General features: G+C 44.7%; 3 protein-coding genes and 7 long non-coding RNA genes across 14 annotated transcripts in view; 5 read left to right on the forward strand and 5 right to left on the reverse strand.

Annotated features, from left to right (window-relative positions):
• Positions 1 to 19,524: 19,524 nt before the first annotated feature.
• DEFB127 (defensin beta 127) lies at positions 19,525 to 25,314 on the reverse strand. Of its 2 annotated transcripts, XM_077332607.1 has the most exons (3): positions 25,240 to 25,311; positions 24,590 to 24,677; positions 19,525 to 19,844 (listed from the first exon to the last, which is right to left on the reverse strand). In XM_077332607.1, exons 2-3 carry the CDS (start codon positions 24,645 to 24,647, stop codon positions 19,720 to 19,722), a joined length of 183 nt encoding a protein of 60 aa, XP_077188722.1. In that variant the 5' UTR covers positions 24,648 to 24,677; positions 25,240 to 25,311; the 3' UTR covers positions 19,525 to 19,719. The 2 variants fall into 2 exon arrangements, 1 of the variants encoding a protein (XP_077188722.1); XR_013230052.1 differs by lacking the exons at positions 19,525 to 19,844; positions 24,590 to 24,677 and adding an exon at positions 22,452 to 22,584 and having other exon boundaries at positions 25,240 to 25,314.
• A 4,040-nt stretch (positions 25,315 to 29,354) lies between these two features.
• On the reverse strand, positions 29,355 to 32,452 carry LOC143834371 (uncharacterized). Its single transcript, XR_013229765.1, has 2 exons — positions 32,231 to 32,452; positions 29,355 to 29,725 (listed from the first exon to the last, which is right to left on the reverse strand). It is a non-coding gene; the product is annotated as an uncharacterized LOC143834371 (long non-coding RNA).
• Positions 32,453 to 42,094: 9,642 nt separating this feature from the next.
• LOC143835296 (uncharacterized) lies at positions 42,095 to 42,963 on the reverse strand. Its single transcript, XR_013230070.1, has 2 exons — positions 42,911 to 42,963; positions 42,095 to 42,451 (listed from the first exon to the last, which is right to left on the reverse strand). It is a non-coding gene; the product is annotated as an uncharacterized LOC143835296 (long non-coding RNA).
• Positions 42,964 to 49,636: 6,673 nt separating this feature from the next.
• Positions 49,637 to 61,481, forward strand: LOC143835259 (uncharacterized). Of its 2 annotated transcripts, XR_013230053.1 has the most exons (5): positions 49,637 to 49,875; positions 50,891 to 51,007; positions 54,370 to 56,186; positions 58,358 to 58,474; positions 60,085 to 61,481. XR_013230053.1 is itself a non-coding variant. In XM_077332623.1 (4 exons), exons 1-4 carry the CDS (start codon positions 49,824 to 49,826, stop codon positions 60,219 to 60,221), a joined length of 423 nt encoding a protein of 140 aa, XP_077188738.1. In that variant the 5' UTR covers positions 49,659 to 49,823; the 3' UTR covers positions 60,222 to 61,481. The 2 variants fall into 2 exon arrangements, 1 of the variants encoding a protein (XP_077188738.1); XM_077332623.1 differs by lacking the exon at positions 54,370 to 56,186 and having other exon boundaries at positions 49,659 to 49,875.
• Positions 61,482 to 67,534: 6,053 nt separating this feature from the next.
• Positions 67,535 to 72,783, forward strand: LOC143834412 (uncharacterized). Its single transcript, XR_013229781.1, has 4 exons — positions 67,535 to 67,655; positions 69,194 to 69,301; positions 69,896 to 70,007; positions 72,562 to 72,783. It is a non-coding gene; the product is annotated as an uncharacterized LOC143834412 (long non-coding RNA).
• A 6,121-nt stretch (positions 72,784 to 78,904) lies between these two features.
• LOC143835290 (uncharacterized) lies at positions 78,905 to 82,777 on the forward strand. Its single transcript, XR_013230064.1, has 4 exons — positions 78,905 to 79,128; positions 80,096 to 80,213; positions 81,562 to 81,616; positions 82,680 to 82,777. It is a non-coding gene; the product is annotated as an uncharacterized LOC143835290 (long non-coding RNA).
• A 4,145-nt stretch (positions 82,778 to 86,922) lies between these two features.
• Positions 86,923 to 107,941, forward strand: LOC143834520 (uncharacterized). 3 transcript variants are annotated; one of them, XR_013229877.1, is made up of 4 exons: positions 86,923 to 87,204; positions 98,416 to 98,565; positions 100,705 to 100,822; positions 106,093 to 107,941. XR_013229877.1 is itself a non-coding variant. In XM_077331359.1 (3 exons), exons 1-3 carry the CDS (start codon positions 87,027 to 87,029, stop codon positions 106,137 to 106,139), a joined length of 375 nt encoding a protein of 124 aa, XP_077187474.1. In that variant the 5' UTR covers positions 86,924 to 87,026; the 3' UTR covers positions 106,140 to 106,892. The 3 variants fall into 3 exon arrangements, 1 of the variants encoding a protein (XP_077187474.1); XM_077331359.1 differs by lacking the exon at positions 100,705 to 100,822 and having other exon boundaries at positions 86,924 to 87,204; positions 106,093 to 106,892; XR_013229874.1 differs by lacking the exons at positions 98,416 to 98,565; positions 100,705 to 100,822; positions 106,093 to 107,941 and adding exons at positions 89,460 to 89,577; positions 90,385 to 90,725 and having other exon boundaries at positions 86,937 to 87,204.
• A 15,371-nt stretch (positions 107,942 to 123,312) lies between these two features.
• On the reverse strand, positions 123,313 to 126,627 carry LOC143834728 (uncharacterized). Its single transcript, XR_013229883.1, has 2 exons — positions 126,202 to 126,627; positions 123,313 to 123,764 (listed from the first exon to the last, which is right to left on the reverse strand). It is a non-coding gene; the product is annotated as an uncharacterized LOC143834728 (long non-coding RNA).
• An 8,245-nt stretch (positions 126,628 to 134,872) lies between these two features.
• On the forward strand, positions 134,873 to 136,665 carry LOC143834763 (uncharacterized). Its single transcript, XR_013229890.1, has 2 exons — positions 134,873 to 135,049; positions 135,570 to 136,665. It is a non-coding gene; the product is annotated as an uncharacterized LOC143834763 (long non-coding RNA).
• A 3,578-nt stretch (positions 136,666 to 140,243) lies between these two features.
• Positions 140,244 to 142,663, reverse strand: part of LOC143834803 (uncharacterized) — a 4,975-nt gene continuing 2,555 nt past the window's right edge. The window contains exon 2 of the long non-coding RNA XR_013229905.1: positions 140,244 to 140,528. This is a non-coding gene — a long non-coding RNA (uncharacterized LOC143834803). The remainder of the gene's footprint in view (positions 140,529 to 142,663) is intronic.

A 142,663-nucleotide genomic window follows, 5' to 3' on the forward strand; every position in this document is an offset into this window, starting at 1 on the left:
CAACCTTGTTCTTGTTTACGCTGCCATCTAGTGGCCTGGTTAGGATTTGGCTAATTGAAATTCAGGCTTGTTTGGCCCTCTTTTACTTCTATTCATTCCAAGCCATCACGGAGACATTGAGAAGTAGATGCGAGACTGCAGTTGCAACAGCTGGTTCTGTCCCCTTCAGATGGTTAGTATCTGTGTGTTGTATGCAGAATTATGTACCTGAAGCCTGTGTACACAGGCTGTGATGGGTGTGGGGGTGTCTGTGCAGATGTGTCCTGTGCAGACATTATGTGGGTCAATTGAATAGCTGACCCATTATGCATGGCAGCAGCCACACTGGGCTGCTGCCAGGTCCTTACGCTGGGGTGGCATGCCCCACTGCTTCCCGTGTATGCACGGGGGAGGGAATCCCCCGGCGTACACAGACTGCCCTGGCATAGCATCCTAGTATGCACAATGTTGGGGCCAGAAGAGCCCGGTATGATGTGTGGCAGAGGTAGTGGGAAGGGAGTGGGGGCAGGGAGCCTCCACTGCATATTGGCAGGGGAATGGCATGCTGCTCTCCTGCCAAGGTTGGGGTGGGGGAACTCCCCGTCCAACTCTGCGGCTTCGTGGAGCTGACAGGGTGTGTGGTGTTGGATTATGCACGGGGATGATGCCAGAGGGTTGCGGATGGCGCCCGCGGCATTGTGGGGAATGCGAGAGTTCCCACATTCACATACTGTGGGCTATCCGGGGTACTGCGCTGGGCCAGGGCTGGGATGGCGGCAGCGTCATGCATAATAGGGGATTAGACCTGCTTCCCTGCTGCTACTGCCCCGGATTACCCACCCTGTGCATAATTGATCAAAGTGTCTTACCTTTGTTTTCCCTTTCCTCTCCCCACAACAGGCACTCTGTGAAGTAGGTGAGGTTGAGAGAGCCCTGATATTACTGCCTGGTCAGAACAGCTTTATCAGGGCTGTGGTGATCCCAAGGTCACCCAGCTGGCTGCATGTGGGGGAGTGCAGAATCAAGCCCAGCTTGCCAGATTAGAAGTCCTCACTCCTAACCACTACACCAAGCTGGCTCTCTTTATTTGGAGGTAGGGGAGGGAAAGAAACATTCTTGATGGGGGGGGGGAAGAGAAAACTTTTGAGAGGCACACTTTGTGTCACAACACAGAAAAACATTTTCTTTTATATCTTGCATCGCCTATACGTGTGTCCGCCTATTTGTTGCTCCAGGAAATTCACCATTTTAAAAAAGAAATCCCTGTCCCTGGGAGAGGGCAGTGGGTGTGAGGGCAGTTGCCTACTGGTTGTTCTCTGGCCACTAGTGCTTTTTAGATTGGTGAATCCACTTTATGTGATTCCCAAACTCGCGCTTTAAAATGAAGGATGTGGTGAGCTGTCTGCTGGCCTAGAAGCTGGATATGGAAGCTGGATATGGAAGCTGGATATCTGCTCATGCAGAGCAGCCAGAATATAACACCTACATTAGTTAAGCATTTCACTATATTTATTGCGTGGAGAAAAGTCCCTTCTCTTGATCATGCAGGCGTGAGTGCGCTTTGTTTATGAGCCTTCTGTTCACACACAATCACTCATCGGGGTCCAATTGCCACGTCCAGCCTCTCACACCCAGATATAAATAGAGTCCAAAATACCACAAATCCCAAAAAGGGGGGTGGGATGCTGTATTGTTCTGGCGTTTCTCCATAGCAATGCAGAAGTGTTAATTCTTTATTTAAAATGCTTTTGTTTTATCCTGCAGGGATTACTGCATAGCAATGTGGAAGTGCCTTTTTCTTTTTAAAAATTAATTTTGGGGCTCGGGGGGGGGGGGGAGAAATTTCAGGCTACAAGAGAACTTCTGTGCTGTGATTGGTGGCTTCCTGTGATTGACAAGCGAAGAAGCGGGGGGATGGGGTGGGGGGAGAGAAGTTCAGCTTGCTTTCCCTTGCAGCCTCATCAGTAGGCAAAAAGCCATAACAAGGCAGAGGGAAAATGCAGGAGGGGTCTCCTGTTTGCAAGCAGGAGGCCACACGTGTTTTACCCCTCTGTGTGGAAATGGTCCAAGTGAGAAAACAAGCCCTTGTGCCTAGGTCTGTTTAAAAAACTTTAGAGAGACAAGAACAACTGGACACCTGTCTGAAAATGTTAAAGCTACTGGAAACCCTTAGGCTTATTAGCCATCCAGAAGCCATTGTATTGTTTGTTTTAGAGTCAAGGATCCCCCTTTGCCGCATAGCCACCCTCCCACGGACTGACTGTTCTGTCATTTAACCCTCTGCAGCTAGGCCATCCTGTCCTTTGGATCCAACTAAGAATTTGGTGGCAGTGAAACTAGGGAAGGTAAGGAGGCAGCATAATATACATCACCTCCAAACACTACAGAGAGATGTCTTTGCAGAGGCAACACGTATAAGTGGCCTCCACAGAGGAAGAGAAAAACATTACGTTTATGCTTTATTTATCTCCTCCTATGTATTTCTCCAGGCTTTGCTCCCTCTGCTGGGATATTCCAGACTTCTGAAGCCTTTGACCTCATCTGTTTTGCTTTGTTATTGACTTAGCTCTGGTCTGTAACCCTTTTCCTCCAGGGCTGCGTCAGTGGCCAATGGGATGTGGGTGGAGGAATCCCTGGAAAGCTGTCCTCAGACTGCCTGTCTGTGGCTGTATCAGGGAGCACAGCCCTCCCGTACGGAAATGTGTCAGGGCAACCAATGGGATCTCTGTGCAAGGCTTGCAGGGTGCCAGGTTAGAGAGGAAAACAGGAAAGTGCACGGAGATAAGGAAAACGCCTGGGAAGTGACAGTATACAACTGAAGAGGGACACCCCAATTCCTGTCTTCTTGCAGAACAGACAGGGTGCTGTCAGAGGAAATGGTCGATGCAAAGATGGCTTACCAAGGAGATTTTTTTGGGTTGGGGTCAAGTAAACAATCTCCCCTCCCCCCCTTGCTGCTCCATAGGCAGTTGGACCCATGCCTTAATTTCTAATCCAGTTGAAAACAAAGCCCCTGCAGGATAACTCAATGTCACTATATTGAATGAACTTTTTTGGGGGGGGGGAGCTGAAAGGTAATGGCTTGGATATGGTCATATACTGATAGGTTGCTGCCTCTGGGGCTGCCCTGCCACTCTGCCGCCGGCTCACCTTTGGTGCTCTTCAGCGGCTGCCATGGCTGGGGCTCCCCCTCGGCATGGCACTGAGCAGCTGCTGCTGGCAGCGCCCCCCAGCAGGCAGCGGGAAGTCCCTCAGCAAAAGACTACCACCCCCCCCCACCCCGAGGCCACAGTAAAATTGTCAAGCGTTGACCGGTCCCCGGTGATAAAAAGGTTGGGGACCACTGCCCTAATGCAGTGGTCTTGCTGTATGTAGTGGCAGAGCATGGACTTACTCCAGTCCACTCTGGGCAGAACAATTAAAGTGCTGGTTAGGCAAAATTAGAAAGTGCTCCACTCAAAAGTCCAGACTGGCCGTAAGACTATAACAGTGAGGACCTCTGTTGTTCCAGAAGTCACCAAGGTAGGGTAAAGGTCCACATGAATGTAGTTTGATTTCTCTACACTTGATGCATGCAACTGAAGGTGTGAATGGTCTCCATTGTGTTTGAGCCACCATCATGTGATATCTCAGCAGCAGCTAGTTTCAGTGGCTCTTACCTATCAGCCCCCCCTCCCCAAACACCCACAAAGGCACCCCTCCTATGGAAACCATCTGGATAGGGACCTACTGAAGGGGATTATACTGGAAATAATAATTATAACAGATGCTGCTGCTAGCTACAGATGTGGTTTTAAACAGTTTAAGTATATTATTATTTTTAACTTACATTGTTATTGTCCTTTAATTTGTTGTACACTGCCCTGAGCTGGCTTGCCAGGAGGGCAGTATATGAATGAATTAATGGCTGAATGGAAGAATGTAAACAAATCACCACCGATTAATATTGCAGTGAAAAAGCGATGAGCCTACTTGTGCCTGTGTGTACAGATCCACATTTGATCATGACAAACATTTCACATTTATAGAATGCTCTCAGTGCTCCAATTGCTTCTCATACATTCTTCTGAAATCTCAGCAAATGATGGTGTAAGGTGGGCCAGTCTTACAATCAATCACCTGGGCAGTTCGTGGCAGAGGTGAAATGCAAAGTAGGGTCTTCCTGCGTCATTGCAACCCTGAACAGAGTCAGACCATGTAAGCCGACTGACTACAATAGACTAAGAAGGGTGGGTCTCTGCTTGGGATCATACCATCAGTCTCTTAGCTGACACATTTCAAAAAAGCAAATATCACTTCTTGTGCATAGCAGGGCAAACTTCTGGGTCCCTATTTAAGAGGAAGTCTTTATTCCAGCACTTTGGAACATACCAGCTTTTGCTGAGTCATAACCACATTTAAAAACACGAGGAATTCCTTTAGGCATTTGACTGAGTTTTTTTTTTACAGTACTGATATGAACAGTTTGAGAAGGGAGAATAAATATATTTTATATACTTCATTGATGTAGAATTAATTTGACAAAAAAAATCGTTAAGCAGCAGGTCCCTGCCCCTAAATTCCAATGATGTATGAATTAACTGTTGTAAAACTGCTATATACTGAAGATGGCCATGCAAGGGAGTCAGATTGATGGCCGGGTCCACAGCCTGGCTCCCAGGCCCCCTTTGCGTAATCTCTCGAATGCCCCTGGGACACCGTAATAGACCGTGGGAGTTGAGCTACCATGTTTTCCATTCTTATCTCCACTTAAGTACAACGTTTCACCAGTGCTGCTTAGCTCGGTGACCGAGGTGTGACCTAGGGGTCAAACTTGTCTCCAGAGAATTGCCCATATCTCTGTGACCCTCCAAAACACTGGCATCAGTCCCAGTTTCCTGACGACAGAGACCTCCCCCAGCACTGCCCTCATGGGCCTCCACCGCCTGCTCCGTGTCTGGCATGGGTTCAGGGAAGGCTCCGCTCTTGCTGACTGAAATAGTAACTAGCAGATAATGGGGTGCCCTAGACAGAAACCCACTGATAAATTTCCATTCAGAATACACCATCCTGCCTCCCCTTCAGGTCCCCTCCTCCCCACCCCTCGTCTCTCCGGCAAGCTCCAGCATCGGATTGGTAGAAGGAACTTCAACTTGTGCCGTTCCCCTTTGGCCTTAACGTTAAGGAGGCTGAGGTAGCCAGAAAATGTTGCAGTGGTTGAAGGTCAAGGCTGTTATAAATCAAACGAAAATAGAAAACAACCAAACTAAAGAACCTGGCATGGTTCAAGCTATTTCATTTATTAGCAGGCTTTCAAAAAATAAAATATGATCTTAATAGCATTTCAGAAATCTTTAATCCCCAAATTAACTGCCCACTGGGCGGAATTTTGTCAGCACGCATTTCCTGAAAACGTGCTTGCTGGAAGCTTGCTGGTTTCTCTCATGGTCAGAACAATTTGGGCATAAGCACAAAGGTTAGATTTAATACTAAGGAACCTCATTGCTACACATTGCAAAACTAGGATTAAGGGATTATCCATTTTAGGGTTGCCAGCTGCCTGGAGGGGGGAAATGTCCTGCCCCTTTAATAGAGGTTAATGGGATGTTATTTGTGGGGTGATGTTATTTACATCCATTCCACAAAAGTCTGGCTGCTCATTTCCACACATTAAGTCTCTGCTAATAGGACAGGACATTTTTTTTGTTACAGGCCAGAAGAGTTATTTCAAATAGTTCCATGTACAGTTTACGTTCCATGTGAAGTGCCCTGAGCCTCAGGGGAGGGCTGTATACAGATACAATAAATAATAAATGATAAATAATCTCTAGTACTGCTACATTCAAGCAACTTGCAGCTCCTATTTTCCCTTCCCCTGAGATCCCTGCCCCAGAGTTAGCTATGAGTTCAGATTCTGTCCACTGAGTGCTGTCTTCTCAGTTACTACTGCAGTAATTGATAAACAAATCGCTTCCTTTGAAGCAAGATATCAGAGAAGTCAGTACAGATATTCATAATTTTATTTCTTTGTGTGGGGATGCGTATTCCCTGATGAAGAGTCATTCTCAGGGGTGTAATGAGGCAGGGGCTAATAAATGACTGGAGATTTGGGAAGGGGTGAAATTTGGGGGAGGGGATATGGTTTTGAGGTGGAAAGGGCCACAATGTCCAGCATTTGCTGGCAGGGGCTAATGGGAATTGTAGTCCACGAACACCTGGAGGACCACAGGTTGACTACCCCTGTCTTAGAGCTCACCCTCCTAAGCAGCCATTTTTTTTTTACAGAGAAATTGATTTCTGTAGCCTGGAGATGAGCTATAGTTCTAGGCTTCACATAGGGATCCCAGATAACTGATCTCCTTTGTCTGAAGATGAGCTAAAATCCCAGGGGACCCCTGGGGAAAATGACTGCTTTAGGTCTCCCTCCGCCCCCTGCCAATGTCTCAAGTTGTTTCCCAGAACTGGCAACCCTAGCTTCACTTGGCAATGCTAATGCACAACAATGGGGATAGAGTTTGGGGAGGACAGAGACCTCAGTGGGGTACAATGCTATACAGTCAACCTACCAAGGCATCCATTTTCTCCAGGGGAACTGGTCTCTGTAGTCTGGAGATGAGGTGTAATTCCAGAGGATCCCCAGGTCCTAAGCTTAATTGTGAGGCAAAAATACTGAATGGGCTGGGGAAATAACTGAGGGGAGACAGCTTTAGAAGACAGGTCATTTCCTAGAATCCTCCATGCTTCGGAGACAGGGGCTGGAAATATTACAAGCTTCCCCAAGGACGGCCAATCACTCCTCTGTGACAATATTAATGAACTGTGCCTGAGGCCCATCAGCCACTGCCAGATTAGGCCTCTTGAAAAGAAGGGCCTACATATTCCTGCCCAGGTTTCGACCAAGATACTGGCCACATTAATCGGCCCTGTCATTAATCAGGTAAACAAGGGTGTCATCCTTCTGCCTTCTGGCTCTCATTTAGCAACCTCGTATCAGCGACTTAAAGTAGCCACTTTGGCTCAACAAATACAGGCATTCTAATAAGGTATGTTTAAACTCCCACGTGTTCAAAGAGAAATGATATCAGCAGGGAATATTTGAAAGATTTCCTTGTCAAACGTTGAAGGGTGTACATATTGTGGTTACCCGCCTTCCTCCCCAGCGGGTCCATTGAGAAGAGAAGACCGATTTGTACATGTCCTCCTCAGGTCACAGATAAATCTATTAACAGCTTGGCAGCCTGTAGCATCTCAGTTCAAAACCCACCAGTTTGGAGAGAACTTATTTGTTACTGTCCATTTCTTCACAGATTTATCTGGAGCGGCAAAATGAATAACCAAAGTCATTTTTTAAAAAGTTATTTACTTTAAAATACATCACTCAGTGTTTAAAGCAGTTTGCAAATTGAATTTAAAAACAACTATCATACAGGTTTTCCCCCATCAAAATAGTGGCAATTTTAGTTATTTTTTTAAACAAACAAACAAACCTCCAGAAAACTTAGAAGATGATTTGTCACCTAAGTCTGCCATTCATCAAGTACTTCCGCTGTCCATTCTATAATTTTGCCAAGTTTGGTGTCAGGCAATCTGTAGGGGGCATTTGTATTCTTGGTCTATCATTAGTTGTCTCTCCTGCACTTTTCAACTTGTCTGAAGCTTCTGAAAGTCTTCAAGGGCAGCCCCATGTAGAACATGTGTAATGTAGAACATATTAGTGTAATCACGCCTTGATGTGACTAGAACACAGATAACTCTAGCCATGTCATGTCTTGATATGAAAGGGCGCAGCTGGCACCATGACTAAATTTGGCAAAGTGCTTTCCCAAGAAGTGAATCTGCTTCTTAAGGGCAAATTTGACCCCATCCAGTATGAGCAATAAGCTACCTGCATTGGTCCATCTTGTGACTAACAATACCTCTGTTTTCTCTGTCCAACGGAGGGGAAAGAGAACCCTCAGAGTGGATTAAGGTATGATTCATTACATATAAGGTTTTTCATAGAATCATAGAATAATAGAGTTGGAACGGACCTCATCTACTGTAACCTGCCACCCCTTTGCCTTCACAGAATCAGCCTCTCCGTCAGATGGCTATCTAGCCTCTGTTTAAAATTTTCCAAAGATGGAGAACCCGCCACCTCCCGAGGAAGCCTGTTTCACTGAGAAACCACTCTAACTGTCAGGAACTTCTTCCGGATGTTTAGATGGAATTTCTTTTGAATTAATTTCACCCCATTCGTTCTGGTCTGCCCCTCTGGGGCAAGAGAGAACAATTCTGCTCCATCCTCCATATGGGACCCTTTTAAATACTTGAAGATGGTTATCAGATCCCCTCTCAGTCGTCTCCTCTCTAAGCTAAACAGACCAAGCTCCCCCAACTTTTCTTCATATGTCTTGGTCTCCATACCCCTCACCATCTTTGTTGCCCTCTGGACACGTTCCAGTTTGTCAACATCCCTCTTCAATTGGGGTGCCCAAAACTGAACATAGTACTCCAAGTGAGGCCAAACCAGAGCAGAGTAAAACAGTACCATCACCTCTTGTGATCTGGACATGACACTCCATTTGATACAGCCCAAAATCCCATTTGCTTTTTTAGCCACTGAGTCACACTGTTGACTCATGTTCAATGTATGGTCTACTAAGACTCCTAGATCCTTTTCGCACATGCTACTGCCAAGCCAAGTCTCCCCCATCTTATATTGGTGTATATGGTTTTTCCTTCCTAAATGCAGAACTTTACATTTGTCCCTATTGAACATTTTATTCAGTTTAGCCCACTTCTCGAGCATATCAAGATCATCCTGTATTCTGTTGCTGTCTTCAGTTGTGTTTGCTACTCCTCCTAATTTAGTATCATCTGCAAATTTGTTTTTGTTGCTGCTGTCAAATCCCAGCTGAGTTATGGCAACCCCCCCCCCCCCCACACACAGGTTTTCAATTCAAGAGACATTCAGAAGTGATTCCCCATTGCTTGCCTTGGTATTCCTGACCCTGGTATTCTCTGGAATGCCCCCATCCAGCCAGGGTTCACCCTGCTTAGCTTCTGAGATCTAACAAGATCAGGCTAGCCTGCGATTAGATCTCTACAAAGGGCAACACCCTAGACAGGTTACTAAAAGTAAATATGGCCTCCACATTGTAAAAAACAAAACAAAACCAGTTCAGGGCACAGGGTTGTCAGCTCTGGGTTGCATTTTTGTGTGTGTTCCTTACAGTGGTCAGCCAGCCACTTCTGCATGTTAACAATCAAGGCAGGGTGACAATAACCACCCTTTTGTTTACCACCAGTCTGATGCCTTCGTTCGGTAGACCCCGTTCTCATGGACAGAGAGATTGTTCTTTTAAAAGGAAATAGAATGGCCTGCAAAAATAATTACCCAAAGAATGCAGTAGTCCTTACAACACTTGTAGGTAGATTAATTTTATCTCCACATTACACAGGTGTGGGGTGACGAAATTGAGGATGTTATTTAAGGCCAGGGCTGAATTATCCTTTGAACCATGGGCTTCCTGGCTCCACACTATACCAGATATTATTATTAATATATAATACATTCCCAGCTCCCTCCAATGTGCTGACAGTAATACCTACAGTTCTCCTTCCTGTTTATCTCCTCTCAACTCTGTAGAGTCTATTTGGTTGGAGGGACATCTGGGGATACCTGGCAAATTGTACTTATGTTGAAATTAATATATATATATATATTACAATACTATTTTTGCATTCTATGCGTTCTATGAACATTTTTGTTGCTCCATATAGACCAAAGTTTTAATCAAGAACCCCCCCCCCCCCCCCGGTTAATGATGTCCTGCTTTACCAATGTTAAAATCTGGTCACCTTAAATTAGAACCCAGGTATTTTTGCACGAGAATCATCTACAGCACTCCTAATGAAGCTTAGTATGTTGTGATGAAACTATGATAACTTTTTTCCCCAAACAGGTTGCCAACTGGGTCGGAGAAAAAAGTCCTGTCTGTTTAACAGAAGTTTAATGAGTGAAAACGAGTAGTTAAAGCTTTTCATGTCATGAAGTTACATAAATTGTTTCCTGCTCAAACTGGTATTAAAGGAACAATTAGATGAGTTTTTAAAGTTTGCAAACCTAAATTCACTACTTCCTCATGGACTTTGTGAATGATAAATCCAGCCGGACAGTCAACTAATCAGAATTTCCTTCCTTGAATATGTGAACAGTGACATCTCGTGGTAGATGCAGGTTTTTGCATTGCCCTGCAACATATAGGGGTTGACGGGAAGTCACAACTTACGGCCGGGTTTCAATTGCATCCGTAGACTTTAACATTCATTCATCTCACTCGGCAAGTAGTTTAGCCATGTCCTCTTTGCTATGACTCCAAGCGCTACTTCCCTGCATCCACTAGGCTATTGTGAGGGGTGGCGGCTGGAGAGACTATTGGAATGAGGTCTAGGAACCCCAAATTCAAAGCCTTGTGCCGCCATGACAAAATTTATTGGCTGGCTTTGGGCAAGCCACCGTCTTTTAGCATCATGTGCCTCTCGGGCTGTAGAAAGTAGCTTGGGCCATAAACAGTCTTTGGCTTTTGACTCTGAATGCAAAATAGAGTTGCCAGCTCTGGGTTGGGAAATGCCTGCAGATTATGGAAGTGGAGGTAGGAGGGGTGGGAAGAAGAGGAACAGTTGGTTCTTGTATGCCACTTTTCTCTTCTAGGAGGAGTCTCAAAGCAGCTTCCATTTGCCTTCCCTTTCCTCTCCCCCCAACAGACACCCTTAGGGAAGGTGAGACAGAGAGAGCCCTGATATTACTGCTTGGTCAAAACAGCTCTATCAGTGCTGTGATGAGCCCAAGGTCACCCAGCTGGCTGCATGTGGCTCTCCAGAGCTGCCTCTCTTAACCATCACACCACTCTGGCTCTCAGTTGACTGTAATGCACTGGAGGCCACCCTCCAAAGCAGCCATTTTCTCCGGGGGAAGTGATCTCTTTGGTCTGGAGATGAGCTATAATTCCAAGGGATCCCCAGGTTCCACCCGGAGACTGGCATCCCTTACACAAGCGTGTAAGGCCAATAATCACATAGGCATCCCATTTAGACTTCAAGAGCATGTTTAGAGGCATTCTTTAGGTACTGCTCACCAAACACAGAATCATGTTTTCTCCAAAAGTTATGCAAAAATCCTAGTCATGATGAACCTCTCTGCTTCCATTTGCTCCTGGCTGCCTTTGCGTACTTTATCAGCTGTCATGAGAAGATATGTGGTTTTAGACCGGCCCGTCTAACCAACTGTTATCTGCTGTGATGTATGGGCAACTCTGCAGTGACTGAGGCAGACGCCAATCCTAGCTGGGAATGGATTTGGATCTTCAGAGACTATGTTTCAAAGAGGACCAGCTTTGCTTGCAGAACGGTCCTAGTCCATAGCATTTCCAGGTAAAGGCTCTTGGGTATTAGTTGTTCAAAGTTTGTGTCGCCTGCCTCTAAATCACAGCCTTGCTGTATAGAAGTGTCTTCTGTTTTAGAGGGTCACCACCCCTCCTTGAGGGCCTGGAACTCTTGTCTGGAGCCACAGATTCTTTTTGTGTGTTCCAAGATGGCAGAGGGGGCTGCCAGTCCAATATCCCAATCTCTTTTCTGCAGGCAGTTTCCATGTGTTCATCCTGTGCCACTGTAACGTTGGTACAGGGGCTCAGATGTTGGCTCTGCAAGAGTGCACATGCCAAGGCTTGTCCTGAACTGGTTTTCAATGCCAGGGCTTGATCAATGCAAACACTGAAGCAGAGTACCGTTCTCTCACTGGTAAGGAATGACAACCTGTCGTCACACATATGCCTGGTCTCATCTGATCCTGGAAGCTAAGCAGGGCTGACGCTGGCTAGGATTTGGGTGGGAGACCTCCAAGGATTTGGGTGGAGTTCCTCCAAGGACCACTTGTAGGCAGGACCTCCCAAGGTCTCTTGCCCGGCTGCCAGACAGTTCTCAGATCTCCTGGTAAATAATAAATAATTCCTCTATGTCACATTACAGTACCTCCCTCCCAGTATTTAAAACCTCTCAGTTTGTTCAAATCTTCCTCCCCTGCACATATCTAAAGATCTCACAGCCTGTATTGGCAAATGGGGGAGTGCTCATGTGATGCTTCTAGCCCCTCCCCCCAAATGCCAGTGGAGAAGAAAGGGGTGACCCACCCTTGCAAAGGCTGATGGGAGGGGAGCGGGGCAGCCTGCAGGGCGTGCATCCCGGCCAACCATTTTCATCTCATCTCCACAGTCAACTGGTGGGGAAAAACTGTCAGAATGACCTCATTTCCAGCATTATCCAAGCCTGCCCGATAAGGGAATGCCGATCTGGATAGTAACACATTTTCTGGCAGCTTTTGCATTGGGCCTGGACATGTCGGTTGGAGGTCTTTTGTGGAAGAAAGCAAAAAAAAAAGGGGTGTTCTCCCAAGTCCTTGCTACTAAACACTGAGCGACAGGGGGAGAAGAGAGGAGGTAGAAGAGGAGCTGGTCAGTTCTCCAGCCTGCCTGGGCTGAGATCCAGCCGAGAATCCGTTTCTGGAGGAATATGGCTTTTTGTTGAGCTCAGTTGTCCTTTGCATTAAATTTTGATCCCTATGAACCATTTTGGGACACCATTTTTGGCCAACGAGCAGGATGGTGTTGATGAATAGTGTCAACATCCCAGTTGAGTAAGCTGTTGTCGGAGGGCACAACTGATCGTCAGCTGACCTAAGAGTGTGATCCGCCAGGCAGTTCTGAATCTGAACAGGAGCTTCCATTCATTTTAGCGGTCTTGTGCCTCGGTGTCATTTCCTCTGCGGCTACTGAGGCTTATTCAGGGTGCTTCAGCACAGAACTCTTGGGCTCAGTTGCTGACTGCTTTGTACTGTGGTGCGGAATCTTCCCCAGAATGCAAAAGGTGCATGTTCTTTACACCAGTGGTCCCCAACCCCCGGTCCGGCGACCAGTACCGGCCCGTGGATCAGTCAGTACCGGGCTGTGGCTCCCCCTCATCCTCCTCCCTGGGTGCCTCCTCGGGGGCTGCCCTGCCACTCTGCCGCTGGCTCACCTTTGGTGCTCTCCAGTGGCCGCCGTGGCTGGGGCTCCCCCTTGGCGTGGCACTATACAGCTGCTGCTGGCAGCGCCTCCCAGTGGGTTGTGGGAAGTCAGGGACATCGGCGGGAAACCAAATGGACCAGAGGCTCAGGCAGTGGCGACATCCCTCGGCAAAAGACTACCTCCCCCGGGCCTCAGTAAAATTGTCAAGCGTTGACCGCTCCCCAGCGATAAAAAGGTTGGGGACCACTGCTTTACACAACTCTGGCTCCCAGAGGGCTGTGACTAAGGGGTTGACCATCTCCTTGGCATGCAGACAAGCCCAGGTTCAATCCCTGGCATCTCCAGTTGAAAGGTCAGGTAGAAGGTGATGTGAAAGACCTCACCCTGAGACCCTGGAGAGCTGCTGCCAGGCTGAGTAAACAGTCCTGACCTTGAAGGACCAAGAGATTCAGGGGAAGGCAGCTTGATGTGGCCCTTTGTTCCTGCTTCGACTGTCTCAGTCTCCATTGCTCTATCTGCGTCTTTTCAGCCCTATCTGAAACTCTGCTGTCAAAACTTTGCAAAAGCTGTTCGCTGTCTCCAGGCCCGTCCTTTGCATTTGTGAGGTTCACTCCACATTTGCTAGGGCCCCCAGATTCAGGGATTTGATCCATAGTTGAGGAAAGGAAGGAGAGGGCCAAGCACTAAAGAGACAAAAGATTCAAGGAGGGAAACAGGAACTCTACCAGGGAACGAGATCCAGACTGTTCCATTTGTTGACTGGGCCAGCTCAGAAGGAGGAGAATAAAATTCTACTATTATGAAGGCTGGAAATAATTTTCACCTCAGGGTAAGATCACCTTATGAGAGCCCTTGGAGTGTCGTAGTTAAAGAGCAAGGGACTCTAATCTGGAGAATTGAAGGACTGCAATCTGGATTTTCAGGAAGTCAGGTGGATAGGGAATTGGTTAGAGAACCGCACTCAAAGAGTTGTTGTCAATGGTGTTTCATCAGACTGGAGAGAGGTGAGTAGCGGGGTACCTCAGGGTTCGGTGCTCGGCCCGGTACTTTTTAACATATTTATTAATGATCTAGATGAGGGGGTGGAGGGACTACTCATCAAGTTTGCAGATGACACCAAATTGGGAGGACTGGCAAATACTCCGGAAGATAGAGACAGAGTTCAACGAGATCTGAACACAATGGAAAAATGGGCAAATGAGAACAAGATGCAATTTAATAAAGATAAGTGTAAAGTTCTGCATCTGGGTCAGAAAAATGAAAAGCATGCCTACTGGATGGGGGATACGCTTCTAGGTAGCACTGTGTGTGAACGAGACCTTGGGGTACTTGTGGATTGTAAACTAAACATGAGCAGGCAGTGTGATGCAGTGGTAAAAAAGGCAAATGCCATTTTGGGCTGTATCAACAGAGGCATCACATCAAAATCACAAGATGTCATAGTCCCATTGTATACGGCACTGGTCAGACCACACCTGGAGTACTGTGTGCAGTTCTGGAGGCCTCACTTCAAGAAGGACATCGATAAAATTGAAAGGGTACAGAGGAGAGCGACGAAGATGATCTGGGGCCAAGGGACCAAGCCCTATGAAGATAGGTTGAGGGACTTGGGAATGTTCAGCCTGGAGAAAAGGAGGTTGAGAGGGGACATGATAGCCCTCTTTAAGTATTTGAAAGGTTGTCACTTGGAGGAGGGCAGGATGCTGTTTCTGTTGGCTGCAGAGGAGAGGACACGCAGTAATGGGTTTAAACTTCAAGTACAACGATATAGGCTAGATATCAGGAAAAAGTTTTTCACAGTCAGAGTAGTTCAGCAGTGGAATAGGCTGCCTAAGGAGGTGGTGAGCTCCCCCTCACTGGCAGTCTTCAAGCAAAGGTTGGATACACACTTTTCTTGGATGCTTTAGGATGCTTAGGGCTAATCCTGCGTTGAGCAGGGGGTTGGACTAGATGGCCTGTATGGCCCCTTCCAACTCTATGATTCTATGAGAACTGGGTTTGATTCCTGACTCCTCCTCCCCATGCTGTCAGCTGGGTGACCTTGGGCTATCTACAGTTCTCTCAGAGTTCTCTCAGCCCCACCTCCCGCACAGGGTGTCTGTTGCGGGAAGAGGAAGGGTCAGTGATTGTAGGCTGCTTTGAGAGGCCTTGAGATAACCCCCCCCCCCCACAAACAGATCTTCTTCCTTCCTCCTACAAATATGAGGAAGGTCTACTTGTGAGTGAGGCAAGGATGCCAGGAAATGGGTGTGGCAGAGGGGCCATTAAAAAGGCAGAGGGAAAGAGCTGGTGATGGGAGGGAGAGCCTCCTTCTCTACAGGTTAAGTCAAAGGCCTTAAGGAATCCCCATTCATGTTCATTCAGCAGGAAGCCCCACTGGTAGGGCTTACTCCTAAGGCAGGGGGCACAGGATGGCAGCCTTAGCCACCAAGGAACCACAGTCTCTCCCCCCCCCCTTTATTTCTTGCACCCAGGCCCTTTCCCCCAAGCGGAGAGAAAAGGGACAATGGCTCCAGGCTTCTTCAAAGCAGGGGGTCCTCCTCAGCACTGGTAAACAGAGCAGGGTTGCCAATTCTGGACTGGAGATTTCGGGGGTGGAGCCAGGAGTGGACAGGCTTCAGGGCATAGAGGGACCTTGGTGGAGTATAATGCCATGGAGTCAACTCTCCCAAGCTGCAATTTTCTCTCGGGGGGGGGGGGGGTGGCTGATTCTCTTTAGCCTGGAGATGAACTGTTATGTCTGTGTGCATTTGGCCACTGATGCAAATGAAGGCTTCTGCCCAGCCAAGGAACTTGCCAATCAAAGGAACCTGTTAAGGTCCAACCATATTGCTCTGCTTAGAGCCAGTCGGATTGCTCTGCTTAGAGCCAGTCAGAGGCAGCAGCTGGCTGCCTGAAAGGTATAAAAGTGCATGAGTTTGCCGGTTTTTCTCTGCTCAGTAGTTGTTGTCTGTTGCTGGAGTTGCTAAATAAAAAGAGTTGTTCTGAAGAACTGGAGTCTGTGATCACTGAACCCACAGACTTAATATGAAGTATCCCTAAAACAGGGCTGTGTTTCAAGCCTGTAGCAACTGGATCCTTTTCACTGCAGGGGGCAGGTCAGTGACGATGCCAGAGTAACCCTGGGAACCTGGAGGAATTTGAGTACTTTGCCCTGTACGCCGTGTCCTGCTGGGCCATTGACTTCGGTGGATGTGTCTGTTTCTGTTCGCCTGTTTCTCCTCCCACCCAAGCAGTCACACCATTTGGTGAACTGGGTGGCTAAAGTACAGGGTGATTGCCCCACCGCCCCAGCTGAGGGCAGCAAGGATTTCGTACTGGGTGGTGGCAGGTTCCTCATAGTTAATGATATCAGTAGATCCCCCAAAGGCTTTCACTTGTGGTCCAAAATGCACTGATCACTGGAAAGAGTCTTGCCTGGTGAATCAAATAATTTTTTCCCTTGTCGGGTTTACAATTTTCGGGACATCAGCTTGGATCCGTAGCAGCCATCATGTCCGTAACACAGGAAGAATTGGCTGTGGGCAGCCTCTAATCTAGAGAGCTCGGATTGACTCCCCACTCCACATGCAGCCGGCTAGGTGAGCTTGTGCCCGACCTTGTGCCCGTCACCCAAAGGAGTTCTGTCAGAGCTCTCTCAGCCCCACCTACCTCACAAGGTGTCTGTTGTGTAGGCGATTGTAAGCTTCTTGGAGACTCCTTTGGGTAGTGAAAAGTGGGGCACAAAACACCCAACTCTTCTTCTTTCACCTGGCCACGTTGCCCAACCAGGACAGATACAGCAAGAGCAAATGCCAGAGTCCCAGAAGCATTGAGGAATCCTGCCATGATTCCTGTCCCAATTTGCTCCTGTTTCCCACTGTCCAAAGGGTTTGCATAAACACAAACAGGGGTTCCCCTTTGTGCAAAAGGTTCTTGCCCAAGCAGAACCAGGAGGGGCTATCCAATGCGCCTCTTAAAAAGGGGCCCGTTTACTCAGCCACTTCCTTCTTGTATCTCTTAAAATAGGGCACATTGATTATATTTGGGCCTTGTGCCTGGAGAGAGTATATTGGGCAGGGCTGGACTTGGATATGGAAGGAGGATCTTGTGGCAGAGGAATTCAGGTCCCCAAATTTGTGTGGGGTCTGAGAACTGGTGGAACGTCCTCCTTTCCGTGGCTGGTGGAAGGTCCTCCTTTTACTTTGCAGGCGCTGCTTCATCTTCCTGGGAAAAAGTTTCCCATTCCTGCTTAGAAACAAGCCTCAGACCTGCCTCCTTTATGGCTGAGTCCCTCCCCTCCCTTCTTTCTCCCCAGGCTTCCCTTTAGACATTCCCAGCTTTGTTTGAGCTATTTCGTCATTCTCTTTCCCCCTCCGGCTCCCCCTCTCTGGGCAGCCAATCTGAAGATGTCAGGCCTTCGGTGATAAGGCCGAGAGGGGACCCTGTGAGAATGAATGTTGCCTTCGTTCCCGGCGCCAGGCTCCGCGTCTAGCCCCCGCCTCGCCACGTCTTGCCTCAGCCTCATGTCTGTGGCACCAGCAAGGGTATGATGTCATTGGAGGTGCCTGCCTTCCCCCCTGAACGCTGGTATCAGCTCATGCTAGGAGGCGTCAACTCAGAGGGGGGAAACCAGGGACGGTAAAATGGGAAGATGTGAGAGGGAGGCTTGGTTACTTTGGCAGGAATGGCCGGTTCTGCAGAGCATCACCGGTCCAGGCTTCAAGGAGGCAGCTCAGCGGTTCCTTGTTTTCCAGCTTATCTTTGCCTGAGGGACTTGGTAAGGAAGCACCACGTCAGAAGGGTGGCTGGCCCCAGGACCAGTGTCTCTCTCTTGCTCTGCTGAGGCTCTCACAATTTCTATTTTATAATGTTATTGTTATGATCTTGTTAAGTTATTATTATAAGGTTATTACTGTTACTGTTACCTGTTAAAGGTAAAGGTAAAGGTATCCCCTGTGCAAGCACCGAGTCATGTCTGACCCTTGGGGTGACGCCCTCTAGCGTTTTCATGGCAGACTCAATACGGGGTGGTTTGCCAGTGCCTTCCCCAGTCATGACCGTTTACCCCCCAGCAAGCTGGGTACTCATTTTACCGACCTCGGAAGGATGGAAGGCTGAGTCAACCTTGAGCCGGCTGCTGGGATTGAACTCCCAGCCTTATGGGCAAAGCTTTCAGACGGCTGCCTTACCACTCTGCGCCACAAGAGGCTCTTTTACTGTTACCTGTTACCATACGTTAATTGTATCTTTTCCTGTTTTCTGTAAGCCGCCCTGAGCCCTCGGGAAGGGCAGTATATAAATATAATAAACAAACAAACAAACAAATAAATAACCCTGAGGGAAGGAGCCGGCAAAGGAGCAGAGAAGAGCGGGGTGTCCTGTGCCTGAGGAAACCTTGGGGCTTCTTGGATGATGCTTCAGCAGGAGACTAGCTGTGGGCTGACTTCGTGGCTGACTGGCCAAGCGTTGGCTGGATGGGCCAATGAAGGAGCAGGCTCTGAAACGGCCATCTGGTGTCATCCCAGTGTTAGGAATCTCCCGGGTCAACTGGAAGGGCTGAAGAAGTCAGCATTGTGTATTCAGAGGGGCACTGTCTCTGAACATGGAAGCTTCATTTAATCACGTCTTCATGAATTTATCTATAGTGATAATTAAGTGCCATCAAGTCACGACTAATGCATGAAGACCCAAGGGAAGCAGAGATGGTTTGCCAGTGTCTGGCTCTGAGCACCAACTCTGGCCTTTCTTGGTGGTCTCCCATCCAAGGACGAATTGTGGCTGACCCTGGGCTATTCGGGTGCCTGAATTTATCCCATCTACTTAAAAGACCATGAAAGTCAGTGGCCATCATCACATCCTGGGGCAGTGAATTCCAAAGGCATTATTTGCTTCTTTATACCCCACTTTTATTTTGCTCCATCTCTACTTATCCCCGCGCCCCCCAAAAGTTGTGTGATATGTTTTATTGGAACCAACCAAAACGACAGAAAATCGTATTTTCCTTTGAACCAGTGCATATACCTCATCTCCCTTTAGGCTTGCCAACCTCCAGGTGGTGGCTGGAGATCTCCCACTATTACAACTGATTTCCAGGTGACAGAGATCCATTCACCTAGAGAGGAAACCGCTGCTTTGGAAGGCAGATTCTATGCCATTGAAGTCTGTTCCCCAAACTACACCCTCCTCAGGATCCACCCCCGAAATCTCCAGGTATTTCCCACTCCGGAGCTGAAAACCCTATCTCCCCTCCTTCCCTTTTATGATTCTGTTATGGGGTTGCCAGCTCTGATTTGGGAAATTTCTGGAGATTTGAGAATGGCAAAACCACCAACCACCTTCACCCATGAACCTTGAATGAAAGTTGCTGAACACTGCCACCTACTGGCACAATACCATATCATTCGGGTGGAAATTTGAAAGCAAAGGTGGAGTTCTTCTTTACCCTGAGTCTTGGCAGACACGAAGGAGCGTTGGCAAGCAGAGGGGCTGTGATGGAGAGCAAGGCCACAGAGAAAAGGAATAAACATGGGAAACCAAAAGGGCAATTTGTATTTTTTATTTAGAAATTTTATTTTATTTTTATTTGGAAATGCACCATTTATGAAACGACAGTTTCACTGCTTGATTTTGCATGAATCCAGGTTGAATGTGGGTGGGGGGACCCCGACCTTCTGCTGCCTTGGGGGAGGCCCCATTTCCTTCCCTCGGGCCTCCCAGCCTCTTCAGCTGCTCTCCTTCACTTGCAGCAACGTTGCCGTCCGTTGGTGCAGGTGCCGATGGGCCTTTCGTTGTGGAAGCAAAGCCTGCGGCAGTGTCCGTGGTTATTGGAGCACTCCAGGGAGTCATAAAGGTTCTTGCTGGCTTCTTTGAGAAAACAGGTCCAGATTAGAGTGGAAACAAGACCCTGTGTACCTTGGCAGCAAAAGGAAGGGGACCCCAAGAGAGTAGAGTGGCTGGTACCACTTCTGAGCACTACACAGGAAGTTGGCTTATGCTGATTTGGACCATTGGGTCACCCGGCTCAGTTTGATCTAGCCTGCCCGCCTGTGGCCCTCCAGAGCAGGGAAACAGAGAAGCAGAGAGAGAATGTAAAAACATTGCAATCGGTTTTAAAAGTTGCAAGCTTTGCAATTTTGTGATTGTAACCCCAGACATGCATGAAGCAGGGATGTGTGAGTGTGTGTATGCACCTCTGGAACAGGGGAAGAAAGGGAGGAGGAGTCTCTGTCCCTGTGCTGTTTCCCACATCAGGGTTAACCCACATTTGGTTTAAGTCCAGCAATACAGGAATTTGTATTTTCCCTGGGGCTAGGTCTTCAAGCAGTCCTCCCAGGTCATTTTCTGTTGGAGAAGCAGCACCACGGGGGAAGTCAGATCCTCTCCCTTATTGCCACATCCCTAATTAATTTGGGAGTTGCTCTGTAAACCCAAATTATATGTCTGGAATTCCAGTCACCAAACTGTAAGGGTGGACCGATTCTTTCCCCATCTTAAGATTTTTGTTAACTTGTCTGCCAAACCACAAAGAGGATAATCCGTAGGCATTACCCTTTTGCTGCCAAGCTCTGCCTCCTCTCCATTTGCACTGATGCCTTTGGAAAAGAACACTTTCTGCAAGTGTTTCTACCCTGGAGAGCCAAAGCATTTCCCGCTATGTCTGTAGACCCCTCTGTTCTTACCTGGAGCAGCCTGACAGCTGAGGAGGAGAAGGATCCCAAGAAGGACAAAGATCCTCATGATGACTTCAGGTGAGCCAGCAGAGTGAAGGGCTCCTACAAAGTGAAGGCTATCAGGCTCTGGAAGGGCCTGAGCCAAAGACTCTGCATTTATTTGCAGGACACTGGGAAACGTTCCTGACACTGGACCAGGCTGGAGCCCAGTGCTGGAATCTCTCCGATAGCAACCTCTGTAAATACAACCTTTTGCCCTGTGGTATGAACTGCTAGATAAATGCCAGTGTATCTGAGCAATACTCTTGGCAGTGCAGTCAGACAGGAGGAGGAGAATTGTGGGAAGGAAGGATTCAAACACGTCTGGGAAGATGGGCCTGACTCTGTCGTGTCATTCAAAATGGTGCCCCTAGCCAGGGCTGGGTTGGATTAATCTTTTCACCACTTGTGTATCACTGATGCAGTTGTGTTGTTCACATTTACAAAGCTGGAGAAGGAGCTCAGACATAACCAGGGCCAATAAATCCAGGCCCAAGGCAGATGTTACCTTCAACGTGCGACCAATACGAGGACTTGCAGCCAGGTGGCAGCTATGAGTTCCCTATAGGAGCTCAGTTCTGAAGCCCCACAGGGGACCAATTTGATCGGGACTACAAGATTTCAGCCTCCCCCTCCCCGCCACTTCCCTGACCTGAAATTGCCCCGGGGAGTCCTATTTTTATTTATTTCTTTTATTTCTATACTGCCCACCCATTATGGCTCAGGGCAGTTTACATAAAACGAAGGGATAATCCATCGTAATTCATAACAACAGCAATCGTAGCAGTAACTCATCTATCAATGCCGGCTACGGGATAAAACAAGTTTAGGGCCAGTTACTCAGTACCGACCTGCTGGATTCTGTCATCTGTTCCACTGATTGGAAATCTACATAACAGAATATCAGTGGGGAGAAATCCCCAAGATCCAGCCTGCCCAGTGCGGTCCCTTCCACATGCATCTGGCACGGATTCTGAAAATAATTTCCAATGGATCTCTGCCCAGTTTTTCCTTGCAAATCATCAAGAGTTGGACAACCTTTCATGACAGTTTATTCCCATATGTTGTACCATTCTTCAGTCCAGTACACATTTTCCACGAAAGAAGGTTCTGATTCTGCAATCACAACCGACATTTCCATTTTTGCTGTTTCACACTGATAGACCTAGCCAGGACAATGTAGTTGGATCATGACCCGGGAGACTCTTCTTCAGATCTCCAATCCACCAAGATGGCCACTGGGGGATCTTGAGCGAGTCACTCTGTCACAGGCTCACCTACTTCACAGGGCTGTTGTGCCAATCAAGTGGAAGTTGGGAGAACCTGATGAAGAACCATCCTGAATTCCTTGGGGGAAAGGGTGAGATAAAGATATGTTTGCTAGTGGGCTCTTAGTGCCCCTTTTAAAAAAATATCAGGAAATGGGTTCAATCAAAAGTCACAGGTGAAGAGGGGAAGCTGTCTCTTGCGCAAAGAACGAATATGTCTTCTTCTTTTTTTTAGTATTTCCTGATATCCTGTAAAGCTGCCCTTGGTGATAAAGGAGAGGCGACCTGCACATGCTCAAAGGTACTCTTGTTGAGATTTCCACACCTCAAGTTGAATTTTGGCATTGACATCAGGTGCTGGAGCAAAATCCTGAAGAGATCTGCTGATCCTTCGAAATCAACCATAGAGTTTCTTATGGACTGATTTTTCAGTTACATGGACCTGGTGCCTAATTCACGTGGATGTTTCTTGGGCTCCAGAACTGTCTTTTTATTGGAGTTTCTTACAACATAATTTTTTGGTCTTGGAGCAGTTCCCAATTTGCATTTCGCCCTCTGTGCAGGTGTCTGTTTTACAAGTGCCACCTCGGAATAAGCAGCCCAGTGTGACAAAGTCACCTTTGCCTGTGTGGAAAGGGAACAGAAATATCACGCTATTATTGTCGGCCATTTTAGTGGTAACTTAGTGCCTATTGCTACCTGATACACAGGAGTGGTTTAAGGATTTGTGGGGCCCTAGCAAAGCACAGTTGCAGCAGGAACAGCCAAACAAGGGTCAGAGGGGTTCCCCAAAAGTGGAAAGGGATGTCATTCTGAGTGTCCTTAAAGAGGGCAAAGATGGGGAGAGGCTACAGCCCTAATCCACTGTATGTGTGTGTGTGTGTGTGTGGGCGGGGGAAGGCACTATGTAAGAGGCCCCTGGAAGTGCAGGGCCCATAGCATGGGTTAAAGTGGCCCTGCTGGTACAACAAAGCGTACATATGACTCAATCCCTGCTGGGGGATAATATCTGGATGTGGCTCGGTTTGAGGTGTTTATACCTGTATGGTAGCTTCATTCTGCCCAGCAAGTTCTTCTCTTTTAGCAACAAACAAACCATGCGTCAGACTTTTCAGTCACTTCTTCATGACCCGGGAATAGCCTCCTGGAAAAGATCAGGGGGGCTCTAACCCTCCTGGCTTTCCAACAAGGCTGCAAGGCAGTTGTTCCAGAGGACTGTGGGGGCAGGACAACGTGAGCCTGCGCAAAGAGGGCATACAGTGCTGAGAGGGGCAAAAGATGCTTTTCAGGGTTTTAAAAAAATGTGTTTATATCTGTTGTTCTAATGTTATTTTATATTACCACTGGCCATCTTGGGTCCTTATAAATAGTTTTCATAGTTCTCCATATTGCATTTGTTGAGCGTTTGTATCGGAAGTCTCCAACCTTGTTGACATTTGAAATTTTGAGTATACTGAGTGTGCACCACCACAAAATGGGTGTTGTGAAGGGGGTTTGCAAGCCAACCACATAATGGCTGCTGTGTGGATTTCGGGCCAGTCATAAAATATTGCTTCAAGCCCAGTTGTCTCTTATGGTGGAAATTATAGTTTCTGATAGAATTGCCTTTCCCACTCTGGTAGCTCACCCTAGATCTTCAAGCCTTTGTTGGGCAGAGCTGGGAAGCCAAGTTTCTGAATTGGTGCTCCCTGAAGATACAAAGGTGAGCCCTCCTAGGTAAGGTTGCCAACACTAGATTGGAGCAGTTCCCTGGTGGTGGAACCTGAGGAGGGGAGGGTTAGGGGAGGGCAGGGACCTCAATGGGGTATAATGCTATAGAGTCCATCATCCAAAGTGGCCATTTTCTCTAGGTGAACTGATCTCTGTTGCCTGGAGATCAGTTGTAATAGTGGGAGATCTTTATCTACCCCCTGGAGGCTGGCAACTTCCTTAGTTGCCACCTGGAGGCTCTTATGAAACACCTTTTGCTTTGCTATAAGTCAGTGTTAAGAAGAACAGCTCTGCTGGATCAGCCCCGTGGTCCATCTAGACCAACATCCTGTCTCACCTGTTACTTTGGATGGCCCACAACAGATCGTAGCGGTTGTAGCATTCCCGTGAATCTTGGTACTCAGAAGTTTTTGGAGTGAGATGCTTTAGGGACAGAGATGCCAGACTCCACGTGGGACCTGGGGATCCCCTGGAATTACAGCTCTTCTCCAGATTACAGAGATCACTTCCCATGAAGAAAAAGGTTGCTCTGTTGGGTGGGTCCTGTGGCATTGTACCCCACTGAGGTCACTGACTTCTGTCCTCCGCAGGCTCCATCCCCAAATCTTCAGGAGTTCCTGAAACAGGCAACCCTACGCCTAAGCCCCTCCCAGGGCCAGGGAGGATCTGGCAACCCTTTATGTATTATATAGTCTCTATGACCGTTTATGCACTGGGACCTTCACTGCCCCACTCCCCTGTCAGGAGCACAAATCGGGAGCGGATGAGGTGCACCAGGCCAAATGCTCCCGCATGTGGGTGCAGGAAAAGGTGGGGCAACCTGCCACAACTAAAACTCCAGCCTGCAGCCTGGCATGAAACCTCCAGTGCATAAACAATCTATGTCCTTCATTTATATCATATCTGGTAGATGTTTTACCTGAATTGGGCAGGAAGACCAAGAAAAGACCAGCAAAGAGAAGACAAAAAATCTTCATGGTGGGCAGTGTGGTTGCCTGGGATATAATCTAGAAAAGTGAGATGAAAAATTAAAAATAATTTTCTGTAGTTTAATGTTTTATATTCTGATAGTACTGTTTATATAATTTTGTTCATAGTTAGTGGCCCTTTGGGGGGAAAGAATGATGCCCACTGGAGCGTGTTTAGAATATACTGCTTTCCCTTACTGCCTCCAAAAGAGAACCATATTTAATACAAATCTTGGGGCATTTTTGGGAGGAGGGCAGGGGAAAATAGAGAAATGGAAATGTCAACAAACTATCTCAATTTGCCAAAAAAAAGAAGAAGATGTTTTTTGCATTCTGTGCTGCAACACTTTGGAGGTAGCCACATTAGGTGAGTGTAACAAGCTCTAATTACAGATGTCTGTTAAAAACAAGAGCCTGATAGGCAAATGCCCCTGACAATTGCCATATGGATGTGGACAATGGGCAAAGCCACCTTGGACGGTGAGAACAGCAGGGTATTTAAAAAATATATAATAAACACAGGAACTCTACAGTAAATTCCGTGTTCATTCAAGCTTAAGGACTACTTCTGTATGTAGCTTAACAAGTCTTGATTTGGTACCTGGATGGTATTGCTAGGCAAATTGTCTGTAGGGTGCAGGAAACTTGGTCATGTAGGTTTCCTCCAGACTTTTTATCAGTTCTGAGTTCTACTAGGTCATAATAAGAAGGTCAGGGATCCAAAGTTCTGTACAGATCAAGCAGAAGGGCAAACTTTTTGCTGTAATCAGACAAAAGTGGGTAACATGTTCTTAAAATTGCCACATTGCCACTGGAGCACACTTCCTGCAATCTCCCATTGTGGCAGGGTTGTGGAGATAGGGCCTCCAACTGTGAGCTGGAAAATTCCTGGATATTTTGGTGGTGATGCTTATGAAGAGCTGAGTTTGGAGAGGGAAGTCACCAGGAGTGTGATGCCAGAGAGTCTGCCGGCTTTGGCTGCCATTTCCTTCAGGGAAATTGATCTCTCTAGTCTAGAGATCGGTTGTAATTTCAGGAGAATTCTGGGTCCCAATTGGAAGCTGGTCACCCTATGTGAAGATTGTGTTGCCTTCTCCTTTATAGCTTTGCTTCAAATGGCACCTGACTGTGTGCCTTTGGAAAAATAATATTCATACGGGTGAATATTATTTCACACTCATTTTTTCGATGGATAAGAATGATCCACACATATAAATCTTAAATAGACTGCCTGTAGCCAATTTCAGTTTCTTTCCATCTAGCCAGTTGCCAGTCACATTGGCACTGAGCCCCCAGAGAACGAGAAACTACATTTCCCTGCTGTTTGACGTGATATACAAGATTCAGTCATTTGAAATGTACAGTTCAGGGAGTTTTGTTTCAGAATCGTATTGAGTAAAATCCCGCACATATATGTTTAATATATGTAAAAATGTAGTGTAGGATCGGATTCCTGCATGACTTTATGTGCATACTCATGAAGATGTGGAAAACGTAGGCAACTCTTGAGCAGGAAAGGTGTTTCTTTTTAAAAGGACCCCTCCCCCGAGTGTTTCTAAAAGAAAAACTGGACCTAGAGAGAAAAATGGTTGTGAAATATTTTACCTTTTTGACTGTGAAATGCTTTTTAAAACGTGCTTTTACTCATTCAAAACATAGTGTGAACATTTTTATGTAAGACAGTCTCCAACATTAGTAATGGGGCACACATACTTTCAAGGAATACACGGAGAGGCCTTGCCCCCCCCCCCCCCCCGGTCTGCTTGTTCCTCTTTCTCCCATTCCTGCTGTCTCTTCCTATTTTCCTATGTCCTTTTCCTTTGATGCCACTGTCGACTTCTTGCTCCTGCCCCTCTATATAAGAACCAATTCTTCTTCTTCTAAGAGCCAGAATTGAATATGTACTCAGAATTTTGGGCAAAGCATGTTTTTTTCCAATTGGGAAAAAATCCTTTTAGAAGAAGAAGAATTGGTTCTTATATGCCGCTTTTGTCTACCAGGAGGAGTCTCAGTGGCTTACATTCTCCTTCCCTTTCCTCTCCCCACAACAGACACCCTGTGAAGTAGGTGGGGCTGAGAGAGCCCTGATATCACTGATTGATCAGAACAGCTTTATCAGTGCTGTGGTGAGCCCAAGGTCACCCAGCTGGCTGCATGTGGGGGAGTTGGTTCTTATATGCTGCTTTTCTGTACCTGAAGGAGTCTCAAAGCAGCTTACGTTCGCCTTCCCTTTCTTCCCCCAACAGACACCCTGTGAGGTAGGTGGGGTTGAGAGAGCCCTGATATCACTGCTCAGTCAGGACAGCCTTATCAATGCTGTGGTGAGCTCAGGGTCACCCAGCTGGCTGCATGTGGGGAAGTGCAGAATTGAACCCAGCTCACCAGGTTAGAAGTCCTCACTCCTAACCACTACACCAAGCTGGCTCTCTACCTACAAATGCTGTAAGGATTACTGCATTTCTGGGGTAATTATTTTTGCAGGATATTCAATTTCCAGATCAGAAGTCCATGCTCCTAACCACTACACCAAGGTGGGTATCTAAGCTAACTTTTTGGCTCAAGTGCATTCTGTGGTATATATGCAGGATTTTCTTTCATAGAATCATAGAATCATAGAGTTGGAAGGGGCCATACATGCCATCTAGTCCAACCCCCTGCTCAACGCAGAATCAGCCCTAACCATCCTAAAGCATCCAAGAAAAGTGTGTATCCAACCTTTGCTTGAAGACTGCCAGTGAGGGGGAGTTCATCACATCCTTAGGCAGCCTATTCCACTGCTTTCACATATTGTATCCCACCCTTTCTTCAAGGAGTTCAGGATGGTATATGGATTTTCCATTTCTCTATTTTATATTTTAAAAAAAACTGAAGTAGGTTCAGGTAGAAGAAGAAGAGTTGGTTCTTATATGCAGCTTTTCCCTACCCAAAGGAGGCTCAAAGTGGCTTACAGTCGCCTTCCCATTCCTCTCCCCACAACAGATACCCTGTGAGGTGGGTGAGGCTGAGAGAGCTCTGATATCACTGCCCGGTCAGAACAGTTTTATCAGTGCCGTGGCGAGCCCAAGGTCACCCAGCTGGTTGCATGTGGGGGAGCGCAGATTCGAACCTGGCATGCCAGATTAGAAGTCTACACTCCTAACCACTACACTAAGCTGGTAGGAGAGAATGACTGGCCCTGTCACATAGTTAGTTTCATGATCAAGGCCTTTTATGCATGAATGTTTTCCTGTGTTTTTACCATGAATGTCCTCGGGGTTTTCTTTTCCCTTCTGCATTTCCAATCACTTGCATTCTGCAGGTCTATTGGGTTTTCTTTTTCATTTTGCGTTGATTTCCCTCCCTTCAGTGCTCAGTTCACTTTCTGGTTAATATTTTTCGAGGTTTTCTGAGAGTGGTTGTCTTGTGGTTTTCCCACTTGCTTCTGAGCCGAAGGTAATTCAAAAACAAAATGATCCCATTGGATTTCCTCTTCCCCTCTTTTTGGCCTCTTGCAGGCCAATCCTCTATCACCCATATTGAGGTTGTTCCTTACAATCTGCACCTTCCACCATTCTCTCTCCCCCCCCCCCAATGCTTCCTTGTTCCATAATGTGTTTTTCTTTACAAGCAGGATGAGTTCAGCAATATGACTTTTCATCACTAGACTTGGCAATAAAAGTTCTCAAAGGAGCTGATCCTACAAGGAGTACTCCCCCTACAGGCTCTGCTGAGGGTCTGATGGGCAGCCCAGTTTAGCCTAACAGAGCCTGCAAAGGAGTTGACCCTGTGGGGAGAACTCTCCCTACAGGCTCAGCTAGGGCTCTGTGTGTATGCAGTCGGGTCAGTTTCAGGAAGTTTTTAAACTTTGCATTCCTTTGTGTGTGTCCCCTTTCATTCAAGTAACTGAACCATGAGGATTTAAACGGAAGGTGCTTACTTTACTGCTCAGCTACAATAGTAATTGTGGCAATTCAAAAACAAACACACCTTGGATGTCAATCCTCACACATCACAAGTGACGTTCCCACCCAAATTAAGAAAACTGTGTTTTTTGGGTTGTTGCTGCAGAATAAATACACTAGATGAAAAAAAAAAAAGTAAGTAAAGTCAGGTACCGAATTTGAAGTCAGGCTTAAAGGCTTCACTGCTTAGAAAATCTGCAGGAAGCTGTTCTGCAGGAAGCAGTTGTCTTGCTTCCAAAGTCACTTTCAAGAGGATTCTGCAACAGGGGGAGCATTAAAAATGTGAACCTCTCCACCTATAGTCTGAAGAGGTACAGCTCAGATTTGCTCCACCTCATTCTACTATTACTATTACTATTACTATTACTATTACTATTACTATTATTCAATTTATTGCCTGCCATTCCCAAAATCAGCTTGTGGTGGGTTACAAATGTGTCCAATAAAAACCCCAATAAAAGCCCATGAAAACATAACAAAAAGCAGCAAGAACATGGCAAAATCACCTCAACCTCTCCCCCCCCCACACACACCTCAAGGGGGAAGAAAAGAGGATCAAGATGACATTGACTGCTGCGGGGGGGGGGGGGAGGGGGGGAGGGCACACTGATCTTCCTAGCTGCCCTGGCCTCAATCGTAGACCTGGAGGAAGAGCTCCATTTTGCAGGCCCTGCAGAATACTGAAAGCTCCCACAGGGTCTGTCAGGAATATTCAACATTGGGTGCTGGGGGTGGGGTTGCAAAGAAAGGGTAAAACATTTTATGAAAGAAAAAGTGTGAGAAAGGAATAGCATTTTAATTGCAATCAAAATTTGAAGTGTTTGCTGGCTGCTGACTTCAAAGTAAGGTGAAGAGACTCAGATAAATAACAGTCCAGGAAAATGACCTGGTGTTCACTCTCAACAGGTTACAATGTCTTGGGATGCAAATTAGGAAATGTTGACAATCTGATTCGAAGCATGGCACTTTTCCAAATAGGTTGGCTCCCTGTGTATCTTCAAGGCCGTTGGATTTATGAAGTTTTGCAGCAATAAATTACAGGATAGAAACAATACTGGCCGGTTAAAGTTTCCCCTTCAGGACACTCTCCAAGCCTGCAGGTGTGGTATGGAGGGTCACATTTCAGCTTTGGGTCTTGAAGATTTCCTGCGGAAAGGAAGAAAATGCTTGCCAGTCAAGCCATAAAGGACAATTTCCCATTGTGGAATCCTTGCCACTGAGAATTAAGTCTCCCATCTACCTGCTCCCATTTCCTACCCCTGAGATACTGAGAAGCCGGAGAAGAAAATGGCCTCCACATAGTTACCTTCCAGGAATTTCCCCAAGTATCTATAATCCCATAGAAAGCAGAGGAGGCAACTTAGAACATCACCTGAAAGTGACATCACATCCCTCTCACACTCAGCTCCCTTCAGGCATTATCCCCCAAATCTCCCAGCATTTGCTATGGTGGGAATCCTCCTGAGAATGGTGATTTTCAAGTACAAACAGAAAGGTTGCAAAATTCAATAGTATGACTGATGTATGCATACAAAAGGCCAGTGCTTGTGGGAGGAATGTTTTACAAAATGAGATGTAAAAAACCCAGCAAACACATACATGTTCTGTCTGATTTCATTATGATCATTTGTAGCTGCTAGGCACACTACACAATACTGTGATTGACAGGACAAGGTTTGTCCAAGCATGTAAAGCATCTTATGCATGTTCATAAAATGTAATAGTCAGTGGGTCTAGGAGCACCCTGATTACTACTTCCCTGTTTTCAGGACCCCTATAAGCCTTGCCTGTTCAACTGGATCTCAGTCTATATCCACATATTTTTAAACCTCATTTGCTAAATGGGCTCCCTCCTCTGCATCTGAACAATTAGGCTTTTTCCTGTGAAAAGCTTATGCATACTACATTAAAGGAACAGCCCCCCCCCCATTATTTGCTTCCCAGCTGGTACTGAGAGATATACAATTGCATGTACATCTGCATGTGTTTATATACAAATATCCACAGGCCCATTAGGAAAGAAGCGAAAACTTTTGAATGAGATGATGATTCCCTTTTAAAAAAGAGTAAACCCACCATAAAATCAAAAATGCTGTCCATGAATCAAACAGCTGTGGTAGTCTAGCTCAAATTCATCTCGTCCTCGGCCCCGGCTCTCATTACATTAGATTAGATTTAGTGCCCCACCCTGAACAAGGAGGGATTGCAAGAGATTATGGTCACCATTGTGATTGTTATTTTAATGGGGATTTTATTGGGGTTTTATTGTTTTAGAATTTTATGTGTAAACTGTTGCGAGGCTACGACAAGCGGCGGTATAGAAATCAAATAAATAAATAAATGAATGAATTAATAAATAAATAGCTCCAGAAATAGTGTCACCGATTGTGTACCTAGATTCAATGATTCTAATAATTATACTGAATCAAACTATTGGTCCATCATGCTACTCTGACAAGCAGTGGCTCTCTAAGATCTTTCCTGCTCTGCTGCTTGAGATCCTTTCACTGGAAGATCACAGTGCAGCATCATTACATTTTCTAAAGTCGCTTATTTCAATGGATTTATAAGGGTGTAACTCCGTTTAGGATTACATAAGAAATCGAAGGCCTCCTGCTTGGCTATTTGTCATGGCTATTAGCCACTAATAGACTACCCTCCATGAATCTGTCTGTTCCCCAGTAGCCACCACTGGACTGGGCCAGCAGCACAAAAGATCATATGTTGTATGTGTAATTGGTATACACATGCCTGTAGTGTGTACTGTGGTATCTGTGAAGAGGCCTCCAGGGATCTAAAAAAACAGATTTTGAGATCACTCAATGCGTTTTTTAATATCTAGTGAGTTACATTCAGCTCCTAAATATCTCACCAAGTAATCCAGAGATGGTAAACAATTGCACATTTATCAGTTGATGAAGTAGGAATTACAGGGTTGCCAGTCTCCTGGTGGGGCCACCAGTTCTCCTGGAATTATGACTGATCTGCAGACTATGGAGATCAGTCTCCCTGAAGGCAAACAACAGCTCTGGATCTTTTTGAGCCTGTGGATACCTTTGAAATTCTGACCCAGAGTGCTGGGCCCAACCACAGAATGGTTGCTAGGAGAGGCAGAGCCAACCTCAAAATTTTCAGAGAGTGGAGTCCTGCATTAAACCATAACTCTTCCAGCTCTTCAGGTAAAGCTCTGTTTAACACGATGCCTTTAAAAACAAACATATTGTTTAAAGATATTTTCCTGTCTGCACATATACCTTCCGTCATTCAGTGAAGATTCTTGTGCTGTGCTGGCAGCTGTTACCAAAGCATCTTTTTCAAAAAGATCTTCACAGCCAATCAGAATATTTTTCTGGACAGAAAGACCAACCTGGCTCTGCACACATTCTAAAAACACTTGGTGGGTGTCAGGAAAGGTGCTGGAGGGTGACATGGTGCCTATTTGCACCATGTTGGAGATCCTTGCCGTTTGCCATCGCATCCTTGCTGAGCTCTCTCTCAGGCACACAAATCTCCAGGAGTTTTCATTGTTTGTCACATCAACCAAATCACAACAGTCAGGTCACATGACTGCAAGCCATTAAGTGATAAATCCTCATGAGAGGAGAACGGTCCATTTGAACCTAACAGCTGGGACATTTTGGAAGATCTTACCTGGAACAGCCAGTTCTATGCAGACAAGAAGCAGCGGCAGCAGGAAAAAAGTATTCATCGATTCAGATCTGGTCAACAGGTTGAGAGAATGAAGGAAAACACAGGCTTTGCCCCCAACTTATAAGTTTCTGCCTTTATTTGGAACTGCATGCTGTAAGCTGATATGTTTGGAAGGAGAGAATGAGTATCGATTAATAATGCTTCCTCTATCATGGTTTCTCATTCCTGTGTCACCATGACCAAGAAAGGATTTTTCAGAACAATGCAAGAGGCCTGGCAAAATTTGTAGTATCAAATAGTGATTGGCTGGTGGTACTTGCATTGGTCAGAGATCACTTTGTTCCAGCTGCCAAGTGGCGGGGAGGAATTGTTGTCCCTTTAGCTCATGTTTCGTCTGTAGTGGTGGATATGGCGAATTGCACACTGAAAACTGCAGAATGAGAGTTGGCAAAAGATTGCATAAATGCCCTGCATTTTTTAATTGGGAGAATCCTTCTATTGTAATGCAGTCTCATAAACCAAAGTGGTCTGAAGGAGACCAGAAAACTTGGAGAAACTTCCCTGGAAGGTCCATGTCCCATGCAATGGGATCAGGGGATGTTTTTGTTCCTGCTGTCATGTCAAATGGAGGTCAAGGTTCCAAGGGGACTGGGTGGTGGTGGTGGGGTTATGGGATTCATGTGGCCTAGCCAATCAGATGGTGGCTGGGAGTGGCTATTTAAGCCTTTGTTTCCAGGCCACAGGCTGGTTACCATGACTGCTTCAACAGAAATGAGGTATATTCTGCACTCACATTTTTTTCCACTGTAAATCTTGCCAAATTCTGTTTGATTTGAACCCAAATCTACAGCCCTCCTTTCCCCCAATTTTAAACATATCGCCCTTCTGCATTTGCATTGTCCCAATTGTCAGTCTTGATTTGGGGGGTGGGGGTGGGATCGGGTGAAGCTCCAGCCAGCATTGAAGAAGCACAAGGCTGGAGAATGCTTTATTTCCTACCTTTTGCCTCAGCCAGAGCAAGCCAGGGGAGGGGCAAGTGGAGCACGAAGCTGCTTGTTTATCTTTCTTTTCCTGCAGGTGCGGGATGTGTGTGTGTGTGTGGAGGGGAGCAGCAGCCTCATGGAGAAAGATGAGGGGAAAATAAATCCAAGAGGCAAATCTCTGCTCATATAAGTGTGGGCTTTTAAAGCACAGCCACTTTAAAACAAATCCCAAAATGAGGGCAAAAGTAAGTCTTGTGAGGGAATGGCAACCGGGAACCAGGCAGTCTTTGAACTGATGCCCTGACCGATCAGCGACAGACTGGTTCACTACGTCAGCATTGGAGGCATGGGGCAGGAAGTTAATCCAGCAAAATGCAGAGATCTACACTTAATATTGGGGCTCTCGGAGCGGTTTCCTCAAATATGGCAAGTTATATCCACTCCTGGATATTGCAGGGGAAAGGTAGGGTCAATCATAGAAATTGCAGCGGGAAAATTTAAAGCACTAAATATCAAAATGGAAATCAAATAATGTGTAGATTACTTTCTTTAATTTGGGGTTACCGGGGATAAAAAGCCCAGTGCAGATTCACCCCTGGACTTCCTCCTGAGTATTTTGTGAAGGCCTTTCTCTGGAAGCTTTTAATCAGCTGTTGGAAGACTAAGAACATAAGAAGAGCCCTACTGGATCAGACCAATAGTTCACCTAGTCCAGCATTCTGTCTCACACAGGAGCCAACCAGTTACTCTGGAGGGCTAACAACAGGGCACAGACGCTGAGGCCTTCCCCTGATGTTGCCTCCTGGCTCTGGGATTCAGAGGATTCGTGCCTCTGAATGTGGAGGCTCCCCTCAGTCACCATGGCTAGTAGTCACTGATAGACTTCTCCATTATGAATCTAATCCCCCTTTAAAGGTGTTTATTCCTGTGGCCATCACTATCTGCTCTTTTATTCCTTTGCTAATAATCCCTAATATAGTTTTCCTTTTTCATTGGTCCAGAACACTGGGTTGACACTTTCACTGAGTTATCCACTATGACTTCCAAGATCTTTTCCCCTCTCAGCAAATTCACAACCCATTGACTTATACTTGAACACGGGATTTGGTATTTCAATGTGTAACACTTTACACTTACTTCTACTGAACTTCTACTGAAGTTCATTTGTCCCATTGTTGCCCACTCACCCAGTTTGTGGAGGTCCTCTTGGAGATTTTGACATTCAGCCTTGGCTGCCACCAATCTGAATAATTATGTGGCATCTGCAAATTTGGCCACTACACTGCTCACCCCCAGTTCCAGATCATTTATGAATCAATTAAATAGTATCAGCTCCAATACCAATCATTGTTGGCCCCTACTGCTTTCCTGCCTCCATTGTGAGAACTGTCCATTGATCCCTACTCTTTGCTTCCTGTCATTTAACCAGACTGACTGCAAGATTCTGGGTTGTAGGTCCTTTACAATGATGAGGTAAACTGGAACTTGTCCTGAAGCAGAAAAGCTCCCACTAGCTCCATGAGGGATGCCTGTCTTCTTCTAAGGAATACTTAAACATGTGGCTACCTCCATATTGCTTCATACCCCCACCCCCCAGAACACTATGCACATAGAAACCAATGAGTAAGATCTCTTCACATCTAGCCCCCTTCACCACAGTCCCATTCCATATGTCATGTCTTAGACTGTGTTTTATTTCGACTGTGATCTAATTTTGTAATACGTTTGTTGCAGGGTGTATTGTATGTCTGATACTATTCTTGTTGTATTCTTTTAAGATTTTGCAATATGCTGTTTGATTGATGGGATGATTCTCCTTCATCTTTATACTGTTCGATGACCTGCCCTGTTGGAGTTTCAGAAGTGGTAGATCCTTAAGCCAACTCCAGTACATGTAGAATCCCAAAGAGGACCACCTCTTCTTATGCCATGGGAGGCCAAATGCTGGTCATATGGAAGCTGAAGACGGTGTGAAGAAAAACAAATACCAAGTCATTTGGGGAGTTAAAATATAGTAAGGTTTATTTGTAGGAAGGAAATGCGACTTCAGCAAGGGCTGGTTAAGACTGGAGAGGCAGCAGAGGACCCATCCTTTCATTTCAGGGGCTTGGTGGTTTTCTCCTTTGTTTCTCCTCACTTGGCCACCTCATCCCGGCAACAGATCATGGTGTGGTGGTAGCAGGTCCCAATCTGTTCCTCACCTTCGCTGCAGTCATCATAACGGCAGATCCCTCCTCTCCTGAGGCAGTGGCTCACAAAGCGGGGCACACGCTGGCCGCTCGCTACACAAAATGGGAAGAAGGGGAATTGGAGATGAGAAGAGGTATCCTTGCTGGATTGGACCTGGGCTCATCCAATTCCAGCGTTCCATTTATATTGACATGACTGATCGTATTTTGGGGAAAAACATGGTATGACAGTCTTGGCCTTATTATGGGTCTCCAGCATTTGGCTCTCAGAGATATATGCCACTGTATATAGCATCTCCACTTACAGATAATAAAGGGGTGACTGACTGGGGAATTTCTGCTGACCAAAATCTCCCTAATGCTAGGCAATAAACGTTCTTAGGCCGGCTGATTTCATAAACCATCGCATTTATGTGCCTCCCTCTTTAATGGATGCTCAACTGCCACCAGCATTCTGTGTCTCCTACAATACTCTTAATGCTCTGGGCAATAGATGCTCTAAATCAGGGGAGGCCAAACTGTGGCTCTCCAGATGTCCATGTACCACAATTCCCCTGAGCCCCTGCCAAGAGGTTGGTCTCTACCCCACCCCCTAACTTTTAGCTATGTCCAAGTAGTCTCCACATATGCAGAAACCTTTCCTGTCTCTATGGCTGGCCCAGCTTTACAGCCTTCACGAATGACAGAAGCCACCCACTTTACTATTAACTATCGTCATGATTATCATAATTGCTTCAAGATCTCTGCTTTCTGAATTTGATCAACTCTTTTTACAAAAACAATCAGTTGGTGGTCCTCACTATGTCTTGTGGCAGCGCATTCTGTGTGCTGTGAGAAATATATCTTCATGTCAGTCCTGAAACCCTATCCTAACTGGATACCTGTTTCTTATTCACTGTCAGCGATCAAAGAACATGACTATCTAAACCTGGCAAAACAGCTAACGATGGAGCTCCAATCGTCTTTATACAGTAGCCAAAGGCTGTTCTTGCCAAGGCGAAATATAAAAATGTTATTAACAGGCTGCTTCTCTGCTAGATCCTTCCAAGTAAATCCTGCTAGCTATTCTCGTCTGGAAATTTAAATATTAAAATGTGGATTTTTTTTTAGAGCAGTGTGCTTGTTGCTGGTGTGTTTATTTCTACAGGGAGCTTGAAGAAACTTATTAAACACAAGAAGCTCAAATTTGTGGAGTTTCTTCTGTTTTCAAGTCAAAAGACAATTTGGGTTTGGTTCTAATGATCAGTCAAGATGAAGGTAAGGTTCTTGCTGTGACGATGTGTGACCACTGGTGGCTGAGACATGATTTTACGTGGCTGGGGGAATCTTACCTGGGCTAGCTAGGAGCATTGCAAAAAAAACCACAACCAAGAGGCAGTGAATCCTCATGGCTTGAGCAGACTGGATCTTCAAGGTAACTGCGAAGATCAGAAGAAGAAGAGAAAGGTGGTAAGGTCTTTGCATAAATAATAACCAGAGAAGTGGACTGTTTACATGAAAATGGCACAAAATAAAAGCAATCACTAAAACATGATTGGCTCTTTTTAAAATCATCCAGAAAGTACAACATTTTAATTCTCAACTATTTTAATAGGAGAGAGTTAAGAATAGGGAGTGAAAGACTTAAAATGCACTTAGATTCGGTTGGATCTTTCTTTTCTCTTTCTTTCACCTCTCCCACCAATTCCATCATCTATCCAGTTTCTGTTTTTAAAAACCTTATTGGATGTATAGTACATGTAGGTATACTATAAGCATGAAATTAGTTTTCCTTAAAAGCTCCCCACGGCCTCAGTTTGGTAGACAATAGGTAGTTGAAAATCAGTGGACTGTAATATATGTATTTTAATACTATATGATTTTTGTTCATGGAATATCCTTTGAAGTCATATGTCACCTTCCTGAAAACTCTCTTCATCCGTCAACATTCTCTTAATGTCTGTTTTTAAAATCTAGCAAGGTAACATTACTGATGAAAATATGAAAGATATGGACACTTCTGGTGGCGCCTGGATGTTTTCCATTCCCAAACATCAGAACAGAATACTTCTAGCATATACAGTGGAAACCCACATCAAAGCTTACCCTTTCTCTCCTTGTACAACTTCACTCCACTGTGGTACTGACCACCTTCTGCTTAGAACACCAAGTATGACATGAGAATGACATCCTGTTTTGTCATAGGCTGAAAAAAAGTGTCATGGAGGCCATTGTTTGGCTAGCAGCCTCCTGTTCCAGAGCGTTGGCCAATCAGGTTACACATATAGTCACCTCTCTCTCAAATGGCTGTCGTGAATCTTAGACCATTGCTCTTGTCCACTTGTCAGGAGCATATCCAAAAGCACCGATCTGGAACTGGTCTGACGTTCAATAACTGTACATCAAGCTGCAGGCTCAGAGGTTGGATCCAACCATCTACAGATGGCAACAGGAGGACGGGCTCCCTCAATTGTGTCACCAAGATGGTGAAGTTTTTTCCCCGGGAAGATTTATCTGTCTTTCTTGATCATTGTCTTTGGCCAGTGGGTGAAGAATTTTCTATTTCGCCTGGTGCACCCCTACTGATCCTCCCTCTTCTTTGTTTTTGTCAGTTTTATTTATGTATATAATTTTTGAGAGTTATTTTTAATTCTCTTTTGATAGTTCACCAGAAAGGGGGCATACAATTTTTTTCTAAATAAATACATTTTAAGTCCTGCCTTTGAAAATATTGGCCATTGGTTTCTATTTAGTCTTTCTTAAATTTAAATGATTTGGAGTTGGGAGTGAGCCGTGAAGTGGCTAAGTTTCTGGATGGCACTAAATTGTTCAGGGAAGTGAGAACTGGGAGGATTGTGAAGAACAGCATGGCAAATGAGGTTCAGCAGTGGCCAGTGTCAAGTAATGCATATCGGAGTCAAAAATCCTAACTACAAGTGTACATTGGTGGCATCCAATCCTGTCTGACCAGGGTAGAGTCATAGTAGATAACTCATTGAAGATATTGAATCCATGTGCAACTGTAATTTAAAAAACGCTATACAGAGGCTTATTAGGAAGGAGACTGAAAATAAATCAGCCAGTAGCATAATGCTCCTATGTAAATTTATGGTGTGGCCTCATTTAGAATACTGTGTACAGTTCTGGGCACTGCACCTCAAAAAATAACAACATTGTAGCATTGGGAAGGATTCAGAAAAGGACAACCAAATGCTTAAGGGGTTTAGAACACCATCCCTCTGATTAATGAGGTTAGGGCTGTTTAGCCTGGAGACATGAAGACTGAGAGGAGACATGATAGAGGTTTTCAAAATTATGCACGTGAGGAAGTACTTCTCTCCCCTTTCCACAATACAAGAACTTGTGGGCTTGATACTGGGTCCAGTACTTTTCAACATTTTTATCAATGATCTGGACAAGGGGGAAGAGAGACTTCTCATTAAATTTGCAGCTGACATCAAATTGGGAGGGGCAGTGAACACTCCAGAAGATACAGTTCAGTGTCATCTGAACATGCTAGAAAAGTGGAAACAGGAGAACAAGGCGCAATTCAATAAGGTTAAGTGGAGTTGTACATCTGAGTCACAGAAATGAGAAACGTTCATACTGGATGGGAGATACACTTCTGGGTAGCAGTGTGTGTGAATGAGATCTTGGGGTACTTTTGGACTGTATGTACAATATTGAGCAGAAAGTGTGATGCAACAGTAAAGAAGGTGAATGTGGTCTTGGGTTGTATCATCAGAGGTATCACACCAAAAGTGCAAGATGCCATAGTCCTAACTGTATATTGCATTGGTCAGACCACACCTGGAGTACTGTGTGCAGTTCTGGAGGCTTCCCTTCAAAAAGGATATGAACAAAATTGAGAGGGCTCAGAGGAGAGTGATGAGGATGATCTGGGGCCTGGGGACCAAACCCTAAGATGATCTGGGGCCTGGGGACCAAACCCTAAGAGGCTGAGGGACTTGGGAATGTTCAGCTTGGATAAAAGGAGGTTGAGAAGGGACAAGATTGCTCTCTAAGTATCTGGAAGGTTGTCACTTTGAGGGCAGGGAATGGTTCCTGTCAGCAGCAGAGGATAGGATTCACAGTAATAGTTTTAAACTACATGTAGAATGGTACTGGCTAAATATCAGGAAAATTGTTTCAGGGTCAGCGTAATTCAGCAGCGGAATCGACTAAGTAGGTAGTGAGCTCCCTCTCATTGGGGATCTTTAAGCAGTGGCTGAAAAGACACTTACCATGAGTGCTTTAAGATGATCCTGGATTGAGCAGGGGGTTGGACTGGATGGCCTGTATGGTCCATTCCAACTTGGTGCAGTGGTTAGAGCTGTGGCTTCTAATCTGGTGAGCCAGGCTAGTCACAGTCCTGATAGTGCTGTTCTCACAGCCACCCTCGGCAGTGATAAATAAAACCCTCCCCCAGTTCTACAGGCTTCATTGCAGTGCCTCAGGGGCATATCAGTAGGGGTAGTTGGATGACTTGGCTGGTTCAGGGAGAGGCCCAAATCGTAACTGCACTGGCCTCAACCAAAGACCTGGTAGAAGAGATGTGTTTTACAGGCCCTGCGGAACTGAGAGAGTTCCGTCAGGGGCCTCAGCTGATGAGGAACTTGAGACATGATATCCCATGATCCTGAGAAAAGATTTCCTTGGTCAGATCTTCTTTTGCCTGGAAGACTGACTTGAGCACCCTACTTTCTGACTGGGCCAAAAAATGAACTCCCTGCTTCCGAGGGACCCCGTGAAATATGAGGCAACAAGGGGGAGAAAATTCTCACTCAGGAGAAGTCCTGATGTCTGCTGTGGGAAAGGCCAACCATCTTTAATGAAGGAGATGCCCAGTTCCGAATGTGCTTTAGGTTCCAAGCAGCCACACATTGATGTTGCTTTCTGTATCCTGTAATGCTCTGCAGTGCACAAAGAAAAAGCGGCAAAGACTTAGCTGCAGCCGCCATTGATGAAGCAGAGGGGCGGGCGGCAGGAAGGTGCACTGGAGGGAGGTCCTATGGTGGTGGGAAGGGCAGGTGGTGTGCGTGAGCATTGTGCTCGCACCATTGGCTCCTGGGCATGGGCTTGGGGGACCTTAAAGGCACCACGTGGAGGATCTCCACCTCTTGGCGCCAGGCTCGCTGCCCGAGCAGCTTCCCTCCCACCCACTCTGTTTTGTTGGCTGTTAACCTTATGTCTGTATGGCCACTGGATGATGTCTTTATATTGCATTTTGTTACAGCTGGCGGGTTTGGCATGGGATAGAGCCTGTTTGGGGGTAGTTCAGTCTGTGCATTGGGCTCCCCAGTTGGGGACCTCCCTATGAGGTGGCAGGTCTGCGAGCAGGGCTGTCGCATGGATCACCGTGGCCAGGTGTTCCAGGGACAGGTAAGGTTCTGGCTTCCTCACCTGGCAAAGATGGAAATGCTGCTCAAAAACTTCCTCCACAAACCCTGCCATATCCACTCCCCACTCTTAAGGCTGCACAACTCTTCCCAGATCTCCAGGAGCTTGCAATCCTAGTCAGATTTTGATTGCACACTTCTTGTTTTGGTAAGATATACAAACTTCTCAGAAGCCAGTTCTGTGCCCAACCACCTCAAGCAGTCTGATGAGGAGGCCACACCACCAGTGAGTTTTCACTTGCTCTTGACCACAACTATTGTAGGAAGAGGCAACTGGCACAGTATATGCCTGTCATTTCCTCTGTGGACCTCAACTTCCTTTCTACGTTGGGTGGTATACTTGCTTGGGACAGTGAAATACCTTGAGTCTGTCTTGCAGAAGTAACCCATTCTTGCTCTTTGCAGACAAAGGTGTGGTACACTGAGCTGGTTGGCTGACCCTTGTGACAGTCATTAAGCCACCCCTCTCCTCCCCAGAGCAATTTTTCAACTACTGTAAAGCTACTCCTACTAACAAGGCGTCCCATAGCTATCTCCGTACAGCAGTTGCCACAGCTATGGATATCCTTTTGGGGAAGACTTGCATTTTACTTTCTATAGAACAACACTAAAATATGGCTAGGATTGTGCCTCTGTAGTGTGCATGTTTACTCTAAATGCATCCCACTGCAATACAATACAATCCTATCCACACTGACCTGGGAGTGTCCCCTATAAAACACAGAGAGACTTAATTGGGGATGGACACATAGAGGATGGTGCTGCATGTTTCTTAAACCCATCTTGGGCTAAGAAGCAAGCTAGTGAGACAAGGAGCCACAGAATCGGGATGTGGTGTTAGGGTTCCTGCCTCATCCTTTTTCCATGGCCATAGAATCACTAAGATGGCCCCACTATATACAGTAACAATTTTGACACTCTGCATTGCCATTCCTGAGTACATAATTTTCATGCAGGTTTCATGTACCAGGGGTAGGAAACAGCCACTGCTGAAGATTTTTGGAAAGTTGCCACCATTTTGAAGAGACGATACTAAGCTACATGGAAGAGGGGCAGATTGGCCACTGTGGTCACAGGGACTTCTCCTAGTGTGCCAATAGCCTACACCCTACCCTGGGCTGAGCCTATCCAGTGGCAAGAAGAGTGGTGCCTAGGCAAACCATGTGTGTTTGGTTGGGCAGGAGGTCAGGCAGGCTGGCAGGGTGTTTCTCCCTCCCTCCATATAAGAACCAACTCTTCTTCTTCTTCTTCTTCTTCTTCTTCTTCTCCTTGATTGATAGTCTTTAGTCAGTTTTACACCAGAGAGCAAAAAGATTATGTGCACAATTTTTTTCTTTAAAAAACATAAAAGACTAGAAGAAAAACATAAAAGACTAGAGTAGAATGAGGAAAGAATAGTAGGCTGTTCATGTAACATTTGTGATCCCCAATCCTATTCCATGATTGGAGATTTGAATATTGGGGGGAACACAGACTGAGGGATCAGGATGCTTGGTATTCTCTTGCCCAGGTCCAGCGGATATCCATTGGATGTCTACTCATGCTCCCGGCAGCATTTCATTCCTCCTTGGTAACATGTTCCAATTTCAAGTTCATTGTAATAACACTGCGGTTTCCGGCATCTTCCTTCTCTTTGCCAACAGTCTCTGGCATCTGAGTTCACACCATCTCCTTAACAAAGAAATATTGGGATTTATTATCACAGGTAGGTCAGAGATGAATAAATGATGGCCTAAGAAGGGATCCTAAAAGACATACAGCATCAATAGTTGCAAATGTATGTAAGTATATTATGGTATTTTACATCTTACCACCCTTCTGTGGTACGGTTTAGGTATGGAGTTACTGGGCCGAATGGAGGGAAATTGGATAAGTTTACTTCTCTGCTGTTTTATTTGTATTTTTGTATTTTCTTGGGTACTTTTACTGTTTTATTGGAAACCTAATGGTTTTGTTTGTAACCTGCCATGAGCTGGCCTGGCTGAGAGCAGCAGGGGAGAAATCAAAATAAAAAATAAATAAAAAATAAAGGCACAACCAGTTTACAGAGACTTCAACAAGGGGTTTTCAAGGCAAGTGAGAAGCACAGATAATGTTCTGGATGTTCAAAATAAATAGGGGCCCTCTTACTTTCCACACGGTGAAAAATCTCTATGCAGAAGACGCCAAGATGAGGTAAATCTGCCATAGAAGAAGAAGAGGAGTTGGTTTATATATGCCACTTTTCTCTACCCGAAGGAGCCTCAAAGTCACCTTCCCTTTCCTCTCCCCACAACAGACAGCCTGTGAGGTGGGTGAGGCTGAGAGAGCCCTGATATTACTGCTCGGTCAGAACAGCTTTATTAGTGCTGTGGTGAGCCCAAGGTCACCCAACTGGCTGCATGTGGGGGAGTGCAGAATTGAACCCGGCATGCCAGATTAGAAGTCCGCACTCCTAAACACTACACCAAACTGGCAGAGCATGGTGAATCTGCTGGGCAACTGATCTAGCTAGTCTGGTGACCAGTGGTAAGAACTCCAGGCCCTACCTGGAGGGTCAACAAACAAAAGGGCCTTATAGTGTGAGTTGAAAAATAGGGGGGGGGGGTTGAGGCAAATAGAAAATCAAAATATTATTTAATGAGGTCCCTAATGTGAATCTGAATCATAAGGCTGTGCTCTTTGTGAAAAGAAACTCCCTAAATTTAGGGATGTACAAGATTGCATAGGTATTGGATTAAGGAACAATGAAAATTCATTGTATGAATGATTTAAAGATTATCGTTTATAATGAATAATGAAAACAATACAAAATAAGTTCATCCTTTACTTGATACTGGAGACTTTTGAGAGGATCACTGTGTTTTAGATATGTACTGCACAGTGGTGGAGTCTCACAGATGTCTTGAGATATTATGAGTTTGTTTTAAATATACAAAGAACCTCTCAATATTTATTTCTTATCACACCAAAATGGTAGGAATGAAAGCAATGGGAGTGAACAATGGGCAGATTCAGGAAGGGATACCTTGTAATAGGTCAACCTGTCCTATTTTTCTTACCTAAAGAGACCAGGAAGACACCCAAAATGGTAGCAATCAACAGGGTCCGGCACTTCATGGCTGGGGAGACATCAGTTATCTTTAAGGAGTTGGAACAAACATAAAAGCAAGTAAGATATTAATAACTGTTTCCAATGGCTAGCAAGGTAAGAGAAGAAAATGGATGAATAATAGTAATTGTGCTCTTGATATTCTCCTATCTGCTCACAGCCTGTGTCAGTTACTTTCCCAACAGAAAGAATCCATTTGTCACATACCACAGGACAAACCCCAACATCTTGATTGGCCAAAGGAAGTCATGTGACTGATCTGGAACACTCCATTGTTCTCCCTCCCCTTCACAGATTGGTTCAGATCCTATATTTGGTAGCCATGAGAACAAATAGAGGTTGGCCATGCACGACCAGGAATGCTCTTGTGTGGAGAAAATTATTTATTTATTTATTTTATTAATTATATTTATACACTGCCTTTCTCCGAGGCTCATGGAAAATTCCATTATGTGCTCACCTGAGTTACATCACATAGCCCACTCTCCCAAAACATATATAAACTGTGGCTTCAGAAAGCTGCCTCATGCTTTCTGATTCGCACCCATTAGAACAGTCTTCACAGTGGTGCGTGTTGCTGATCTCTGCCTCTATACTCTTCAAGATCAGTAATACTGAAACCTCTTTTCCCACTCTATTTTTCCTCCATACAACTGATTGTTAGTGTGTTAGATATATATTTGCCTATTTTACTATTTTCCTTCTAATAAAGATTTACTATTTTTACTATAACTATTTGAGTCTGCCTTGAGTTCTTAAGGGTGTAATCACTTCAAAAAACTTTGGCAAATGATCCATTTTGCTACATTACCACCTCTTGCTAAGCAAATTCCCCAGTCACAGGACACGTGTATGAGTGCATGTCTGGTAACGGGAAACAGGTCTCTCTGTCACGCTGCCCTCAGAGCCCCTGGAGTCATCTGTCTTGCTGTCCCCCTCCTCCTCCAGACTGGCACTTTGCCACTCTGTCATAACCCTCTGGGCTGCTAGGCTCACAAACCCACCTCCTCCTCCCCTCTCAGTGTGACTAACATCAGATGTACGGTCCTGAATAAATGAGTAGTATTTAGCTGAGTTTGCACATGCTAAAATTATCTGCTTTTTATCACCTCCAAGAAGCAGTATTAGCTCATTTTTTATATCTTTTCCTAAGTAGTGAACCATTGTTTTTTCATCTTTAACTTTGCGCAAATGTTCAATTCATGCTAGGACCAAAAAGGGCTAAATAGTCTACAAATTTCAAAAAATTCCCATTGCTTGCACTGTACAGCTTTTCATTTGTACTGTGGAATGTTGTACAATTTACAGCAAAACAAGAAAACCATATCTTTTGAGCTGGAATATAACAGCCATTGATGGCACACTTGTTCACTATTAGCTAGTCACCTCTTGTAGTATATAGGAGAAGAACTTCTGTTTCTTGAGTCTTGGGGAAAATCATAGGATACAACCTGCTGTGGTCCCTGTTGTACTATAAGCTAGTGTATACTATGAAATTATCAAAACTGCTGCAATAGTTAGGCCAGTTAGCAGGGTCACGGTGTACAGACTCTCTTCCATTTTACATAACTTTCAAACCAGGCACAATAGCATCTTCTTCTGCAGTCTTTGCAGTGCTCACCCTTTCCTTGAAATCCTCCTTTTCCTCTCTGGGTTTTACTGAAATATTTCCAAATTTTCCAAATTGCCTTTGGCGGGACTGTCCCGACTTTAAAGGATTTTTGCCACATCCTGCAGCATTTAAAAAATGTCCTGCCTGCCCTAGCCTCTCCCCCACCCCGGCCGCGCCCGCTGGCTGGAGGTGGCGGTCGGATGGCCAAGTGAGGTGGGGCGAGCAGGCTGGCTTCCCAGCAGCAGCAGCAACAGCAGCCACCTTGACAGTATGGGGGAGCCAGCCCCGGAGCCCCGGGCTCACCGCCCTGACTCCGGCCGCCGCTGACACCTCTGGCCTGCCTCTGGGCGCTTCCCTGCTGTGCAGGCTCTCTGGGTGGGGCCTGGCCGGCTGTTTTGATGGGGCAGGGGTCGTGGGTGCCAGGCCAAGCCTCTTCCCTTCCCACTGTGGGGGCTGCCTTCGCCTCCTTGGCTTGCCTGGGTGCTCCGGATCCAGCGGCGCTCCTCCTGGATGGCAGGAAAGAGGGCAGCGGCAGCACAGGGGGAGCCCGTGGAATAGCGGCACCAGCAAGAAGTGGGGCTCACACGCAGGGAGAAGTTTGGTGGGTCCAGTGAGTTCCGGGACAGGAGAAGTTCACATGGCAGCAGCGGAGTCGGTGAGCCCTGTTGAAGGGGAGGGGGGGCCTGTTGCCGCTGCTGCCGCCATTGCCACCACTGCCATTACTGCCTCCAGCGTGTCCCGCCTTACGGTCCCTTAATTCTGATCACCTTATTCTATGCACAAAGATATTTCATAAAGAACCTCTCTTGCTTTGCTTGCTCCTTAGCTCTTTTTTGCCTTTCATTTGAGGAACTCGGTTCCAGATAGTTGTTTACAAATAATGTTTGTAGCTCACAAAGTCATAGCTTGCAACTCATGATACATAGAACACAGAACACGATGACAGTTTGAATTTATAAGACTTTGAACATAATGGTAGAGAAAATGTTAACAATTTCATTTACAACAATTCCAAACTTAACCATTGCCCTATGTTGTCTCTGTTGGGCATAGCTAGTGATTGGGAGGGGGCTTCTGGATTCTTGTTGTTCTACTGGCCTCAACCAAAGGCTTGGTGGAAGAGCTCCATTTTGCAGGCCCTGCAGAACTGCTTTAGTTTCTGTAGAGCCCTGATCTCATCTGAGAGTTCATTCCATCAAGTGGGAGCCAGGACAGTTCTGGTTGAGGCCAAGCACGTCTCTTTGGGGTCAGAGCTCACCAGTTTGTTAATGCTTGAGGAGCACAGAGTTATTTAGGGGGGTATATCTTGTCTCTGACAATACCTACTTGTGATGCTGACAACCTATAGTTGCAGCCTTGAATCCATGTGTTCAAGGAAGCCAGGACAACTGGGAGTTCAATCAGCTCGTTATTAGGATCTCAGCATGGTGTTACAAGAGGCAAAACTGAAGTGAGAAACCACTTAAAAAACTCAAAAGAGCTCATGTATCCAAAAGTATTGCGATTAGATTATATCTGAAGAAATATAAAGATGACATAAATCATTGGAACTTATGCAAAAACATTACACAAACTAAAGAACATGAAAAATTGAACCTTTATAATTGACAACTAGAAATGGCAGCCGGCTCATAATTCACCAGTTCCACTAAGGGCATTTTCAAGGTGCCAGAGTCTTCAATCTGCAGAATAAAGCCAAACAAAATTTCTGAGATTCAGATGGTTGCAGATGATGTGGAACGCATCATCTGTGATAATCTGGCCCTAACTGGCAGCTGAAGCACCGGGGGAACGTGAGGGATAGGCAGAATGGCAGCTGGAGAGAAGGAGCGAATGATTCTCAGTTGCTGCCCCCCCCCCACAGATGCTGAGGCAGTGGCAGTGGCAGTGGAGACTATGGTGGCACCGGTCCAAAGCTCCCAGCTAGGGCAGTGGAGGAGCTTGCACCAGTGATGGAGGAGGCTGTGCTGGTGGCAGTGAAGGACTGCCCCACACAGGTTGTGCACAGTAGTCAGCGGATGCAAAGCTAATCACTGACTGAGGAGTCTCAAAGCAGTGCAGAGTCTGCATTTACTTTGTTTATTCCATTGTCAATCTTGTTGAATTCAGATCGCTTTGAACTCGGATCTTCCTTCCCCCCCCCGTTGAAACAGGAAAGTCTTCTGCACGTGGTTAGGGTAGTTCAGAAGGGGGGGGGGAGCCATTCATAGCCTATTTCTTTCTTTTCTTGAAGGGGGGGGGGAGAGGAGCCAAGCAGGGAGCCTCTTTCTTTTGTTGGAGGGGGGGGGGGGAGATGATCGAAAAAGGCAGAGAAGGGAGAAAAAATCCAGGACCAACAGATGTTGAGAGAAATTAGGGGCTTCTCCTTTAAGGCAAGTTTGTCACATGACCACCTGTGGCCAATCACGGGTCCTCTACTATGGAGGAGAGCCCAGATTCAAAACAGCCTTTAAATATTGAGAGTTAAAAGCACTCTAAGATATCGCACAATAAAGGTAGGGTCACTCTGGATCAATCCTTGCTGCAGAAGGGAATTTTAAATCGCCCCAAATCCAAACGGAAATCACATTCTGTATAGAGGGCAGGGACTGAATTGATCTGGGGTTGGAATAAAAGCTCCGTGCAGTTTACACCCTGCTTTGGGGTTGACTCTGTAGGGAAGGGAGGGGCTTCAGTGGGGTATAGTGCAGTAGAGTCCACCTTCGAAAGCATCCATTTTATCGAGGGGGATTGATCTATGTTGCCTGGAGATGAGATGCAATTCGAGGGGATCCCCAGCTCCTGCCAGGAGGCTAGCATCCCTAGCCACATTCCTGGCCTGAATGAGGCCTCTGTGGCACTTACAAAATGAGTTCCCAGCACCTTCTATCCCATTGAAGGGAATGAGAGTCCTATTAAGGAAATCCAAACTCAATATAATAAAACAAGTCACATCTAATGGTGCTGCTGTGTATATTTGTAGATCAAATCTCTGAAAAATCCCTGAAAAATATTTAGATGAATCAGGTGCATTAAAAAAAATAAAGTTTTGATAGTCTGAAAGTGGCAAGGCCTGGCTGCCATTATTGCTTTTCTTTGAAATAAATACAGTAAAATGTTTGGTATCTGATGCTTGACTATTTAGAGTGCTCAGTGAAATCAGTATCGCTCAGAGGATATCAGCCTCCCCACATGTAAGCTGGTGATTGACAGCCAGTTGACTTCATCCTTTGCTCTTGCCAGGTGTAGAGCCTGCCATCGTGATATTTCACAGGGGATGGCATTTGGTCACTGCAGATCCCCCCCCCTTGTTTGCAGGTGGGTCAGAGTATTTGGCTTAAAGGTCTTGTACATTTGATTAACTGGCGGCCCACTTTCCCCATAAATACTGGAAGAAGAAAGATTTTACTGAACTTGGCTCCTCCTCTATGAAAAGAAAGCTTTAATGGAAGTTAGCTCTAGTCACTATAACTCAGGAAGTCAAATCTGCCAAACATCAGAACTGCAAGTACTTATCAATACAGTTCTCCCACCCAAAACTTGAGTGTTCCCAGGGGAGCGGTGCCCCCTCTCCCAGGTGCCATCCCAGGCTTCCTGCCAGAGGTGTTGAAATTCGCGCGTCCTTGAGCCAGCCGGCGCCAGCGGCAAGATAAAGCCGTTCGCAGGGTCCCTGTTACAATTCAATAATAATAATAATAATGTTTCTCAAAAGGGAGACAATATGCAGAGCGAGCAGGCAAGGATCAAAGTAAACAAATCAAAGCAAGCAACTACAAAGCATGTTTACATGGGAACAGTGAATATACGTGGGTTACAAGGATAAAACACAATATGCAGATGGAAGGTACAATAAGACACAGGCAAGATGGGGTCACCCCTGTCTGTAGGAGGCTAATGGCAGAGAACAGGCACTGATCCTGACATTTGCAAGCAAACTCAGGATGGTTTACAGCAATGGATTAAAACAACTCATAAAATAAAGGTAAATATGGTTATAAGGGCTGGTTATAAGCAAGGGAACACATACTAAACAAGTATGGGGTGGCTGAGATGAGAGGAGGCAGGCCAATATAATATTTGGCTAACATGCCTTCAACCATAGGCCTGGTGGAAGAGTGCCAGTTTACAGGCCCAGTAGAACTGGGATAGTTCTGTCAGGGCCCTGATCTCAGCCAGCAACCAGGGCCTTTCTTTCATAGGATGATTGTATGAAAAGTCTGTTTGAAACCTGAAGCCACATTGCAACATTCCATTCCCTCCATGACTCAAATAGAAGCAACTTCCTTGTTTCATCCATTGTCTTCCTTCCTTTGCTTTGGAGCTTCTTCCCTCCTGATAAAATCTTGGTGAAACCTACAGACATGAGATTTCTTGTCCTTCTCCTTGCTCTGGGGGTCCTACAACTTGCTACAGGTAAGAAGAAAGCTGCTAAAAGAATGAGCGACTCTGCCTGTCTTAAAATTCTGAGATTTTAATGAATGAGAATGTTTCTTTTACTTCCCCAGAAAATATGAATTTACATATACTTTAACCTTGTGATCTGAATCACAGGAGTTGCCAGACAAATTCCACAGAAGTCACTGCCTCTTGCAAGTGTGTAGAACTGAGCTGTCAGTTGTGTCTTGGCATGAATTCATGAAAAAGTGGAGCAAGAGGATGTCTGTTTGGTGTTTGTTATTTTGTGTGGCTGCTCACTTTTGAGTGGTGAAGAAGACTTAAGACTTTTAACACAATGGTTTTAGAACAGCGCATTTCCGCTTACTATTGTGATTGCCCACCTGGATGAGCATATTTCTCATTTTCTTTTCCCCTTTCCCTTTCCCCATAAAACATGGCTACCTCTTCTTCCTTTTCTGTCTCTGGACAGGAATGTCCAAATTTTAAGCTTGGGTTCTCCTGTATCAATGGACTTGGGATCAGACCTCCTTCTTGGTGATGACATGCAAAAGGAAGTGCGTGTTGGTCTGCAAGAATTTCTATTTACACAAATCAAAAAAATCTGCATTTATTTGGTAGGGTTGCCGGATACCCCCCTGGCCAGATCCAGGTTGGGAAACTCCTGGAGATTTGTGGATGGAGCCTGGGGATGCCAAGGACCTCAGTGGGGGAATATGTCATAGAAACCACACTCCAAATCTTCCATTTTACCCCGGGAACTATTCTCTGTAGTCTGGGGATGAATTCTTGTTCCAGGAGATCCCAGGCTGGATTTTGGCATTCCTATTTGGGGTGGGGGGTTCCATAGCAAGAGATGCCAAATTCTCAGTAATGGATTGAGCTGGACTCAAATGTTTAAAAAAAAACAGACACTTTCCATTTATTCTTGCGTGGGACACAGAGCACACGTCTACCATCATATGTCTAAATTTGGACCCAGAACAATTTTGTTTTCAAATAACTGTTTTGTTTTGTTTTTGTATGTGTGCAGCAAATGCTCCATCCTGTTTACAGCTTGGTGGCATCTGCCAAATCCCACTGCATGCAGAATGTGCCTTCGGTAAACCTTTGCCAGCTAACTGTGGGATCAACGCAAAGTGCTGTCCGCGTAAGTGATGCCAATGAATATATTTATGAATGTTTGATTGCTTATTTATTTATTTATTTATTTATTTATTTATTTTCTATATCACCCTTCCATATTACAAAAAGCAGTCTTCATGTTTTGGACACTTTGACCATTTATGCACTGGAGATTTCATGCCAGGCTGCAGGCTGTTGTTTCAGTCGTGGCAGGTTGCCCCACCTCTTCCTGCACCCATATGGGGGAGCATTTGGCCCGGTGCACATCATCCACCCCCGATTTGTGCTCCTGCACAGGAGCTGAGGCAGTGAAGTTCCCAGTGCATAAACGGTCTTTGTGAAGTTGTACCCTCAGGGTCAATTCACACATTACAAAGTCCATTTGGCAAACCCATTTCTACCACAAGGACTTTGGGATAGATGTATGTCATTTCATTCTGAGGAACTCGATGCTCAGGTGTGTGTGAGCCCTATTTGCATCAGGACAACACCTGATTTCTGCTTTTTAACTGAGTAGGGACTATCCTTCTCTCCTTAGAAGAATTTTCACCTTTCTTTTTGCCTGAATTGGGAATACCACTTCTCTGCCTAAATTCCCTCTGCCAAATTTCTGTCCCACTTTTCTAGACATTGTGGAGATCTGCTTTCAGCTTTTAGTAAAGACCCTTTTCTTTGACTAAAATTCTTCTTCTCAGAGCAGATGTTCAGCTATGCACACACAGGCCTTCCCTAGAAGCAGATCTGGTCAGAATGCCAAACAGAATCATAGACTGATTATGCACGGGGCAAGAACCCTGGGATGGTGGCAGCCAGGCATCCCCGATTATGCTGCCATCCCAGCCCTGGCCTGGCGCAGTGCCCTGGAAAACCCCTAGCAAGGGAACACGGAATTTCCCACATTCCTTGGGAGGCTGCAGGCACGAGCAGGGGCAGCTCCCTGTGCTCCCCGCCCCAATGCTGCTGCCTTCAGGCAGCATGCTGGGCTTTCCAGCCCTGGCATTTTGTGTGCATGCATGCGCTACACCAGGGCAGCCATATACACCGGGGGATTCCCTCCCGTGTGCATACACAGGAAGCACCAGGGCATGCTGCCCTGGCACAATGCCTGGCAGCAGCCCGGTGTGGCTGCGGCCGTGCATAGTGGGTCATAGTGAAATCCTCCAGCAAAAAGCTACAATGTCAGTTCCTTCTCACCTGTTGCTGGCCAATGTGAATGCTTGGATCTGCCTGTCACGCCAGGTCTTTCTCTTAATGATGAATTTTAACCCTTCACTTACTTGTTGCTGTTGAGTACTTGAAATCTTAATATTACAGTGCTGTCCATCACAGCCCTCTCTAAGACTCTGCCAGATTGAGAATGAGTATCTGGCATAGAGAGTGCTAGACAGGACTGAAATTCTGCAGGGAACACGTTCGCCTTTGTTTTCTCCTCTGTGCAGCTTCTGGCATCCTCTGTGCAACAGTTCTTCAATACTCTTTTGGTGTTGCAAGACATTTTGATGTTTGATGAGGAAATTGTGGAGTAACAAGTGGTAACCCAAAATATTCATGGGGAGGGAATCTCTTCCCTGTCTTACCTTTATTTCCCTTCTCCCATTGTTACCCAACATAATTGCTTGATTGGGGAATTTAGTTAGCAGGAAATCCTGGTTGAGAAAGCCTGCATTAAGCAATTGAAGCGCACACACAAGAATTTAAACTAAGCAAAGTAGGACTGAACAAGAATGAAGAGAAGGGATAGAAGGGAAATATACCTACCATCATGACATAAAGAAGAAGTCCGTGCATCCAACGAGAATGACCGATGCCTCTGAGAAGGAAAGTAGCCCACATGCAAGCTGGCACTGTATTTGGGACAACAATACTTCAAACATGAAATAAAGTTCGTGCAGGAAGACTTGTGAAATAGACTGTCCTTTTATTCTAGTCAGACCTTGCAAAAAGGCAGAGGACAAAGTTTCTGGCCCACTCACTGATTCCTAAATGAATGTTGTTACATCCACAAGGGACAGCATATGAAACCTGTTTTGTTGAGCAAATGATGAAGTGTTCTGATCGAAGTCTATAATTTAACTCTGGTGACCTCTTAATTGTGTACCGTTAGTCATCGACTTCAATGCATCAGCATTTATGAAAACATTTCTCAAATTTGCCTGGTAACTAACTACTGTAGGGTAAGTTATAGTCTTCAGTTAGAACACTTCAGCACATGCTCTACAAAACAGGTTTTGTATGCAATCATTTGTAGATGACTGCATACAGATCTAAAGTTAAACACAGTTAGATGCATCCTTAGACTCCCACTTTCTTGATGCAGGTCACACAGAAGAAGATTTCCAATTTCAGATTCTCAAATTTTTCAACCTTATAAACTTAATCATATAGATACTAGGAGAGTCTCATTGCAACAAGAGGCAGCTATGATTTTCAGGTTTAGAATGCTGTTACCTCATGGTCTTCGCCCCTCCTTTGAGTTATTGTGTTTTGTTTAGGATGTTAGAAGTAGGAGATATCAGAGGCAATGTATGCATACTAGGAGAGTAAATAAAGAAGAGAAAATTGTATTTTTGATTCTGTTGAAATTGTTGGTTGATACTTAAATATGAAGTATTAAATTGCATATTGTAACTTGCAAACATATTGTATGTCCCTGATGAACACTATAAATTTGTTTTGTTGGCTTTGAAGGGTGTCTATGGGTTGCTGACTAGAGACTACCCCTCAAAGTGAAGAGGGTCTGGCTACTGACACCATCAAGGCAAGCAGACCAGCATGGCTCCAGGCCTCAACTGCCAGCCCACCAATGCCAAGGGGGACAGCAGCAAGCCTCTCATGGCTCTTGGCAACCAGCAAATGCTTTTTCCTACCTCCAGTGCTGGTGACCCACACAGGCTTCCTGGCCTCTGCCACTAGACTTGCCAAATTTTCTCCCCCACACACCATCAAGGTGGAAGATGACAGCAAACCCATTATGAGTCCAGGTCACAAGACACACTGAGGCTTGTTCCCCCCTCCTCTGCTACTGGTGAGCCCCATGCAGTTCCTGACATCCAACACTGGGTCTGCTGATATTCCATCTCCATTGTCAAAGATGGCAGTAGTGAGCCCCATGCAGCTCCTGGAGCCTCTGAGGCTTGTCCCTCCCCCATTACTGATGCCATTGAGCCCTATGTGGGTCTTGGCTTATGTCACACTTGAGGAATATATATCAACAGATGCATTCAAGAAAAAATCCAGAACAAAAAGTACTATTAAACAAGCTCCAATGAGATGGGTCAGGCTCACATCCGGACCCCACACCCCCCAACTAAATTTGTTGCTATTTTGCTTCAAGAAAAAGTACCCTTCCAAATAATGAAATAATTATCTTTTTTTGTTGTTGTTCAGAACCAAGGACCTGCACAGAGTTTGGGGGTAAATGTATTACCCCACTCTTTGGAAGCTGTCCATCTGGTGTGGGGTATCCAGCCAACTGTGGAATTAATGGGAGATGTTGCAAACCATAATGATGCTGAGGAGCAGCTTTTAGCTAGCATCCTTAATCCTGGGTGCCTGATACGAGAGAAGAATCTTCCTTTGACAAAGAAGGGGAAAAAAAGCAAGGCTCCTTGTCTGAAAATGAATATGAATAAGTAATTGCAATCAATCAGCTAAGTCAGATGTGAAATTCTATTGAGTCAATTGTGAAATCCTCTTGAGTCCACTGGGAAATATGTCAATTCAGCCCTGCTATACTTGTTGTGTACTCTAGGTAAAGATACATGGTCACCTGTCAGATTATCTTGCAGTGTGAGAGTCCTGTCTATTAGTCCCAATAAGCAGATCTTATTGAAAGGAAATTTCTTTATTGAGAAGACAATGAACTGAACATCTCGGGTTCCTTGCTAAGACAAATGGTTCTGCCTCTAACTCCCCTTATCAATCCTTGGCCAAAACCCCCCTTCTTCCCAATTATTTTTGATTGTGAAATCCATGGAGATGACTATTCAGGGCACAAGCAGGTACCTGAATGGTTGTAGGAGCCCCCAAAGCTTGCCTGCCACCCTTTTGGCCATGATGCTGGTGTGGCAACATGAATATAAATCTCAATATTCTTCCTCATGGTAGGCCACCAGAACTGCCTCCTAGCTAAATGCAGGATTTTCACAAAGTCAAAGTGCTCCGTGGCCTTACAGTTGTGACACAGCTGCAGGACCCACTTTCTGGCCACTGTGGGGAGATACAGTCCCTCCCTCTTGTAGAACCTCCCCCCACAGCCCATGAAGCTGGCACAAAACTGTGTGAACACCGCATTGCCCACCAGATCTTGCTGGAGCCAATCAGGGTCATTTGTGGATCTGTTTAGTCTGATTGTGGGTGACTGTGGCCAAACCCAGCTGCTAGGATGAGAGAACAGTGTCTACAACTCCCTTGGTCTGGATGTTGAGCTGCAGAAGACGGGAAAGGGAAACCACAGGGGAAATTTGGTTTACCCTGCAAATGTTTTAATGTCAACATGAAACATGGAAAAAAAAAGAAAAAAAAGTAGGGAGATTAACAGTTACTTGTGGATGTTCTCTATATCCTGTGCTTTTTGAATTTCATTATTCACTTTCACTTTTTTAAAAAAAAATAAGCTCCTTCCACATATAGAATCATAGAATAACAGAGTTGGAAGGGAACTTCTGGGTCATCTAGTCTAACCCCCCACACTCACAATGCAGGATACTCACAATCCTATCGCACATCCACTGTAACCTGCCACCCCCTTGAACCTTCACAGAATCAGCCTCTCTGTCAGATGGATATCTAGCCTCTGTTTAAAAATCTCCAAAGATGGAGAACCCTCCCAAGGAAGCCTGTTCCACTGAGAAATCATTCTAACTCCAGGAACCTCTTCCAGATGCTTAGACGGAAATTCTTTTGAATTAATTTCATCCCATTGGTTCTGGTCTTCTAGCCTGACCCAGATAGCTCAGGGTAGTCTCCTCTCATCAGACCTCAGCAGTACAAACGGTGTGGTGAAACATAGACTCATATTTCACCAGTCCATTATTTCTATGCCTCTAAATAAGAGAAGCTTCCTGATTTTATCCAGAGTCATTGTTGCTCTGCCTTAAAGCAGCTTGTTTCTAGCACTCCTGAGATCATTGTAAAACCTTTGGTCATGAGGCTGGTCTTCCTTCTCTTTGGTTTGGGGGCTTTTCTTTACTACAATGCTGCAGGTAAGAGACTTGTTCAGAGTAGCCAATTGTTTATGGGAAGAACCACTTTGGTTTTTAAATGAAGGACAGTAATGAATTGGAGGGGAGTTAGTATCTCATTTAGGTTCATTTTAAATCTGCATGTAATGAATGAATGAATGAATGAATGAATGAATGAATGAATGAAGATTGTGATGTAAACCATGCTGATTTATAAATAGATTCTATGTATTTTATTTTTTTAACTGATCAATACATGTTCATAGGACTCAAGCATGAATTAAAGCAAAAACAAGAAAAGTGTCTATATGAGATATCTTTCTCTGAAAAAGCTGACTCGTGGCTCTCCCTTTTGTGTGTGTGTGTGTGGGGGGGGGGTGTAGACTTTCAGGGCTTTCCAAACTAACTGTAGGCTTTGATCAAACCATTTGGCTGCTCATCCCAAACTTATATTGTGGATTCTCATTGGGCCACGTGCAAAGCTTTTATAGTCTGCTCACTCATTATTGCTGATTTGACATCTTATCCTACAGATTGCATTAATTTATACAGGATAATCTGCCTTCAACCTCCACGAGAAAGGCAGGTTATAAGCATAATAAATAAACACATAAATAAAAATAATGTCATGATTGCATCCTAGGACTGTTATTGGTAATTTGTAAGGATGAAATCTGTCTTCATTTAGACACCACATTCTTAATAGATTTTGATTCCCTTGTAAAAAAAACACAGTTTTTTTTTCTTTAAAGGAGATATTTCAGATGAAACCAAATGCCCATTTAGGGGGGGGGAGAACAACAACAAAGAGAAAAAGAGGACAAGTAAAAAAGAACTGTTTAATACAGATAAATGTGCATTCTTTCAAATTATCAAGACATATTTAATAGTTAAGGGCTGGAACTGGTAAGGATAGCCAAGGTTATTAGTCTCTGTGCTTTTCCAAGGTGATCCCATGTGTAAGTGAAATTAAGCATATGCTCCACTGTTTATCCCATGCTCCATCTCCCCCCTATCCTCCTTTTTGTTTCCTCTGCATAAAATAGTAGATAATGTCATTGGAGCACAAGTTGCTTGTGGATGAAAGATGCTCTATAGTGAACACCAGCACAAAACACTCAATGTCTAATTTTAAACATACTCCCCCTCCCCCATATACTGTGAGGCCATATACTGCGAGGGGAGATATTTATACAAACCTGGGAGAATCCCAGAAAAAAAATGGAACACTAAAGAAAAAGAGACAGTTATTTTGTAAAAACACACTGTTGAAGAAGAGCCATACAATGCTATGTGGTGAGATCTCAGGGGCCAGGGTGGATTGCTGGATCTGGATGGGAGAAGGAAAGTGCAGAGGCAGTCACCAGGAGGGAGAGAAGGAGATGGCAGCAAAGCTGGTCACTCAAAAGGGAAGAAAAAGAGACAGCAAACAAAGCTAGCGGGATTTAGAAGGGGAAAGTGGTGGTGAGGGTGTGGCCCGTCAGCTGGTGGAGGTGAAGAAGGAGATGAATTGGTTATTATATCCTGCTTTTCACTGCCCAAAGTAGTCTCAAAGTGGCTTGCAATCGCCTTCCCTTCCTCTCTCCACAACCGTCAACCTGTGAGGGAGATGGGGATGAGAGAGCTCTGAAAGAACTGTGACTGGCCCAGCTAGTTGCATGTGGAGGAGGAGTGGGGAACACAGCGTGGTTCTCCACTACATCATGTTGGAGAAGGAGGCTTTCTGCTTTCTGCCTGGTTTTAGCTCCCAGCTGCCCATCAGCAGGCTGGAATCTCAGTTGGCTGTCGCATTACCTTTCCTCCAAGAGAACAAGAAGGGAGAATTTTGGCCCAGCAAGGGAGTCAAAGATTTCTCCTCTTCTGTACCTACCCACACATCTGTGGGTTAATAAGTCAGCCACTCTCCAGCGTTAGAGGCTAGGCCTTTTGGGACTGTCCCAGCTGGTACTCTTTGTGATCTGCATCTTTGGTCTTTTTCATCTTGGTAGCCATCCTTTGGAAAGCTAAAAAATCCACATTTTGTTGCTGGCCTAAACTTGTTTTCTAGCTGCAGCTAGATTTATTAACAACCAATAAGCAAGCTCAAAGGAGGTGAACAGTGATGTTACCCAGGTTGTCAATTGCTTCAAAGTGTTGCCCCCTGACCATCACCATCCCAAATAACGGAAGCATGACCTGTTTCTTTTATGCAGCACAAACAAAATCCTGTGAATCGTTTGGAGGCTATTGTCGAGTTCCAGCAAATGAAAGCTGCCCTTTTGGTCATACACTTCCAGGCAACTGTGAAGCCAGTGGGAGATGCTGCATGCGTAAGTGATGTTGATATAGAAAGAGGTGCTGTGTCTCTGTGGCCGAGTACCTGCTTTGTGGAAATCGCGTCCGTGAGCTCTCGCCCGGCACAATTATTTAGAGTATTTAGACCTCTTACTTCCCTCAAAGGAGGCTGTCAAACAATAAGGAAATTGGACTTAAGCTGTGCTTTTTAGCTATTTAGCGGAGAAAGTTCTGTCTCTCCGCCATGAACTACCCACCACGATTGATACAGTTAGCAAACTGTAAGCTCCGTGGCTGTCATGGGGGTTAGTGTTTTATGGCTTCAGGAGGCTCTCATTAACTGAAGTGAACAGATTATTAGGTTCAGTGAGGGCGACTACTTGCCCCTTAGACCCCTGTCCGTCTTGGTTGCTTAAATCAGGCGACCAACGGATAAGAGGTCCTCTGAGGGAGATTATCAACCTCTCCTTAACATCTGGAGAGTTCTGCAAAAGACTTAAGGAAGCCGTGTGTGCCCTTTGCCCAAGAAAGCATTGCTAGACCCGCGGGATCCCGCCAGTTACCGCCCAGTCTCGCACTTGGCATTTCTGGGCAAGGTGATAGAGCGGACCGTGGCGGATGAGCTACTAGCATTTCTGGAAGAAACTTTGGCCCTTGACCCATACCAGTCTGGCTTCCATCCTGGCCACGGCGTGGAGACTGCACTGGTCGCCCTTACAGATGCTATCCAGCGCCAGTGGAGCGCGGTTGCCGGGGGCTCCCTGCCCGGCGGCCTGACGTGGCGAGAGACGCTTTGCGCCTCTCGCCGCTTCAGGCCACCCACAAAGGGAACCCCTCTCGCACCTCTCGCAGCATCAGGCCGTTGGGCAGGGAGCCCCGGCAGCCTCGCTCCGCACGGCTGCAGGGGGTTCCGTGGTCTAGCGCCCGCTGCATTTAGCTGCAGCGGGCTTCATTACTAGTAGTACATAAAACCAGGCGGCAGGCGAAGAAAACCCATTAGCTATCTATTCCCCTCATCCAACTGGGGGCAACCCTCCTGCTGTTCTATTGGTGGGAGTGAGGCAAAGCACCTCCGACGCTTCAGGCCGCCCGCAAAGGGAACCCCTCTCGCACCTCTCGCAGGGTCAGGCTGTTGGGCAGGGAGCCCCGGCAGCCGTGCAGAGCGCGGCTGCGGGGGGTTCCATTTGCAGGCAACCTGACACAGCGAGAGGCGCTCCGCGTGGCTGCCGGGAGTTCCCTTTGCGGGCGGCCTGAGACGTCGGAGGTGCTTTGCGCCTCCCGACGCGTCAGGCCGCCCTCAAGGAAGCAACTGCGAGCCGCGCTCTGCAAGGCTCGCAGTTGCTTCCTTCAGCAGGCTAGGAATTGGCCCGGCCAATGGTCTGTCAGGAGGAAGGGGCCAATCAGGCCCCTTCCTCATCACGGACAAAGCCCTCCGCCTGAGGGCTTAACGAATTATTTAGTCAGGAATCGGTGGTATATAAATTTAAGTATAAATAAATAAATAATAAATAACATTTCAGTATCTGTTTACCATGCCTTTATTCATCAATATGGCTTGGATTACCATCAACATATGGGACCAACTTTATCAATTTCAGCAGTTCTTTTCCAAACGATGACAGGACCATGTGTTTCTTTTGTGCAGTGGTGCCTACAACTTGCAAAGCATTGGGAGGAGAATGCCTGGTTTCCTTGAATGGAGGCTGCCCCGATGGTGAAGATCTTCCAGTCAAATGTGGATTCAATGAAAGATGCTGCAGGCATGACAAGGCTGAAGAGTAAATCAAGAGCTACATGTGTGTGTTCACACCTTAATCCCGAGTTCTTTATTACAAGGAAGAATCTCTTAGATGTCTACTGCATGGGAGGCATTATGCCACGCTACTTCCAGGTTTTTGATCCGAGGCTAGTAGCCCCAGCGTTTCCTACAACTGCACGGAAAGTCCTTGGCCTGCTCTCATCCCTGTTTCATTGATGATATATTTGTTCTTTTCTCAGATCAAAACTCTACTTGGATTAACACATTGGAGGTTTAAGTTCTTGGGTCAAAGAAGTGCCATCAGCATAAATGTTTTAGATGTAATTTTTTTCATTAACTCTCAATTTCAACTACAGGTCAGATCCTTCAAAAAGGAGGTGGATAGGAATTTCCTCCTTCATTTTAGGTCTTTTCACCCCTATCATTTGAAAGCCAACTTGTCCTTTGCACAGATGCTGAGGCTTAAACACATTGCATCTACAGAGTCTGATTTCTTGTCGGCTTCTCATATCTAGAGACCATCATATTTCACTTCTTCAAACATCTGAAAATCAAGCCCTATTTACTCCTAGATAATCACTTTTTACTCAGAAAGCAAAACCCCCCAATCTTAATAGATCAATCAATAGATCAATCAAATTGACTATGTATCCACTTACCCTTAGCACATTTGCTTATTGTCATGTCCCCTTAAGTACTTAGGGTTTGTGAACTCCTTTGAGTCATTGCTTACTGTTAATTATTGGGCTTTTGACAGTAGATTTTGGACTGGCTTTGTAGCTCATTTTGATCACAAGTTTGACAGGCCTGTTTTGACTCATTTGAACAGCTGATTCAATTAATCCCTTTTTCTTAAATGTTAGTTCTTGCTTCCCTTCTTTTGACTGCACTAAATATAGCTGAATAAGCTCATAGAGGCAGTCACTTCGGTAAGCAATATGGGCTTTTTAACCCAATGAACACTTTAATGATAGACCTTAATAGGTATTTTCCACTTTATTCCTTAGAAACCAATTGCAGGTTCTCTGTCAGTCACCATTTGAATGTTTTGAATGTGATCTACAACTGTTTTTGCTGAGTTCATATTGATTTTGAAAAGTTTTTGCTCTATTGATTTCGCTTTGCATTTTTATTACCATGTAACTATTTTCACATTACAATAATAACCTAGTAGATATTTTCATCTATTGTATAATTTGGTAGATGTCATCAATCACAGTATTTACATAGTGTATTGTTTAATCTGCTAATAAATTTTTGAATCAAATGCAGAAACTGTACAAGTTTGTTATCTGTTGTTTATTGTAATTAGCAAAATCTGACATACAGTATATTTCTTTGTTTTATTCCTACACTGTGTGCTCCTTCTTTTGTTATATGCTGCTGTTCAAGCAGATGGGAGCTCAGGTTGTGATCCTGCTGTTCGTAGTGTTTTCTTTCAGTTTTCTCCAGTTGTCAGAGTATTGATAACCTTTTGAAAGATGCGCTGTGCTTCTATTTATTTTATATTTTCCTGGCTTCTTAGCTGCTTCTCAAGATAATTCTTCTTGATGCATACTGCAACTAATTTATGACAATAAGAGCAATCTATGTGCAATTAAAAAAAAATCAAACCTCACCTATTCACATCACATCTGTGCCGGTGCTTCAAAATGCCCGAGGTCATTAAAAAGGTAAAGGTAAAGGTATCCCCTGTGCAAGCACCGGGTCATGTCTGACCCTTGGGGTGACGCCCTCCAGGGTTTTCATGGCAGACTCAATACAGGGTGGTTTGCCAAGCTGGGTACTCATTTTACCAACCTTGGAAGGATGGAAGGCTGAGTCGACCTTGAGCCAGCTGCTGGGATCGAACTCCCAGCCTCATGGGAAGAAAGCTTCAGACAGCATATTGCTGCCTTACCATTCTGCGCCACAAGAGGCATCATTAAGAGGGTCATTAAGGGAGGGCAAATGGGTCGTGTCCCTTCTGGAAGACATGGCAGCAGAACTCCCAGCTGCATCCACTGGCCAGGGCTGCTTGAGAGAGGGTGTACAGGTGATGCAGGCTGTTGAGTATTGCAGGGGAAGGCTTTCAAGCAGGATAAGGAAGCGCAGGTGGGGGGCATGCAGGTGAGCATGAGAGGGGTTGTGGGGCTGGGGAAATGGGAAACACCACACATTGTTTGCCCAGTGCCCCCATCCCAACCTGGAACAAGCTTTGATTTCTTATTTAGTGTCTTCGTGGCTTGACTGTCAGTTCAGAATTAAGGAAGATAGCAAGAGAGCCTTGGGGCAACTCAACAGAATGTGTCACAACAATTTGTTTCAGCAGAGGTAGTGACTCCATACTTAAGTGAAAGCTTGCTCTTTCCCCAGAGTTCTTGGGCTCAGATTTCATATTTAGTGACTATGGCTTGACTGTCAGCTAAGAATGTAGGGAAGATTGCAGGAGAGTCTTGGGGCAACTGATGGCCTAGGAATGCTGCAATCAAACAGCAGAATATGTCACAACAATCTGTTTCAGCAGAGGTGGTAACTCCATACTTGTGAAAGATTGTTCTTCCCTCAGTTTCTATCCTTTTCAGTCTGGCACAACTTCTTCCTCTCCTTGGGGTGTGTGTGTGTGTGTGTGTGTGTGTGTGTGGATTCAGGATACCTTGTGGTGGCCCAGTGCTGGTGTTGCACCCGTCAATTTCAGAGCTGCCCTCTGGGAAGGGAGATGTAGAATCCCCCTCTACAATATACCTGATTGTTCTCATTTACAAGTGTGTACAGCTGTAGTTATGTTAGGGAAGAATGATAAACTGGTGTAATTACTTGATCAGTTTGTTCAGTGTGGATTAAAACACAATTTTGAAACCTTATTAAGGGTTTGCTGTCAAATCTGCGAGATCTAGATCCGTGAGAGCCTGATATCTATCAACCCGTCTCACACTTAGCAGCCATGTTGGTCTGAAGTAGCACAATAAAATCAGAGTCCAGTAGCACCTTTAAAAGTCTGCCGTGCTCACCGTCCAGGGGCAGTCTGGCAGTGAGGCTCAGCGAGCGGCTAACATTAATCTTCCCTTCTTCTCCCCACAACAGACACCCTGTGAGGTGGGTGAGGCTGAGAGAGCCCTAATATTACTGCTCAATCAAACAGCTTGATCAGTGCGGTGGTGAGCCCAAGGTCACTCAGCTGGCTGCATGTGGGGGAGCAAACCCAGCTCACCAGATGAGAAGTCCACATTCCTAAACACTACACTAAGCTGGAAGGGGGGAGACAGCAAAGGTGATACAATTACTGATCTCGATGTAGAGTGCATAGATGAAAAGGATTCAGAGCAACGTGAACAATCCGGCACCTGAGTTGGGCTTCTGGCGGGGATCTGTACCAGGGATGCTGACCACTAGAAAGGTGATTGGGAAGCCCAAATGAAGGATTTTTATACCCTTTTCCTAGCCAGTTATGTGGTAAAAAGTCATGTATGCTGAGGGGGCCTTTTAGATAAAAGGTGTGGATGTCCTTTTGATGTGATGACAAGAAGTTATGATTAATGTAGGATGGCAAAGATCAAAGTTATCTAAGAGGGGGGCTCTGAGGAACTTTGGGCATGGTTTGATATTCTAATATCTGTATGAATAGAGCAATAAAGCTCTTGGCAGGCTGGCATGATATTGGGGACAGGAAGGTGGTTTCTGAGGTGGGAAAGTGACTTCTGAAGATCTGCTGTTCTTCTTCCCATGTTAGCAATATAATGACTACTGGGGGAGGGACTGCCAGAAAGAAGGATTCTCTTTGAAGATCGAAGGCAATGCATATGTGTCTCCTAGTAGGTGCATGGATGCAGAGTTCATGAGAGAAGTCATTTAGTCATGTCATGTCCTACTGATACTCTCTTTGGAGAGGTTGACCTGACTTTGCTTTTGAAGAAGAAGAAGAAGAAGAAGAAGAAGAAGAAGAAGAAGAAGAAGAAGAAGAAGAAGAAGAAGAGTTGGTTCTTATATGCCACTTTTCTGTACCCAAAGGAGTCTCAAAGCAGCTTACATTCACCTTCCTTTTCCTCTCCCCCTGTGAGGTGGGTGAGGCTGAGAGAGCCCTGATATCACTGCTCAGTCAGAAGTTTTGTCAGTGCCGTGGGGAGCCCAAGGTCACCCAGCTGGCTGCATGTGGGGGAGTGCAGAAGATCAACACTGGGAGTTCATTTCAATTCTTTATTGTGACCCCAGCTCAAAGGTACACGAGGCAAAACTGAACTGCAGAAACCCCACAAAACCCCCACCAGGGGCCACAATTAGTCCATTTCATTTTAAACTGACTGGATCCAGCAGTTGGGATCTAGCCATGCACTGGCTGATTATAGTTGCAGGTTCCGATCCTGCCTCAGACCCCAAATTTGATCTTTGGCAATTCTACAGACACAACGCTAGATATAAGCGTTGTCAGAAGTTCACGAAAGCTTATACCCTGAATAAAACTTCATTGGTCTTCAATATGCTACCAGACTCAAACTTTGTTATACTACAGAAATGTTTGGAGTCTTCAGTGTTTAAGCTGTTGTGGAGAAATGGCCCTATGAGGGAGATGAGGGTCTTGAAAGGCAGTGGGAAAGGATCCACAAATGGAATTGAAAACAGCAAGCTCAACAGAAGTAGGAATGGCCTTAGTTCCATATGAATATTTGCAGATCCTAGATTATTTCTTTAGCCGTCTACTCCCTGCTTTTCTCATAAGAACATAAGCCATTTTGGATCAGCTCAATGGGCCATCCAGTACAACTCTCCGTGTCACACAGTGGCCAAAACCCGGGTGCCATCAGGAGGCCCACCAGAGGGACCAGTCCACAGTTGAGTTTACAACATCAGTCTTTCCTCCTCCATGTTGTTGTTATAGCAGCAGAAAAACAAACAACCCCCCCCCCCCTGTAATCTAGGCTAGGCTGGAGAGTGAAATTGTTTCAAGATTACCTAGTAACTGGAGAGCCAGTTTCGTGTAGTGGTTAGGGGTGCAGACTTCTAATCTGGCATGCTGGGTTCGATTCTGCACTCCCCCACATGCAGCCAGCTGGGTGACCTTGGGCTCGCCACGGCACTGATAAAACTGTTCTGACCGAGCAGTAATATCAGGGCTCTCTCAGCCTCACCCACCTCACAGGGTGTCTGTTGTGGGGAGAGGAAAGGGAAGGCGACTGTAAGCCGCTTTGAGACTCCTTTGGGTACAGAAAAGCGGCATACAAGAACCAACTCTTCTTCTCTTCTTCTAATCTCCTTGGGAATTGAACTTGGATCTCACAACTCTCTACCCACCATATCATGCCTGGCTATGCTGCTGTTCAAGCAACTCAGGTTGTGATCCAGCTGTTTGTAGTGGTTCATTTCAGTTTCCTCTACTTGCTGGAATACTGGTGACTTTTTGAAAAATTAGCTGAGCTTTTATTTATTTTATATTTTCCTGGCTTCTTAGCGGCTTCTTGAGATAATTCTTTTTGATGCATGCTGCAAGCAATTTAAGATAATAAGAGCAATCTATGGGCAATTAAGAAAAAAACAGCCATCACCTATTCACCCCCACCTCTGTGCCTGTGCTCCCAAGTGCCAAAGGTCCTTAAGGGAGGGCATATGAGTGGTGCACAGTGGTATCCCTTCTGGGGGCCATGGCAGAAGAACTCCCAGCTGCATCCACTGCCAGAGAGAAGGTGTGCAGGTGATGCAGGTTGTTGAGAATTGCAGGGGAAAGGCTTCCAAGGAGAATAAGGATGCTGAGGTGGGGAGAGCATCCAGGTGGGCATGGGAGGGGCCTTGGGTCTGGGCAGATAGGAGGCCCTGAGCAATGTTTGCCCAGTGCCCCCCTACCAACCTGCAGCAGGCTCAATTTCATATTTAGTAACTTTGTGGCTCGACTGTCAGTTAAGAATTTAGGGAAGATTGCTGGAGAGCCTCAGGGCAACTGATGATCACACAACAGATTGTGTCACAACAATTTGTTTCAGCAGAGGTGGTAACTCCATACTTAACTGAAAGATTGCTCTTCCCCAGTCTGGCACAACTTCTCCTCCTTTAGGGGAGGGAGGGGATTCAGGATACCTTGTGGTGGCCCAGTGCTGGTGTTGCACCCGTCGATTTCAGAGCTGCACTCTGGGAAGGGAGATGTAGAATCCCCCTCTACAACCTATCTGATGTGTGGAAGAAACCTGTGAGTTCAGCAGTGGAATGGCTCATTTAGATAAACTGCAATTTCCAGTGCGTGAACTGGACACTCCGGCTCCACATTAGAGGAGTGCTTCACCTTCTCTTCCCTAACAAGGATGGGGCCTTGCCAGAAAATCTGGTCACTGCCTGCCTAATCCTCCCATCTAATGAGGATGTGAAGGTTTTTCCAGAATTGGGTATGGTTCCCCCCAATCCAGGTCTCTTATTCATCAATCATCAGGAGCTAACTTCCTGAGTGCCACAGGGGCCTAATTTGGACTGGGATCACAGTGTGGGGTTAAGGGGCTTCACTATTCTCCCCTTGTGATTTTCTAAAACAGAAATGAGTTCTCAAAGAACATTATTTGCCTGACTGGGAGGGTGCATGTCTAATGGCAGAGGGCAGTCAGATGCAGATTGAGGTATATAACATCACCTGTCTGTTTCAGATTGGAAAAACAAAGAAAGGGAAAACTGATGATACTTCTTCCTCTGCAGTGCACCATAGTTAGCATTGTCAGCTCTGGGTTGGGGAAAATCTGGAGACTTTGGGGTTGACTCTGAAGGGTGGGGAGGGACTTCAGTGGGGCATAATGTCAGAGTCCACCTTCCAAAGCATGCATGTTCTCCAGGGGAACTGATCTCAGTTGCTGAGAGATGAGCTCTAATTCCATTTAAAACCAGTGTGATAAAAAGAGTCACATCCTTGTTATGATGTAACCCGCCCTGAGCCTCCGGGGAGGGCGGAATATAAGTATGATAAATAAATAAATAACTAAATAAATCTAATATTGCTGCTGTGTGGCATCTTCATTGTAGATCAAATCCCTGAAAAATCCCTGAAAAACCTGTTGATGGCCTTTGACAGCCAGCTGATGTCATCCTTTGTTTTTGGCTGGTATAGAGACTGTCATCATGGCAGTTCACAGGGATAGCATTTGGCCTTAAAGGTCAAAACCCAGTGTACCTGAGATACCAGAACCTTAAATTTGATCTAGTAAACAACTGGTAGCTAATGCAGCTACCGCAGCACAGGCTGGTAGTGGGCTCTCCAAGATGTTCCAAAACACAGGACCTCTGTCTTGGAGGATGATTGTGTGAAAAGTCTTTTTGAAACCTGAAGCCACATTTCAACATTCCATTCTCTCCATGACTCTATAAATACAAGTGACTTCTTCGTTTCATCCATTGTCTTTCATCCTTTGCTTTGGAGCTGCTTCCCTCCAGTATTGCTAATATCTTGGTGAAACCTACAGCCATGAGATTTCTTGGCCTTCTCTTTGCTCTGGGTGTCTTCCAAGCTGCTTCAGGTAAGAAGAAATCTGCCAAGAGAATGAGACATGTTGCCTTTCTTAAAATCCAGAGGTTTTAATGAATGAGAATGTTTCTTTTACTTTTTCAGGAAAGCTTTTAAAATAATGTAAACTGTATGATCTAAAGCAGGCGTAGTCAACCTGTGGTCCTCCGGATGTTCATGGACTACAATTCCCATGAGCCCCTGCCAGCAACTGCTGGCAGGGGCTCATGGGAATTGTAGTCCATGAACATCCGGAGGACCACAGGTTGACTACCCCTGATCTAAAGCATAAATGTCCCCAAACAGATTCCATGGAATCCAGTGTCTTTTGCAGGAACATAGAACTGAGATTTCAGTTGTATCTTGGCATGAATTCATGAAAAAGTAGACCAAGAGAGTGTCTGTACGGCATTTGTCACTTTGTGTGGCTGCTCACTTTGAGAGGTGCAGAAGACTTAAGACTTTTAGCACAACGCTTTTAGCACATTGCATTTCAACTTATTACGGTGAAGCAGATCCAAGATTTCTTTTCCTGTCTGAAAACCATTTATCCACCTATTTTGAATCCATGACACTGCCTCAAACTGCCTCCAATTACTGATCCATCTAACTTGTTTGCATATTTTCTGGCTGACATTTTCTGGGGTCTCAAGCCACTTACTACCCTAGACCGATCAAGGAGAGATAGCATGGATTGAATGTGAGTATGAGAATCCCTGACTGCTCCCAATAACCAGGCTTCATTTAGGAAAAGAAAGCACTTTATTGAAGATAAAATGACTAGGTCATCATGGGGTCCTTGCCAATACTGGGGATTCTACGCAAGCAACCCCTTATCTACCCAATGCCCACAGCCCCTCCCAGCACCAAATGGTTTGGACACTAACAGTCCTTGACAAAATGGACAGTACTGGTGTTAAAGGCCTTTGAGGTAGTTTTGGAGAAATAACGAGGCAGGACTAAGATCTAAGGCAGGATGGCTAGCTAAAAGATCAAAGGGAATGGAGGCACAGTTAACTGACAGAGGCATGCAAATGATGACAAACAGGCTGAATTGCAAAAGCATCAGCCATGGCTTTGACAGTGAGTCTTTTTGGATACAAAACATGCTCAGTCACAGAGCCATCACATGAAGAAACACTGATGATGTTAGCCATTCAGTCATGTCCAACTTGTGGCGATCCTATGGTTCAGCTGCCTCCACATCTTCCGATCATGCACAGCTTCATTTAGTTGTGTAAGAATACTGCAAGGTAAGTAGATGTGGCAATTTGGAGGCAAGAATTCTGACCCTAAGTATAAAACAATCCCAAATGCCCTCTTGATATGACTGATATTCACGGTCCCACCTAGTGCATTTGGAGAGGGTACACCTTCAAAGACAATGAAACACAGTCCACAGGAAGGACAATTTGGCTCTCTCCCAATTGACCATTTTATACATAAAGACATAAGCTCTTTTCTGTCAAAGCATCATCCTTAGTCATCCATTGTTGCAACTGACAAAACTACGTCTGTGAATTCTTTTTTTTTTTTGTCTTCTCTTTGCAGGTGACTTCTTTTTGGCTGTGAAGACTGATGATACCAGGCTAGATCCAGAGCCTGAAGACCAAGATGAAGCTTTTCAAGACATTCAAGATGAAGTACCAGAAAACCCACGTAATTATGAAATACATAAGAGTTGTTTATCTCTTGTGCCTACTGGGATGCACAAGGCTAAAATTTGAATAGAATAGCTGATGCTCAAGGCTGCCTGCAAATCCCATGCTTCTAAAAGATTTCAGCATTTGTATCATATCTCTGGCAACTTGAATTGTTCTCAACAAAGTGCTGTTAAAATATTCCAATCCAGTCACTGCAGAAACAAATGGCAGGATCCTGCCTAGAATTACCATATGAAGAACAGAAGGTGAACTTGTTGCTTCCCTTCTCTTGTAGAAGATCCCCAACTGCCCCCAAAATGATTACTACCCAGAAGCAATATTTCAGGAAACATCTGGAGCTGCAGCAGAAGTGGGGGTGTCATGGGAGTCATGCTTCGATGGTCAGAAATACTTGCAGCCATGGAAATCTAAGAGAGGATCCAAGCCAGATATTTTACCCTCTTTTTCAAGTGTTGGGAAGCTCCAACAAGGCTTGGTGAAACAGGAGAAGGCAATCCTGTGTAGTTTGTCCCCAGCAACTGTGATCATTCCATGAGTTTTGGCCCTGCAGTAGTTTTGGCTTCATGCAACATTCATTTTCATCCTGCAGGACATGTCCTCACCCAATATTTCCGTATGAACTGTTACTGCTCTGACTTCAGATGTCCTCCTGGAACTCAACATCTTGGGAAGTGTGGCCACCAGTATCGTTGTTGTAAATGGTGAGATTTTACTGCCTATGGAAATATTTTCAGTTTTTACATTTCTATCAAAATATTTATATTTTAAATAAGACATTTCAGGGAATGAATTTTCTCTAATGTGGTCATAAAACAAGCTGAATGGACAGCACCAATGTCTTCTCTAGTTGTTCCTCTACAAAAAATGAATACATGCAACACTAATGCTGAGAGAGACTTGATTAAAGGAGGACTTTCTGAAAAATGCTCTCTACAATAGCTGTAAGCAACTTGCAATAATCTTATATTCTGTAAAAGGGGAATGAGAAAGATTTGCTAGCCATACAGGACTCTTGTAATGATGTGCAAGAGGTACATTACAAAACAACTGGCCTTTTAAAGATGCACTGCATTAGATTTACTAATATGGAGTAAATGTAGGAATGATGATCTGGAAAGGTTGCAAGTTGTAAGATGAATTAAAGGGATCCTCAGCAATAAGTCATAAGTCAGAATAGCAATATTTATTTATTAAATTTATAGTCCGCCACTCCCACAAGGCTCATGGTGGATTACATATCATAAAACCCCCCGTAAAACCCCTAATACAATAACACATCCTAAAAAAACCCACAACCCAACCTAACCCAACCAAACCCACAGTGGCGGCATTATATGACATAGCTCAAACCCCAGGGAAGGAATAGAGAATCACCGCGAATATAACCCTAAAAGGGAGGGAGGGGCCCGATCTACCATGGAGGCACAGGCCTCAACCATAAAACTGGTTTTTGCAGGCCCTGCGGAAAGCTGGTAAATCCCTCAGAGCCCGCAGCTCTTCCGGGAGCTCATTCCACCAGGTGGGGGCCAGGACCGAAAATAGTGAATGGTTGTAAAGCTGTATCATGGAATAGGGAAAAAACAACCACTAAACAATGTTTATCAAACAAGAGTCCAAAACAATGTATTAACAAAAGTGAGGGTGCATATAATGGAATGTGTTACAAGAAACTTGCACCCCAATATCCAAGCAAACTGCTCTGATACACAGCCTGAGCAGCATACATGAAAAGTTCTTGAAGAAAGACTTTCAGATCTCTGGATCTTGCAGTCTTGTAAACTCAAAGGCAGAAACACAGAAATATAACAACTTTGGACTTATGAAATGGCGACGATGTGACGACAGACCTCCCAGTTTTAATTTGTCTGTTTCAAACTTGAGCATGATTCTCTATGCCTGGTTTGAGATGTTGAGAGATTCTGTGGAGATATCTATAGAGGGGAGTTACAAATAAATAATATTTAGAGCCTGTAACTCTGTAAATAATGAACAAGTAACTGGCTGAAGAGATATAGGAACTGAAGTGACTTTGCTCAAACCTGGCCTGATAAATAAAAATCAGTATTTGCCGGGGAGGTCCTACAAAATCAAAGGCATAAGTGGCCCAGAATTTCAAGTGAAGTTAGCTTTACAGGAAAGTAGATAGTGAGACTTTGGGGGGGGGGGGGACTAGGCATTCCACTTTTATTAGGCAATGGCTTGGCCTTGAGGACAAGAGGCACTGCAGTTGCTAACAGTAGGTCTCAGGCTTCACAAGGGCAGACATCACCAGCTGAGCAACAGACAGTGCTAGGTGAGGAGTGTCTGTGGCCACATGCATTCCTTTTTAGGGGTGCATGAGAGGGGGGAGATCTGGAGATGAGCTGTACTTCCAGGAGATCCTAAGATCCCATCTGGAGGCTGGCATCCCTAAACCTCAATGAGGTAAAATGCTACAGAGTCCCCCCTTCAAAGCAGTAATTTTTGCCTGGGGAGCTGATCTTTAGAGGTGAGCAGTAATTCCAGGAAATCTCCAGTCCTCAGATGGAGGTTGTCTACCCCTGGTCTGGAAATATTCCTTGAGGTTTGGAAGTGGGACCTCAAAAGAATATAATGCCTCTGCAGCCGCACAACCAGTCACATAGCACTCCCTGGCCTATTAGGGGGAAGAAAATATTGCAGATAGGAGGTAAGGTTGCCAGATAGGTATAGGTTCATAGTCTGGAATTCCACATTTCTTAGGTGTGCATGAACCTGACTTGGGTCACTGCTGTGCATGGAGAGACCTCCTATTAGGGATTCCAGCTTCTAAATGAGGCACTAAACCCTCACCAAACCATGAGCTAGTGCTGATTGTATTACAGCAAACAATGGGCTTTACTATGAGTAGTTTTATAATTGTACAGTGCTATGAGTTAATAATAAGATAATTTTATTTATTTTATTGGGAAACATAATTTTATTTTTCACTGTTCTCATGTATTAACTGAAGAAATAATGTTTTACTTTTGTATTTTATTGTTCAAATTCTGCTTTGTAAAGGCCTTTGGCCATATATAATAAATATGTATTATATCCTATCATTTGTTGTATTTGCAGGGGTAGAGAAAATTGCTCAGCATATAATCTGAGAATCCATCTCTCACAAGTAGAGATTAATCCTGCTAGTTCGTTTATGCAGTCCAGATTCAGCAAATATTTAAAATGTTTTATTTTATCTGTCTTGGTGTGAATAAAGATGACCTTTTCCTTTATCTTTCCATTATCTTTCTACAGGTAATGAATGAGTATTGGAACATCTTCAGAAATCTGATTAAGGTGTCCAGTTTCCACAAAAATGAGAATTTCTATTGATTTGGGTTTGAAGGGCTCTATGAAAATTACTGCTTGTTACTTCAAGGCTGTCATCGGCTTCTTCTAAAAATGATAATAAAAATGAAACACGTACATTCTGTGTCTTGATTTGTTCTTTATGTCACTGAAAACCTACTTGTAATCTTCTCGTAGGCCATTTTCTCATATTAAGTAAAAGAGAACTCATTTTCCATAGCAGTCTTGATTAATCTTTATTTCTTCCCTCAAATTTTTCTAATATGATTTTGGTCATACATGCCAGATCTTTATGATTCTTCAAAGATTACTATCATAATTTTACTACTAATATTCAACAAATGATTTGCCAGTTACAAATCAATAATATTTGTTTTTAGCGATTTCTTAATCCATCCTAAAAAATTCTTAATCCATCCTAAAAATTATTCTTTATGCATTTTCAGTATTTGTTTACCAAGCCTTTCTTTATCAATATGGCTTATTTTGCCATTTATATATGGGGCCAGCTTCATTTAATTTCAACCATTCTTTTTCAAATGATGACAGGACCATGTATTTCTTTTGTGAAGTGGTACCTACAACTTGCAAAACATTTGAAGATGAATGCCTGGTTTCCATGAATGGAGTCTGCCCCTATTGTTAGCAGAAATGTACTGACACACATGTCCTATGACAGGTGCTTATTCAGCTTTGGGGAATCTGCTTAGCAAGAGATGGTAATGTAGTGAAATGGATTGTTTGCCAATGTTTACAAGGTGATTATGCCCTTAAGAATGCAAGGCATCGTTGATGTGTGGAGATTTCGAAACCCAAGTGCATTTGAATGTTCCTTCTATTCTAAAAGGCATAATTCATACTCTAGGATAGATGTGGCATGGGCAGCAAAAACATTACTACCCTCAATGTGCACAATAGACTTCCAACCTGTTACCTTTTCAGACCATAGGGCCATTTCCATTATATGAAAGGGATAAAGGAAGAACAAATTTGAATGGAGAATAAATGAGTCTGTGAAGGTTTAAGGGGATGGCAGGTGACAGTGGATGGGCAGTAGGGTGGTGAGTGTCTTGCATAGCACAGGGGGTTGGACTAGATAACCCATGAGGTCCCTTCCAACTCTATGATTCTATGATTCTATGATTCTATGATAAAGTGGTATAACTATTTGATCAGTTTATTCAATGTGGATTAAAATACAGTTTTGAAACTTTATCAAGTATCCACTAGAAAATATGTTCTGTCTTTTGCTTAGATTAATTTCCACTTCAAAAGTACATTCTGTGTGTGTGTGATCATATTGCGAGATCAATGGGGAATTTCAGAGGCACAGAGAAATGAGAAACTCTGAGTTTTTCTGAGTTTACATAAATCCACATAAAACTAAATCTTAAAGGACCAAAGTATAATATTAAAAGCTAGTCTTCCTTGTTACTCAGAGTTGGGCGCATGTGGATGAATACCTCAGGAAATCATCAAACACACCAGATGGTTGACATGTCAGGTGTCTGAGTGACAAGCAAAAGAAGGATGCTGGACATTTCAAATGTACAACTTGCAGTTTTTTGAGCTAGCAACTATGGCTGCATCAGCATTGTTTACTGTGAATCCCATACTGAGTGATGCAGGAATGGCACCAAAAAGGAATGATGTTTCTAGTCCACAGGAGAAGAAAGAGAATGGAGATATTGTGAGAAATTGCTGAAGAGGCATAGCCTGATTATAAAAGCAAGAAAGGTACTTCCATCATTCACTACACATGAGAGCTATATTGTTGCCCCAAATGAGACCCTCCTGTTATCTGTGTTTGGAAAACACAAGTTAACATGCAACAATGGAGTGGAAACCATGTACTAGATCCTGAGGTAAATCTCTGCTAGCAAGAAGGCATTTCTGTCATTGGAACAGTGCTTCTTCACCTTCCACTTACCACTCTATTCTGAAATGCTTCCCAATATCCTGATCTTGGGGGATAAGGGATCTCCAAGATGAGTGCATTGGGAGGGGGGATTGGCAAAGATTGCTTTCTACTTCCATTAATGAAAATTTACCATGGAATACAAACTAAGGACAACAGAACTCTACTTAGATGTCCCCAAATATAAGCATGCAAAGAAGAAAGATTCCATTAGAGCAGTGGTAGTCAAACTGCGGCCCTCCAGATACCCATGGACTACAATTCCCCTGAGCCCCCTGCCAGCGAATGCTGGCAGGGGGCTCTTGGGAATTGTAGTCCATGGACATCTGGAGGGCCGCAGTTTGACTACCCCTGCATTAGAGTGATACATCCTGTCAGACGTGTGCATTGTAGAGTGTATTGTAGCTTAGTGGACAGCAGAAATGGATTCTTATAAGTTCATGAACTAAGTGGTGCTTGATGTGGGTTCAAGTAGCAATGCAGTAAGGCAGGACCGTGCAGACAAGGGAGATAGTACCAGGTGGGTTGGACTGCAGTAGAAGTGCAAGATTACAGTCCAGTAGCACATGGAAGATCCAATGAGATTTCCCTGGTATATATTTTTGAGAGTCTAATGGAGCTTTAACTCTCTCTAATGAAGGGAATTTTGACTCTCCAAAGCTTATATCAAGGAAATCTATAAATGTTTCTAGAAAAAGAAACTGGCTATTATCAAGTAACCAATGGTTTCACACAGAGCTGGCATAACCTGAGTTGTGGCAACTGCCAGGGCCCAAGACTAATGGTGGGTCCCCTGCCGCTGACCCCCCCCCCCTTGTTTGTCATCTGCCCCTTAAGGCCAAATGTGATGTGAGCTGGGTGAGATTTCCCCCAATCTGGATCTCTTATTTATCAGTCAAGCATCAACTATTGGGAACTAACTTCAAAAGTGCCACAGGGCCCTAATTTGGACTGGGATCACAGCATGGGGGCAAAGGGACTTCAGTATCATTCCCTTGTCATTTTCCAAAACAAAAACGAGCTCTCAAAGAGCATTATTTGCTCCATTGGGAGGGTGCATATCTAAAGGCAGGGTCTAACTGGGGCATATAACAACTCTGTCCCATTGGAAAATTGAGGCATATAACATATCTGGCCTTTTCAGGCTGGAAAACAGATGCTTTTTCTCCCTCTACACCATAGTTGAGGTTGCCAGCTCTGAGTAGGGGAAAGCCTGGCGACTTTGGGGTTGGCTCTGCAGGAAGGGGAGAGACTTCATTGGGGTATAATGACAGTGTCTACCTTCCAAAGTGTCAATTTTATCCAGAGGGACTGATCACTATTGCCTGGAGATTTGCTGTAATTCCTAGGGAGACCCAGGTCCTGCCTGGATCCTGGCATCCCTAGACACAGTCCTGATCTATAGAATCATAGAATTGGAAGGGATTTCCAGGGTCATCTAGTCAAACCCCCTGCACAATGCAGGACACTTACAACCCTATCGCTCATCCACTGTAACCTGCCACCCCCTTGACCCTTCACAGAATTAGCCTCCCTGTCAGATCAGGCTTAAGGTTCTGGTAATTACCTTCAAGGCCATACAGGGTCCGGGCCCTGAGTATCTCAGAAACTACCTTTTCTGCCTCTCAAAGAGCTTTATGCTTCTCTAACACCAATAAACTGGTGATCCCTGTCCCCAACATGCAACCAGTTAGGTGACCTTGGGCTCCCCACAGCAATGATCAAGCTGTTCTGATCAAGCAGTAATATAAGGGCTCCCTCAGCCTCACCCACCTCACAGGGTGTCTGTTGTGGGGAGAGGAAACCGAAGGCGGCTGTAAGCCGCTTTGAGACTCCTTCGGGTAGAGAAAAGCGGCATATAAGAATCAACTCTTCTCCTTCCAAGGAAGCTCATTGTCATGTCCTATGCCAATTTTTTCAGCTCCCTCCCGGAGGGAGCATTGTCAATGGTGTCTGTACCTGAGTCTAACTGAATTTCCCCAGGGAAGCTCTCATTTGGATCTGCCATTTGCTTAAACTGTTTTCTGTGTGTGGGATGTGCAAGGCCATTTTGCACTGCCTTATCTTTGGCAACGTTTTGGTATGCGCTTTTGATGTATTTCCTGTGCCTCTCTGGCTGTTAATAGTCACGTTGTGAATTGCCGGTTGGAAGGTGGCCTTTGAAGTGAAACCTGTTTGATGTGTTAATTGAACTCTTGAAAGAGCTGCCTGTAAATTACAAATCTTGCTCTAAGTCTAAGGCAATTTTGCCTCATAGAGTAGAGAAAGTGAGTGAGTAGAGAAAGCTTCCTCAAGGCTTGAGATTGATAGATCATGGAATCTCCAGGTTTCCCCTGGTGATCTCCTGAACCAGACATTGTAGCTAAACTTCTGAAATGCCTTTAATTCCTCATGGCCCTTAGGTAAGGGCCTATTGCTTACACTCCTATCATAATGTTTAAGTTCTTAACCTTTTTATCACATTTGGAAACCCTTTGCTATATTCGTGTATTAATCCAGGAATGCCAGCTGCCTGCTTGCTTTGAAACTAAGATAGTCTTTGAGATGAAAAAGCTTTTACCATGGTTTCCAAAGCCTGATATGTCTTATGGACTATTGTTTTACAAATTGTGAGAATGCTTTAATGCCAGAAGGCTCTGGCCATATTCATAGAATCATAGAGTTGGAAGGGACCTCATGGATCATCTAGTCCAACCCCCTGAACAATGCAGGACACTCACATCCAAGTCGCTCATCTACTGTAACCTGCCACTCCCTTGAGCCTTCACAGAATCAGCCTCTCCATCAGATGGCTATCCAGCCTCTGTTTAAATATTTCCAAAGATGGAGAACCCACCACCTCCTGAGGAAGCCTGTTCCACTGAGAAACTGCTCTAACTGTCAGGAACTTCTGGCTGTTTAGATGGAATTCCCTTTCAATTGATTTCATCCCACTGGATCTGCTCTGTCTCTCTGGGGCAAGAGAGAACAACTCTGCTCCATCCTCTGTATGGTAGCATTTTAAATACTTGAAGATGGTTATCAGATCCCCTCTCAGTCGTCTCTTCTCCAGGCTAAACAGACCAAGCTCCCCCAACCTTTCCTCATACGTCTTGGTCTCCAAACCCCTCACCATCTTTGTTACCCTTCTCTGGACACACTCCAGCTTGTCTACATCCCTCTTCAACTGGGGTGCCCAAAACTGAACACAGTACTCCACGTGAGGCCGAACCAGAGCAGAATACAGCGGTAGCATCACCTCCCGTTATCTGGACATGATACTCTGTTTGATACAGCCCAAATTCCCATTTGCCTTTTTAGCCACTGAGTCACACTGCTGACTCATGTTCAATGTATTTCTAATGTTTATGACCCCATTTCTGCACAAGAATTTTTCCTTGCCTTCCATTTGGATTCAGCTCTAGAATATACAGAAATTGGTCTTTGCCAACTTTCCTGTAGTCTCCTAGGACACATTTGGAATGTCCCAGGAAGTCCAGAGGAAGTCCAATTTGAATGGATTTTTCTGCACATTCATGACAGAGTTTCTTGCTACCTCTCCCAGGAACATGTGACTGCATGAGCACTTTAATACATGTGAAATTATGCTTTTACATCTTAACAAGAATTAATAGTATTACTTATCATTGTATTTGGCAAATTAGTGGAATCATGTGTGTATCCATTTAAATGTATGTTTTGTGATCAATCATTTTTTCCTGGGAAGGCATAATATGCAATATGGGAATGTGTTTTGTATTTCTTAGCACCTAAATAGAGCATAGATACATCTCACTGGGGCGGCTTTATATTCAGTTTTGTCAGCATTCAGTGCTGGTTCCCTAGCTCAGCATCTCCTCTTTTTCCCACTCTGTCACTTGTTGTCAGGGCTGGTACTCCTTTTCCCACTCTGTCACCAGGTCAAGGCTGGTACCCTGCCCACACCACCATATCTCAGCACCACCAGCCCCAGGTGCCCTAGGTATCCTGACAGCACATCTTTAGATGGTGTGGATTCTAACTGCAGGAGGAAGAGCTAGAAATGTCAAACAAGAATATATCCAGAAATGCCACTCAGGGATGCCAGTTCCTTGCACCGAGGATGCAGAAGCTGCTAAATGAAGAGGTAAGCAGCAGATTGAAGCAAGCGTGTTTTAGGAATAGCTGCAGAGTAAGCAGACATGTTGCAGTTTGGACACAAGAGCTTTGAAGTTCAAGGCAACATCAAAGACCCTGAGAATAGAACTATCTCAAATGCCATCCTGATAAGGTTGATACCTGCTGTCCCCCCTAGAACAGCTGGAGAGGGTACAACTTCAAAGCTAATGAAACACAGTGTACAGGAACAACAATCTGGCTGGCTTCCAATTGACCATTTGGTATATAAAGACATCAGCTCTGTCTGTTGAAGTGTTAGTCGTCCATCTTTGCTACTATTCCTAGTGACACCGAGAAACCTACCACCATGAAGTTCTTCTGCATAACCTTTGCAGTTGGCTTCTTTCTTGCTGTGAAGGCTCAAGGTGCTGGGCTGGATCCAAAGGAGAAGATGCAAGGAAAAGAAGCTTTGCAAGGCAATAACTATGGCATTCAAAAAGACCCAGGCAACGTACATGGTAGATGTTTATCTCTTGTTCCTACTATGATGCACAAGGCTTAAATTTGAACAGAGCTGCTGAGTCTCAAATGTGCCTGCAGATCTAATGCCTGAAAGAGCATTCAGCATCTGGATCATATCTCTGGCATTCTGACTTGTTCTCAACAGAGTACAAGTAAATAATTGTGGAAACAAATGGCAGAATCCTGCCTAGAATTTCCATATAAAGAACAGGATGTGATCTTGATTTCTTTGTCTTGTGGAAGATCTCCCCAGGAGCAATATTTCAGGAAATGCTTGTGGCTGCAGCAGAAGACGACCAGGGTGGGGGGTGGGAATCAGGGAAGTCAAATATTTGACTCCCTTTTTCAAGTGTTGGGAAGCTCCAACAAGGCTTGGTGAAACAGGAGAAGTAATCCTGTGCAGTTTGTCAGGGGTAGTCATCCTGGCTTCCTCCAGATGTTCATGGACTACAATTCCCATAGCTCATGGGAATTGTAGTCCATGGACATCTGGAGGACCACAGGTTGACTACCCCTGCCCTAGGTCATCCTAGGAACATTCCCTCTGAATGAGGATATTTTAGCTGTTGCAACAAACAAGTATCGGTGGGCGTCACTTACATGCAATTTCTCAAAGTTGCCAGCTGCAACCACAACTTCTGTTAGAGAATGGCAGATGTCCTCACCATGTATGATGTCATAACTGTATCTTGTGATGGTCATTATGTGATCTCCGAACTGTAATGTTTTAATAAGAAGTCCCATCTCTAGTCATACTCAACAAGTTGCTGTCCTGTCCCCCAGCTAAACTTTTAAATGTAGTCTCCCATTAGATGATAAGCATTTGGCTATCATGTGTCCTGTTTCATAGAATCATAGAATCATAGAGTTGGAAGGGGCCATAAAGGCCATCTAGTCCAATCTCCCGCTCAACGCAGGATCAGCCCAAAGCATCCTAAAGTAATGATCATTTTCATCATGCAGGTGCCATCATTGATGCCTCCCAGTGTCAAGGTAGGGGCTTTAAATGCTTTCCTGGTGACTGTCCTACTGATACTACGTATGTTGGGAAATGCACCGAACAAAGGCACTGTTGTGTAAGGTGAGATCTAACTGCCTCTGGAAATATTTTCCGTTTTTACATTTCTATCAAAGTATTTGCTTTAAATAAGGGATTTCAGGGAAATTATTTGTTTCTAATGTGATCATAAAACAAGCTGAATGGACAGCACCACTGTCTTCTCTAGTCTTTCCTCTACTAAGAATAAATACATGCAACACAGAGGATTTTCTGAAAAATGGCCAGAGACTCTACAATAGCTGTAGGAAACTTGCAGTAACCTCATATTCTGTAAAAGGGGAATGACAAAGATTCGCTAGCCATACAGGACTGTTACAATGATGCACAAGAGGTACATTACAAAACACTCTGCATTTGAAAGATGTTCCATTTGGTATATCCTAATGTTGAGAAAACATGCACATGATGACCTGGAAGAAGGTGCAAGTCCTCAGATGTATTTTGTGTATTTCTGTTCATTAAATTCTTCATTATGATTATGATTATGATTATGATTATGATTATGATTATGATTATGATTATGATTATGATTATGATTATGATTATGATTATGATTATGATTATGATTATGATTATGATTATGAGCATTAGCATTAGCATTAGCACTAGCACTAGCACTAGCATTAGCACTAGCACTAGCACTAGCACTAGCATTAGCATCATTATTAACTTTATTCATACCCCAACTGTGTAGAGACCAGGCAGCTTAGATAATGCTTCTCTCATCTATTTTATCCTCACAACAACAACAACCTGGTGAGGTACCTGAAGCTGAGCACCTGTGACTGGTAACTTCCATGACAGACTAGGGCTTTGAACCTAGCTCTCCCACATCCCAGTCCAACACTCTCACCGCAACACCATGCTGGCAATGTTGTTCAGTTAATAAACAGCAGCACATGTGGTAAACTGTGGCTGGGTCATCACCATATGCAGAACTTCTTTGAAAGATCATATCAGTTGAAAAGAGATATTTTTCAATGGAGGCATCATACATTCGGTGGTGAGCTATCAAGTTGCACAATAATGGAGAGTAGAGATTCCTTGCTATTTACATGTAGGTGTGAACCCCAGGTACCTGCTCTCAGGGTTTGAACAGAAAGAGTACAATAAAATTTGGAGCTCGGAAGAAAATGATTAAATAGTATGAACTGGGGGTGGTGGGGGTGTGAACACAAGGAAGAGAGGTGGGGATTGTAGGTAGGACTCAGGTTCTGATGGCCAGGTTTCAGTTTTTAAATGACCAAATGGCGCAGATCTTGGTTTTGTATATATTTTATTAATTTATAAATAATTAAAAAAAAAGAACAGAAAAAGAATTTTGGAGCATTACTCTTACATTTGGTGTCTTATTATCAACAAATTCTAGGCAAATGATCGAGCGCTAGTGGAATTCTTCTGGTGGTCTTCTGTTCACTAAACTGGTGAGTTTTTCCATCACTGCATATTCTTGGAGTTTCTTCAACTACAAATCCATGTCAGGAAACTCTTGCAGTTTCCATCTCTAGGTGACAAGAAGTCTGGCTACATTCAACACATAAAAAAAATTCTCTAGCAAACACAGGCACATTTATAGGGAGAATGCCTAAAAACATTGATTTTGGATCTAGTGGGAACTTAAACCCAAGTATTCTTTGCCATTTCTCAAGCATGCCATGCTAACCTTTTTACAAACCACCACATGTGAAAAGAGAGCCAATAGTATCATAACATCTCCAATAGTATCATCAAGCTGACTCATCATTCTGCTTTTACCTTTGGGAAATAGGTACCATCTGTAAAATATTTTATAACCATTCTCCCTCAATGATTGACAGTCTGTAAGTTTTAGATTTTTAGACCAAAGCTGCTCCTAGACATCAAAAGAGATATTTTCAGCAAAATTCTGCATCCACCATATGGCTCATATCTTAAATGTCAGACCTGCAAAATTAATCAACATACGAAGCACATTATCTCCTTTCCTTCTCTCCCCTGGTCAACCCCCCACATTAATAAATGGTGATTGTCCTTGATAGAGAGAGGGGTGACAAAGTAGTCACATACTATTTGGACAGAATGCCTTGTGGCTCACCACAAATTCCTAATAGGCTGTGTTTTTGATTTTATTTTTTAAGAATATCACTAATTTGAGGTCCAAAACTCACCAAATAATACAGGGATAGAATTGACTGAAGGAGAGTACTACTTTGCAAGTGAATCTGATTGTATAGATTCCATAGCTGTGTTGATGACTGCTGTCATTAAGCTGGGTTTTGAGATTCCTGACTGGCTGGAAACATGTGTGTAGCATGCCCCTTGGTGCATTCGCAGGGGTGGAGAAAATTGTTCAACATACAATCTGGGAATCTGTATCTCACTAGTACAGCTTACCCCTTCTAGTTCTTTTTTGTGGTCCAGATTCAGCAAAAATTTAAATGGTTTGATTTTCTCTCTTTGTCTTGGTCTGAATAAAGACAGCCTCTTCTTTTTCTATTCTTTCTACAGGATATGAAGGAATATTGCAATGTCTTCAAAAATATTACAGCTGCTCCATGATCAGTGTGTCCAGTTTCCATTAAAATGAGCATTTCTCTGAAAGAAAATTATGTCTTGTTACTTCAAGGCTCTCATCAGCTTGCCCCTCAGACTCTCCTGCAGTCTTCCCTACATTCTTAACTGACAGTCAAACCAAAAAGACACTCAATATGAAGTCAAAGCTTGATCCAAGTTTGGGGTGTGTGTGCAGGGCAAACTATGCCCAGAGTTCCCCATCTGCTCACCTCCAGGGCCCCTCTCATCCCCACCTGTGCTTCCTTATCCTCTTTGGAAGCTTTCCTCCTGCAGTGCTCTACAGGCTGCGTCACCTGCACACTCTCTCCCTGGCAGCACTGACCAGTGGATGCATCACGGAGTTCGGCTGCCATGGCCACCAGGAAGGCCACCCACATGGCCTCTCTTAATGACTCTGGGCACTTGGAAGCACAGGCACAGAGGCCATTTGCAGAGAATGTTCATGAGTGAGGGTCAGTAGCAGGGAGCCTACCAGAAAGAAGACTTGGGCCTGAGAACTCATTAGGGGCATGTGATCATGTTTTGAGATCAACTGGGAATTTCAGAGGCACAGACAAATGAGAAACTCAGCCTGAAGTCAATTAGGTTGATATTGGAACTAATGCATATATTTTATAGGGCTATAAAACAGCAGCATAAAACATAAATCTTATATAAATCAACATAAAAATAAAACTTACAGGACTGGTAAAAAAAGAATTATATAATTAAAAGCCAGTCTTCCTTGTTACTCAGACTTGGGCACATGAATGTGGATATAGCAGGAAATCACTGAACACATCAGATGGTTGACATGTCAGGGGCCTGAGTGACACATGAAAGAAGAATGCTGGTAATTTCTAATGTACAACTTGGGGTTTTCCAGCTAGCAGTGAGGATTGTGTCATACTCCTTCACTCTGAATCCCATTTTGAGTGATGCAGGAATGATGCCTAAATAAATCAATAAACAAACAAACGAACAAACAAATAAGTGTTTAGTCCACAGGAAAAGAAAGAGAATGGATATATTGTGAGAAACTGCTGAAGGGAAATAGCCTGCTTACCAAAGCAGACGAGATGTTTCCATCTGACTCAGGACCAAGATGAGAGCTCCAAAACTCAGTGATTCATTCATTAGATTTTAGCCCACCAATCTCCAGGGATTCGTGGCAGGGTACAATATGAAACCCCCATCATCAGTAAACCATATATTTGTGAAAACGACGGGTCATTCGCTACCTGATTGGCCCTTGGTCAGTAATAGCCATACCCTGTAGCTGAGCTCCTACTGGGAGGGAGCCCTCTGCCAAGAAGCTTTCTGCCCTGGTGTCCTGGTTTAGAAGTTGTTGTTTTTGTTGGTAATGGGAAGGACAGCCTGCCCCAATGAGTTGCCTTGGTGTATAGAATCATAGAATCAGGGAGTTGGAAGGGACCTCCAGGGTCATCTAGTCCAACCCCCTGCACTATGCAGGGGACTCACAACCCTATCGCTCATCCAGTGTATCCTGTCACCCCCTTGAACCTACACAGAATCAGCTTCTCTGTCAGATGGCTATCCAGCCTCTGTTTAAAAATTGGCAAAGATGGAGAACCCACCACCTCCCGAGGAAGCCTGTTCCACCGAGAAATCACTCTGTCAGGAACTTCTTCTGGCTGTTTAGATGGAATTCCCTTTCAATTGATTTCATCCCATTGGTTCTGGTCCGTCCCTCTGGGGCAAGATAGAACAACTCTGCTCCATCCTCCATATGGCAGCCTTTTAAATACTTGAAGATGGTTATCAGATCCCCTCTCAGTTGTCTTTTCTCCAGGCTAAACATACCAAGCTCCCCCAACCTTTCTGCATGTGCTCCAAACCCCTCTCCATCTTTGTTGCCCTACTCTGGATACGCTCAAGCTTGTCTACATCCCTCTTCAACTCTGGTGCTTGAACCGAACACAGTACTCCAAGTGAGGCCAAACCAGAGCAGAGTAAATTGGTACTATCACCTCCCATGAACTGGACATGATACTCCATTTGATACAGCTCAAAATCCTATTTGCCTTTTTAGCCACTGAGTCACACTGCTGACTCCTTTTCGCACATGCTACTGCCAAGACAAGTCTCCCCCATCCTATATTGGTATATATGGTTTTTCCTACCTGAGAGCCAGTTTGGTGTAGTGGTTAGGAGTGCGGACTTCTAATCTGGCATGCCGGGTTCGATTCTGCACTCCCCCACATGCAACCAGCTGGGTGACCTTGGGCTCACCACGGCACTGATAAAACTGTTCTGACCGGGCAGTGATATCAGGACTCTCTCAGCCTCACCCACCCCACAGGGTGTCTGTTGTGGGGAGAGGAAAGGGAAGGTGACTGTAAGCCGCTTTGAGCCTCCTTCGGTAGGGAAAAGCGGCATATAAGAACCAACTGTTCTTCTTCTTCTTCTTCTTCTAAATGCAGAACTTTACATTTGTCCCTATTGAATTTCATTTTATTCAGTTTAGCCCACTTCTCGAGCCTATCAAGATAATCCTGTATTCTGCTTCTTTCTTTCTTTCTTTCTTTCTTTCTTTCTTTCTTTCTTTCTTTCTTTCTTTCTTTCTTTCTTTCTTTCTTTCTTTCTTTCTTTCTTTCTTTCTATATTTATTTTTTATTTTTTATTTATTTATTTATTTATTTTTTATTTATTTATTTATTTATTTAATGAGTATCCCCTCTAATCCCTCATCCAAATCATTTATAAATATGTTGAACAACACAGGCCCCAGGACTGCAGTAGTCGGGGAGGGGAAGCACAACTTGTCCCAATGCCCTGGTGCAGAAGTGGGGTGAGGTGGGATGGAGAGAAGGAAAGCCTGCCCCTATAAGTTATCCTGGTGTAGAACTGGGGTGGGATAGGGTGGGGTGGGGTGAAGCATAGCCTGCCCCATTGAGTTGCACTGGCATAGAATTTGGGGAGGAAGGACAGCCTGTCCTAATGAGTTGCCCTTTTGTAGACGTTGGTGGATGGGTGGAGAATCATAGGCTGCCCCGATGAGTTGCCCTGGTATAGAAGTTGGGGGGGGGGCACAACCTGCCTCAATGCGTTGCCCTGGTGTAGACACGTGGTGTGGTGTGGTGGGAGGAAGGCCCTCTCTAGCAGCCCTGGAGATTGGCGTCTCTGAACCTCTGTGGGGCACAAAGCCACCATCCCCCCTCCCAAGCAGCCCTTTTTTCCCCAGGGGACTCATCTCTGTTTTCTGGAGATGAGCTGTCATAGCAAAATTCCCTCTCCAAAATAGCAATTTCCTCCAGGGAATATGATCCCTATAGTCTGCAGATGAACTCCAATTCCAAGAGGTCTCCAGGCTCCACCTGGAGGTTGGTGACCTCTGGTTAGGAATGTTCTTTTGAAGTTTGGAGATAGGACCTCAAGTGTCTGAGGTGGGTGGAAGAAGGAGGAAAGTCTGACCACCAGCCCCATGGGACCCAGCACGGCCCCTACTCTCCCTTCCCCCCCTCCATCCCTCCCTCTTGTCTTCTCCAGAAGAACTGGTGACTGAAGATCAGTTGTTATTCCTGACGGTCTCCAAGCCCCCACCTAGAGGTTGACAACCAGGCTGGCTGCACATGGAGGAGGAGTGGGGGATCAATCTGAACTCTTGAGATTAGAGTCTCCTACTGTTTAATCACTTCCAACATGCTGGATCTCAAAATCCAGCAGGGAATGGGGCGGGAGGGAAGTCAGCACCCAGGAAAGCCACAGGACAGCCATGTGTGCTAGCATCCATTGTGTACCTGGGTACAATGGGCTTTGCCCCTAGTAAAACATGATAGAACATGATCACACGGTCCCACCTCTGCACTACCTGGGAGCCCATATGAATGAGGCAACGTGGAAGCCAAAGATCAGCTATAAATCGGGGGAGCCCCCCTCCCAACCACCCCAGGGGCATGATGTGCAGCACTGCACCCCCCCCCCCACCCTCAGTGTCTTGTCATGTTTTCAGGGTCTGGCTTTGGCATAAGTCCCCCCGCCCCCTTAGCTGCAGCATAAGTAGACATGTTGAAGTTTGGAGGCAAGAGCCTTTAAGTTGGAGGCAACATCAAAGAGAATCCTGACCCTAAGAACAAAACAATCTCAAATGCCATCCTGATAAGGCTGTTATTCTCTGTCCCAACCAGTGCAGTTGGAGTGGGTGCAACTTCAAAGCCAACTATGGGAAGGTCAATTGCAATTGGCCATTTTGCACAGAGACCTCAGCTCAGTCTGTCAAAGCAATGTCATTAGTCATCCATCCTTGAGTCTGCTCCGAGTGACACTGAGAAACCTGCCGCTATGAAGTTCTTCTGCCTTCCCTTTGCAGTTGGCTTTTTTTTTGCTGGGAAGGCTCATGAGGCTGGGCTAAATTCAGAGGAGAAGCTGCAAGCAGAAGAGACCTTGGAAAGTTTGCCTGAGTTTGAAGACCAAGATGAAGCTTTGAAAGGCAATCAAGATGGTGTTCAACAAGACCCAGGTAATTACAAAATTTGTGGGAGATGTTTCTCCCATGTTCCTACTGTGATGCACAAGGCTAAAACGGGAACAGGTCAGTTGAGGCTCAAACCTGTCTGCAGATCCTATCTTTGATAGAGCTTTCAGCATTTGTATCATATCTCTGGCATTCTGAATTGTTCTCACCAAAGTACTAGTCAGACTTTCTGGTCCAATCATTGTGGAAACAAAAGGTAGGATCCTGCCTAGAATTTCCACATGAAGAACAGGAGGTGATCTTGTGGATTCTCTTCACTTGTAGAAGATCTCCCCAGGAACATTTCAGTAAACAACTGGGGGTGCAGCAGAAGTTGGGGGGTGAGTCAGGGAAGTCTTGGAAATTTGTGACAGCATCCAAGTCAAATATTTGACTCCCTCTTTCAAGGGTTGCAAAGTTCAAACAAGACATGGTGAAACAGGAGAAGGCAATACTGTGCAGTTTGTCCCCAGCAACTGTGGTGATCCTAGGTACATTCCCTCTGAACTAGGATATTTTAATTGTTGTAACAAAGATTTATCGGTGGGCTTAGTTTCCATGCAGTTTCTCTTAGTGCCAGCCGTAACCTTAATTTTTGTTATTGAATGACAGAGGTCACCACGGTGTATGACATCAGAAGCAGTTTCTGTAGCTCATGATGGATACTACGTGATCTCCAAATGCTCATGTTTTCAATAACCAATTCTAATCATACTTTTTGCCAGAAATGCACTTACACATGTGTCCTGTAACACCTGTATATTCAGCTTTGGCGAATTTGCTTAGCAAGAGGTGGTAATGTAGCAAAATGGATTGTTTGCCAATGTTAAGGAGGCGTTTGCATCCTTAACGACTCAAGGCAGATGTAAATAGTTACATAGTAAAAATAATAACAATCTTTATTGGGAGGAAAATAGGCAAACTAGGCAAAAATATATCTAGCACACGTGATGTTACCAAGGTGAACACATGATGGAATTTTCCAAGGAGCAGGATGTTGGGTCCAGAGGTCCAGAGATGGGTGTTGATGGGCTTAGACCAAGGAGTTAATGGGTCTAAGAAAGGAAGCCATTATGACCGTTTATGTACTGGAGGTTTCATGCCGGGCTGCAGGCTGGAGTTTTAGTCTTGGCAGGTTCCCCCACCTCTTCCTGCGCCCACATGGGGGAGCATTTGGCCTGGTGCACCTCATCCACCCCCGATTTGTGCTCCTGCATGGGAGCTGGGGTAGTGAAGTTCCCAGTGCATAAACGGTCTATGTCTCAATAGGTCTACTGCTGAGTTTGGAGGAGAGATTTCCCCTGGCAGAGGGGCCAAGCATGAGTCATATGTGAAAGATGAAGAAGTCTGCCTAGGAGCTCCTGGGCAAACAGATTTCAGCCAGGCCACTGAATCAGAAATAAAATGAGATGGGGGAGAAGGAGGAGAGCAATAAATGAATCAGGCGGTACCTGTGATTCCTTAACCTGTAGTGAAGGACAAGCAGACGGGGGGACAGGTATTCAAGATGCAATTCGTCTTAGCAGTGTCTTGTTATGTTTTCAGGGTCTGGCTTTGATACAAGCCTAGACTATTGAGCCTCTTGTGGCGCAGAGTGGTAAGGCAGCCGTCTGAAAGCTGAAAACTCCCATGAGGCTGGGAGTTCAATCCCAGCAGCCGGCTCAAGGTTGACTCAGCCTTCCATCCTTCCGAGGTTGGTAAAATGAGTACCCAGCTTGTTGGGGGGTAAACGGTAATGACTGGGGAAGGCACTGGAAAACCACCCCGTATTGAGTCTGCCATGAAAACGCTAGAGGGCATCACCCCAAGGGTCAGACATGACCCAGTGCTTGCACAGGGGATACCTTTACCTTTACCTTTACCTTAGACCAGTGATTCCCAAAGTGGGCGCTACCACCCCCTGGTGGGTGCTGCAGCGATCTAGGGGGGCGGCGATTGGCCACAGGTGCATTTGGGGGCGATGAATAACTATTAAAATAAAAAAAAATTAATTTCCAGGGCGCCGAGTAATAATTTTTCTGGAAAGGGGGTGGTAGGTCAGATAAATTTGGGAACCACTGCCTTAGATTATCGAGCCATTCTACTGGTTGTGGAAAGAACAATGTGCCAGCCTGAGAGCCAGGGGTCCTGCCATATGTAACACACTCACCATGTTGCTGTACTTTCCCCCAGCTACACTTTTAAATGTAACTTCCCATTTAGTTTATTTCTTTTGGCTATCATGTGTTTGGCTTCACACAACAATCATTTTCATCCTGCAGAAAGCATCTATGACTCCACCCAGTGTAAAAGTGTTGGCTATACATGCCATTTACTAACATGTCCTCGTAAGACTGTGCGACACGGATACTGCAAGAGGTACCAAGTGTGTTGTTCAAGGTGAGATTTAATTCCCTATGGACATAATTTCACTTTTTACGTTTCTGTCAGCACAGACTCTCTGTCATGCTGAGAGAGACTTGATTAAAGGAGGACTTTCTGGAAGGTGCCCAATAGCTATAGGAGACTTGCAATAATCTCATACCCTATAACAGGGAAATGACAAAGATTTGATAGCCATAGCAGACTGTTCTAATGATGTGCAAGATGTATGTTACAGAACACTCTGCAAGTTAATGATGCTCCACTTTGTATTTCCTAATGTTGAGAAAATATGCAAATGATGATCTGGAAGAAATTGCAGGGCCACAGATATATTTTGTATATCTTACTCTGTTTATCCAATTTTTTATTATTTATTTTTTATTTACTTCATTCATATTCCAGCCAATGTGGAGCTCAGGTGGCTTACATAATTCTCTCTCCTCCATTTTATCCTCACAACAACAACCCTGTGAGGTAGCTTGGGCTGAGTGCATGTAACTGGAGGAAGGTCAACTTGCTAGCCTCCATGACAGCATGGGGCTTGGAACCTCGTTCTCCCATATCACATTCCAGCACTCACCACTACACCATGCTGCTTTACGTTGGCCAGTTAATAACAGCAGCACATGTGGTGAACTAGATATGTGGCCGGGTCATCACCACAGGCAGAACTTTTCTGAAAGATCATAGCACCTTAAAAAGATATATATTTCAGTGGAGGTGATGGCCTGGTGGTAAAGAAAATGATTGCAACCTTCTGATTGATCATATAGTTATTGGGGATTGCTTATAATTCTACATCCTGTCTTTGGTTCTTTCCAGGCGCAGAAAACGGCCTGTTCCTCTCTGGGATGTAGCTTTTGATAAGACCAAAGGCTAGAGGAATGGAAGAAGGCTGGGCCACTATTGTTTACGTACACAATTGGAGGTTGTGGGGGGAAGAATGCAAGCAGCTTTTTGGACTTGGCAGCAGTTCCTGGAAGGCTGGCATGGTGGTTGTAGGGTGTTCCCGGGAGTTAGAGTGCGGAGGTAGAGACCCCAGTCTATTGGCTCATCCTGCAAACCCAGCCTCATATTTAATATGATGTAATCCTATTGTTCTCTGCACAGATTAGGAAACTCCCTGTGTCTATATTTCTCCTGCAATAAAAATATAAAAAAGGTTTTTCTCTCAGTGTGATTCATTGGGGCTGGGCAAGGTAAAGGTAAAGGTAAAGGTATCCCCTGTGCAAGCACCGAGTCATGTCTGACCCTTGGGGTGACGCCCTCTAGCGTTTTCATGGCAGACTCAATACGGGGTGGTTTGCCAGTGCCTTCCCCAGTCATTACCGTTTACCCCCCAGCAGCAAGATGGGTACTCATTTTACCGACCTCGGAAGGATGGAAGGCTGAGTCAACCTTGAGCCGGCTGCTGGGATTGAACTCCCAGCCTCATAGGCAAAGCTTTCAGACGGCTGCCTTACCACTCTGCGCCACAAGAGGCTCATGGATGGCCCATTGACCTGATCCAAAATGGCTTATGTTCTTATGAGAACTGGGGCTGGGCAAAAGAACCCTAATTTGGCCATTTGGCTGTTAGAGGCACTTCACAAGTTCAGTGGCCTTAACTTGCACAGCAACATGAAGCGGAAATGCCTAGCCATTCACATAATGAAATCAGAGTCCGGTAGCACCTTTAAGACCAACAAGGATTTATTCAAGGCGTGAGCATTCGAGTGCAAGCCTTGAATAAATCTTTGTTGGTCTTAAAGGTGCTACTGGATTATGATTTTATTGTGCTACTTCAGACCAACACAGCTACCCATTTGAATCTCCTGCTACCAGGGTTTGAACAGATACAGTGCAATAAAATTTGGAACTCAGCAGAAAATAATTAAATAGTATGAATTTGAACTAATATACCTGGTGATGGGGGGAGCGAACACAAGGAAGAGAGGTGGGGAGTGTGGGCCAGGCTTCAGTTTTTAAACTACCAAATAGCTCAGATCTTGTTTTTGTATATATTTCATTTGTTGATACATGAAAAACAAACAAACAAGAAAAGAATGTCTGAGTATTACTGTTACATCCAACAAATTCCAGAAAAAAGTCCAAGTCCCAGCGCCCATTAAATTCTTCTGGTGGCCTTCTGTTCGCCAAATTGGCGAGTTTTTCCATGACCATATATTCCTTGAGGTACTCCAGCCATTAGTCCATCACAGGCAACTCTTGCTGCTTCCATCTGCAGACAACTAGAGGTCTGGCTGCAGTCGACACATGAAAGAAACATTCTCTAGCAAACACAGGCAAATTTACAGCAAAAATGCCTAGCAACATCACTTAATCTTCTGTAATATTCACTTTCTCGAATTTCCAAAAGCACCAATTGATCCAAACTTTTTTTTTCCAATTCTGTGTTTAAAACATCTGGTGTCCAGCAATTGTACTTTTTTAAAGGAAGAGATTGCACATCTTCTGTTATTTGTTTAATGGACTTAATTTTTAAAAATTTCTTCTTTGACTTCTTGTTGCATATTTTGAAATTCCCGTTCCATATCTTGAAGTCTGGAAGTCAAGTCATGAAATTTGCATAACATTGTTTTTCATCAAGTTGATCAAACAATTTCTAAAGTAATCCTGGGTTGGGGTTCTCTGGAGCCTTTTCTGGATGCAGATCTTCTGATCCTGTCCATTCTCTTGTAGCCATCTCTGCTGTGTAATAATCTTTTATATTCCAGTTAAATTGCTTGAGACCGAGTTTGTAGGCTAGTTTAAGTGTTGCAACAATTTCTTTCTTTTGCCACTGAGTGTCATATTGTATCACAAATCAAAGCGAGCTCAGCTTTTTAGTTTTAAGTAAACATGGTGAATTGTACACTTTAGCTCTTGCTAAGTTAAAAATAGATATCTGCTTCTCCTCACTCTCATATTAGCACACAAAAACTCTTTTCCATTTAAAATTTCTTAGAGTCTGAAGCCAGTAAAAAGCTTCTGGCAAAGATAAAGATTAAATGTCTCAGTCCTTTAGTATAGCATTATGTTACATTTTTGAAGACAGAAATCATATTCTTATCATTTCAGTAAAAAGAAAAAAACTTAATAGTAAAATGGATGATTGGGAGACTTACATAGCAGATGAAAATTTGTTCTTTGAAGATAAAAAGTAGAAGCAGCATTCATAAAATCTGTCACATAGCAGAGCTGATTGCAGATATCTTTAAACCGCCCGCAGCGCAGCGGGTGCAGTGGACTAAATAAAACGCTAAGGGCTGTTGGGGAGAAGTTAGAATGGGCTCTGTCCGGGATAAAAACTCGGAGGAGCGAATCAGGAGCCGCGAAGCGACTCCTGATTCGCTCCTCCAAGTGTAAATCCTGGACCAAGGAGGCAATGGGGAGGCGTGCAAAGTGTGCCCCCCCATTTCCTCCTTGGCCGCCATTGCCTCCGAGTCGATACGGGGAAAGGAGCAGGGCTGCCGCGTCCTTTCCAGCCACACATCCACCCAACTCTGCCTTCTCCCAGCCGCTTGAGCGGCCGGGCCGCCTCACTGACACCGCGAAGCCACTCTAGTGGCCGGGAGAGCGATGCTGCTCCAATGGACGCCAAGAGAACGGGACCGCCGCCCCCGCAAAAACAACACAGACAACAGTCCTACCCTGCTGAGCCGTTGCCTCATGGGCAACTTTCGACGCTTCCTGCCCTTTCCAGCCACTTCCCCACATCACCAGACTACCAACACGTGGCAAGATGGCCGCCGCGACAACGAAGCCGCCTCCGACCCGCTCCGCGCCGACCGGGCCCAACAACCCTCGCCGCCCGCCCTCTACGCCGATGCGGCCACAGGCCGTCCCATGCCCCGCCGCTCCTACGACAGCGCGCCACACTGCACTCGCCGCCCACACCTGATGACATCGCCGCCCGATGAGGAGATCCCAGGAGCCTGCCCGCCGTGAGTAACACCCCACTAGCCGGCCCCAGCCCTGCTGCGCCACCACAACGCTCCATCCCCATCTGCCGCCTGCCTCCCCGCCCACACAGAACCCTGCAGAAGTCCCCCGGGGGAACCCTGAGCCCTTCTAGTGCCCATTTTATTGTCATATAAAATGGGCTTTAAATCTAGTCAGTTAATAATATGAATGTTATAGTTGTTATAAGTATGGGTTCCATGTATAGTTTCAGTTCTATGTAAACCGCCCTGAGCCTTCAGGGAGGGACGGTATATAAAAATGAATGAATGAATAAATAAATATGTTTGAACCTACTTCTTAACAAAGTCAGATGGAATATATCTGATTTCCCGTTCTCGAGGAAATTTTTGGCAGCTAGGAACACATCCTGCTGAAATATCTTCTATGACATTTCCTTAGCAAAAGTAAGGACAGCTTAATGCCATGAAAGCTGTGGGAGGAATCCCAATTACTGCACAAATATTGCAACGACACTGACTGGCAAATATGGACTCCGGATTATAATAAGGAGCCAACACACACAGGTAGCTCATGCCTGCGGCATCTTTCATTAAATCCTAATTTGACTGGAAGATCTTCACCATACGGGAGCGTCCATTCTCAGGAACCAGGCATTTACTTTCCAATCAGGGTTGTGCACTTCGGCCACTGAAGGTGGTTCTGTTATTAAATTAATAAAGATGGCACCATATGTAGATGGTAATCCAAGCCATATTGATGAATTAAGGTTTGGGAAACAAGAACTGAAAATGTAAAAAGGTTAATTTTTAGGAGGGATTAAGATGTTAAAAATAATCTATTAGTAACATTTTGATAGATTATTTTATTGTTTTATTTCAATACTAGTAAATAAGCCCGCTGCAGCTTTAATGCAGCGGACGCTAGCAGGGATTCGGAGCTGGTGGGGCCGGCGCGGCCTTGGGAGCCGGTGAGCGGGCAAGTCCGCGAGCGGCGAGGTCCATGGGGCCGCAGGGCAGCGCAGCTGGGCCGGGGCGTGGGAGTCACCCCCCCCCACGGTGCTGGCCACCTGGGGCCGCAGACTGTGTTGTCCGGAGGCGCCGTCATCGTCGTGGCGAGGAGGTGAGGTTCAAGGGGCCGTGGTGTGGCACAGCTCAGCCGGGCCGCGGGAGTAGGCGAGCGGGCGAGTCGGCGAGTGGCCAGTCGATGGGGGCGTGGTGCAATCGTAGGCGTGAGGGGCAGAGGCGGCGCAAAGCGCCTCCCAATTAATCAGTCCGGGGGAAGGGGCCTATGGGCACCCTTACTAATCACGGACAGGGCCCGTCCTGGGGGCCCTTACCAAATTATTTAATCTGCTCCGCTAGGACCGGGTTAAAATTAAGCCCAACAAATAAAGTAGAACTAATGTACAAAGAGCCAGCTTGGTACCGATGCCCTACCTGGGAAGGAAGCAAGGGTGAGATGCTTCAGGCGCCTATATTGCCCAAAGCATGGACCATAAAAAAGAAGAGCTCGAGTTGCTAATCCAGACAGAGAGATATGATTTAGTAGGCATTACAGAAACTTGGTAGTATGATTCCCATGATCAGAATGTACTAGTGGATGGATATGAGTTATTTACAAGAAACAGAAAACATTGAAGAAGAGGTGGAGTGGTGGTGATTGTCAGGAAAGGGCTTGCCTGTCAAGATATACTAGAGGAGAATTTCAAGATCATTGACACTTTGGACTATATCAAAAAGTAGTGTTATAATTTGTGTTAGTTAAACAATGGAAAATGGAACTGTACTGTAGGGGTTTTTTGTAATTCTGTATGTTTTTTCTTCTTTCTCTTTCCTTTTCATCTAATAAACAAGCTTACAAAAAAGATATACAGGAAGAGGAGAGTGACACTTCATTGAAAAGTTTCTGGGTGAATGTACTCCAGTTAGTGTCCAGTGGCATCTTTAAGACCAACAAAGATTTATTCAAGGTGTAAGCTTTCGAGTGCAAGCACTCTTCTGAGGAAGAGTGCTTGCACTCGAAAGCTCATGCCTTGAATAAATCTTTGTTGGTTTTAAAGATGTTACTGGACTCTGAAGAGCCTCTTGTGGCACAGAAGAGCCTTTTGTGGCGCAGAGTGGTAAGGCAGCTGTCTGAAAGCTTTGCCCATGAGGCTGGGAGTTCAATCCCAGCAGCCGGCTCAAGGTTGACTCAGCCTTCCATCCTTCCGAGGTCGGTAAAATGAGTACCCAGCTTGCTGGGGGGTAAACGGTCATGACTGGGGAAGGCACTGGCAAACCACCCCGTATTGAGTCTGCCATGAAAACGCTGGAGGGCGTCACCCCAAGGGTCAGACATGACTCGGTGCTTGCACAGGGGATACCTTTACCTTTACCTTTTTTACTGGACTCTGATTTTATTGTGCTACTTCAGACCAACACGGCTACTCATTTGAATCTATCCTGTTAGTGTGTTAGTGTGATTGTTTTGTGTTAGTCTAAGGTCCATTTTATTTACTTTTTTTCTATAATAGAGCTTGTTTAATATATGCCATCTACTTGAAGTTCTTAAGGGGACAATAACCTTGTATTACATAGGCAAACAGATTCTCTACTAGTTACCTACCTCTTGCTAGCTATTCCCCACAAGGACATGTCTCCTGACACGCATTTAATGTAACAGAATTGGTGTTGACATGAGCATTTGCTCTGGGCTTACTGAAGAATAAAGCAGATGTGCTGCACTCAGGAGTTATCCATGACGTAAGGGAAAACCCCTGAACAAAATCCTTGGGCTCTTTTCTGTGTGACTGTGGTCTTTGGAAGTGTGTTTTCTGAAGGGTGGACGGCTTCCTTTTCATGCTCTCTTTTCTCCCTGGGAAATACCCAATTGTGAATCTGGGAATACCAGTGGGTGGGAATCATTTCGCATATGCCCATACACCTAGGGCATCCCCATTTTGATTTGTGGATCCACTAGGTAGGGGGAGTCATCTCTGCCATGGTTTCTTTAACTTCTGGGTTAACTAGCTGTGAAGTTTGTTTAGCCTGTATGTTGGGAGTGGCTACAGCGCTCAGTTAAAATTGTGTTCTTTGTTTGGTCATGGAGCAAAGACCCCCTCCCTTCTGACAAATTAGTCTTTTGAAAGTTGGAGTTCACTCAGCTTGGTTCCATGCTCTCTTTCCCAGCCACCCCATGCTGGAGAAATAAGTTCCTCAGTGTTGGTCCCCCCCCCCACCCCACCCACACACACACAGATCTCGTGTCTTGCTACAGCAGGAGTCGTAGGCAATTTTCCCTGAGGGTTGGAATGAATCAAGTCAAAGATAGAGAAGCCATAACAGAGAATATGGCTCAAGAACTAGACAGCCTGTGAGTGGAATGCTTTGCAACCATGACCACTGTGTATATGTAAGGAAAGGTGACTGTCACCTTCTTCTACTCATTTATTTTCAGGATCAATTCATGTATTGTTCTCTATAACAAATGTCTTTTATCATGCCACTGCATTTTCTATAATCATTAGTCAATTTCATTTCATGTCCACATTATAATGTCCCCCTTTTCCTATCCTTCCTTCAGACTTAGCTTAGTTAGGAATGTTGTTGAATAGCTTGGATTTTAAATCTTATTTCACTTGCATTAAATTCATTACCTGCATTCTATTATTTTGCTTATTAAGGCCTGTATTAAAAAAAAATTAATTAATTTTTTTCTTTTGCAGCGCAGCAGGCAGCTGAGTAGACAGCCCCGGCTCAGGAGGCCCCCGCATAGACACCTGGGCTCAGGAGGTCCCCGCGCAGGCGTCCAGGCACCAGGCTCTGGGGCAGGGCCACCCTTCTAAAAGTCGGGGAGGAGGGGGGAGGGAGGGGCCGCCTGCCGCTGCCTGCTGCCGCCCCCCTTCTAAGGGTCGGGGAGGGGGGGAAGGGAGGGCCTTGTGACCAGAGATTTCTGGTCACCTTAGTCTGAAGAGTTGTTCCGTTAGGGAGAATTCACAAATTACAAAGCCCACTTAGCAAACTCATGTCCATCAGAAGAACTTTGGGTTAGATGTATGCCTGTAATTTCATTCTAAGAAACTAAATACCCAGGCATGTGGGCCCTATTTGGTTGAAGATTACTGTGTGGAAGGAGAAGCCTCCTCTCTTAAGCCATCCCCGTGATCATGAACAGCTCTGGAAAGGCACTATGCACTCATCCAGTTTTGTCAGCATTCAGTGTTGGCTCCCTATCTCAGCATCTTCTCGTTCTCCCACTCTGTCACTTGTTGGATGGACCAAGGCCAAGGCTGGTACCCTGCCCACACCCTCATACCTCACCACCACCTGCCCCAGGTGCCTTAGGCATCCTGACAGCACATCTTTAAATGGTGTGTATTAATACTGCAACTCTCATTGCTGTTTTTTTACTACACAAATGATATATGTATCCCAGTTTTTACTAACTCCACCCCCCCAAACAAATATTTAATTAAAAATCTTCTGAAGATGTTGAACCAACAATGTGAAGGGGAAAAAGTAAGAAAAGTATATATCCAGTCAGGGACACCAGTTCATTATGCTGAGGATACAACTGCTACCAAATGAAGAGGTAGAAAGCAGATGGGGAGCAAGGGTGCTGTTATGAATAGCCGCAGGATAGGCAGCCATGTTGCAATTTGGAGGCAAGAGCAACATCAGTTGGAGGCAACATCAAAGAGAATTCTGATCTTAAGAATAATCTCAAATGCCATCCTGATGAGACTGATATTCACTGCCCCACCTAGAACAGTTAGAGGGTACAACTTCAAAGGCAAGAAAACGCAGTGTACAGGAAGGACAATTAGGCTGTCTTCCAATTGGCCGTTCTGTATATAAAGACATCAGCTCTATCTGTTGAAGCATCGTCATTAGTCATCCATCCTTGTGATCATTCCCAGTGACACTGACATACCTACTCCTATGAAGTTCTTCTGCCTTCCCTTTGCAGTTGGTGTCTTTTTTGCTGTGAAATCTTATGATGCTGAGGTAAATCCAGAGGAGAAGCTGAAAGCAGAAGAGATCTTGGAAAGTTTGCCTGAGACCGAAGACCAAGATCAAGTTTTGCAAGGCAATCAAGATGGTGTTCAAAATGACCCCGGTAATTACAAAATATATGGTAGATAAACACCTCTTGTGCCTATTATGCAATCTGGATTTTCAGATAGTTAAGTGGATAGGGAATTGGTTAGAGAACCGCACTCAAAGAGTTGTTGTCAATGGTGTTTCATCAGACTGGAGAGAGGTGAGTAGTGGGGTACCTCAGGGCTCGGTGCTCGGCCCGGTACTTTTTAACATATTTATTAATGATCTAGATGAGGGGGTGGAGGGACTACTCATCAAGTTTGCAGATGACACCAAATTGGGAGGACTGGCAAATACTCCGGAAGATAGAGACAGAGTTCAACGAGATCTGAACACAATGGAAAAATGGGCAAATGAGAACAAGATGCAATTTAATAGAGATAAATGTAAAGTTCTGCATCTGGGTCAGAAAAATGAAAAGCATGCCTACTGGATGGGGGATACGCTTCTAGGTAACACTGTGTGTGAACAAGACCTTGGGGTACTTGTGGACTGTAAACTAAACATGAGCAGGCAGTGTGATGCAGCGGTAAAAAAGGCAAATGCCATTTTGGGCTGTATCAACAGGGGCATCACATCAAAATCACAAGATGTCATAGTCCCATTGTATACGGCACTGGTCAGACCACACCTGGAGTACTGTGTGCAGTTCTGGAGGCCTCACTTCAAGAAGGATGTAGATAAAATTGAAAGGGTACAGAGGAGAGCGACGAAGATGATCTGGGGCCAAGGGACCAAGCCCTATGAAGATAGGTTGAGGGACTTGGGAATGTTCAGCCTGGAGAAAAGGAGGTTAAGAGGGGACATGATAGCCCTCTTTAAGTATTTGAAAGGTTGTCACTTGGAGGAGGGCAGGACGCTGTTTCTGCTGGCTGCAGAGGAAAGGACACGCAGTAATGGGTTTAAACTTCAAGTACAACGATATAGGCTAGATATCAGGAAAAAGTTTTTCACAGTCAGAGTAGTTCAGCAGTGGAATAGGCTGCCTAAGGAGGTGGTGAGCTCCCCCTCACTGGCAGTCTTCAAGCAAAGGTTGGATACACACTTTTCTTGGATGCTTTAGGATGCTTAGGGCTAATCCTGTGTTGAGCAGGGGGTTGGACTAGGTGGCCTGTATGGACCCTTCCAACTCTATGATTCTATGATTCTATGATTCTATTATGATGTACAAGGCTAAAATTTGAGCAGAGCAGCTGAGGCTCAGACCTGCTTTCAGCATTTTCTTCATATCTCTGGCATTCTGAATGGTTCTCAACAAAGGACTACTAAGACTTTCTTATCCAGTCCAAATAGATAGACCCTGCCTAGAATTTCCACATGGAGAACAGGAGATGATCTTGTTGATTCCCTTGTGGAAGATCTGCAACTACCCCCAAAACAATTACCTTCCATAGTAAGACTTTCAGGAAACCTCTGGAGTTGCAGCCAAAGGGGGAAGTCAGGGAAGTCATGCTTCTATGGATAAACATCCTTGCATGTATAGAAATCATAACAGCCATGGAAATCTGAGAGATGATCCAAGACCAATATTTTACTCCCTTTGTGAAGTGTTGGGAAGCTCAAACATGGCATGGTGAAAGAGGAGAAGGCAATCCCGTGCAGTTTGTCTCAAGCATCTGTGGTCATTTGAGGTCCATCCCCTCCGAATAAGGATATTTTAGCTGTTGTAGCAGACAAGTATTGGTGGGATTAGCTTCTATGCATTTTCATAGAATCATAGAATCATAGAATCATAGAATCATAGAATCATAGAGTTAGAAGGGGCCATACAGGCCATCTAGTCCAACTCCCTGCTCAACGCAGGATCAGCCCTAAGCATCCTAAAGCATCCAAGAAAAGTGTGTATCCAACCTTTGCTTGAAGACTGCCAGTGAGGGGGAGCTCACCACCTCCTTAGGCAGCCTATTCCACTGCTGAACTACTCTGACTGTGAATTTTCCCCCCCTGATATCTAGTCTATATCGTTGTACTTGAAGCTTAAAACCATTACTGCGTGTATTTTCTCATAATGCCCAGCTGTAACCACAACTTCTGTTGGAGAATGTCATCATTGTGTATGATATCAGAAGCAGTTTCTCTTCTTTAATTTGTGATAGTCAATATGTTATTTCCAAAATGTACCCTGCTTCATGCAACAATCCTTTTCATCATGCAGTAAGGAAGCCTACACGCCAACTGTGTTTTGGTCCACGCAAAAGTTGCTATGTCTCAAGTTGTCCTCGTGGAACTGTGTTTGTTTCGTACTGCAGCTTAATGCGTAGATGTTGTAGAAGGTGAGATTTAATGCCTTATGGAAATATATTTAGCTTTTACATTTCTATCCATTTATTTATTTAAACTAAGACACTTAGGGAAAGAACTTTCTCTAGTGTGATCATAAACAAGCCAAATGGACAGCACCAATGTCTTCTCTAGTTGTTCTTCTACTAAGAATAAATACAACACAAATGCTGAGAAGGCAACTTGCAATAATGTCATATTCTGCAAAAGAAGAATGACAAATATTTGCTTGGCATACAGGAATGCTTTAATGATGTGCAAAATGTACAGAGCACTCTGCATTTTAAAGATGTTCTACTTTGTATTTAGTAATGTTAAGAAATTGTGCAAATTGTTACCAGAAATGCACATATGTATCCAAGACACGTGTTTATTTGCAGCGGGGAATTGCTTTGCAAGAGATTGGTAATGCAGCATTATGGATCATTTCCCAATGTTTAGGAGGTGATCACACCCTTTAGAATTCAAAGCAGACAGATAGTTACAGTAAAATAACAATTAATCTTTATTGAAAAGAAAATAATAACAAGAAATAGACAAATATATATCTGGGGGAAAGGATTGCAATCAGTATATCTACCAGTCTTGGAGAGAAGAGAGGCAGAGAGCAACATGACCAATGTGAAGGGTGATCTGAGTGGATCTGGGTCAGATCCACACTTTGGCCTGGCAAAGCCAGAGTTTTTATACTTTTTTGTAAGGAGGAGGTCATGATGGGCTCATGACGGGGGTGTGATAGGGGTAAAGTGAACGCATGATGGAATTTTCCATGGGTGAGAAGTTGGAAAATGGAGATTGGTGCTAATGAACTCAAAGAAAGGGGAGCCATGTCTCAATAGGACTAACTGTTGGGGTGGGGGAGCGATTTCCCCTGACAGATTGGTTTAGAGTGAGTCAGAGGTGAGAGACAAAGGAGATTGCCTAGAAGCCTCTAGGCAAACTTGACTCTGCTGGCCACTCAATCAGCAATACAATTGGGGGGGGGGAAAGAAAGAGAGAGAAAGAGAGCAAGGCAAGACAGGCTGCAGTTGTCATGTCAAATTTGTGGCTGAGAGCAAGCAAGGAGAGAAGATGGAGTCTGGCCCAGCTTTGGCAGACTTTATCAGTGCCTCACTTTGACACACGCCTAGAAATGGTTGAGGCATTCCAATGGTTGTTGGTGACAGTATGCCAGTCTATAGAGTGGAGTCCTGCCACACATTACAAAATCATGATCATAGAATCATAGTTGGAAGAGACCTCCAGGTTCATCTTGTCCAACTCCTTGAACAGTACAGGAACTCAAAGCTACCTGCCCACCGGAACTGCCCACCACAGTCACCCCAATTCCATGCCCAGATGATGCCCACCCCCAAAACTAGAATCCCTGGCTAGTCTGGACCATAAGGAATTCACATTCTGATCCCAAAGTGCTTATTAGCATTTAGAATCATAGAATCACAGAGTTGGAAGGGATCTCCAGGGTCATCTAGATCAACTCCCTACACAATGCAGGACCTCACAACTACCTGCCCACCCATAGTGACCCCAATTTCATGCCCAAGTGATCTCTCCACCAAAAATCTCTAGAATCCAGGCTGGCCTGGAGGAAGTTGACCTATCATTTCCCTGGATATGCCAGAAAGAGCCATAAGAGCCAAGCACCAACACAATCCCTCATGCCCATTCATGTACAATCTGCCTAAGTTACAGAATCAGCATATCTGCCAGAAGGATATCTAGCCTCTATTTACAAACTTCCAAAGAAAGGGAACTCACTACTTCGCAAAGAAACCTGTTCTACTGTGGAACCGCTCTAATTATCATGACCTCCTTCCAGATGTTTAGCTGAAAATTCTTTTGAATTAATTTCAACCCATTTGTTCTGGTCCGACCCTCTGGGGCAACAGAAAACAATACTCCATCTATGTGACAGTGCTGTAAGTACTTGAAGATGGCTTTCATATCACTTCTTAGTCATCTTTCCTGTGGGCTCAAACTTTCCTCATACATCTTGGTCTCCAAACCCCTCACCATTTTAGTTGCCCTTCTCTAGATCAGGGGTAGTCGAACTGTCCTCCAGATGTCCATGGACTAAAATTCCCATGAGCCCCTGCCATTGTTTGCTGGCAGGGGCTCATGGGAATTGTAGTCCATGAACATCTGAAGGACCACAGGTTGACTACCCCTGCTCTAGACACACTCATTTGTCTACATCCTTCTTCAATTGTGGTGCCCAAAACTGAACATAGTAGTCTAAGTGAGATCTAACCGCAGCAGAGTAAAGTGACACCATCACTTCACACAATCTGGGCATTGTACTTTTTTCAATACAGCCCAAATTCCAATTTGCCTTTTGTTCTGGAAGAAGTTTCAAGTCATCAGGTGTGTTTTGTGTATGTCACTCTGTTCAGCCATTATTTATTATTCATTTTTATTGACTTCATTCATACTGCAGCTTCCTCCCTAAGTGGCTTATGTGATTCTCTTCTCCTCTATTTTATCCTCACAACAACATCCCTGGGTGGTAGCTCAGGCTGAGCACATGTGACTGGTGCAAGGTCACCCAGCTAGCTTCCATGCCAGACTGGTGCTTTGAACCTAGCTCTCCCACATCCCAGTCCAGCACCCTCACCACTATACCATCCTGGCATTATGTTGGTCAGTTAATAAGAGCAACATATGTGATGAACTGGATGTGTGGCTGGGTCATCACCACATGCAGAACTTCTTTGAAAGGTCATGTCACCTTCAAAAGAGATATTTTTGAATGGAATATGGAGAGCAGAGCTGCCTAGCCACTTACCTGTGGGTGTGAGCCCCAGTTACCTACTATCAGAATTTGAACAGAAATAGTCCAAGATAATCTAGAGCTCAGAACAAATTTCTTAAATAGTATTGCTTAAAAAAAAACCTTTATTGGCACAATTCAGTTGATAAATATTTCTAAATGCTAATAAATGCAGCCCCAGTGTCATGAACAGGAGCATCAATGGGCTGCCTAGTACACCCCTCTAAAGCTGCCTAGTACACCCCTCCAACAGCACTTTCCCTTGCCTGGACTGTGGCCCACACCCTTGCCAAGAGCCAGTTAAAGTGGCAAACAGGGCCCTGGGATCCCCAAACACACCTCAGCATAGTTTACCTTGCAGGGTTGTTATGTTGATAAATGGAAGAGGAGAATGCTGTAATCTGCTTTGGGTCACAACCCAGTAGGCAGAAAGGCAAGATATAAAGAAAGAAACCAAAGCAAGTACCACCTTGGCAAATAAAAGCAATAATCCCAAGAGTATAGCTATTGCTCAGGGTGCTCTGCAGAAGAAGAGGGGAAATGCCTGTGTCAGGTTCAAAGTAGCCAGCAACTCATTGCTTTAAAACTTTAAACATTTGAGGAGGACACGCTCCCTTAAGCAATGTGGTATATGTGATTCATCCACTCATGCTCCCACCCCCAGGTGACACCATGAAGTTCTGCCCTCCACCTTGGGCAGAGATAACCCCTCTCGAGGTGCTTGCAACCTCGAAATTAACACTGACAGGCTATTTGCACTCCAAAGGGAATGTCACCTCCTCGCCCTTGCCTACAGCCCAAGCAGAGGCAGCCAAAGAGATGGGGGATGCTTGTGCAATAACTGACTTCAGGCTTCTCATCCTACCATAGTGGGACGAACTCCAGAAGAGAGACGGGGTGGGCACAGAGAGAAAGGGAAAGTGATGGGCAACCCAAGCTGACATGTGTCTCTTCAGAACTCAAGGAGTCCCTACCCAAGCAAGCATGGACATGCCTGCCAGACCACACAGCCCGATCCTGTGCCCCTTGCGGTGGAGATCCCCCTCCTCCTGAAAGGCGGCTCGCGTCCCAGAAAGCGCGCTCAGGCTTGCAACCTTCTGCTTTAAAAATTGGGGCTGCAAAGTTCGTTGCATAGTTGGGTGCCTTTTTGTTGTTGTTCTTTGCTGAGAGTCTCAGCAGCCATCTGGGGGACATGCCCCCCCACCTGGCCACCAACCTGGCAACCCCACAGAAGGGCCCAGGGGACCCCAATTGGGGTCGGGACTCCAATGTTGAGAACCACTGCCATAAGGGATGGCATTATAAAAAGCACTATGCATCTTTGATAAGGAAATACCCAAGTGTCTCCCTCCTTGGATTGCTTTAAGAAACCATTGGTCAGGAGGCCCAAATTTAAGGGAAAAGATTAGATGCATAGGCGTTAAACAGAGAACTATTAATATTAAAAAATTGGCAGGCATCGTGGGAGCGTTAAAAAAAGGATTGGCTGCCTGGCTTGTTTGACAGATGGAAGAGAGTTGCGGATAAACTGCATTGCTCTCTTCCGCCATTTCCAGCAGTGCTTGTGGAGGGTGAGAAGCGTGGAAAAGGAACAGACTACAACAAGATGGAAAGAAGATGAGGAATGGCTGGAGCCATGATAATGTTTAGCACTACGCCATTCAGTTGATGTAATGCTATTTTTTACGATGTCTGGAAATGCCCTAAGTTTCATTTGGATACTGCTGTCAAAAAGATTGCCCCATTCCTGTAACCTTAGAATGCCAATTGGCTAAAAGTTTGTAAATAAGATTCTGATTATTTGAACAAGATGTCAAGACTGCAGTTTTTAACATGACTTCTACCTAATCTCCCAATTTTAATGTTTTCAATAAGTACTACTGTCTCTAGCCACCATGTTGCTGTCCTTTTCCCCAGCTACACTTTTAAATGTAGTTTCCCATTAGTTGATAAGAATTTCTTTTGGCTACCATGCATCCTGCTTCATGCCACAACCCTTTTAATTGGGCAGGAAACATGTCTCAGCATGATTTCACCCAGAGTTCAGATGGGGGCCATTGACACTATATTCACAAAAGTCATAGTGGCTTTCATAGGTGATGGAAGGTGCAGGCAGGTGTTTCCCTGCCTATTACAAATTGTAATACTTTACTTTTTAATATCACTAATTTGAGGTCCAAAACTCACCAAAGAATACAAGATTCAAGCAGGTAGCTGTGTTGGTCTGCAGCTGAAGACAAATTTTTGAGCCCAGCACCATCTTTAAGACCAATGAATTATTATGCCAGGTATGAGCTTTTGTGTGCAGGCACACTTCTTTAGATAAGCAATACTGACCAAGTCTTTGTGCGCACAATACCTCATATCTTGAATTTGTTGGTCTTAAAGGTGCTACTGGACTCAAAATTTGTTCCAAGAATACAACAATATGTTTGATTTTCTCAGTTTGGGTATGAATAAAGATAACCTCATCTTTTTCTTTTCTTTCTATAGTTTATGAGGGAGTACTGGAACATCTTCGTCTGCCAATGGGAGCTTGAGCACTCTGCCTTTGTCAGCGATCACATGAACTTGCCATTTGCCCCGGCAACTGAGCTGTATTGCTATGTAAATTAGAAGAAATTGCTCTGGCATTTATGGCAGTTAGACTGGGACTGTCTTTGGGCATGTAGCCTGCGTTCATTAACCAGCTCAGGTGGGCTGACGAGATGGGGAGCTGCAACTAGAGACTGGGCAGAGGAATGAGGTTGGGCAACCATTTTGGAGTCTGACCCCTGGTTTGTCTGCAGCTCCATTCCCTTCTGCTGGTCAGAGCTCTCTGTTGAGTATCTGGCTGGGCTAAGCTCTCATCCCACTGAGGCTTGAGTGAAGCTGGGAGCTCCTGGCAAGACTCTTCTTCTAGGGAGTCCTCACTAAAAGGACCTAAACCCAAATGAGTTGATTCAGATGGATCAGATTTGGTCTGAATCTAGGCAGACTGAATTAAAGATTGTCCAACTTTTTCCCATTTTGCACATGCCTCCAACGAATGCCACAGTTAATGGCAAGAACATGTGAACCCGAGAACTGGGCCGTGACGCCAGGCTCATTGGGATGCAGGGCTACAGGGAAGTCTGTTTCACCCTGCATGACTCTTGAGGAAAGGCATTACAATTTGGTACCTCCCTCCATTTAACAACAACAACAACAATAACAATAACAACTATCATTATTTTATTTTTATAGTCTACCCTTCCAAGTTGGCTCATGGCAGGTAACAATGAGACATATACAATGAACTTTTCCATGGATAGTTTCCAGAGATTTCAGCTAAGATATATTAATTAATTATTATATTAAATAAGATTCTTAAACTGCTACTTAAAAATCTTGCAGAGGAAGCCCAATTCTATTGGGTGAGTTGGTGTTTTCGTAGGAAAGGAGGTCAGTTTTTTCTTGGTGTTTATTTCTTGGCCTCAACCGCAGGCCTGGTGGATCAGCTCTGTCTTCTAGGCCCTCCTGAACTGTTTAGGGTCCTGGAAGCCCCTGATCTCCTAAAAGAGAGGAACTGACTTACAAAAGTGGGTAAATCACCTGTAAATATTGCAGTAATTCTGAAGCAGGTTTCAGGCATATGTAGTGACTGTGACCATGAGGACCAAATGGAACAAGGGAGCGAAAACAACAGGAAGATTTGGTCTTCATGCCTTCAGAGGGCATCTGGTTGGATCTTCCATTTGATCTGATACACGTATTACTGAAGAGTATGAACATAATATGGAATATTTAAACAGCTGTAAAGACCTAGGCAGCCACTAAGTGGCACTCTCGGGCTATTTTTCTAAAAAACCTTGGAGTGCAGACCTGGGAAAATGGTAGAACTATCAACATTGACCAATTTGTACAGATAAAAGGAGGAAAGACAAGGCAAAATGTTTCTAGATGCTTTTCTTCCTGTTATGAACTTTTCATACTTGGTGGTGAAATCTGGATGTAAGGCTGGATGTTCTATAACATTTTCAATCCAGTACAATTTGCTGGGACTCATTTGCATACACAAGCATGCACACACACTCTGTTAATCATCTCTTCCAATAACTTTGTGTTTTCTTTCCAACATCAAGAGCTTTCTGCTTTTGTAGTCGATTTAGTAGTTTCCACTGTTTCCCCCCCTCCACTTCTGTTCGAAAAGTTTGAAAAGTCAATTTTAGTCAAGTCTGATGAAGAAATCTTCAGCAGAATATCAACTGTGCCAAGATGCTCTTTGAAACATGGGTGTCTGTATCAGTGTCTCTGCTGGAGCAGGAAGAGAAATGTTTTGGTAAACACCAAACAAGCCATTCAATGAACAGTAAATGGCAAAATAAGAAGAGAAGACTCTGGAGAAGACTCTTGCGAGTCCCTTGGACTGCAAGGCGAACAAACCGGTCAGTCCTAGAGGAGACCAGCCCTGACTGCTCTTTAGAAGGCCAGATCCTGAAGATGAAACTCAAATATTTTGGCCACCTCATGAGAAGGAAGGACTCCCTGGAGAAGAGCCTAATGCTGGGAGCGATCGAGGGCAAAAGAAGAAGGGGACGACAGAGAATGAGGTGGCTGGATGGAGTCACTGAAGCAGTAGGTGCAAACTTAAATGGACTCCAGGGAATGGTAGAGGACAGGAAGGCCTGGAGGATCATTGTCCATGGGGTCGCGATGGGTCGGACACGACTTCGCACATAACAACAACAAATCCAGGGGTAGTCAAACTGCGGCCCTCCAGATGTCCATGGACTACATTTCCCAGGAGCCCCTGCCAGCGAATGCATCTGGAGGGCCAACAGGGTTCTTCTTGTGTTCTTAGGGAGCACAGATCATTTATTTCTTATTTATTTATTTGGAATTTTTTTATCCCGCCCATTCTTTGCAGCTCCTTTATATTGTTGATCCTTTTCAGAAAGATGTGCCAGACCTTTTCTTGGTTTAGCAGCATACTCAAAATTGCTTTGCATGTAACAGAGACTTATCAGTTTTTTCTTTTAAGTCCTTCAGTTGGAAAAGTAAGATTTAATGAAATATCTCACATAGGTAAACTTTGGATATTAAGAGCAATTGGGTTCAGGAAGGATTATAGTGTGTTTAAGACATTTTTGTTGGCATATGTGCAAGCTGCATTCTAAAATTTTGTACCTATGTATATAATAGTTGCCTTGAAAATGATGTGAAGAGAAATTTTAGAAGACAGTTTGATTGACTTCCTACCCCTTGAGCTTTGTAAAACTAATCGTTGGTTTACTTCTGTTTTCTTCCCACTGCTTTCAATGGTATTTCAGAAACACGTGCCTGTTTTTCTGGCAAATTTAACAGCTAATCAGGACAAAACATATATTATTTCAGAAAGGGAAGGAGAGGAGATTGCTATCCCATCCATAGAAGGCTATCACCCAGTTTTTTAACTGGCAACCACAGCACTTTCCAGTACCACAGCCTTGTTTGGATTAAACTTCAGTTTATTGGCTCTAATCCAGCCTATTATCATCTCCAGGCACTGGTCCAGGAAACCCAAAGCCTGGAGGAAACAAGAGAGGAGTTGCTAGTCAACAGCATACTGATGGTACCTAATCCAGTAACTCCAGATGTCTGCTTCTATCCATTTCATGTAGACAATGCACAGCACAGGGGACAGAACAGTATGTCCTACACTTGTACTCTCCGCACATTAAATTAATTCAGTTTGGTTTTAAAAAATGACTTTGATAAGAGCACTACAGCACTTGGAAAAAAGAGAGGACAAGGGGGGGCACCTTTTGTAAATCAAATCCTTAACAGCCTTGGAGGGTAGGTAGAATAGAGTCAACCAGAGATCCCTTATGAGTTTGGTGTCTCTTGCACATCGGGCAGCAGAGTGTTATCACACCACAAAATTCACAAACTGACCCAGTTCGTTTGGCCGTTAAAATTTCTTGGAGGCTTTTGTATTAACTAAAATAGACTTGTCTTCTGAACTTATGATGGATGAATTAGAGTTTCTAGGAGACTTACTGAGTGAGTTGGGTAATATGTGATATTCTCCCTCCTATGTATATGGAAGATACTAGTCAAAAATCCCAGCAGAAGCAGACAAACCTGGGCTTTGGGTTTTAGGGTGTAAAGAAAACAACCTTTAGCACTGCGTTGTAAGTGAGATGCCTAAGAAGTAAGCACCATTTCCCCCAGAAAGACTTATTCCCAGGAAAGTGTCCTTAGGACTGCAGCCAGAATTTGTCAAGTTTTGTTTGGCTGAATTCATCTCTAGCCAACTGGCTCATCTTTTAGCAAAAACTGCTGCCTGTCCTGCTTAAAAGCATACTTTCAGTACATTTCTCAATGCATCTGTCCTACAGAAGCAAAATGTCTCTTAGCAGTAGCACCACAATAGGATTCCTAGGTGCTTAGAAAAGAGGCATACCTGAAGGACCGGTCTGTGGAGTTTTGCACCTGTTCCATTCCAAGAAAGCAAAGAGTGTACTGGAACTCCTGGCACGTTTCCCAGAAGCCTACAGAAGTGCAGCTGGGATGGATTGGCTATTAATTAACTGACTGCTTTCCTTTCCGACTTCTGTAATATACTGTGACAGGGAAAGGCCCAGGATTGTACAGCTTCTTGCCACTTTAGCCTTGCCTACTATTGGTTTTTAGAAATTAACTTGTCAGAATTGGCAAAAAATCGTGTTCTGAGTTTTGGGTGATCTCACCAACTATTGGTTTCTTGTTTGAACAACACACTAGTGTTACCCAAATTGCTGGACACGTGTCCTAAAACACGTATCTTTGAGCTTGTGGGGAATATTAGCTCAAATGCTGCGAGAGGGGGGTAACTTAGCGTTATCGGATCATTACCTTTGTATACGAGGGTTATTACGCCTGTAGGAACTCAAGGCAAACACAGATTTAAATGGTAAAATAGTAATATAAGCTTTTATTGAAAGGAAAATAACAAAAAGACACACAAATAGCTAACACACATACAAGCAGTCATATAGAGAAGGGGGAGGAAGAGTGGAAGGCTTGATAGTTACCTGTCCGAGGAGTGGTGGGTCAGAGGAAGGAGCACGAACCAGCGTGGGAGGTCCCGGGTTGGAAGACACTCAGAGTGTCTGTGTGAAGCCACAGTTTTTATAGGATTTTGGGAAGGGGGCTACGTGCCAAGGCTCAGGTAAGCATGTGCTGGAAGTTTCCAGGGTCCCCGGAGATTAGGACAATACCTGGCCAAGTGGGGGGGGGTGATGGCCGTAAATGGATTTGGATAAAGGTATTAATGGCTCTGAGGAAGAGAGCCATCAGGTCTAGCTGGCAGGATGTGGGGGAAATATCCCCTGGCAGAGGGGCCAAGTGTGAAAAATGTTGCAAGACAAAGGATTTTCCTAGGAGCCCTTAGGCAAACAGGAGGAAGCCAGTCCACTCACTTAGAAATACAATGGGGGGGGGGGTCGAGAGTAGGGCATGGAGGCACCTGGATTTCCAAACCTGAGGCAGAGAGCAAGATTTCTAAGATGGAGTCTGGCCTGGCTTGGCTGACCCTAGCAGTGTCATGGCTTTAGCTTAAGCCTAGACTATTGTGGGGTGCCATTGGTTATAGAAGACAGTGTGCCAAGGCATAAGGCAGGGATCCTGCCATGCGTAACATTCCCCCCCTTCTGTAGTGAATTATATGTCCAATTTATTCACTACAGACCAATATACTGTGTTAGTGGCGGCAAAGATTGAAATTCAGACTAGAAATTCAGAGAGAAAAGTGGGGCCATCTTCTGCCACTACAAAAACTTAAGCCAAATTAAAAACAAAACACATTTAGGAGGGGTTTGGGTGACTTAAGGAAAGCTGTGAAGTTGCTGCTCCTCTTTACCACAGCCACTCAAAACTAAATGTAACATACATGAACTATGAACTAGCTAAGCGTGAGGTCTCCACCATATGAATAAAGCAATGAACCAATGCAAACTAATACGTTGAGCAAGGCAATCTAGCAAACAATAGACAAAAAGCAAATGCAGCGAAAACCAAATTCTATGCAGGCAGGAAACTGTGGGCAATACCTGAGCAATATTTTAGAATGCGAGCACTAGGCAATCCTAAAAATGCTGGCAATGAATATCAAGCAATTACTATGAAGCAGGCAGAAAGTGGTAGACACTAAAAAGTTAGACAATGAACTAAGCAATGGCTTCTAATAAGCAATGCAATAAGAACAAGGTAAAGCTAAGCAATTTAGCAAAACATATACAGGCACAATGCAATAGGCAGTGAGTTGAAATACGGGGCACAATACAATTTGGAATACAGACAATACAGTTTGAAAAACTCCCTCCCCCCCTTGTCCCATTGGTAAAGGTGGGAGTGAAGCTGGAGATTCCTTGAATAGTTGAACATGAGGATTGATGAGGATGAGCAACTGGATCAGCAGTTGAATATGTTGATATATATATGCATATATATATTTTGTTGTTGTTGTAAGATATTGCTGGATGATGTTTGCAAACACATAGAATGGTAAAGGAGGTTCCTCCATGGGAGTAAAAAAAAAGTGGTTGTGGAAACAAGCCAATAGCTGGAGATGTGTTCAGCATACCAGTTGATCTTTCTCCCCCCCCTTGTGACTGAAATGGCAGGGGAAGAGGCAGTGAAGGCACTAATCCAGGGCGTCAGAGGGTATGCAGGGTCAGAGATTGCACATAGAAGAAGCAGCAGGCAGGCTGGGCAGCGAGGCTTCATAGAACAGGAGCTGGGGTAAACAGCAAGCATCAGTAGTTCACCAGCAAGTAGGCTGGGGCAGAAAGCGCAGAACAGCAGGTCATGACCACAGGACACATCCATAGCAAACGCAGGCAGAGGATCGCTGTCATCTTGACCAGGTCAGGTCTGGAGGTTGGCGAGCAGGATACAGGTGAAGAGCACACAGGCAGGACCATCAGGAACTGGCCTGGCGATCTGAGGTTTGTGATGCACAAGCCTGGAGCCTCACTAGGGCAGGCTTGGCAGACGCGGGTTGCAAGAATGTTTGAGTGGCCCAGGGCATCAACAGCACAGTGGAGCTGAAGAGCTCAAGGGGGAGACACCCAATTGAGAGCTTTGAAGACAAAGATTGACAAAAGTTCAGTGGAGAAGTGTGTGCAGCTGCAAAGAGTGATGCTGCAAAGTCTGTTGAGGCTGGGCTCAAGTAGGCACACAGCCTGATGGATATACAGATTAGGAAAAATACTCAAAAATTTAGAGCTTTGAAGACAATGAACTCAAAATGAAAGATTGGAGCAGAGGGGTGCCCCCATAAGTGACTGTCAAAAAGATCTACTGTGGTGGGTGCCCACCATGACCTTACAGAGACTGAAAATAGAAATTAAGAGGAGCTAGATGCCATCTCCAGGGAGAGAGAGGGAGATTAGAGCAATCATAAAACAAGAGAAGGAGGTTGCCAAACTCCTGGTGAGTTTGGGAATTTGAGAGAAAACTGATAGATTACTATGGGTGACTGAAGCAAGATACTTGTAGAAATACACAAGAGGAGAGAAATTCCTTCAAGTCCTGTAAGAAGATAGTTTTTGGATGCTAGGTCTACTGGCCTTCTGCACTGTTGTGTAAAAAGAAGCATTCAGAAAAAGAATCAAAGAGCCAAAGTTAAAGGTTCCTGCAAACATGTTGCAAATGGTCTATGAATGAATAGATTAGCAGCTCAAATACACACACATATATATGAGGGGAAAAAATAAGAATTGCTAGGTAGAATCTGGTCAATTGCTTCCCAAGTTAATAAGCACAAAAAGAAATAGAAGCTCTATGCAATAGGTTAAAAGCATAAGCAGAAAACATACTACAGATTTTTCTCTATAAGGAACATAAGATAAATCAAAACACAAAAAGAAAGCTTAAAAACAAAACTTGGATAGTGATCTATAAAGATCTTGCAATAAAGAGCACAAGAGAGGACTCCTAATTAAAAGAGGACTCAAAAACATGGCAAAAGAATTTGCAAAATATTGTGGATTGACATCTTTTAAAAGTTACATTGGAGTACTGCTGAGAATATGAGTGGGAAAGAATGAATGAGAGGAACATGAAGATGAAGTCAGAGTCCCATTACACAATAGTGTGTCAAAATAATTGTGTTCTTAAGGAGGAAAGACTGTTCCTCTGTACATACACAGAGTGCCTTTTCATAGGAGTCAGGCTGAGTGGAAGCCTGAGTGCCCAAATGAAAGGTCTGTATGAAGCTTTCTAAACATATTCAAAACAAAAACAAAATTGCAAAAACAGATTTTTCTTACGAAAAAAGGAAAAAAAGTGTTAACTGCAATTAAAATTTGAAATAGGAAGTAAAAATGTCAGAGGGAAAAACTATGGAGGGAATGCTTTTTCTCAAAGAGAAAATATTTCAAATACTAAAAGCAGCCAAAATTGTCTTAAAATAAAAACTAAAACAAAACATGTTTTAGAACAGAACAATTTTACTGTACTCTCCCCCCCTTAGATTCTCTCTGAGGTCTTTAAAGAAACAAAACTTCTTCCCTTACTGATTTGGGAAGAAGGAATACTTTCAGTCCTTTGTTATGTGGATTAGTTGCCTGGATGGGGGAGAGCAAGGCATGAGTCATGGGGCTGAGTGCCTAGGAAGGCAGTTAGACAAAGAGAGTCTGTTTTAAGATTGCAAAATAGTGGCTGTTTCAGTGTGACTGCAACTATAGCTGGAGGCTCTACCACTTGCAGCCAAATTTAAAATTTGAAAATTTTTAAAGTAAAAATTAAAGCACGCATGTTGAACCATTATTTTTCCTGTGTATATCATTGAATCTGTTAACTTTGCTTGCAACATTTACTGGGAGGAGGGAAGCTAAGAGAAAATTGAAAAGGAATGTTGTCCTTGCAACAAATTCTTCCCTGTTAAAATAATGGTTGTCACCTTGGATTTTGGAACTCTGTACAGGTTCAGAGGCAGGGTTTCCTTCCTGACTCTGTGATGGGGGAACTGAGAATATTTCCTCTTCTTTAAAGACAAGAGGTGAAGCTGGGTTACTGGATCTGCTGTATTTTCTTTTCAATTTATTATCTGTGTGGCTTTGGAAATCCAGTACATTTTGCAAATGGGTTTTTACATTTAAAAAGTTCACCCTGGAATTCCTTGTTTTTCTCATTAAGATCCTTAATTTCTAAATCTTGTTTCTGGGTAAGAGTTTTAAATTTCTCTATTTCCTTCTGCCAGTCCTTAGGGGATTGAGAAGAAATTTCTATGGGGCTAGTTTTCTGTAGCTCACATCTAAGTATGTCTCTGTTCCTTTTCTTTCTAATGGCCTTTACAAAACCAAACATAAGTACAGATGTTGGTTGGTCATGATACTGGGACATGTCTGCTCCAGCATTTCTAAGTTCCCGCCACAGAAAAATCCGGTCACTAATTTTATTCTGCTGCTGAGGGGCAGAATTTCTATTCTGAAAGTATTTAGGTTTGAGAGTATTTGGGGGAAAATTATTTGAAGGGAAACCATTTTGTGGCTTACTCCTTTCTCCTGGCTTTTGTTTGCTCCAGCCATTAGGTGGCTGCAGGGAGCGGTTGTCTCTATTCCTATTAGAATTGGGGTGATTCTGATTAAAGCGGTTCTCCCTCTTGATCCTGTACTGAGAGTGGAGACCACTGTTTGCCTGAATGTTTAAATTTGTGGAGTCCTGGTTAGTGGGAAATTCAAGAGTACCTGATTCTCTAAGCTGGCCTGCAATGGGCAGCTGTTTCTGGATTTCCTGCCTCTCAGTTCTATCTGCAGGGGTTGTAACTAGAACTGGGTGGAAGGGAGCTGAATTTTCCCCTTGGGGTTCTATGAACATTTTGGGGGTTATTTCTTCTGGCAGAGGCTCAGAAGGTAGAAGGGGAAGAGTCTCTGTATGAATTGTGGCAACTAGAGCCCTTTGGAGCTCTAACTGCTTTTCAAGTTGCTGCATTTTTCTATGGCATGCCTCATGGCTTACTTGAGCATGCTTGGCCACATTGTTCTCCACTAGGAACTGTGCAGCTCCCTTGATCTTAACTAGCTCTGCTTCTAGCTCGAGAATGCGAGCCTCTGCTACCTCAGCTCTTTGCCTTGTGGCTTGGAGCTGACTTTCTAGTTCCTGGATGGTCTGAAGCTGATGAGCCTTCTCCACCCGTGCACTCAAGCGCTCAGTTCTCATGTCCTCCATCTCATCGGAGAGGTGGAAGATATGAGCCTCACGCTGTTCCAGGAGTTCAACTAACTGGGCCTCCCGTTGTTCGAGACGGTCAGTTAGTTGAGCTTCCTGCTCCTTCAGTAGAGCATCCTTCTCCTCTAGGGCATGTTGCAGCTCAGCAATCTGGGCTACACTGTCCTGAAGGGCAACAAACATACCCCAAGTGGCATAAGAGTCCTTACTGCCACCCCCGAGCTTCCTGGTGTTACACCATTCTTGGAAAGCCTCGGTAAGGGTTTCCAGGGGGTTGGAGCTTTTGAAAGCTCCCGGGCGCCAGGGGTTCCGGCCGCCCTTCTTGGTCACCCAGAGTGTCAATTTGTCTGCTGGTTCCTTACGGGCAATCAGGCCAGTCAGATTGAATCTGGATGCCATTTCTTCCTATTAATTTCCAAGATCTTAAAGGGGACGGGGCTTGGTTTTCTGGCTTCTTGTCGCTGGGCAAGCAAGCACAGAGGGGATGAGTTTAGGGGCAGCCGCTGCTCGTCTCTTAAACAGCAGGGGAGAGAGGGAAAAGGATCCCGTGGAGTTTAACCTCTTACGGGTGTGGCTAGTTTGTTTTTGGCTGAGAATGGCCGGGGCTCTTCTCAGTTCAGGGCAAAAACTACCGAAAAACCAAGCAGATGGCTGATTTTTCCAATCAAGATTGCTGGAGCGCACTTGATCCTCGGGAAAACCACCGAAAACCTGAAGGTATTTTTAGGGAAGAGATCACTGGGGGATTTTCTTGCGGCTTCTATATCCTTCAAAGCGGCAAGGGGAAAAGGGGGAAGGGCTCCCGTCAAGGCACGTCCTTACGGGGTTTGGCTAGTTTTCTTATTTTATACCGAGATGGCCGGGGCTCTCTCGATTCAGGGACAAAACTACCAAGAAAACCTGAGGGTACCAGCTAATTTATTCGGTTAGGATCGCCCTGGCTTTCCTAAACACGGGGAAAATTACCAAAACCTGGATCATCTGAGCTTCGCAAAGCCCGCTTGAGTTCTCGTGCCACTCCCGACACTTGAAACTCCAACTCCTGCGGCCGCAGGGCAGTTTTGTGCTACAGAGAGCGACTCTGCTTGCACAGATTTTAGCAGTAGGGGGATTTTCCTGGTCCTTCCTACAGCTAAGAGGAATTTTGCCTAACGCCTTCCTACGCTTGGCAAATCCCTAGTTGTTGGGTGCGTTTCGTCCACCCGCCCGTCTAAGCCTAAGAAAACCTTGCCTCGGTGTTCCTAGCCTTAAAGGAAACTAATCTCCAGCAGGAGCAAAACAGTAGCAAAAGGGTAGAAAAGAGAGAGAGAGGCCAACCCTTTTAGAAAGCACACTTCCAAGAGCACATTCACACACTTATGCCAAGAGTTCAAACGGGCTTTTCCCCTTACGTCTGGGTTACTGGAGAGTGCCGTGCGTCCACTTTACTCCCGAGTAAGCCTGGGGCAATTGCCCGCATTCTCCACCATAATCTGTTACCCAAATTGCTGGACACGTGTCCTAAAACACGTATCTTTGAGCTTGTGGGGAATATTAGCTCAAATGCTGCGAGAGGGGGGTAACTTAGCGTTATCGGATCGTTACCTTTGTATACGAGGGTTATTACGCCTGTAGGAACTCAAGGCAAACACAGATTTAAATGGTAAAATAGTAATATAAGCTTTTATTGAAAGGAAAATAACAAAAAGACACACAAATAGCTAACACACATACAAGCAGTCATATAGAGAAGGGGGAGGAAGAGTGGAAGGCTTGATAGTTACCTGTCCGAGGAGTGGTGGGTCAGAGGAAGGAGCACGAACCAGCGTGGGAGGTCCCGGGTTGGAAGACACTCAGAGTGTCTGTGTGAAGCCACAGTTTTTATAGGATTTTGGGAAGGGGGCTACGTGCCAAGGCTCAGGTAAGCATGTGCTGGAAGTTTCCAGGGTCCCCGGAGATTAGGACAATACCTGGCCAAGTGGGGGGGGGTGATGGCCGTAAATGGATTTGGATAAAGGTATTAATGGCTCTGAGGAAGAGAGCCATCAGGTCTAGCTGGCAGGATGTGGGGGAAATATCCCCTGGCAGAGGGGCCAAGTGTGAAAAATGTTGCAAGACAAAGGATTTTCCTAGGAGCCCTTAGGCAAACAGGAGGAAGCCAGTCCACTCACTTAGAAATACAATGGGGGGGGGGTCGAGAGTAGGGCATGGAGGCACCTGGATTTCCAAACCTGAGGCAGAGAGCAAGATTTCTAAGATGGAGTCTGGCCTGGCTTGGCTGACCCTAGCAGTGTCATGGCTTTAGCTTAAGCCTAGACTATTGTGGGGTGCCATTGGTTATAGAAGACAGTGTGCCAAGGCATAAGGCAGGGATCCTGCCATGCGTAACACTAGGGAAAACAGAGTGCCTGCTCTTCCAATCTCCCTCCTGTAGGCAGGAGCTAATAATAAGGCAGGGAATAATGCTTCATAGCTCTCAGGAGTACCATTCCCCAGTCAAAGATCCCATTATGGACATTGTGACATCACAATGATCAGCCATTTGGATCTGTCTATGTGCTGAGGAGAGCTTCTTGTGGCGCAGAGTGGTAAGGCAGCTGTCTGAAAGCTTTGCCCATGAGGCTGGGAGTTCAATCCCAGCAGCCGGCTCAAGGTTGACTCAGCCTTCCATCCTTCCGAGGTCGGTAAAATGAGTACCCAGCTTGCTTGTTGGGGGGTAAATGGTGATGACTGGGGAAGGCACTGGCAAACCCCCCCGTATTGAGTCTGCCATGAAAACGCTGGAGGGCGTCACCCCAAGGGTCAGACATGACTCGGTGCTTGCACAGGGGATACCTTTACCTTTACCTTTTTATGTGCTGAAGCTGCTTACACATGGCAACAGGACTCTTGTTGCTACTGGCTGTGGAGCATCCCAATGGCTGGTTTCCCCTGCTGCAATCCATTGTACCTGCCACCTCTGCCCTATATCACAGGAGGGCTTTTTTAGGTCCCTCACTCCCTTAATTCATAATTGGCTTATTTCTATTGCACTATACTCCAGTGATAGGTCAATTGCTCTTAGGAGGTCCCACCAAACCTCCAGGGGCTCCTGTACACAGACAGGGCCCCTTCTCATGGAAAACCCCCATAGCTGTGACAATAAATTCAGTGCTCAAACCGACACAACCATTATGAAACACGGTGGGAGGGAGGGAAGCTGAAGAGACAGGGCAAAGAGGCAGAGGGCACGCATGTGGTGCCTTAAATAGGCATGCTTGGCCCTGCCCCTTGCCAAGTTGTTGTTGTTGTTGTTATTATTATTATTATTATTTAATTTATATCCCGCCTCCCAGTAGCATGTATTATCTAGGGCCTTTCCGTACAAGGACCAATGTTGCTAAATGTTTTCAGTATGCAGAAACGCTATATTTAATAGTGGAATTTCGTCATTCTGCATACCTTTAATTTTAGTGGAATACTGAAGTCCTGGTAGCATTGTATTCATTCCCCACAGGTTTCAGGTCTCGCTGGAATCATAACAAAGGAAGAGATTTTTTTCTGCGCTTCAAACAGAACAGCCAATGGACTGTTGTGTTCATGCTCCCGAAAAGGCCCTTTCCCTTTAAAAACTGTTTTTTAAAAACGCAAACACACCAGTTGCAACAAATATTTGTTCAATCATTGTCTCAGAATGAGCTTTTTTGCTGGTGTAGGAGCTGGTGCTTAATCGTTTACACGCTGTTCAAGTAACCCCCCCCCCATGGGCACAATTTGTGGCCGAAATTACGGGCAGTGTCGAACACGGGGGCTGTATTGTGCTTGGGAACTTTAAAGACACTTGCAGTAGGGAGCTTTGTTTTACTGTTAATCAATCACTTCTCTGGAGGGACTTTAGCTGGAGAAGCCTCGTTCGTTCGTTGCTCTTTAAGGGGGAAAAAATGGCGATCGCGTCCCTGGAAGATCGGGGGCGAGAGCGAGGAGAGGGACATTCTTTCTACCGCTATTTTGAGAATGTACATGTCTTTCACTGATGTATAGCAGCGTGCTCAGTAGTGTAGCGTTTTTTCAGGGGGAATCCACTTTTCTGGATTTCCCCCTAAGCGCTATAACATTCCGATCGTTGCAGGAGTTCGGCAGGAGTTTTGCAGTTTGCTTATGATGTCATGCAGAACGTTAAATTAATAGCGTTCACGAAAGGTAAGACTTTGGCTACATTTAAGTCATGCGGAATGGCCCCTAGTGTCCCCAGATGTAGTAAGACTCCTTTGTTTGCATACAAACGTTCAAAAAATCTTAAGGACATGCTGATCAGAAGTAGGATTAAGGAATTAAGGATTAAGGAAGTAGGATTAAGGAATAATTGCACTGTAGATGGCAGAGACATGCCAAAAGGTTTTTTTCCGTATGGTGGTTGTGCGGCATGCAAACATTCTGACAAGAGAAAAATGTTTCAGAACTCAACGAGAGTTAAAACTTTTTGCATCAACGAGTTTGTGAATTGTAACAGCAAAGGCATTGTCTATATGATAGAATGTGAAAAATGTAAACTTCAATATGTAGGATTGTCCACTAGCTTGACCAAGGTTCACATATTAGAACAGCTTAATTGCATTAGAAACAGGAGGATGCTCGCCCCTAACGTACCCCATGGGATGTCCTTGGACCACATGGAGAAAGATCTGCACTTCTGAGTGACTGAAAAAGTAAAAGCCACAGAAGGTCAGCTTCTACACAAACTGAGGAGAAGAAAAAGTTTCTGGATTCATGCATTAAAAACTCTGGCACCAGATGGCTTGAATTGACTGGATGTGTCTATGAGCTAAGATATGTTATCCGTTTTCTGTATGTTATATGTTTTTTTCTGTGTGTAACTGTGGTCTAGGGATATCCAGTTCAATAATAGTTACTCTCTTCCCCCATTCTTCCATTTGGTCTCTCTCTGCATGATTCAGCAGAAAACCAGTGCATCACCTCACCTCACATCCTTCCCCCGCTCCCCTGGAAAGTATTTAACACTGGAGTTATTGTATCTTTTGATAGGCACACAAGAGCACATAGCAGGTTTTGTTCAAAACTAGGGAAGGTATGTAAATGGATAATATCTAAAATATTAAAATACTAGAAAAAAGTTTGTAAAATTTGTTATTGTTGTTAGGTGCAAAGTTGTGTCCGACTCATCACGACCCCATGATCCTCCAAGCCTTCCTGTCCTCTACCATTCCCCGGAGTCCATTTAAGTTTGCACCTACTGCTTCAGTGACTCCATCCAGCCACCTCATTCTCTGTCGTCCCCTTCTTCTTTTGCCCTCGATTGCTCCCAGCATTAGGCTCTTCTCCAGGGAGTCCCTCCTTCTCATGAGGTGGCCAAAGTATTTGAGTTTCATCTTCAGGATCTGGCCTTCTAAAGAGCAGTCAGGGCTGATCTCCTCTAGGACTGACCGGTTTGTTCGCCTTGCAGTCCAAGGGACTCGCAAGAGTCTTCTCATGCACCAGAGTTCAAAAGCCTCAATTCTTCCAGGCCTTCCTTATGGTCCAACTTTCGCAGCCATACATTGCAACTGGGAAGACCATAGCCTTGACTAAACACACTTTTGTTGGCAGGGTGATGTCTCTGCTTTTTAGGATGCTGTCTAGATTAAATTAAATTAGGAACCACTAAAAATGCATCTCCTTTTTAAAACAGGTTACTGAAGACAGTCCCTTGAAATACCCTTATTGGTATAAGAACATTTAACATCCAGTGGATATGGAAGGGACCTCCACTTGAATCTAGTAAGGAGCCACTACTATCTATCTATTTGAGTATTTTTAGATCCTAAGTCTGGAAATCTTTGTACTAACCCTGGCACATTTTTGTTATTCACAGGAAGTTAGTTTACCACCATGGTGGTTGAAAAATGAAAACATATTTTATGTATAACTGTGTGTTTTTCTAAAACAATTGTATGTACTACATATAGACCTTTGAGGAAGAAACACGTTAGGTCGAAACACGTTAGGACTTTGGATGTAAGGACTTAACTAACTTGTGTCATTCCCTGCTGTTTTTATTGTTTTTTTAAATACTTTTATATATTTGAGCCCCATAAATAAAATTCAAATGAAAAAAGAAGCTGAGACTTACCATGACCACTTGTTGAGCCCACGGAGGGCTGGCTGGAGGCGGACCCAACCACCCCAGCAGCCTGTGTGTGCCAGGCACGCAGCCAGCACGCATGATGTCAGGGCGAACCGCGGCGCCTATAAAAGGTGCCACATGTGTGGGTCCCAGGCTTTTTCCCAGGATGCTGTGGAGAGTAGCTTCCCTCCCACCCAACCTATGTTAATGTGGTTACAGACTTGTTCTGTGTCTTGAGGGGTCATTTCACGGTTAATAATTCATCGCAGCTGTGGGTTTGCATGGGATGGAGCCTATTGGCAGGGAGTCCCATGGGCGATCGGACTTCCTGAGGTTTGGGCTATTAGGTAGCATATAAATGAGCGTGGCTGACCTGGCTGAGCAGCCAGGGGCTCGTTTTCCAGGCGGCCGGGGGATTGCCAAAAGAGATGGGTGTCTGTTGGCTCCCCCACGTAGGTTGCTTCCGGTAGGGCAAAATTCATTGGGCAAGGGGATCTGCTCTCCTGGCTGGGAATGGTGCGGATCGCCAGGGTGCCTCTGGACTCTGCAGGTTTTTGGTGCTGTCCAGACTGCTATCAGGCTCCCTCTCCCATGCTGCGCCAACCCTCCCATGGGGAAGTAATAAAGCTGTGGCCATGTTTATACCCAACATTCTTGTGTTGCATCTTATTCCAGCCTTCCTGCAAGTCAATACGTTTATATTATATAAAGTAACAGTTTTCTCAACCTTCTCAGATTCTCAATGGGATTGTGTTATGACACAATGCAACCTTTGGGCAAATAAAAAAAACAAAAAAACGCTGCCTTCCTAGGTAGTGGAACTGTTCTTTCCAGGCTGCCTCTGTGTGGAGGTAGTCATCCAGAGTGGACCTGGTGCAAAAAAGGTCCCCCATGGGGATACAAGAAGCAGCGGAGCATGCCGCTCCATCACAACACACTGGCAGCAGCCCCGAGCAATGCCACTGGTGTGGAATTGGTATTGGACGGACAAAAGAGGTTGCCCCAAATGGTCTACTGCAGCAGGATGTAGGTGTGCCCATGTATTTGTGACAAGTGAAATAAGGGTTACCAAATTTAGCAATGCTGCTTTTCCAGGGCAACAGAGGTAGTTGAGTTTGCTTTCTCTAACCCTGCTTGATTGATGCAAGGAGATGGGGAAAAGATACCATTGTGCCCAAGTACCCTAAACTTTAAACAGATGGGATACACCCAAGTTATCCTGTATACCTGGGTGTTGGGTATTGCCTGGATATTAGAAAATTTTCTGCTACTTACACTGCATGAAACAGAGCTGTTCTGCACCCCTTCCTCCAGGAACCCCTTTCATGATGACTAGACCATGCAAATCAGTGCTTGAAGGCCAGTTTGGCTCCCTGAAGCAATGGCATCTCAACTTCAAATCCTGATTTTACCCCCTTGATGGAACAGGCAAGCCTTCCCTTATACTTGAGCAAGTAAAGAGTCCCAAACAATTTCCATAGGGTTTTAAATGATTGTAATCATTTACAGTCAACCTTTCAAGGCAGGTTGAACACACTGTTTATAACTGAATGACTTGAGATGGTGACCAAGCAGAGATAAAAAAACATACAGTTAAAGCACAGTTAACTAAATGTACAGCTAACTAAATATGAGACAATCAGATTTCCAATGAATTAGTGGTGCTCATTCCTAGGTCTTTGTTGTAGAGTGGCCAGGGAATCATTGCCCTCTGAGGCCTCTGTGGTTCAGCTGCGGTGTACCAGGTCATGAAAGCATAGGCAGCTAGCAGAGGGGGTTCAGGAAAAGGGCCTATGTCAAGCATCCTTCAAGCAGCATTTTGCTTTGGCATGACATGGTGCATCTATGGTTACATCCGATGGGCAGGTCTGAGAAGGTTGCAGCATGCAAAATCCACCCATGGAGGCACAAGTGATGAGGTGACTGTCCCCTGTTGAAACACAATATGAGAAAATTTCTGCTTTTCTTGGTATAAGCTAGGTTCCCCTGTACTGTGAACATCAGGGTATAGCTTCCTACAGTGGGAACCTTCTTGATTATCCTCACAACAACCCTGTGGCAGGTAAGGCTGAGGGAGTATGAGTGGTCCACGATCAACAATAGGCTGCCTAAGGAGGTGGTGAGCTCCTCCTCACTGGCAGTCTTCAAGCAAAGGTTGGATACACACTTTTCTTGGATGCTTTAGGATGCTCTGGGCTGATCCGGCGTTGAGCAGGGGGTTGGGCTAGATGGCCTGTATGGCCCCTTCCAACTCTATGATTCTATGATTCTATGATTCTATGATTTTATGATTCTATGATTCTATGATTCTATGATTCTATGATTCTATGATTCTATGATTCTATGAACAAGTAAGTTTCATCTCAGACAAGGGATTGGAATCCACCCAGATTTTAATCCTTTGCCCTAACCACTATGTAACATTGTCTCCATTCCCGACTGTGGCTGAATCCCTGTTGCTTCCCAACGAGGAATTTAGAGGATAAAGATTTTGTAATAAAATCTAAAAATATTTTCACCTGTGGGATGGTGAAGGAGAGAAAATGATCCTGAAGCTGGTCTAATCCTTCCCTTTGCTAGAGCACTGCTGTCACCCCAAATGGTTCTAGCCCTACTGTGATGCCTGCATTGGATTAACATCCCAATCTACAAATCCTGACCCTTCCACTTCTTGCAAAAGTGAAACAACACCCAGCTACTTTCTTTTTCATCCTATGCATTGCTGGATTCAGCTCCATGTTTCCATGTAGTGAGCCAGAGGCTGCCCTCAAAACTATGATCCCCTGTAGGACACTGCCCTTCTTCTGGTTTGCTTCAAGTTTTGCACACAAAGGGGCCTGGGATCAGCATCTGAACAATGATAAGTATGAAAGGCTTTGCACAATTTTAATTAGAGCTAGCTAAGTGAAGTGGCTAAGAGTGGGGGCCTTCAGAAGAAGAGTTGGTTCTTGTATGCCGCTTTTCTCTACCCGAAGGAGTCTCAAAATGGTTTTCCTATCCTCTCCCCACAACAGGCACCCTTTGAGGTAGGTGAGGCTGAGAGAGCCCTGATATCACTGCTCAGTCAGAACAGCTTTATCGGTGCTGTGGCAAGCCCCAGATCACCCAGCTGGTTGCATGTGGGGGAGCGCAGAATCAGACCCAGCTCGCCAGATTAGAAGTCCGCACTCCTAACCACTACACCAAACTGGCTCTAATCTGGAGAATCAGGTTTGATTCTCCACACCTCCACTGACCTTAGGTCAGTCACAATTCTCTCAGAGAGCTCTCAGCCTCACCTACCTCATAGGGTGTATGTCGTGGGGAAAGGGAAGGGAAGGCAATTGTAAACCACTTTGAGACTCCTTTGGGTAGTAGAAAGCAGGGTATAAAAAAAAACTCTTTTTCTTTGCTTGCATCTGATCTGCTTAACTTCTCTATCCCCAAATAACCCTCTTATGATTAACTATAAAAAATAAACATAAAAAGCAATCTGTTGGATTGTCAGCATTTTGAGGATATACAGTAAGGGGGAATTTGAGCAATTTTAACAATATGACCCAAGGGTGGCCCTAGGAACGGATGCTGCCTCCTCCTTTGCAAGCACCCAAGATGGTCACAAATAATAAAGAGACAAAACTTAGCAAGCACAGCCCCCCCCCACAGTGAGCGTCTGACATGCTGCTCAAATCAGACTTCAGCAAGTCAAGAAGATCTATCAGCTCCTCATATGATAGTTCAAAATAGCACATTCACATGCCCAATGTGTTTGATGCAAAGTTTACAGTATTCTGATTCATCTTTAAGGATGGCTTCAGGTAAAGCTGGTTAGCACAGTCCAGCCTTGAGGTTACAGTAACATAGAGCAAAGGAGATAACCCGTGAGCAAGTGTTAATGGAGAACAACTCCAATTTTGCCTTTGCCGTGAACTCTCCAGAAAGCCCTGGTCAACCTGCTCTTTCCCTTTCTTTCAAAGCACTATACAACTGCCAAACATTATTAATATTTCGTTCCATTCTCATTAGAAGAAGTAAATTACTTTACCAGACAACAACACTCTGCCTCCTGCCCCCTGGAAATTTTATTTCCACCACCCACTTGGCTTCTAAGATTTCATTATATGCTGCCCACATTCTTTTAGCCCTGTCTTCAGAGTCTTAAGCCTAGTTTGGAAAAAAAAAGAAAAAGAAACCTAAGATTCTTAGAAAGCTGCTCTTGATAGCTAATCCAATATTCCATGCTTTCTTACTGCATTTTTATAGCTCTGTCCAATGCTCACAGGAATGTTGATATAAACCACTGATTTAGGGATTAATGGATCAGGTTAACCAATGCTGCATTTTCAGCAGGATACTGATAATGTCAAGACACCCGTGGGGTTGCTCACCTGGAGTAGCCTGGACTAGGAAGAGGATGCCCAAAAGGAAACTGTAAAGGATCTTCATGACTGAATCCTAGCTGGAATCTCGGTGTCCTTGGAAATAAGAGCTCTCTGAGGCAAAAGAAGACAGGATAAAAATAGAAGCTCCGTGGGAATTGCAGAATATGTCATGCCAGGTGGCATAATAGCTTTGCCTCAATCAGGAAGCAACCAGAAATTCTGGTTAATTATGGAACACAGGGACCTGCTTTGCTAATGGGTTGAGGTTAAACATAAATTAACAAACCCCAGACAGAATATTGTATTGCCATTCTTTGGAGGAAAGGAACCTTGGGACAGAATTTTATTACAAGGTCATCTCAGTTGCTACATATGCCACAAGGTCTTATCCACACCCTTCGGGTCAATATCTGTAGGTTATTTTACAGAATTAATCTTCCTTATTCCATCACATAGTGTCCTTCACAATAAGATCATCCTCTATTTTTGTAATCAATAAACTGATGATACTTAGCTTTGTCTTTCTTTAAGGAGACCTCTGGATGTTGCAATCTCTACTCCAGATTGTTCTTGAAGGACTTTGCGCTTCCCACCTTTGATGTGGACAAGTTCTGATTAGGGAGGGGCTGTGGCTCACTGGCAGAACATCTGCTTGGCATGCAGAAGATCCCAGGTTCAATCATCCAGCATCTCCAGTTAAAAGGATCAGGGAGGAGAAGATGGAAAAGACCTCAGCCTGTGACTCTGTAGAGCTGTTACCAGTCTGTGTAGACATTGGTTACTTTGATGGACCATGGGTTTGATTCCGCATGAGGCAGCTTCATGTGTTCATGTGTCTCCCATGGGGTTATACTAGATCCAACATTACAAAGAGCTGGATACACAGTGCCATCTGTAAAGGTTTCAGGTGTCTCTGTGGGTTCACACTACGTGGAGATTTAATAGCTGGGAATAAAGGAACATGGATGGCTACGATCATGAAATCTTGTCAGTTTCCAGAACACCTGTTTGCTGTAGGAAGCACCATTTAGTGCCCTATTTTGTTCCATATAAACAAGAATAATTTCTCTTATTTATTTTTAAAGGGATACCACTCCTGTTCTCACCTTATTTTTCCCCCAGAATTGCTTCTTTAAGCCAATCTGCTTGAACCCAAAATGGTCTTCTCCCAATATGAGCTCAAGGATTTAATTATTAGATTTTTAAATTTTTTTTTTGCTTTACTACTGCTTTCACTTAATTATTGTTGCTGGAGGCAAGGGGGGTGGTTGGAGTGTTGGGCGACATAGACAATCCAAACAATGATAGAGCCTAAAAGTCTTCAATTTGTTTTGGAAAAAAATTCTGATATATTTGCAAAAATAAAAGAAATTTTGCCCATAAAAAGGTAAAGGTATCCCCTGTGCAAGCACCGAGTCATGTCTGAGCCTTGGGGTGACGCCCTCTAGCGTTTTCATGGCAAACAATACAGGGCGGTTTGCCAGTGCCTTCCCCAGTCATTACCGTTTACCCCCCAGCAAGCTGGGTACTCATTTTACCAACCTCGGAAGGATGGAAGGCTGAGTCGACCTTGTGCCGGCTGCTGGGATTGAACTCCCAGCCTCATGGGCAGAGCTTTCAGACAACATGTCTGCTGCCTTACCATTCTGTGCCACAAGAGGCTCTTGTGCCACAATTTTGCCCATATATATATGTATTAAGCATATAACATGTTAATCCAAAAACTGCATAGCAGGATCATACAGATGCAGATAGTACATTCTGTATACAGTAGTATACAGTAGTCTTATCCCCTTTTTAAAGGATCTCTCAAACCATTTTGTTATATCATGGACCTTGTACCTTTGCAAAACCACCCTCCTGAATAATTCAGCTTACAATAGTTTGCAGAATGCCTGGAGAGTGGGAAATTTCCTGACCTCATCACATAGGCAATTATGTAAGGTGGGGCCCAATATGTATATTCCAGAACAATTTTCAATCTCTCTAGAAGTCTACTCTGTTCCCAACATAGACTCCGGGTGCTCATACAAAACCACAAACATTCATTGAAACCATTTTACATCTTGTTTCTGTAACAGGTGTTCTGTGACTCAGGGAAATAAAGAGAAAACAATGAGAATGGAATGTGAATAAGCCTGCATTTCTCAGTATTCATTGAATGTCCATAAGAAAGTAGACTGTGAAAGTCTATTGTCACATCACGGTGACAAAACATCCATCCATAGAATATGGAATATGAAGTGGCAAAAGGTACTGCCTTAGCAGATTCAGCTGCAATAGCAACCAAATTATCCCCTCCCCTGGTGGTAGTTGCCCTTTGTCTATTTCAAATTCCACTGAAGCCTGCTCTACTTCCCTCCCTAGACCTTACAGCATCTGCTCCTCCTCCTATGTGAAACAACTGGATAATTGCATATGCGAAATCTTAAACAGCCAAGGAACAATTAAATTCAATGCAGCTGGTATTATAGTTTAATTATATTGTTATTCCAAGGCTACATTATTCAAGCTGCGGATTGTAGCTAACCTGGTTTCTGCATTGCCTGATCAGTTGGATCTTAAACCCTTTTGCATGAGAATGACATCCAGTGCTCTGGTGGATTGGAGAAATCGAAATTGGCTTACCAGCAAGGATTATTTCTGTTACAAGTTTCTGTTCACTAGGACAATCAACGTGTTCAGCAGCATAAATCTTTATTGTTCTGTCTAGCAGAAGGCTCTAATTCATTTACCTTGCACAGTCTGTTCCTGAGCTAACTCCACAGAACCCCAAAATGCTAATAAGAGGCTTGTTGTGCAAGGACATTATGCCACCAGTACTAAAATAGCTTCATTGGCTGTCTGTCTATTTCTGAGCTCAGTTCAAGGTGTTCTTATCTTCACTGTCTGAGAAGCAGAAGCCTTCTTCTCCCAAATGTGTCCACTTTTCTAGAGTATGCTGCTACTTGCTGACAATGAGAGAGCAGTTTTCTACAGTCGTAACCTCAACATTGCAAGTTCTGGACAGTGTTGCTCCACAGATATTGAAGCAATAGCCAACCTGCTTGCCTTTCCCTATAAAGGAGCTGCCGCCTGCCTATTCAAAATGTTGTGGCACAGACGTTCCAGTCCATTCCAGTCCTCCACCATGAGGGTCTTCCTGGTTGTTGTTGCTGTCTTCCTTGCCTTTCAGGTTGTTTTAGGTCAGTGGTTCTCAACCTTCCTAATGCCGCGACCCTTTTATCCAGTTCCTCATGCTGTGGTGACCCCCAAGCATAAAATTATGCAAGTGTCCTTTCACAGAAATTAAACCGAAACTGACCAATGGTCAGTCAGGCCCTTTTCTGCCTGCAGGAGGAGTGGCAACAGTGGCAGTGCCCCCCCCGGCTAAGCTGCTCGCCCTGCCGTGACCCCTGTGAAAGGGTTGTTTGACCCCCAAAGGGGTCCCAACCCCCAGGTTGAGAACCACTGTTTTAGGTTCTGGTAAATCTCGCATTTGCAGCCCTTCTCATAAGGAAACCCCTCCCACATTTTCCCTCTGCCCTGTTGAGGCTTTTTGCCTCCTGGTGAGACTGCAAGGAAAAACAAGCCAAACTTGTCCCTACGCTTCTTGGCTTGTAAATCACAGCAAGCCATCAATCGCAACACAGCAGTTCTCTTGTGGACTGAAACTTTCTCCCCACTCTCAGCTCCGAAATTGGGTTTTTTTAAAGTCACTTCTGTATTGCTATGCAGTAATGCTACAACAGAGATGCATCTTGAATAAAATCAACACTGCCCCATTATTATGGGGAAACACCAGAATGATATAGCATTTCCCCCACTTTTGGGATCTGTATTTTTTGCACTTTATTTCTGTCTAGGTGGATTTTTGAGATGCTGTACTCCCTGGAGCCCCAAAAGACATTTTGTGCTAATGGTTGACTTCAAAATAAACTACTCAGATGATGATCAGCAGAAGGTATCCAGATCATCCACTCCCCCTCTTTCCCAGCTCATTTACCACCTCCAGAAGATGTAAATGGAACTGTTTTTGCCTGCCCAAGTTGTAAGAAGGCTGGAAAGGTAACTGAAGCCCAAGAATGCATTTTGTGGTAAACTTATAAACAAAGCACACATATGGCTGAATTATCAGAAGAAAGCTGCTCAATCACACACACCCCTTTCCCAGCTCATTTCTCCCCTCCAGAAGACAAAAACAGAGCTGTGTTTTGCCTGCCTGATCCTACGAAGACCATGGACACTTAAAAATTTTTTATTTTACCTTGGATAATGTAGGTTTGCGGTTGCGCTGCAACACGGACTACACCATTTTATTAAAAAAATACTTAAAGCAGGAAATGGAGAGGGGAGGGGAGGGGAGGAGCAAGAGGGGACAAAGCTTCTGAGACTATTGTGTGTTTCCCCCTCCATACAGTCTTATTCATGGTTGCTCACTGATGGCTCACCGGTCGTCCATGCAATTTAAGGTGGTAAATCCAGTTTTCTGGATTCCTAAAATAATTTAAAAATGGCCAAAGTGTGACCCAACTACTGGACAGCCTTGGGATGTTGGTGACATCATGTGGAAGGGGCTATATATACTGCCAACATGCCAAGGATGTCCAGGAACATTTTCCTCGTGCAGAAATGGCCACAGTATTTTTTGTAAGATATGATAATGCTGGTGTGTGTTTAAAATTGTCATGAATTGTATAATTTTGTAATTTGCAATTAACACATAAGAATAATAATATCAGTATGCTTCCTTAAAATATTGTGAGTTCCTTTCTATTTAGAAGAGCTTTTAAAAGAAGAGATGTTTTATTCCATGTTTATCACTACTTGAACAAGTCCCAAAGCTGCTTACAAACACTTTTTCCTTCTTCTCCCCAAAAAAGGCACCTTGTGAACTAGGTGGGGCAGACAGGGCTCTAAGAAAACTGTGATTAGCTCAAGGTCACCTAGCTGGCTGCATATGGAGGAGTGGGGAATCAAACCTAGTTCTTCAGATTAGAGTCCACTACTCTTTAATCACAACACCATACTGGCTCTCGAGTTACCATACTGTTTCTTGATGGCTGAATTCTGTGAAAGAAAGTCTAGACATGGAATTTGGCTGACATGGCACTTACCAAACTCCAGGGTTCCATGTAGCTTTGCCTTGGGACTTAATTTTGAATACTGCTGTTTGCATAAGAGCTGAGGTGAGGTTCTGTTCCTCTTCCTGTAATAGGTATATATGCATGGGTGTGGCTGGAGAAGGGTGACCTTGCCTTTTAGCAAGTGATGGGTGACCTGAAGAGGGCTGGGAGATGTCTAGAATAGAGGTGGGCATGAACCTGGAAAATGGAAGTTCATTGGATTTGTGGGTGGTCGCAGGTCAGGGGAAAGTCATGAACCATGAACCCTAAACTTGCATGGACCCCACTCCCATGTTCACAAACCTTGGAGTTCACGAGTTCATGAACTATTGATCTGATTCCTGGGGTGTTATACATGTGAAATTCTCTGTGGAGCCCCCTGACTGTATCGCCTCATTGTGTGACATGGTTCTTGTCCAGTGTCCACCCTTTGGCCCTGGGTGGTGGTCATCCACCTTCCTACCTTCCCATGCAATAGGTTAAGAATGGAGCAAGGTTTCCTATAGACTTATTGGCTCATGACTGAAATTGGCATTGGGAGCTACCACGGGGACAAGTGGTACCCACACATATGGCCATGAGCTTGGAGGGGACTGGATTAGGTGCAGCTCTCAACATGCTCCCTGGGTCAGGTGCTCTGACTTTCCATCTATTTCCCAACCAACCTAACCAACTTTCTTAACCAGATATCTATCTACCTACCTACCTACCTACCTTCAGTTCAAATTTTAATTCAGTTGTTCAGCCCAAGTTATATGAAGTTAATACATAAAAGACCAAAAGAATATGGTCATTTAATATAATACAATTTAAAACAGATCATAAAATAGAACTTAAAATTATGCTACTTTAGAGCATCGGATTTTTATGGCGGCAGCACAAAATGTAGCCAGCTGAGTTGTCACCTTGGGTGACCTACCTACCTGCATATGTAACCAACTATCTACCTGCCAACTTACACCACCATCTCTCTACCTATCTAAAACCTGCTGAGCACGATTACTTCTGAGCACTGGACCCAGGGAATGTGGTGATAGCAACAGCACATCCTGGCCCCTCCAAGCTTGTTGACCTTCCTAGTCATCCCCCACTCTGCAGGCATGCCTTCCAGATCCATTGTGCAGAGGACACAGTGACCCCCTTCTCCCCAGGAGTCATTGTGATGAACTCTGAGGCATGACTGGCACCTGGGTAGCCATGCGAAGGTAGGGATGCTTGACCATCTCCGGGTGTCGAGGTGGGGCCCGGGTATGTTTTTGGCCTCTCCCACCTGTGGGAAGGGGCAGCCACAGCTGAACTCTGACACCACCCAACCACTTCAACCCCCCCTCCATGTAGCATCTCCAGACGTTTAATATGCAGTAACGGAGGTCGCAATCCATCGTTCATGGATGTTTGTGGCCAAACTTTCTGTTGAGGCCTACAGCTCCATTCTCCCATCCCAACACTCTACCTTGAATGTGACCACTGTAGACTTATTACTCCATTGGAAGTGATGGGTAGGGAAGGATACTCTTCCCATCAAAAGCCTTCTGTGGGGTGTAGTATCATGAACATAGGGGGCATTCGCTTTTCTGCAGTCTTACAAATGGTTTTATTCAGCTCTCTAGCCCAGTCTCTCTCTGATTGGGCCTCCTTGCAGTCAGCCTCTCTCAGTATCTTACTCAGCTTGTCTGCTCTACATGAATTTTGCAGGGCCAAAGCTCTAAGACCTGCAAAGCAGTAACTTGCCTCCTAGAGACTACTTGTATACATTGCAACATGGGGCATCTTCGATTCCATGGGAGGGAGCACTGCCCCTTAACAGGGCTGTGGTTCTACTCACCAATGTTAAGCCCACCTGGATTGTGGCCACCTGGGCAGATCACTGAGTGTTAGCCTCTGTCTGAATCATCATGGCTGCCTGCCAATGCTATCCACACCTGCCCATCCATATGGGTTGGCACCTGCCAGAATATGTTGCACCTCTAGTGGAGGCTCCATCCGTGGTGAGTCCCAAACTCTGACGTGTCAACAGGACTGTTTCTGTCCCATGTCCCAAAGAAGCCCATTCCCACCAGCCTCCTAGCCCTTTACTCACTTCATGCAAAAACAGAAGTCCAAGGTACCCTGAAGGCCAGAAAACATGAGAGACAGTCAATGGGTATGAGGAGTAGATCATGGGACAGTGAGAGAAGAGATCTGTAAGGACACCCCTTGGCAAATGGCCACTAAAGACTTATTTCTAAGGAATTTATGTAGAGGAAGACATTGGACTACAACATAGGGTGGCATGGAGAAAGACAGAAATTCAGAAATATTTGTCATGGGGTTCTGAAGAGAGAAAGGAAGTATGTCTGGAGAAAGAATGTCAACTTGGGCCTTCCAGGCTGACTTCTGGTGAGGATATGGGGCACTGGGAATAACCACAAGCAATCTGTTCCAGTTTTATCAACTGTCTTCTCACAAAAATGAGTCCTTGCTTCAGTGGGAGGAAATGTGTTCCACAAAAGCCTGACAACTAGTTCTGTTATTAATGCTGGCTGGAGGGCATCATCCTAATAATAAAACCGGCAAAAAAAATGGAACAAAATAACCTAACCTGTTACACAACCAGGATCCCAAGTGGTTGAGCAACAAACGAATATATTATATATATTATAACAAATTATATTTGTTATAATTCATATGCACATATACAATTTTAAAGCATCAACATTAGTCATACACTATTACACAAATCCAAAACTTATTGACACATGGATAAATGACAAACACTTAAAATGTGTCCAAATATATCTTTCTTGGAGCCTCCCAATTAAAATATTTATTCTTTAAAGTTCTACCCTTATTGAAGCCCTCTCTCACCCTGATTGTATTCTTTAGATTCTTTAGGGACCAAGCCCTATGAAGATAGGTTGAGGAACTTGGGGATGTTCAGCCTGGAGAAAAGGAGGTTGAGAGGGGACATGATAGCCCTCTTTAAGTATTTGAAAGGTTGTCTTTTGGAGGAGGGCAGGATGCTGTTTCCATTGGCTGCAGAGGAAAGGACACACAGTAATGGGTTTAAACTACAAGTACAACGATATAGGCTAGATATCAGGAAAACATTTTTCACAGTCAGAGTAGTTCAGCAGTGGAATAGGCTGCCTAAGGAGGTGGTGAGCTCCCCCTCACTGGCAGTCTTCAAGCAAAGGTTGGATACACACTTTTCTTGGATGCTTTAGGATGCTCTGGGCTGATCCTGCGTTGAGCAGAGGGTTGGACTAGATGGCCTGTATGGCCCCTTCCAACTCTATGATTCTATGATTCTATGATTCTAGATGGCAGACCAGGATGTAATATGACAAGTAAGATTCTGGTTTCCCACCTCTCCTTGCTATGTATTTCTCCATTCCATAAGTCTGCATGTCACGATCAAACCTGCTGTGCAGTCACCAAACACATTCTCACATAAGAAGAGGCCGGATAAACAAGGTCCTAAAGTATTGGCTATAATTTCATTGCCCCTCTGAGCTTAGACCTCACGGTCATTCACCTTTTCCCCCTAGGAGTAAAAAACCCTCACCCTTTGCCTCATTGCCACTACCACTTCAGCACGGACTCTCCTCTCGAGGCGTGTGCCATTCCCAGCTCAGCTTCAGACATGAAGACTCTCTACTTGTTCTTAGCTATTGGCTTCTTGGTTTCTTTGGTCAAGGCACGTTCAGCTCTTGAAAAGAATGCTCAGGTCACTGATACCGAATCACATCCAAGTAGTCAAGTGAATGGTGAGTTAGACAAATTCTATACTGGGATATACATGCATACGAGTATATAAATGTCCATGTATGAGGGGGATTAATAATGCAAACTTAGGTATCCATGTTCTAAAACTAAGTTTCTGCAGACCTGCTTATATGAGTCCTGAGAGGACAACACTTGAATATGTTCATGTTCCCTCCAGCAAGCTAGAGGTGTTATGTCTGGGTTCTTTATGTTACCATTGTTTGGTTCACCAGGAAAAAAAGTTCCACTGGGTTAGGGTTCAGACTTTCTTCTAGAAACCATGTATGTTGGGTGATTCTGATCACTTGGACTCAGGTCATCTCAGGTACTTTCAAACATCTGTAAATAAACAGCATTAGTAGGGGCACTAGGGATCACAGCTACACTGTGCCTGATAAAGAAAGTTTTCCCAGTTCTGAAGTTTGCTCTTCCTCAATTAACCATCACTCCCTTTCTCTCCGTATATGGGCATGTATATCCTGCATCCTGCATGCAAAACCTGTCATCTTTCTTCCTTTATAGATCGAATAAAGAAGAGGAGCCCTATTGTGTGTAGATCTAGAAGGGGCAACTGTCGCTATTTCTGCCAGCCGCAAGAGAGGTCTGTTGGACAATGTTTGCCAGACATTCACTGCTGTTTTGTTAACCAAACAAAGACCCACTAAGTGGAGGAACCCCACAAACAGCGGCATGAAGCTTCGGCGTAGATCAAAGGAATCACATGCTTGCCCAGACTGAACTGGCAGCTGGCTTGCCTCTTCTATTGCATTACAAATAAATCTGTAATCCATCTCTCTTGATAGCCAATACATTTCTAGACTCTCTAAAGGTCACAATACATACCATACCTTGTATAAAATAGTCATGAGGCATATTAATGGGTTACAGAACTAGGTTCCTGTTAGAGGTTCCCCTTCTAGTAAGAATGTTGCAGCTCCATGGTTGTGCTCAATAAGGGAATGTATACATTTGCCTTTGCGTTTAGATCTTCACCTCTGTCTACTCTGTTGCTGGCTGCATGGACCTTGAGGTAGCACTGCAAAAAACAAACCAACAGATTTTGTATCATTATATGTATGACTATATCACTGCATTTATAAAATTGGTCTGTGAGGCAGGATATAATTGCATCCTCAGCAATGAGTGGGGTTATGGAAAGAGTGTTCTAGTCTAGGAGGCACTGCTGCCAAAGGTTGGGCACAAAATGCCAAAAGATGTGACTGCAAGGCTTTGTCCCCTTTGGTGTTAAAAACAAGATAATGTCGTTTATCATGCTTGAAAAATGTATTTCGCTAGAATCAGCCTGTTCTAATCTTGGTGGGAGCAACTCCTCATGAAAGGTAGAACATGAAAGATCTGCAGTATGCATGTTTCAACAGCATATATGAAAAATACCCTACAGTGGGCATTGAAGGAGATGGGTAGTTAGTATATTTAGACCAGCAGGAATTTCCTGGTGTTTTTCAAGTAATCATCTCCTGTGTCCTGATTGGCTCAATTGGAGACTCTCTGCTTGCTATCAGATGAAGAAGAACAGATTCCTAGGATTCACTCTCTCTCTCTTTTCTCTCTCTTTAGAAAGTTGTTTCAATTCTCAATAAAGCTATTTATTCTTTAAGCAACTGGTGCTGAGATCCTTTGCATATTTACGTTCTGTCAACAATGATTAGCTACTTGCTATAAATTCCAGAAAACAGAACACTGCTCTTGAAACTGGCAACTCATATTAAAACATCATGATTCTAACAAAGAAGATTGGAGCCAAGGCAGATCTTTCTATAAACCTGAAATATACTTGAGGATTTAAAAAAAAATCTGAGATCTTACTTATTTACCTGCTTTCCTTTTCAGAGCTCCTATGATCAGATGATCTTGAGCAAACACTAAAAGAATAATATATTGTTTACTAAAGCAAAATATGCTAGACAGAAATTTGGCGACCAAGGAGGTTGTGTCTGGGTCACTGTCTAGCAGTAGGCAATGTGATCCCCTTGAAGTTTATTGAATGAAGCATATGTTAAAAGCAGTGAGATCCTAAAAAGTGTTTAAAAATGACTTCCTAATATTTTGTGAGTCAGTGTGTTGATTTTACCCTGACTGCAAGAGCAGAGATGATCGGAATAGAGAATACAACGAAATCTGCTCGGTAATACTTTGCAGGGGATGACATTAAGACAAGCTAAAGTGAATATCCTAACAAGGTTGGGGGCCATTAAGTGTCTCATGTATAGTGTCAGAGTCCAAGTGCAGCCTGCTGCAAAATAGCATGGAAGCCCAGGTGGGAGCAATCAGGAACATGGTGGAGGTACATGGGCCAGGAAATCAAAGGAAGAGATGAGGAAGTTTAGTAGAGGAAAACAAGGCTGGAGAGCTCTTGCCAGGATACAAGACCTTGCAAGAGAGGGACAGGACAGCTGACCAGAGAGACAGGAATCCGGACTGCATCAGTAATAGCCTGGGAAAGATAGTTGGGAAAGTTCAGATCTCGAAGGTATGAGACATGGTAGATGCACCTCCTAGATAAAGGCAATCAGGCAGATAGCTGTTGGCCTTACTATAGGAAAAAGGACTGGGCTTTGGGGAAGGGTTGTCAGAAGGCCAACAAGGACTGAGGTAATTATATATAGAGAAGAAACATGGGTGAGAGACTCTGGGGAACAGGGAAGCTGGGTATTATTTATAGTAGAGTAGCAGCAGAGGCTAAATTGTTGCTGGGGAGACACCTTGTGGCAAGAATAGAAAGTGATTAAATAAAAAAGAACCTTCGTGACTTCCTGAAAAAGGGTGGAGTCTGCGTGAACCAATACACCAAGCATGTAGACTGTGGTGACATGGACCAATTATGCACAAGGAATTTGTCCCTTTACAGCCTCTTGTTGCTCATGATTTGTAGTGCTGCCTCCACATGATATTGGCAGCAACCCGTGGCTGTGCAGGGGTTGGCATGAGTTTTGGTCAGATTTGCCTCATGATAAGGGAAATCGCCAAAATTCAATTTGCCACTTTTTGTCATGCTTCATATTGGGGAGCAACCAGGGGCAATCCTGTGTGGAGGGAGAAATGCGAGTTTTGTGCTTCCGTGCAGAATCGGTGCCGCTGTTATTCCTGGGAGATGAGGTTTGCAGCCCCCTAGGAAAATGTGCAAGACAAAGAGTGGCTCATAGCCTTGGGGTCAGGCCTGGGTACCTAACATCACTCTAAATAACTTTAAACTGTTGACCATTTGTGAAGATGAGAATGGATGGGATTTATGTATTTATTACATTTCCAAACCACTCTTCCAAGGCTGGCTCAGGAGGTGACCACAGGATTTGGGGAAATAAATGTAGGTTAAGAGTTAGGTATCAAAAAGGGTTTTGAGAATTTGGGTTGCTAAAATCATCAAGATAAACAACAAACTATTTTTAAATGTGGAATAAGAGATTTCTAAAGGAAGATGGGGCAATGATAGAGATGCTTAATGACTTTTTTTGCTTCTGTGTTCAGTCAGTGTATCATCTGTCCCAGGCAAATCAGTAGAAACTGTAATCAAAGAGAATTATTAGGCATATAGAGGGACAAATCTTGCTGAGGGAAAACCAGCATGGTTTTTGCAAAGGGAAGACCTGCCTCACCAATCTTTTTGAGTTCTTTGTGAAAGTGAACAAGCATGTAGACAATGGTGACCTGGTGAATTTTATATACTTGGATGTTCAAAAAACTTTTGATACCTCACCGAAGACTCTTGAGTAAACTTAGCAGTCATGAGATAAAACGTCAAGTTCTCTTATGTATTAAAAACAGTTTAAATGACAGGGAGCAAAGAATAAGAATCAATAGACAGTTCTCACAATGGAGGGACGTAAGCAGAGGGGCTCCACAAGGGTCGGGATCAGCTTTTAAATTATTCATCATGGATCTGTAGCTGGGGGTGAGTAGTGTAGTGGCCCAGATTAAGGATGACACCAGATTATTTAAGACGGTGAAAACCAAGCCTGTGAAGTTCCAAGAGGAACTCCACAAACTGGGTGAGTGGGCAATGGGGCAAATGAAAAGTATTGGAAAATGTGATGTACATTAGGACAAAAAATCAAGTATAGGTCTGAACTTAATGAGAATGAGAGGAACAATGATTTTGGGATTATAGTGGATAACTGAATGCAAATGTCAACCTAGAGTGCTGCAGCAGTGAAAAAGGCTAACTCTGTGTTAGGGATTATTAGCAAAGGGACTGAGAATAAAGCGATTGATATTGTAATGCCCTTGTGTGGCCTCATTTGGAATACTATGTATAGCAGGCCGCGGATCAGTTGGTACCGGGCCACAGCTCCTCCTCATCCTCCACCCCAGCTGCTGCCTCGGAGGCTGCCCTGCCACTCTGCCGCCAGCTCACGTGTGGTGCTCTCCAGCGGCCGCCATGGCTGGGGCTCCCCTTCGGAGTGGTAGTGCGCAGCTGCTGCTGGCATCACCCCACAGTGGGTGGCGGGAAGTCAGGGGCGCCGGTGGAAAAGCAAGTGGAGCAGGACTCAGGCAGCGGTGGCAACATCCCTCAGCAAAAGACTACCCCTCCGGGCCTCAGTAAAATTGTCAAGCGTTGACCGGTCCCCGGTGATAAAAAGGTTGGGGACCACTGGCTCTGGCCACCAAATCTCAAAAATAACATTGCAGAGGTGCAGAGGAGAGCAACCAAGATGATTAGGGGGTTGGAACATCTTCTCTATGAAGAAAGGCTGAAGAGTCTAAGACGTTTCAGTTTAGAAAGGAGAGGAATAAGGGGGGGGGGCATGATAGAGGTTTATAAAATTATCCATGGGATGGTCACTGTAGATTTACGAGGGACAAAAGGAAATACTACTTTACACAGGAAGTGATTCAAATGTGGAATTTGCTGTCAGAGGATGTAAGGATAGCCACAGGAGTAAAAAGTGGATTAAATAGATTGATGGAAGATAATGCTACTAGCAATAGTCACCGGGGGGGGGGGTAAGGTATTTGGGGAATTTTGGCTCAGATTAGCTGAATGCACTCCCTCCCCCCATCACTACTATTCCAAAGCAACCATTTCCTTCAAGCACAATGTACTGCCGTACAGCATAACTAATCCAGATCTGGGTCTTGCAGCAATTTTCAAATGCAACAACATCTGTTTAGGCAGGCAAGTGAGATGGATACCACCTGGGAATTCATTGAGAAATAAAATACAACAAAAATGCAGTGTCACATGTGCAAAAATGATTTTTATTGCAACGGCCATGAGACTAGCTAGATATCAGTTAATCCAGCTAGTGGGGGGGGGGGATGGGGGGATGGGATGTATTTCCTCTGAAGCCCCAGGCTGCTGATCTCGAGTTAGCTCCATTCAAAAGGATGGCTAATGGAAAGCTTGACAGCAGAAACGGCCAGGCAGACATTGTCCAACAGACACCTCGTTCGGAAAGCAGCAGGGCCGGCAGTTGCCCCCAACAGAGTTGCACACAATAGCACTCCTTGACTTAGCAGGCTCTAGATAAATAAAAGAACAGACAAAGATCTTTCTTTAGAAGTTCATCCTCAATTATGTTCAAGAAAGAAATCGACAGTGAGCATAGATGTTACACAGAACGTATTCTCTTTAGATCTATACAGGGTCAACCTGTTTAGAGACATATCCCCCCCTTTGCTTGAAAGGGGAAGTGGTGCATTTGGATGCATGGAGACCCAAGCCAACACCCATGGACTTGTGTAGCCTGAAGCGCTGAATGGCTTGATTTACTTTCCCAGCAGTGCAACCTTATGCAGAGTTGCTGCAATCTATGCTAAACCCATGCAAATCATTGGAATGTTTTTGGGAGCATTGGCATCTTGAGGCTTGGGTCAATGGCACCCTGTCATGTTGCTGGTTTAGCTGAGGTCCTCCTCTGTGGCGTTTTTGGAAAACTGACCTTCAGTTGCCCTCAATGAAGAAGAAGAAGAAGAAGAAGAAGAAGAAGAAGAAGAAGAAGAAGAAGAAGAAGAAGAGTTAGTTCTCATATGCTGCTTTTCTCTACCCGAAGGAGTCTCAAAGCGGCTTCCAAGCACCTTCTCTCTCCTCTCCCCACAAGGAGGGGAGGTGAGGCTAAGAGAGCCCTGATATTACTGCTTGGTCAGAACAGCTTTATCAGTGCTGTGACAAGCCCAAGGTCACACAGCTGGCTGCATGTGGAGGAGCGGGAAATCAAACCTGACTTGCCAGATTATAAATCAGTGGTCCTAACCGCTGCACCAAGTAGGCATTGCAACAAGCTGATCCCTAATAGCCTGAGACCTGTACAATGACCTTAGGAAATAAAAGTAACCGAATACTAAATCACCATGCAAAGTCAACTCAACTGAGCCAAATTTTAAAATGAATATAGAAAATAAGAACATTCCTAATCAACTGAATACCTTGTGAATGTGAGGACGGCTATGCTGGAAAAAGTGGATAGTTATTTTTTAGGAATGTGCATTCAGAATGTAATCAGACATAAGCCAATGGACTTATGTCCACTCTTCTGGGTTATCCTTAGAAAGTTAACTTGTTGGCATGATGCTACTCCTCATTCTTTGGCTAACAAACCAAATAGACTACACCTGAATGCAATTTTGGTGGTTCTCTGATATCTGCAACATGCTCTGCTTTTCATTTCCAGTTCTACTAATTGTCTAAGTTTCCATTTTCCAGGGATAGGGAAGGGGAGCAATGTAGGAAGTGACGTGGAAGAAAAGATTTTGACAAGCATAGCCATCAACCAAAATACAGTCTCCTACCCGCCCCATGTTTATGGTTCTTCTGGTTATAAACTTTATTGCTAGTTCCATAGGGTTTCCCCCCTTTTTTATCACAGCTTGTGGGATGACAAAGGGGAACCTGTTTTTGGGGGGGTCCAGCCTGTGTCCTGGACTCCCCTGATTAGAGGTCTTCATAAGAGGTGGCTGGGTGCAAGCAGGGCCAAACCCTGGGGGAAGGCACAGGGCTCACACAGCCAGGTAGCCCGAGGTGGACCAATGGAGGTGTGCACCCTCAGTGGTACTTTGGATGGACACTTCCCTTGCATTGGACCCTAGTGGCAAAGGGGCCATACTCCTGGCTGGGAGATGGGTGGGATTCCTTTGCGGGCCACTAAGACTGAGTGTTGGCTGATTGGCTGATCACTGTAGCAGGACTCCTTTCTATGCCAAGCCAACACTCCTGGTTCTCTTGAATAAATTCTGTGGCCTGGTTAAGCCAACAAAACGGGTGTGAGCATCTTCCTTTGGGGGTGGTAATGCCTCCCTGCCTGTCAACCCAATGTCACCACAGATAATTAGTAATGCTTTCTTGATGGGCTGTGTGTTTTCTGGACTGTGTGTGTGCTAGAGGGGAGCTAAGTTTTGCTGGGAGTGATAGATGAAAAGGCCCCGGGCTCTGTGCCAGCTCAGACCCACTGACAGGCAGGTGATGTGCCCCTGAAAATGGGAAGTATACATACCAATTTTGTAAAAGTAAAAACAAAAACAGGTAAAATCCTTAAAAATTAAAACCTAAGTTAAAATAATATTAAAAACATATCAAACAGTCATTAAAACATAAGGCAGGAAGTGGGATTGCTGAACGAATGCCAGATGAAGCAAAAAGGTCTTCACCCACTAGGAGAAAA

Source organism: Paroedura picta, chromosome 1, assembly GCF_049243985.1.
Source record: "Paroedura picta isolate Pp20150507F chromosome 1, Ppicta_v3.0, whole genome shotgun sequence".
NCBI classification, from domain to species: Eukaryota; Metazoa; Chordata; class Lepidosauria; order Squamata; family Gekkonidae; genus Paroedura; species Paroedura picta.

Coding starts and splice junctions, on each gene's coding strand:
- DEFB127 (XM_077332607.1), bottom strand. CDS start 24,647: ATGAAGATTTTTTGTCTTCTCTTTGCTGGTCTTTTCTTGGTCTTCCTG. Junction 19,845..24,589: donor GGTCTTCCTGCCCAATTCAG/GTAAAACATCTA, acceptor TTCTCAAAGAAG/CCAGCAAGAACCTTTATGAC.
- LOC143835259 (XM_077332623.1), top strand. CDS start 49,824: ATGAGATTTCTTGTCCTTCTCCTTGCTCTGGGGGTCCTACAACTTGCT. Junction 51,008..58,357: donor CAACGCAAAGTGCTGTCCGC/GTAAGTGATGCC, acceptor TCTTTTATGCAG/CACAAACAAAATCCTGTGAA. Junction 58,475..60,084: donor CAGTGGGAGATGCTGCATGC/GTAAGTGATGTT, acceptor TCTTTTGTGCAG/TGGTGCCTACAACTTGCAAA.
- LOC143834520 (XM_077331359.1), top strand. CDS start 87,027: ATGAAGTTCTTCTGCCTTCCCTTTGCAGTTGGCTTTTTTTTTGCTGGG. Junction 87,205..98,415: donor TGGTGTTCAACAAGACCCAG/GTAATTACAAAA, acceptor TTCCCTTTGCAG/TTGGTGTCTTTTTTGCTGTG. Junction 98,566..106,092: donor TGGTGTTCAAAATGACCCCG/GTAATTACAAAA, acceptor TTCTTTCTATAG/TTTATGAGGGAGTACTGGAA.